Here is a 144,179-nt window from a genome sequence, read left to right as displayed (position 1 = left end):
TGCAATAAAAATAAAGATGATTTTTGTGATGCATTTAAAAGTAAATAAAGAAAGAGCAAACCAATTCTCTAGGCTCCCCATGCTTGCGATGATTCACTTAGATCATCGATGCACCATATGCAGAAATCATAACAATATGCAATATATGCAATGATACCAACCTGTTTCTAAATGTACATTCATTCATACCGATTTAACAATGTGCATGAGTTACCACAGTGATATGCATGTGTTTACTGTTCATGTGCAAGTGCTTTCATGTAGTCACTTATCAGACATGCATTCATTCATGATTCTTAAGTACATGTGAACATTTATGCAGGATTGTACATGCTAAACACACATTGATTCCATGTATGCACATGCACCGGAACAACTTTCACAATAGCATAATGTTTAGGCATGTCAAATACGTTCAAAACGTGTGAAAGCTTCCATTCATAACATGTATTAAGATTATCATTCAAGTATATAGCTAAATCTGGAAATTTAACTTGGTAACTCCATAATCAAGTAGCACCGAGTGTTAAAATATATATATACTTTCTGAGTTGGCTTACCAAGCCTAGCCGACCCTGTCGGCTAGAGTTCATCCCCGAATCGGTTGAACCCAAACAGAATAAATGGTTGAATGCCATCTTCACATATTAAAGAATTATGATCCAATGTACAACAACATAAAAGTCTCCACAAATGTAACATTATTAAATACCTCTAAAACTGACCTGTATGTTATGGTTGTAGGTATTATGGTTCCGTGAACTTTTGATAATGACTTTTCATATTTGTGTCCTTAAATTCCTATAGGAAGTACAAAAATAGATGACTTCAAACAAGAGTTCATAATATCATTCATAGGTGGAGATCCACTTGCAACAAAATGAGGGATCCGATATCAGAAGGACATGCATTGTCAGTGATCCTAAATAATTTCTCCCAACCTCTGAGGGGGATGATCTCTACCTCCCTATCGCGATCCTTTGTCGAGTTAATAGAACGAGCCAAATGGCTCAAAATGAGGATGGAAAATTGAGTCTATGAGGGGATTACCATTGCAAGAAGCAATCAAGATGCCAAAAAAAAATACTTCACTTTGTCTGCCAATTCCTCCAACAACAAGGGTAACAAGAATGATCCTGGTAACAATTCAGAGAGATTCAAAGGCCAAAAAGGGAAGTTCTTCAACAATGATAAACCTCTTCAATCTAGTCATCAGCAAAAAGAAAAAAATCAAGAGAAACCAAAGTGGAAGGACTGGAATCCTGACCGAAAGTTCACCCCTCTGGACTAGAAACTCGAGAGTGTTCTAGAATATTTGCTCGTGAAAGATATGATCTATTTACCAAAAGTCATTGATCCTCCGACAATTATGGGCAGATTCAAAGAACAGTTTTTCAAGTTTCACCGAGCAGTAGGGCATGACACAGAAAATTATTTCATCCTTAAGAACATCGTCCAGGACTGCATTGATAAGAATCTTCTGGTGGAAAGCAAAGAAGAAGAACAGCCGACTGTCATGACCAAGCTTTTCCCGGACCATTCAAAAGAGTGATAAGGCCAGAGTTTTTTTTGCTTTCTTCCTTTGTCTTGTAGGGATAAGATAGACTCAGTCTTTTGAGTCCTTTTGTTAAATCCTCAAATTGTCTCAATCAATGAAAAATTGATCTTTCCTTTATATTATGGTGTCCATTTTGTCTATTCTTCTTTTTTTATATACAAAAGGCTATTTTGAAGCTTGTGGCTTCCCCTAAAAATCCCTCTTTCTATTTTTCCTACTCCCAAAATCAATCAAGAAGCCTGATGTCTTTCTATCTTTAAAAAATATTCTTCAAATCTTTTTCCCATGTTATACTAGGGCATCTTTTATTATGAAGCTCTATTTTTATTTCAAATATCCTGTATGCAGACAAGATCAAAATCTTTCATCAATTTCCTATTATCTTCCCATTCAGGATAAGGGATCATCCTGATATCATTCACGGGACCGATAGGATAACCTATAGAAGCTTGTCCAAAATCATGAATTTTGAAAATTATTGCAAAATCTCCATGATCACCGAGAGCTTTTTAAAGCAACAGTCCTTTTCAAAATCATGAGTTCAATATTTTTGTCAAAGATAATTTTTACCAATCTTTTTCAAGATCAATTCTTGTGTTGATCTTCTTTCTTCAAAAATTGGTTTCGAATCGGTCATTTTCAAATCAACCCTCATGTTGATCTTCTTTCTTCAAAACTGGTTTCGAACTGATCATTCTTCAAAATCAACCCTTGTGTTGATTATTTTTTAAAATCAACCCTCGTGTTGAGCATTTTTCAAAATCAACCCTCATGTTGTTTATTTTTCAAAATCAACCCTCATGTTGAGCATTTTTCAAAATCAACCCTCGTGTTGAGCATTTTTCAAAATCAACCCTCATGTTGATCATTTTTCAAAGTCAACCCTCGTGTTGATCATTTTTCAAAATCAATCCTTGTATTGATCATTTTTCAAAATCAACCCTCGGGTTGATTATTTTTCAAAATCAACCCTTGTGTTGATCATTTTTCAAAATCAATCCTCGTGTTGATCATTTTTCAAAATGAACCCTCATTTTGATCATTTTCAAAACAACTCTTGTGTTGATCATCCTCTCAAAATTAGCCACTGGGTTGATCCTTTCTGTCAAAAGAATTATATTTTATCGGTCTCTTTCAAAATTAACCTTTGGGTTAATCTTCTTCTCAACGATGATTTTTTACTAGTTTTCTGAACATTTATATTTCAAAGATGTCATATGCATGCAGGATCAAGCAAAATCTTGTCATCAACAATTCCTCTTCAATTTCAATAATTTTCATCAATCTCCTTTTGTTCTCTTTCAGGTTAAGGGATAACCTGAGTCTCTTTCTAACAAGGCATTTCTTTCATCCCCATTCAGGGTAAGGGGCAATCCTGAAATATTGTTTTCACCCATAACATCCTGTGGACATACAAGATTGAGAGGGTTTTCTACCATCATTTTTTGTCATCTCTTAATCAGCTTCTTTTCTACCCATTCAGGATAAGGAGATAATTCTGAAAGCAGACCATATACAATTAACTATGATGGTCTATTGAATTAAAAAAAATTCATCAAGAATCTTTATTTTTTAAATTCAGCAAGCAAAAACTAGTCATCTCACTGGTTATCTTTCATCAAACCCATTTTTCAAAGTCAGTCCTCGTACTGATTTCTTTTCCTCAAATTGTTGTTCTTAGGTTGAATCCCTATTGAATCGATGTTGTTCCAAGCAAACCTATGTTGTTCTTAATTGAACCAATATTGTTTCCAGTGAACCAATGTTTGTTCCAAGCGAATCTATGTTATTCTTAATTGAACCAATGTTGTTTTCAATGAACCGATGTTTGTTCTTAAGTGAACCTATGTTGTTCTTGATTGAACCGATGTTTGTTCTTAAGTGAACCAATGTTGTTCTTTCCTGAACCAGTGTGATTCTTAGGTTGAATCCCTCTTGAACCAATCTCATTTTCGAAAATTCGATTTGTAGGTTAAATCCCTTTTGATCCAGTTTTCTTGGTGATTCTTAGGTTGAATCTCTATTGAACCAATGTTGTTTCCAGTGAACCGATGTTGTTCTTAATTGAACCGATGTTGTTCTTAGGTTGAATCCTTATTGAACCGATGTTGTTCCCAGTGAACTGATGTTGTTCTCAATTAAACCGATGTTGCTCTTAAGTTGAATCCCTATTGAACCGATGTTGTCCCCAGTGGACCTATGTTGTTATTAATTGAACCGATATTGTTCTTAGGTTGAATCCCTATTGAACTAATGTTGTTCCCAGTGAACCTATGTTGTTCTTGATTGAACTGATGTTTGTTCTTAAGTAAACCTATGTTGTTCTTGATTGAACCGATGTTTATTCTTAAGTGAACCTATGTTGTTCTTGATTGAACCAATGTCTGTTCTTAATTGAACCTATGTTTGTTTTTAAGTGAATCAATGTTTTCTCAGTGAACCGATGTTCCTACGGAACCAAGTTTGTTCTTACAGAACCAATGGAACCAACCATTCCATCTGATCCAATCTCTTATCAAAATTTAGTATTTCAAAATCTAGTTTTCATTGGTCGGGATTTACAAAAATCTAATTTACATAATTTTAACCAAAGGTCTCATCAGATTCAATGTGGAGTATTGGTTTCATAAAGGATTCCCAGATATTTTGCCAGTTTACCGAAATTGATTGTTGATTTCAACATTTTACTGCACAAAGGAATCACCTCAGATTACCTCTAGCATTTGTTTAAAAAAGGTGAAGCTTTTTTGCGAAAAAAAGGATAAAATTCAAATCTTTTCCCTATTGATCAACCAAAAGGATGAAAGAAATATCCTTGGTATGATTAGCAAAGAAATATTCAATGATGTTGAAAAGCCAGAAGCGAAATGATATTGATCATAGCTATGGTGCATTTTAAAAGTCTATTCTTTTGGCAAGAAAGCAGTGAAAATATTTTAAGCAATTAAGAATCCACTCAAATTTCCCAGTATATGCAAAAAGAATCTCTCAACTATCGGCAAGTTGAAGACTGATATGCGAGTTAGACCCTCGAGAAGAAAGAAGATTTGGATCACCTCTGAGTTGAAGGAGTGTCTAACGTATCTTTCCAGGAAAAGTTCAAATCATCGTCAAGTTGAAGGTTGATGCGATGAACCTCGTGACCAACCCTAAAAGATATTTGATTCATACTATCAAAAGATTTCAATCAAAAGAGATATCTTTATCAATTTCTGGAGACAAGGAAGACCCTTATCATCTTCAAGTTGAAGGAGTATGTGAAGTGTTCTTCTAGGGAAAATCAAAACATCTCTGAGTTGAAGGTTGATGTGATGAAATTCTCGTCAAAACTCATCAAAAGATTTCAATTCTATATCTCAAAAAGTGCAAAAAGTATACCTTCGATATCAAATTGCCAAAATTATCAAGAATCATCTTTTCTTATGCAAAATTCTTTTATCAATATCTTTTCGCTACTCCCTTTTATGAAATTAAGAATATTTCTTTTCTCTTCATATCAAGGAAATGGATAGCTTCCTTGAAGAAAATCAACAACATTAAAATTTGAATTTGACTCTTGAATCCATGGAGTTAACCTCATTGGAGAAAATACACTAAGTAAAAGAGGGAATATCTTTTGCACACAAGTGCACATTTTCAAGCATTTGAATCAACTACAATTTCATCTTATTGGCAAAATTTTTTGGCTATTCAAACATGAAATAAATACTCAATGTCTATTTTGATGCAACCTGAAATTGTTTACATCTTCAAAAGAGTTGCCTTATTCATTTTCCAAATTTGCTTTGGCAACATCATATTTTTCTCCTTCAGGTTAAAGGTTAAATCTGAACCTCATTTTTCGAGGTATTTCTTTCTCCTTCAGGTTAAGGGTTAAACCTGAATCCCATTCTCGAGGTATTTTTGTCTCATCCAGGTCAAAAGTTAAACCTGAATTCTTCTATATTTTAAAAGCTTATTTTATCTCAATCTGTGAGATATCTTCTATATTTTTCCCCTTTTTAAAAGCTTTAGGGATTGAATTTCTACAACCTCACTTCGTGAGAAACATTTCTCAAACCAATTTCCTTTCTTCTAAATTTGGTGTGTTTTGTCTTTGCCACTAAGCTCGGCTTTTAACCGGCTTAGCAGCAAAGAGGGGCATCTGTAAACACCCCAAATTTTCCAAATTCCCAAAATTATCCTTTTGACCTTGAGTTCCACTTTTTGAGTCATTCAGAAGGGCAATTGGATCAATTTCTGATCATTTCTCATATTCATTTCTCTATTAAAGATCCAAAGCTCAATTCTATTTTCTATACCAGACCCAAATTTGGATCCAAATCAGATATCTGAATTCAATTCTGAGCCAGAATCTTCTATTTTTCAATATGAATCTAAAAATTCAAAATCAATATGGTTCAAGTATCTAGATCCAATCTCTATTTGGATCCATATCTCATATTTTTTCAGTTCGAGGTCCAAACTCATTTTTTACTCAAAAGCTCATATCCAGATCCATTTTTAAAATCCAAATTTAAAATTTGTTCTTTTATTTCAAAAACTCTCTTTGGCAATTTAATCTTTTGTAAAATCTTTCAAAATTCCATTTGGATCTTATTTCCTAAAATATTTGCATTTTATATTTTATTTCTAAAAATATAATTTAAAAAGAAAAAGAAAAGAAAAGCAAAATTTCAAAAAAAATAAATAATGAAAAATGACTTTAGAATGACTAAGAAAAGTTTTTTTTGAAAAACCTCCACAATTAAGCCTTTTTTTTAAATTTTCAAAACTTAAAAGGCATTTTTGAAATATTTTTAAACGACCCTCTTCTTTATAAGGAGAGGGAAGGCATCAGACAGGGGGGGGGATCAAAAAGGCTCTCCATCAAAATTTTCAAAAGAAGGGGAGATCGATTATTTTTTTCCCTCCTCTCTTCTCCTTTTCCCTCTTTTCCCTCTCTCTTTTTCTCCTTCTTCCTTTTTCCCTCTCTCCCCCTCCGATTTTCTTTCTTCTTTCATAGGTGAAGATATAGCTGGAGCTTCCCTATTAAATCTACGGAGCATTCAATCGATTGGATCAGTCTCCAATCTTCATATAATTTGGTGAAGCCAATTCGTGAAGACACAATAGCTGATTCTCTTCCTTCCTTCACAGTAAGTGAAAGATCGACAAGAGCAAAGAAGGTCCCCTTAATCGATTTCATCGGAGCAGCCTTCTCCAATTCATTCCAGCTAACCGGTAAGATGCATTCTCCATTTTTTTTTACAGATACGTTTGTTAGGTGATCGGGCTTTAATCCACTGCAAAAGTTATGATCGACCTTATATCTTGTCGTGAATTTAGATCAGTTTTTGTTGATCTGAAATATCAATATTCATCCAGCAAAGTACTTGCTGAAATTTTTGTTGTTGTTGGAATGCCTCTTATTTATCGTGAAGTTCTGTTTCACAATAAAATGTTTTGAAATCTCCAAGAGGATCGGTTCTGAATTCATTTTTTCCTTCTGTTTGCTGGATTCATGTGTTTGTTTATCTTGCTTCTCTGCATTTCGTAGCATTTTAATCTCCCTTTTCATCTGCATCAAATCAGCACTTTGCATTTACCTGTACATCTATTTCTTTAGTTCTGTATAAGTATAGCATCAGATATGCAATTGACGCCTGAAAGCCGAATTAATCCACCATGAAATCCAACATCTGATCTGGATTTGTCATGAGATTCATTGCATTTCTCTACATGGCATCCTTTTCACTCTCTGTTTCAATATCTGCAACATCATTTTTATTGTTTAAATATCGCATATTACCTTACTGTGTTCACCTATTTTACTGTGTACACTATAAGCACAATATACGTTTTACTGGAAAATTTGTTGCATCATTGCTTTACTGTGTGTGCACAATAAGCACAAGAATGCTGAATGTTCTGAAATATTTCTCCTACTCTCTTATGAAAACTGAATTTCATTTTCTGGTATTCATATGTTTGGTTATAGATTTTAGCATTTCTATAACCTCAGCATTTTCTGAATTTCATTTAGTATGTAGCATTTCTGAAACTATTGATTTTAACAACTTCAATTAACATTTTCCAAATCTGTAATTTCTTTTTTTTTGTTTTTTGTACTATGCATATATTAGCATTTGATTAGCCTCAACATTGTTTTGTCACAGCAGCATTTGCTATATTTCCTATGTTTCTCATTAGAATCATCTTTTGCATCAACCAATCCATTGGAATTGCTTGTCCAGTTGTATCTCCATCTAGTTGAATTCTATTACGCATCACTTCAATTTCTGCAACATCTTCATCCCCTGCATCACTTCATTTCTTATAGCATTTTCAGTTTCACAGTATCTTATCCTCATTTTCAGCATCCTCATTTTATCCTCATTTTCAGTTTCACTGCATTTTATTGTTGGCATTTCAATTCTTAGTTTGCTTTTATACTATTTCATATAGTTTACTTGCTTGTCATTGTTTTCCTTCATGCTCATATTGCATTCCAATTTTATGGTCTCATAATTTTGTATTTTGGAAGATCATTCTACACTTTATCTTGTAATCCACATCTTCATTTCATTTCAATGTCACACTTTCATACTTGCATTTAGCATACTTTTTATTTCCATATTTGTTTTTGTCTTTTTAGTGTATTTTGCACTCTGCTACTTTTGTTTTGTTTCTTATTTTGCAAAGAAGTGCGAAAGATTGGCTTTTCTTTTAGATTAGAAGATTTTATTGCTCATTTTTAAATTTGAAAATTGTAATAATCTCATTTAATAAGAATTTCTATTTTCTGTATAGATTAGAATGTATGAGCATGTAGTTGTATCATAAATTCTCGTAATTGACTTTGCATTTTATTTTTATTTCATCTTTCAAAAAGCACTATGGTGTAACACAAATGGCATTTACACCATTCTAATAAGAGGTAAATAACCTTAAGTAGATGATTTGCATTTATGGCCATAATCAGAATGCGAATAATACTTAGGATTTTTATCTTTTATGAAATAAAATTTGACCTACACTTTGGGACCTTTTTAAAAAAACATCATATTTTCTTCTTTTATCAGAATTTAAAATAAATTAATTTGAGATGCATTTGTAGCCATAGTCATGAATGTATTAAAGATTAATTTTGTTTTAAATTCTGTAAAAATACAAAAAAAACACCTTTTAGAATAAAATCTTTTGAATTTCTTTATTAAATGCATTCATCATAAAATTACAACATTTCATCATTTTCATTTTCAAAGTATTTTCAATATCAAAATATTAAAAGTGATTTTCAAAATTCATTTTCAAAAACTTATTTTCAAAATAGATTTAAATTCACTTTCAAGTCCTGAACTTCAGTTTCAATTCAATTTCAATTTCAATTTCAATTTCAATTTCAATTTCAAATTCAAATTCAAATTCAAATTCAAATTCAAATTTAAATTCAAATTTAAATTCAAATTCCAAGTCTAATTTCAAATTCTGATTTCAATTTCGAAACCCAATTTCAAAGTTTACTTTTAAATTCCAACATTTCAATTTCTAAATTCATTTTTAAATTCCAATTTCAATGTCAATATCAATTTCAAATCCAAATTCAATTTTATTTCCATTTTCATTTTCCATTTCAAATCTCAATTTTTATCTCATATAAATTTCTAAAGTCATTTCAAAACATTTTTCAAAGTGTGTTTTCAAGTCCATATTTGAAATTCATTTGGAGTTATAATTTTGAAATATTTTCTAAATATTCTCAAATCAAAATGATTTTAAAGCATGCATTATATTTCAAGTCGTCATTTTCAAAATTCATGGCACAAGCATGATTCAATATGCATTTAAGATTAAGTCAAATTTAGGCAAAGCAAAAGGCATTGATTTGATCCTTGGCTCAATTACCCATGGTAAAGGTGCTAGGAACGGTTGAACCTCGTACTGATAAGCAAGTCCTTATTTTCCATCTTTTTCAAAAATGGAGGTGAGTTAATTTTCAATTTTTTAAAATTAAAGAGAAATGTTTGAAATGCGAAAAGATCCCGCTCAAAGGGAAAAGTTTGCAGGGATAACACCCACCGATCGATCTTTGGAAAACCACAAATCGCAGGGCCACACTGAGGACGCAACACAACTATATGCTCTCATGCTCAGGCATACAAAAACAATATATTAGTAACACTACAACCTTCAACGAGTTTAGTCTACAAGTACTAAATATGTAATAAACAAATACCTGAACAAATGGCCAAACCCCCCCGACGGTTTTCGTACCCTTACTCGCACGGTAAAGTTGACTATACAAGTGTGTGAGCATAACATCACCCTGTGACTAGTTGTCGACTTCATTTAAGTCTTCCAGGAACTGCAGCCACAAGTAACTTATTCTCGAACCAGAACAATCGAAAAATAAAGTAAGTCTAAAAAAATAAAGAAGGAAGTCGTGCAACTCTTAGTCAGCTCTTTCAAATGCACATATAGTGGACCGACCTTCTCATTTATTACGAAAAGAAGAAACTTTCATCGATATGGAATTGCTTCCACCAGAAATACATTGACCTCAGTCATCCATCGACATTCCTAGAAGGGTCGTGCACTTGTTCCTTGCATTATAATTTAAATCTCGTAAGAGCACAACACTTTCATGACACTTAAGACCCATAATCTGTGTCACATCTTTTAGGGTCATGGTGATCTCAAAAGAATCAAACTGGAATGTGTTCGTCTTATGATTCAATTTATTTACTAGGTGGTTATGGTGTTCCAGCACGTTTCAAAATAATGTTGATTCAGAAGGCCACCGAAGTGCATATTTCATAATCGATCATTCTGATATTCACTCAACTGTCCATACCATGACAAAACTGCAGACCACTAACACCGCCCTCCGAGCTTTTTACCTGGTGCTCTACTTCTCTTCTGACCTTCCTATAAAACAAAATAGCATATTATTCGTATTAATTGTAAACTAGTCTCATTTGTACTTTTACACGTTGATGTACACAGTAATTGCTATAAATAATAATTGTTGCACACACACTATCATAATAATCGCTTTCACAATAATCGCTATACATAGTAATCGCTATCATAGTAATTGTTATACATAATAATACCTATCACAGTAATTGTTATCACATTAATCGATATCACATTAATTGTTGTACATAGTAATCGTTATCACAGTAGTACCTATCACAGTAAATCGTGACAGACAGGATTAATTTACGTACCTTTGTCACACTTTTTTCCTTTTCATCCCCTCCCTCCATTCTTTGCCTTTCTTGTTACTTTGCTACCTCTCTCTGTTTTTCTACTTTCTCCTTCCTTCGCCTTCCTTCTTTGCTTTTTAATTTCTTCTTTTCTTTTTTCTTTTCTTCCTCCTCCTGCTTTTTCCTTTTCCTTTTCTTCTCTTTGTTCTCTTGCTTTTTCCTTTCCCTTTTCTTTTCTTCTTCCTTCTGCTTTTTCCTTTCATTTTCTTTCTCTTCCTTCTGCTTCTTCCTTTCTCTTTCTTTATCTTCCTCATTCTCCTTCTCCTTCCTTTGCATTTCCTTCTCTTCCTCATCTTGATGCTTCTTCCTTTGCCTTTGCCTTTGCCTTTGCCTTTGCCTTTGCCTTTCCTCTTCCATCTTCATCATTTACCTTTCCTTCTCTTCCTCCTTTTTTTTCTTCAATTGCCTCTCTCTCTCCTCCTTCTTATTCTTTTTTTGCCTTTCCCTCTCCTCCGCCTCCTTCTTCATTTGCATTATTCTCCTTTGCTTTTCAAAATATTTTTGCTTCATCATTTGCCTTTTCTTCTCTTTCTCCTCCTTCTTCAATTGCCTTTCCCTCTCCTCCTCCTCCTCCTTATTCTTTTTTTTTGCCTTTCTCTCTCCTCCTTCATTTGCCTTTTCTTTCTTTGCTTTTCATTTTCCTCCTTTTTCCTCTGCCTTTCCCTCTCCTTCACCTTCTTCTTTCACCTTTGCTTTTCATTTTTCTCATTCTTCCTTTGTTTTTCCTTCTCTTTGTCATCCTTCTTCTTCATCTTTAGTTCTTCCTCATTCTTCCTTTGCTCTTCAGCCTCAATATCTGATGAATAATCCTTTGCATAATATAATTTCAATGCTTTTTCCCTGTCTTTATCATTCTCAATCTTTATTATATTTTGGTACCTTTCATAACGCTCATATAGATGGGACTGGCGGATAACTTCTCTAATAGTCATCCCATAGAACGACGGGGGATTTCTTGTCTGACGAGCTTTAGACATTGCTAACCTACACAACACATAAATTTAACTGCATCATTATATATTACAACCGCCTCTACAAGTATATAATAATACAAATTATCTCATTCGTTAAACAATCACCAACATTATAAATCGTCGCAATATTTGGCTTCATAAGTAAACATCATTGTAAGATTTAGCAAACTTAAGTACAAATCAAGGTAACTTCATAAATACACATCACTAGTGCTTTAAATGTATAAATAGTTGTTGCTTCAATCTTATAAATTGTTATATAAATTGCAACCTCCGTACATATCATTGTAACGTTTGGCTTTATGTGTATACATTGTTATACGATTTATCAAAATTAAGTATAAATTATGGTAGTTTCATTAAATCATTATTGTTTCAAACGTATAAATCATTCATGCTTCAAACATACAAATCATTGTAGAAAATTAGCCTTCATAAGTATATATCGTTGAAATGTTTGGCCTTCATAAGAACAAATCATGTTAACTATTTTTTGATGCCCAGAAGGTGGATAGGTACAAATCGATTTGTTTCAATATGAAAATATGTGTTATTTAGCATGAAGACGATCACCGAGTTGTAAGATTTAGCATTTAGATTTATAAATCGATTTGTTTGCATAATGAAACCTTACACGAAACTCACTGAAACGATAGGAGTTTTGGTAATCCGACAGTAGAGGAGAAACACTCAGAAGGGAGACGCAGTCGATGGTGGCAACGATGTTGTCACTACGCAGACGATGGCAAAGGATACTCCGACGACAGCAGACAATGTCAAAGGGTGATCCAACGACAGCAGGCAAAGGCAAATGTTGCTTCGATGGAAGCAAACGATGACAAAGGAGGGTCTGGTGGCAATAGACGACTGCAAAGGGCGTGTCATCAAAGGGAGCTTCTGTTACAGCAAAAGTTGCAAAAGTTTACTATTTTTTCCAAAAATAGAATGTTTGGGCTATTTTAAGAGTTAAGATCATCCTCCCTTTTCTGAATCGAGGACAATTTGGTTATTTTCTCGAACTGACGTTTCACTTTTCTAGATGGAGGGCATTTTTGTCCTTTTCTCCAATCATTGTTTCATGATGAGAATGGCGGTAAAGGGTACTTAAGTCTTTACAACTCCGATGTTAGGTGATGCTGACACACACAGGGATACGAGCCCCACGTGCTTATATATGTGGTGCTCATTCAGACCCCCAAACACGAGATGTAGCTAACGGCGGTCTTCGGGGGGGGGGGGAGGGGGCATATAACCTGCTTCGCACGCACCCTTACTATATATATAGAAAAAGTAATAGGTGCTTGAAGATTAGATACTTGACACGTATTTAAACATGCAATTGATGGACAGCTAACATCGAAAAAAAATTAATGTCAAAACTGAATTTTTTTTCACCCAAACGAGCAATAGCAGTGACAAAAAAAATCGCTACTATTGACCTTTAGCGGCATCATTGTTGTTGCTCGTTTAACAAAAAATGCATTTTTGTCAATGGGCGTCCATCAAGCGCATAGTGTGTAAGTGCTTGAAAGCATGGAAACGCCTTACATCTTTCAGTCATCAAATCAAGCAAGAACTTGAAGGAAGGACGAAATTCAAGCACAAAAGGCAACTCCAGTTGTCATGGCTACCGACCAACTCACCAATAACGAGAAAAAAGAAATGCAATAGCCTAATTAAGATGGACAATATCGGTCAACCATAAACTTTGAGTTTGCGGATGGAATCCCCCAAGAAGGGTTAGAATGGCACTGAATAAACGACTATTGGAATCCGGGTTTTGGGCATAAAGATTCCACTGACCTGTCAAAAGTGGCCCCAATCCTTGGGGATATGGTAATACATCTAAAAAATTCTTCTATGAGGCAATAGCGGCATCGGTCTTCTCGTTCCATGAAGAAAAGAAAAGGTTCGGAATGGCCTATTTGACTGTCTAAATCCGGAGTTTACAGAAGGGTTGAACCCGACTTACTAAACATATTAAAAAGGGCTTTATCTTTATAGTAGAGGTAGAGAAAATATGCAATCTTCTCTTCCTTTAGCCATCTCCCATCTCTTCCTCTCTACGCCCACCCTTGCATCAGTCCGAGATCTCTTGGTAATAGATATTTAGGAAGATGCCCCACGAAAGTCGCAAAAGTCGTGAAAGTCGCTTGGTCGAAGGTGTATGGCATTGGTCAATAGCTGCCCTTTCTGATGGGATCTTATCTTCTTTTATCTCTTTTCACGACTATGGTCCTATTGAATGGAATAGGAATAACTGCAGTTGGATTCGAGATGTCCTGTGGGAAATTTCTTGACACATAATTGAACATATCAGCACAAAATAAATTAACATAAAAAATGAGTTTTTCGTCAAAACAGGCAATAGAGGCGACAAAAATTGCCACTATTATTGATCTTTAGCGGCAACTTTTGTCCTATTGCTCGTTCGGTAAAAAATACTATGGACTGTCAGCATGTTGAAGTACGTATCAAATACATGAGAACTAAGAACCACGATTTTCATGGATGTTTTGTTCATACAGATGTGATCTAGGAATTTGTGTACGATGTTATAAATAAATTTAGATGGCATTTTGTAAATTTACAAAAAAAAAACAGTTGCCATTTAATGTAAAAAATGGGCTTCTCTCTCTATGTTCGACCTCCCCATCCATACATACAATCCATTCATCAATTGCAAGAATATGAATAGTGTTGAAACTTACCATTTTTGATAAACCTACTCATCTAACTACTTTTAGAAGCCAATGCATTTTTATATTTTGTTTTCCTTTAAGGCCAGCCATTGCAGTGGTTGTTCATGTTTTATGATTTATCAAAGCTGGTCTATAAAAGACATTTGGGACAATGTTGAAGTCAATGAGACAATTGCTGGACCAAAAATTTAAGCAAGTGCTTACCTCAAAATTTGCCACTTTACAAATGATATATTCAAATTATTTTTGTACCTTCTAAGTTTCATTACTATGGTATATATATAACTCTTTTTTTCCTATTTTTAATGTTTTAATGTATTAATGTTTTTTTTATTTTGAATTATATAATATATGACAATATTTTATAATGATATTTAACTATTTATTTGTTTTAGATTTTTCTTGTATATTTTAAATTATTAAAGATATAGCAAGTTGTATAAAAATACCATATAATTGCTTTAATTATAAAAAAAAAACTAAAAATAATATGTAATAGATTTAATTATAAAAACTAAAAATACCATGTAATTGCTTTAATTATAAAAAACTAAAAATACTATGTAATAGATTTAATTATAAAAACTAAAAGTACTATGTAATTGTTTTAATTATAAAAAACTAAAAATACTATGTAATAGATTTAATTAAACTATATAGATTTAATTATAAAAACTAGTATAGATTTAATTATAAAAAATATTATAAAAACTATGCAATTACGGTATGTTGCAAACACACACAGTTTCATTAATTTGTCATAAAAATATTAATAAAACCGCAATTTATAATATGTTCATTATTTCCATTGTGTTTGCTTTCAAACTCAGTGTTGTCAGAGGCGTACGCCTCAGTGTCTGAAGCGTACTCCTCAAAGGCGAAGCACACGCTCAAGGTACTCAGGCATTGCAGTGAGGCGTTTTAGGCTTGAAACGCATGCTTCACTCATGTGAAGCGTACGCTTCAAGTCAAAATGTGCTCCGCTTCTAAAGTGCATCATGGCACCATTTCAGGACTATCACTTTAAAGCCTGTCATTGTTGTCAAATTTGCTCTGTAAGTTGCAGGACCGTCATCTCTTACATTGGTCACAGTCCTCTTGAATCTTTGCACACCAGAAGACTGGTCACTGTCTACAAAAGCAATGAAAGATGGGTAATTCAGATTGATATTCCCGCCTGCACACCTACCATATTCCGAAGAATTCTTGGCGATTGTCTGGAATTGTTCTCTTGTAAAGTTCAAGGCACAAATGAATTTCGCATAGTCATGTCGATTGGCATCTTAGACCAAACCAGGGTTCATAGCCTTGCTTGGATTGATCTGACCTGAACCTGTTTGCAGTGGGGAGGCACCATCGCCTATCAGTTCTCCTGTATTGTCTAAAATATCAGCAGTTGTCATAATGGCTGAGGGAATTGCGGTTGGGCTCCAGTTGGGGTGAATGGACTTCAGTAGTGCCGCTAGTTCGGAAGCATGAGGGGATGCCATAGAGGTTCCACTGATGAGATTAAATTTGGTAAAGAATGGTCTGTTCTGCAATTCTGTGGCAGATTTGTTAGGAGGATAAGCTTCCAAGATAAGAGTACCAGGTGCTACAATGTCTGGTTTCAGTATCATTGAACTACCAAAAGACAGCCCACTCGAACTGAATTCTGCTATTCGAGGCGCTGGTTTTATGCGGGTAAATGTCTTGCGGAACTTCAGGCTAACAATTGGATTTCTGCTGGTTCTTATATAATTTCTTACTGCTACTGAATCATTGGGGTCCAATGCAGTTGATGGACACTCAAAGTCTTTTGCTCTCACCACAATTGAGGAATTTATCAGGAGTAAAGCACCTGCTCCTCGTGCATTAGCAACCACAAAGGTCTCGGATACTTGATTCATCACCAAAAAATTCACATACAACAACCTTATTTCTTGCATTCTTGAGCGCTTTGTGGTTACTGCAGGCCAAAGCAGATTCATTGTAATACAGTGGTAACTCTTTCACTGCTTTGTTGCCAAACATACAAGGATGAACCAATCAAGGAAACTCAATTTCCTAGAGTGACAATCCCAGAGGACCTCCGATCTATGGTGGTAGCACCAACTGTTAGTATCCACGGTGCGCCATTGTGAAACGTCCTGAAATCAGGTCCCCTGTTTCCAGCAGATGCAGATACTACAATACCTTTCTCCATTGCTGCAAATGATGCGATAGCAATGGAGTCTTCACAGAGAGGACCGCGCTTGAAGCTCAAGGACAACGAGATCACATCCACACCATCAGCAATTGCTTGATCAATCCCCGCAAGCATATCAGATGCAGTGAGTCCTTGCCAAATGACCTTATAGATCGCCGATTGAGCTCGCGGAGCTATTGACGCCACGCACGCCAAGTGTTTGTTGATATGTGTGAGAGGACAGTGGTCTTGAAGCTTATTTTATTATTTTGATCATGAAGCTTACGCTTCAATGCCTCGCTTGGCCTCAGCACATTTAACAACCTTGTTCAAACTTTATAAATGTTATATGATTTAAACCTTTTCTAATATTTGAGTTACCTCCACCAGTTATTAAACAGGCAAAGCCAAAAAAACACGGCCTAAGCCCAATATTTGTCCACTCCTACCCAACCCAATCCCAATAGATGAAAGTAAACGGGGCGATCGTTGCATTGTGGCGCAATTAATTAGCAGGTTTGGAAAAGTTTGAAATCAAAAGCAATCAATAAATTAAATTAACCTATTTTCATGACATGGTTCAGAAGGGAAAAATTAGAAATAATAATTTTTTTTTAACGAAAACAAACAATTGATCTTCCAACCTTTAACTTGAAGGCTGAAAATTGTTCCATCTAAACCACGTGTGTGGAACACTAGGTTATGAGAACCCATCATACGTCATATGACCATATAACCTGCCCTTTTCATTTTTCAGTTGCTCAAATAAAATGTCTCTCTCTCTCTCTCTCTCTCTCATATTTTTGTGGATTGGTAGGTGAAGGCGAGTCTCCTCTCCTGTACCCAGCAACGACGGGGAGGAACATGGATGAGGTGATGAGGGTGCTGGATTCCCTGCTTATTACTTCAAGGCACAAGGTGGCTACCCCTGTGAATTGGAAGCCTGGACAGAAGGTTGTCATCTCCCCATCCGTTTCGAGCGAAGAAGCCCCACCCACAAATTCATGAATCCTTATCCGTCCATGAGTTGAATCTGCTTCAACGTTCGGAATGGGGTCGCCTATAGTTAATTAGTCCCGGCATCTTCGATCATGTCCAACGCGTGGCATGGTGGTGCCCGAACACCGCGATGAGGTGTCGACCAAAGAGTACGCGTGTCGATCCCTCAAAGGCCCGTTTTTAAAAGAGGGCGCTCCCCATTCTCAAATAGACTCCTCACCTACTACCTCATTATAGATCTGATCCCATTGTTGAGAGTTGGTCAAGCAGTCAAAAGAGGGCGCTCCCCCATTCTCAAATAGACTCGTCACCTACTACCTTATTATCCCATTGTTGAGAGTTGGTCAAGCAGTCAAAAGCTTGACTGTGAAGCCAAATTGGACCCACAAGGGTTTAGGTGTCGCCACCTGGATATCTGGATATGGGTTCCAACAGGCTACGTAATATAGTAAATTCTGTGGAAGAACATTTTCAAAATACCCTATACACTTTGTTATTTCTTTTTTTAATCTGTAATTTATATAGGGATGTCTTCAGCTTTCCGGCTAGACCTGTTTGTGGTTCGAACCGGGTAGATGCCATGACCCGAAAGAGTACTCTACAACTTAGTAACCAATTAAGAACAAAGAGAGAGAGAGAGAGAGAGAGAAAAAATATAATCCAATTCACCAAATTAACCGTGGACAAACTTTTCAACCTATATTTCCTTGTACGTTTTCATATTTTAGCAATTCAAGAAAGAGAACAAGAAGGGGTTTCGTTGAGAAAAAAAACACATTTGTGTTTTGGCATATCTCATGATCCGAGCTGGCGTATTTGACATATCACCGGTCAAAAGTTAAAACCTATAAAATAGAATCGCGGGGGAAGACTTGTGTCGTTTTAAAGTTATTTTACCGAAATCTCCTCACCCACTTGACTCCAAATATACGGAAAGCTCGATGTCATGGGCTGCTTGACTTTTGCGTTCTCACAAAAATGGATGTGATGTCTTAGCCAAATTTGCTTTTTTTTTTTTTAAGTCTTACAAGAACTTACTGTTTCAAACAATGCTATTCCAACCCCCTTATCTACTTACTTATAGCACTAATTAATCTGCATCTTATTCTGAAGTTTGATTTTTCTATCACGCCGCCATTTAACAGGTTAACCACAGAGGCTCATCAAACTTTCCCATGGTGAGCTTGTCCCCAACAGTATCCAACGTCAGCGATCTGATATCCCACTCTGGCCCACCATGATCATGCCACGCCGGTGTTCCGTTCTCATAAGCATTACACGTCAGCCTCCGCAACCCTGTCCCATCCAATTTGGCGACAAAGATATCGCCGTATGGCTGAAAATGATTGGGCAATGACACGGGCTCGGCTGACACGCCGCCTAGATTGGCGGTGAATAGGAGCAACTTGGAATCGGGGCTGAAGCATACGTGGTTGATCCGCTCTCGGTCCACCTCACTGGATCCGGGCCCACCGGCGATGTGGACCCTGCGGAGATCCGAACCGTCTGGCCGGATGAGGTAGATGCTGAAGGCGTCTGTGTTCTTGGGGTTGTGGCGATTGGAGGAGAAGGCGATCAGATCACCGTCGGGAGACCAACTCGGCATCGTGTCAATCCACTCGCCCTCCGTGAGCCGTCGGATCCCTCGGCCTCCATCCTCGCCGTTGACGGCGTCGACGATGTAGAGGTTCTTGTGGCCGGTCCGGCCCGATCGGAAGACGAGAAATCTGCCGTCCGGCGAGCACGAAGGAAACGCGTTGTTGCCGGTATCCTCCCTCGTCAGGATCTTCACCTCCGCCGGTACCTCTTCCCTGCCGTCGAGGCCCGCCGGATCGAAGGAGATCCGAGCGATCTGGACCGTCGCCCTAACGGACTCGAAAATCGGGCCGATGGTAGTGTAGATGACGCCTTTTTCCGTTGGGCTCCATGCAAGGGAAAACGCCACCCGGTCCTTCACCACCGTCCACCGCCTCCGGCCAATTGAATTAAGGATCAGAACGCCGGTGATCCCCTCGAACTCTGGGTTGAACGCGATGAGCTTGCCGTCCGGCGAGAACGCCGGGAACGCTCCGGTCAGGCGGAGCATTCTCAGCTCGGGTATCGGGGACCGGACTCGCTCCGCATCGGGAACGACAGAGTCTCCGATCGCCGATTCTCCTCTGAACCGGTGGAAGCCGATAAACTCGGATGAGGCCGAGACGAAGGGGTTGTAATGGTGGAGGCAGGGGCTAGTGGACTCCGTCACTTTCGTGAAGTTTCCCGTCTCGAGGTCCAATATCTCGATGTGCCGGAACTTCGTCTCCGGCCTCCGAGTAACCACCGTGATCCATTTTCCTGTGTGAGAGGCGGCCGGAGTTACGGCGTGGAGTCCCGGAGGAGTGATCCTCTTCGGTTCGGGAATCTCCGGCGAGGTGTCGGCAAGGTTTTCCTGCAAATCTACTCGGAAGACGCTCCACCACCCGTCATCACACTTCCGGTGGAAGAAGAAGGTGGAGTCGCCGGACCACGTCGGCCAGCCTCCGCCGCAAACCACCACCCGACTGCTAGGTTTTTCCTGCGGAAAAATCACTATTTCCGTCTTTAGCTCGTGGAAATCGCCCTTCCATTGGCCTGACCCGTAAGAAGCGACGGCTATCCATCTTCCCGACCGCGATACCGCCGGGCTGTAGTCGACGACGCTGGGAGGACTCAAGCGAGTGATTTCCCCGCCGTCGATCTTCGTTGAGTACACCGCCGATCGGCTCTTGAACGGTCTATCGGCGTCCTCGTGGCTTGAGACGAAGTACAAATTCCCATCTTTTACCGTCGGGCGATCGAGGAAGGGGCTCTCGGGAACCGCCGGAATCCGGAGAGTCCGACTGATTTTCCGACCGTTGTCGACCGATGTTACGAGGGAATCCGTCGGCGAGGTTCGGAAGAGCTCCGCCGCGCCTCCTCTCTCCGAGACGAAGACGACGGATTGCTGGTCATCGATGAATTGGCCGTTGTAGTTGACGGAGATACCGTCCGTCAGACGGCGTTCGTTCCATTCGTGGACAGCGCCGTGCTCGGGAGAGACGGCGACGGAGAAGAGGTCGAAGCCGTAAAGGGGCCTCCCGACGGACGTGAAGACAACCGTTCCCCGAATCGCCATCGCCTCCGTGATTCTGTGAACAGAGCCTTGGGGTTTGGTTTTCTTGGTTTGATGGTGGAGACGTTGGGTTTCGGTTTTTATAGGTAGATAGCTTCACCAGACGCCACGTGGCAACTTTTATCTCCTTAGCCCCGTCCAAGTGTGAAAGCCGAAGCTTTTTAAGATTCCATCCATCTTATCGGACGACCGGTTCTCAGTTCAACCCGGTTTTCATTAAATCCGAGACACATTGCGGGCCCCAGGCCTAAATGGGACCTGCCTCCGACCAATGGCTTTCTCGGGCCTTGCCTGACCCACATCGACCCGTGGTGCGGTGGTCGTGGTCGCAGTGGTAGGTTCAAGCTCGATTTGGTTGCACTTCTCCAAGTCGAAGACACACTTCAGCGATGTCTCACCGATGCCATAAATTTAAAAATAAATAAATAGTGAAAATATAAGTAGGATATAAAGAAAAATATTAGTCTCGGCTGACAACGGCCCGCTTGAGTAGGAACGGGCGAACCGAGACCAGACAATAGTGTTCGAACCGTGGCGTCCAAGTTTTCAGCTGGGCACATGAGGACGACGGGCACCGCATGAGAATTTTGAGAAGTGGATTGAGTGGTTCAGCCATGGTGAGGGTCTGTTTGTTGTCACAACTCATGGATGCTCATTTTTACTCTAGGGTTGGTTATGTCATAATATCTTGGATATTTTGAAAATATCGAGGTTCAAAATATTTATTATTTCAAAATATGATGATATTACCCTTAATATTTAGTCAAAAACTGTTATAACTTTATTTTCTTGAGTTTTTTCAAGAAATAAAACATAACTTGTAATTCTTGGAGACATTATGAAATAATGAAATGTAAATATGTTTTAGTAATTAGTAGTAAGTTATTATTCCTCGTGTGGTAACAACAAAAAAAGAAATTCACGTTAAAATAGTTTCTTCTTAGAAAGCCAAAGCTAACCCCACGTCTAACGTGCAGGAAACGGATCTCAGAGCATTGAAAAAGGTTATAAATTAAATAGATATTTCTTTTTGTCATGGACCTCCCTTGATTCTCCTTTAAACTATAAGATATAGGAAACAATGGTTGTATTAGTGCACATCTTACAGCCTTAAAATTGGACTACATATTCTTGATCTTGTCAGATGTCTTCGAAGCCCGGATAAAGGAGGGTTGCGGTAGGCCAGTGACGCCAATATAAAAACTTAGTCGCACCCTATGAATATGAACCAATATAAGAATTTTGTTGGGGCGTTCCCTACTGAGTGACGCGTTGTACTTTATAGGCCCAAAGGCAGTGATAAATGGGCAAGGGTTGCTAGGTCGTCGCCCAAAAGCGACGTGTCACACTGACGCCTGGGTGTGGTGTCAAATAGGCAAGGGTTCCCTCACTTTGTTGGATGGGTGAGGGTAAAGAAGATAGTTCAAGACCATAAAATTAGGTTAGCCACTTGGAACATAGGGTCTTTAACTAGTAAGTTGGTAGAGTTAGTAGATGTTATGTGTAGGAGAAAATTTGATATTTTATGTCTACAAGAGACCAAATGGGTAGGTGAGAAAACAAAAGTGATAGAACCGTGGGGATATAAGATTTGGTATACAGGAATACATAGGAATAGGAATGGAGTAGGGATTGTTATTAGTCGTGAGTTTATAGATAATATAGTTGAGGTCCGTAGGAAGGGTGATGGGATTTTACTTATTAAATTAGTATTAGGTACGGATATTATTAATATTATTAGTGTTTATGCACCTCAAGTAGGTTTAGATGATTCCATTAAGCGTCAATTTTGGAAAGATTTAGATGGAGTATGCACCTCAAGTAGGTTTAGATGATTCCATTAAGCGTCAATTTTAGAAAGATTTAGATGGAGTAGTACAAGGGATATCTTATGGAAAAAAACTTTTCATCGACGGTGACCTTAATTGACATGTAGGCATTAGTATGGATGGATTTGAGAGTATCCATGGAGGTTATGGTAAAGGAGAAAGAAACGAAAGTGGAGAAAGGATTTTAGATTTTGGTTTGTCCTATGATATGATCTTAACAAACACTTAGTTTAGGAAGAGAGAGTCTCACATAGTAACATTTAAAAGTGGGGTTAATACGAGTCAGATAGATTTTTTCCTACTTAGAAAGAGAGATAGGGGTTGTTACATCGATTGTAAGGTTATACCGGGAGAAAGTGTAGCTACACAACATAGAGTTTTAATTTTAGATCTTAGAATTAGAAAATGCCACAAAAGGGATAGACATAGGATAGATCCTAGAATTAAGTGGTGGGCACTGAAAGGAGCTAAACAAAGAATGTTTGTAGAGCATGTAGTTAAGGAAGCTGATTGGTATCTCGAGAAGGATTCAGAATCAATGTGAAATAAGATAGCGGGTGGCATGAGAAAGGTGGCTAATGAGGTATTGGGTGAGTCTAAAGGCGTTGCACCGTTAGGTAAGGATACATCATGGTGGAACGAGGATGTCAAATTAGCTATTAAGGTTAAAAGAGTGTGTTATAGAAATCTAAGTAAAAGTCGTGATAATAAAAATTTGGAGAAGTATATTATAGCAAAGAAGGAAGCTAAAAAAAGTAGTTCGAAATGCGAGGGATAAGGTATATAAGGAGGTTTATGACAAGTTGGATACCAAAGAGGGTGAGAAGGATATTTATAGACTTGCAAAGATGAGAGACAGGAAATTGAGGGATCTGGGTATGGTTAGATGTATCAACGATGAAACGCAAAGGGTTTTAGTCAAAGATGAGGAGATTAAGGAGAGATGGAAAGATTATTTTGATAAGCTATTTAATGGAAATCATGCTCAGGATCTTGGAGACTTCTCCATTCCTTTTCATGAGATGAATTGTGACTTCATGCGCAAGATTCAAAAGAAAGAAATTGCAGAGGCTTTAAAGAAAATGAAATCAATAAGGGCAGTTGGCCCAGATGGTATGCCTATCGAGGCTTAGAAATGCTTGAGTGAGCAAGATTTAGAATGGTTGACAAATCTTTTTAACAAGATTTGGCAGACAAATAAGATGCCTAATGAGTGGAGGAAGAGTACTTTGGTGACTCTATACAAGAATAAGGGTGATACACAAGATTGCCCAAACTATCGTGGTATAAAACTCATGAGTCATACTGTGAAACTTTGGGAGAGGGTGATTGAGTATAGGTTGAGGAAGGTTGTCATGATATCGGAGAATCAATTTGGTTTTATGCCTGAAAGATCAACTATGGAAGCTATACATCTTCTTAGACAACTTATTGAGAGATATAGAGAGATGGACAAAGATTTGCATATGGTTTTTATTGATTTGGAGAAGGCATACGATAGAGTACCTAGGGATGTTCTCTGGTGGACAATGATGAAGAAAGGTGTTTCTCTCAAGTACATTAGTATAATTAAAGATATGTACGAAGGAGTAGTAACCAATGCATGTACTTGTGGAGGGGTGACAACCAATTTTCCTATAACGGTTGGGTTACATCAAGGATCTGTATTAAGCCCTTTTCTATTTGCTATAGTGATGGATGAGCTTACGAGATCAATTCAAGAAAATGTGCCGTGGTGTATGTTGTTTGCTGATGATATTGTTTTGATTGATGAGTCTAGAGCTGGGGTTAATGCCAAGTTAGAATTATGGAGACAGACATTGGAAGCAAGAGGTTTTAAGTTGAGTAAGAGTAAGACAGAATATATGAAATGTCGGTTTAGTAAGTAACGAAGTAGTGATGGGAGTGTAGTGAAGCTTGGTGAGCAAGAAATACCGATGGATGATTGTTTCAAATATTTGGGATCTATCATTCAAAAGTATGGAGATGTAAATCATAGGATAAAGGTTGGGTGGATGAAATGGAAAAGTGCAACTGGAGTGTTGTGCGATTGTAGAATGCCATTGCGGTTGAAGGGAAAGTTTTATAGGACGACAATTAAGCCCGCTTTACTATATGGTACGGAATGTTGGGCTGCCAAGAAACATCATATTCAAAAAATGAGTGTAGTTGAGATGCGTATGCTTAGATGGATGTATGGAAATACAATAAAAGATAAGATTCGAAACGAGGAGATACGTAAGAAGGTAGGTGTTGCATAAATTGAAAATAAGATGAGAGAGAATCGTTTACGGTGGTTTGGACATATTCGGCAAAGGCCTAATGATGCTCCAGTTAGAAGGATGGAGAATTGGGGAAATATATTAGTTAAAAGAGGTCGGGGTAGGCCTAAGAAGACTTCGATGGAGATGATAAGAAAGGATATGAATGCTTTGAACCACACCGAGGACATGGCATTGGATAGAAATGATTGGAGGAGAAGGATTCATGTGGAAGACCCAGAATGATTTTCTTTTTTTGTTCATATCGCCGACCTCAATTGTTTTGGGATGAAGGCGTAGTTGTTGTTGTTGTTGTAGTCTTGATCTTGTCACGTTTGGACCAAAATATTTATCATGGATTTATGATCTTGTCACACTACCTTAACCTTGGGGCCGGGTCTTCATATTGGGGACCATCCACTGCTTGACTTAAAAAAATAAAAATCTATATCTTATCCATGTGAGTACATCATGGATCTGTATTTTGCAGATCCATATCAAGATCCACACTACATATCCACTAGGTAGACAAGCATACTCTCCAAATCAGTCTCTGATCAGACGGGCCCGAATTTCAATGAAATGAGGTCTGACCTAGTCCATCAGAAATGCAGCAACTACGTATTTATCCTTCATGGATTGTACCTAGGCCATATCCATAATATATTGATCCCATCTTGATCCACATTGCACCATTCAGATCTACTCTGGGAAAAAACTGATCCAAACATCCAATCCACATTCAAGGAACAAGGACCGGCTTCAGTACTACAAACCAATCAATTGTTGGTAGAGCCCACACTAGTGATCAAGGGTGTCAATGGTATGGACCTTCACATGACCCAGTGGGCCCAGATCCAACTTAGTGTGAAAGTGGCGCGTGTGAACACAAGCTTCCTAGATTTCCCTTTTTAAGATTTATGTCATCTTATCGGATGACCGGTTCGTATTTCCGGTCCGAGACGCAAATCCTAGGAAGTAGGACACGCATAGTGACCAGCCACCGAACGAAGGCTTTCTTTGGCCTCGACTGACCCACCCCGATCCATGGTGCAGTTAAGTGGGTGGTCGTGGTTCACTAGTTTATCAAAGACTTTAGTTAACTTAAGTTCATGATAAAGCATGATAAATTTTACAAAGTGACACTTTGAGAATATTATTTTTTAAGTTCATACAAAATTTATTGTGAGATTTTATTTTGCTCCCGACAACCAAATCTGTGACCAAGGCACGAAGGCTGTTGTATATGCTCGGCTTGCATGCTCTGATTTTACAATCTCGCCCCCAGTGAACAGTTTTTCAGAGAGAGAGAGAGAGAGCCTTTGTTATGCCATCATCATTAATTATATATCACACTTACGCATGTTAAGAATGTGAAACAATGCCCGGATGAGCCTAGGTTAATTACAGATACCTGCTGCTATGCAACACAAGGAACACCATCATACACTGAAAACGAAGGCGCCAAAGTAGTGATCCAATTAGTATGCCCCAATTTACAGAAAAGGAAGCCGTCTCCTAATCTACCAGACAACCAGTTTCTTCTTTCCATACACAAAAAACTTGTTGACTAAACTTTCACTGGTCAGACTGACATACATACAAAAACAACCCAGAGGTCGTGAAGCTGTGGAAACTCATCCCCATATTGTTGTTACTTGGTAGAGCTTATTCTGTCATAGGTACAATTATGGCCTGTATATCTTTACTTTCTTTGGAACTCATAACTTCGCCTGCAGCAGCGCCATCATCCGCTATCTGAAATAAATGCACATCATTAAGACAGCCCAAGAACAGGGAGAAACAATGTTCACAAGGTATATACTATCACAACCAACATTAACTGATCGTATATAAACTGTTACTGCACCTCAAAGACAAATTCAACAAATCACTGTCTTATTGCAGCCGTGTCAATGCTGGAAACTCTAGCATACGACACTGAAAGCACATTGCTGACATGATGCTGTATATTGTGTTAATTGAATAATAGTTTGCAGATGAAAAACTACTGCTTGACCTGCGATAATAAAGCGAAAAGTTGTGCTTTACGAGAATCAAACTTGCAATAGGTAAATATAAATTTAAGACCAGTCGTGGAAGCAGACGATGGTTTTGCAGCTCAGCTTGATACCTAGCTTGCTAGCATTGACATCAATCCAGTTGAATGCATGCCCGATATAAAATGACAGCTAGAAAGGAAACATGAATCTTGGGGAAGAAATAAAGGAGAAATAGATGGTGTAACCATCTGTGTGACCATTCAGAAGGCAGCAGAAAGCACATATATGGATGATTTATAGAATTCAATTAATAAAAAAGAAAGGTTGCACCTTTGCTGTTTCTATAAACCTAATGGCTCTTATTTGACGGACTGTGTACACAGTCAGTGGCTGACTGTTGTACACTGTACACAGTCAGCTACTGACTGTGTACAGAAAGGGAACAAAAAGTGAAAAAGAAAAATAAATAAAATGAGAAATTACAGAAATAAAAAATAAAAATTACAAGAATATAAGTATATACTTTAAATATGTATTTATATACATATACATATTCTTGTATTACAAAGATTATGTATATATATATATATATATATATATATATATATTCAAGTATATACATATATGTATTATTTTCTAACAGCTGGGACGTCATGGGTTCGATACCCAGGGATATAGTTGTATAACTGGTACAGGTCTGCCTAACCCCAGCTTACCTATCAAAAAAAGATAAGAGAAAATGAAGACAGGAGAAAGGGGGTAGAGGTGCCGGTTCATTTGAAGACATACCAAGGCTCATGTATATGTAGGTTCGCTGTCAGTATTTCCACTCGAAGAATATGCAAGACTCAGCTCATGAATTAGAAAAAGTACAACATAAAAGAAAAAAAAAAAGAAAAGAAATACACACTCTCCTCTCCCTCCATTCCCATGCATATAAAGTTTCAAGTTCCATATCCTTCATACATGTCTTTTTTTATATTAACATAATTGTTAGCAGTAGCAGGAATTGAGCCAACCAGTTTCTGGACTACTTGTGGTTGTGGTCAGTTCAGTACTAACTTGGTTAGTTTCAGGCACATCTGTTTTCATCTTCAGCACAAAGAATACAACCAACTATCATTAATAAATTCATCTTTGGACCAAAACAAGCAAGGGGGTGGAATACCACAGAGAAAGTGGACCTAAAAAAACTTGTTTCTGTAATTGCCATATATTTGGGCAAAACACCCATAAGAACCACGTTCTGGATCTTAACCGGAGAATACCCAACAATGGTTCCATGGAATGAATGGACATGCATATCAGAGATGAAAAGGAAATTGCTATCATGATAGCAACATCTAATGCAACTGTAATGAACTACATATTTTATTGAAAGGTGTAGCGAGCAAGAAGTGTTCTGCATCTGCATCCAAGTGCATTAGGTACATTGGATAACTGTTAGAAGTTAACATGCATGTTCAGGCGTAAGGCATCAAATCATGCACGAGGAAATCAAGGCAACAATGGAAAGAGCAATTGTAAGGCAAAAATAAACAGCAGCAGCAGCAGCAACAATAATACTAATAACAGCTGGAGCACACCTTTGTTTTCTGGAAATTTAACACAAGTCTCCTGTACTGCTCACGAGCTTCTGGGTAACGAACCATAGATTGGACTCTGGCAAGAGCTTTTTCTAGACCAGCAACTTTCTGCTTTCGACCAAGACGTAAAAACTCGTATTCATCTCTTTTTTCACCAGCAGATTCTGTATTTTCAATGGATTTATCTGCACGAAATCCTCGTAAACCAACCCTCTTTCTTCTCCAACGCAAAATAGCTTTTTCAACAATGCCCACAGACCAAACCACTTTCTTGTATTGCTTACGAACTTGATGCCCTCTAACATGAGCCTGAAGGAGGGGGAACATCTTTATTTGGACACTTGAAAGCAATACTACATGTTTCATAAAACAGTCATGCTATTGTTTTAAGAATTCACTTTACAAATTATTTCCAAGAGCTGACAAGCTTAACATGAAATTGAGAGATAAAACTGCACTATCCGACAAAAAACAAATCAATACCATATTTCAGAAAAAGATAAATGAAGCAATTGAAGGAGGTGTTAAATTGTAATATCAAATCTATGTGATGATATATATTTTTTATATTTATAGGAAGATACATGCACATATATATTTCATATATATGTACATGTACCTACCTACATATATATATATAATATATATACTTATTTCTTGTAATAGTCATAGGGGTAGTTTAGTCATTTTGCGCATACTCTTTTTCGAATATGTTGTATTTTTCTTTAATTCTTTTTTTCTTTTATTTTTGTATTTTTTCTTTTTGTAAAAGGAAGTGTACACCTTGGAGGGGCCCACCATCTAGTCGTTCGGCCCCTTCCAACGGTCACATTTGTGACCGTTGGAGGGGCTCCAACGACTAGAAGTGGAGCCCCTCCAAGGCATCCACTTCCTCTATAAAAAGGGGCATTCCCCTATTGTATTTTTCATGGCTTTGGGTCAAAGCCCAAGAGATTAATAAAGCTTTCATATTCTTTTATGCATTTGAGCATTTGTGAGATTTAGTGGGTTGTGCTTTTGTGCACAAGTGTTCTAAGAGTTCTTATTGTGCATGAGTGCACATGTTTCTATCAAGAATATTAAGGTCTTGATCATAGTATCTTATTGAAGATACTTTCACAGGTGTCACATCCAAATTATAAAACAATGATAAAGAATGTAAAAAAAGCATACATGATCAACTAAAACAATTAAAGAAAGACAGTTTGATTGGAAGCATCTTAAAAAAAAAAAAGGAAAAAAACCTTTTCAGAAAGGGTCTACTAGACAATGCAAGTGGCCTTTTTATATAAAGCTTTCCTCAAGTATCCTAACATTCAAATCACTAAGCTGTCACTGGGAAGGGTTTTTATATACGAAATATTTTTGTATTGAAAGTGAGGCCCAATGACATGTATCAAAATTTAATATAAGTTTGTCATCTAAAGTCACAATAGTTCAGATATTAAGAATCAATAATACCTGTATCAATGTACCATGTCATTTGATTAGAAATTTCAGTTTACACCGAGCACCTTGAACGGCATCTAAACATATACAAAGAAAGCAAATCTGTGATTTCATGGATCCTCAAGTAAAAGCATAAGAGAACACGCCATGTACCCACAGAGATGCCACTTTCTAGATTCTTGTCCCTTTTTTCCGTACTTGAAGAGGACTTTTAAAGAGCAGAGCACTGATAAATTTTGTTACAGGATACTTTTGCCCTCTTTTCTGGGATGAGATGATTGCTCTCATCCTCTCGCATTGCAAAGGGAAAGTGCAGCTCCAGATCTATTATTAAATGAGAATTACACATTTCAAGCTGAAGCTTTTTCATGATAACACAAATAAGATGTTCTGGACAAAAGCGGGATCAACGAATATCAAACAATCACACTTCCAATGTATAGGCAAAATAGAACTTTTTGAGTGTTATTATTGTGGCATTTGCTTTTGATATTTTAATAACACAACTTTAAATACAATCAGTCTAGAAAGTACATTATTATTCAGAAACTATACCGCGCTACCATCCAAAAAAAGAAAAGGGTATTTCTCAAGAGTAAAGGTCATGCATGTCTTCTTTCATATAATATAGCTAGCTACTGAAAATTTATTGAAAAGAGTGCAATGGAAAACCTGGATTTTCACAATGCGCTCACGGATCTTCACAAAATCTTTGTGCGCCTTCCAACCACGATACTTTTGCTGGATCTTGACAGCTGCAATTTCAAGAGAGTTATTTGACTGGCCTCTTTTAATTGCCATTTTTGCACTAACCAAATTATGTATGTCGTGTGGATTATCAAAAGCTTCACTACTGCTCTCGGTTAATTGTCTCTGACGGAAAGAGTTAACCCTAAAGGCAGCCTGGATCCGAGCAGCTGCTTGAGCAGAATTTCTAACAGCAGCAAGAGATTCCTTCAGAGATAATTCATCCTCCCTGTCTCCATCAAGAGGATGGAGAAGTCCCTGATTTTCAACAGTTTCAATAGCCTTTTCCACTGCAAGTGTTGTAGAAAAATTATCCATTATACTTCCGCTCAGTGAAATTAATGAAAGGTGACTAGTCAAATCTGATTCTGCCAAATAACCAGCTATGCCTTTATGTCCCCTAGTAGAAGCTAAATCAGCAGCAGTTCGACCTTCCGGAAATTTCGCTGTTGGATCCTCCAATGCACCCGGTGCAGCACCCAGGTGTATTAGTGTAACAACTGTTTCTTCTCTGTACAAAGCATTGGAAAAATAAATAAGCAAATTTGATCACTAATGGATGTGATTAAATTTACATTGACTGAAAGGGCTTCAATAATTAAAACAATGGACAATTTAACACGTGATAATAGTGAATTTTCGCAAGAAAGCAAAAGATGGTTCTGCTCATGTTTGAGGTGTGATGTTAAGATCCATCTTTCAAAGCTTCCAAGAAGTCTGTAGGGAGTGCCCACAGAGAGAAAAAGGCTACATATGATGAAGTATGTCAGTGGAGAATGTTAAGGAAACTGCTAGCCACAGACCTTTAGATCATGTTCATACTATCTTTGCAATCCCATCAGGGATACCAGGGACAATTCTGTCTCATTCATCCTTTTTTTTTTTTAATCATGGTCTATCAGGATTGTTGCATTTAATATATATATATATGTGTGTGTGTGTGTGTGTGTGTGTGTGTGTGTGTGTGTGTGTGTGTGTGTGTGTGTGTGTGTGTGTGTGTGTGTGTGTGTGTGTGTGTGTGTGTGTGTGTGTGTGTGTGTTTTGCTTCATCACATTTATAGTGAGAATCAAACATGAAAAGGAAAAAAAAAAGGAGGGGGAGGGACCAATCACTGACAATGGCAAAAAAAATATCCACGTTGTTAAGGATTCAACAGTAGTTTTCTCAATCTGCAACAGGCTTCCGTGCTTGTTGCGCACTGTTTAGATTAACAATATTAAATTAGAAAAAGAAGAGCAATGACACAAATATAAAGGGATAAGGATCCATGATAAACAAGCATAAAGAAAAAAGGTTGGGATTGCTGCGGACTGAAACTGGCTTATACAATACATTCAATCTGAATCAGATAAGAACAATGTTGACTTCGTTAAATCAACCAATACAGAAAGATTGCAGGTAGTCATTCTGATGAATGGTTTGTTCGTTTATGTTATGACCTATGTCATGACTCATGACAGACCCCAACTTATGGAGAGCCTCTTCTGACTAATAACAGCTACTAAAAAAAAGGATGACTCAATTAAAATTTTCTGTTATAGCGTTGCTTCTTTCTTTCTCATTTAAAATGTCATTCAACTTTCTACATAAAAATATGTACAAATAGGAATTTTATATAAAACCTGAGGAAAGAAGAGTTGCTGTTCTTTCTTTTTTCACTATAAATAACATATTCTGGGATTATCTGACAAATTGTTTGGTTTTCTAATTCAACCCACATTGTCAGAAGTGCAATTTTCAAAGTTCTGGACCACGAGATTTTCCAAGTTACTGATGCAGAATCATGAACTACATCCCTACCATGCAAACAATTTTTTCAGCAATAGGCTCACTACCACTGCGTGATTATGAACTACACCTCTTGACATGCAGTAAAGCATATCTAATACATCTTTTTTTAACCTAAAAACCTGTTTTATAATATAAGAATTCAGAAGCAAGGATAAGTCCTATAATATGTTCACAGTTTTTTTCACAAATTTTTAGGAGTCGGAATCAGAAGGTTAAAGCCCACTTAGGCCTTTCACGCCTTGTGTGCTTAGTATGCATTGTACAATGTTCTTAATTTTTCTCAAATTTCCTCTATGTCCTTTCCTACATCTAATTTTGTTATGAAATAAAGTTTTACACCAAGACTTAATTTTCATGAATGAACAAAAATTACTCATGATTCATTAACCATGACTCAAGAAAGGCAAACAAACAGCAGAGGGGGAGAACCGCTGAAGGGATATATCAATGTACAATGATTGCCGAAGAATCAATATCAAGATTGTTCCAGGTTTAAGTCATCACCTGTTCTTCACAGCTTTGGAACTAAGCTAAAATTCCAACCAGATCCACCAGCAGCTACTGAATACACTTCCACAAGTATCTTTTAGATTTAAACATCTTTGGAAAGTGAAGTTGAACATCATGACAACATAACATATCCTCTTTAAAAATGTTTTGTCCTCTTCCCTTTTGAAATCAAATAAAAAAACAAAGGACAGTATCCAGTCTGGCGGGTTGTTCATGTCTGCTCTAACAAAAAGATAATCTTGAATATTATTTGATAAACTCATGCATGACAGAATGAAGGTAAGAATTGTTTGAGTAGATGGACGTAGATTCTAACAGTGTGTACAGTCAACATCTGAATTTTTAATCTTTGTCATGTTCCCAGTATCGCAGTTCATGGCTCCAAGAAGAAGGTGAGTTCAACAATGGATTTCATTACATTATAAAACTGCAGATTTACATTCACACTATGTCACACGGACTCGGCTAGGGAGGTGCCGCACCCGAGTCGACACGCCCCGACACGGGTGCGGCTTAGGACACGGCCCGGACTCGGTCAACGCTGAGTCGAACTCGGTCAACGAGTCGAGGCCGTCCTCGTTTTGGACTCGGTCAACGTTGACCGAGTCCAAAAATGTCCATTTTTTGAAATATGTTTTGGATCTGGGTCAGGTCTGGACCCAACCCAGATCCAAATTTTCTTTCGAACCCTAAAAGAGGTTTACGACAGGGGGAGGGGCTTACCCTGTCGATTTTGCCTCCCCCCATCCCCTGCAGCTTCCTCACGCCGACGATCCACTCCGACAACCGTAGCCGCAGGCGATGCCAACCACCGTCTCCCCCTTTCCTCCGTCAACAGGTATGCCCCCCATTCCCACTCTCTCCTCTTCGTCCGGTAGGGGGCTCCCCCTTCCTCATTTTCCGGCAGGTGGCGGAGACCCTTGCCAGAAAAAAAAATGAGGCAGGGTGCTTCGCCCCTGCCTCGTTCTCATTTTTCGGCAACCCCCCCCCCCCCTCCCTGCACCCTCTGCTCGCAGAAAAGGGGTCCTTGTGCCTCCGATTCACAGAGGAGGGGCTCGGCCCCTCCTCGTTTCCCATTTGTCCGGTAGGGGTAAGAAGGAGGAGTGGGGGAAGGAGGGGGCTCGACTGACAGGCTGAGCCTTGCCCCGTCGGACAGAAGGGAAACGAGGAGGGGCTCGGCCGAGCCCCCTCCTTCCCCCACTCCTCCTTACACCTGCCGGGCACCCCTGCCAGAAAAAATAACGAGGCAACGGGCTCTGCCCCTGCCTCGTTCTTATTTTTCGACAGCCCCCCCGCCCTCCCTGCACCCTCTGCTCGCAGAAGAGGGGCTCGGCAAGGTTCACCAGGGGCTTGAATTAGAAGATTCCATTTTATTTACTTTTTTTTTCAGTTTTCACTTTTCAGATATAATGGCAAGTTCTAGCGGTAGTGTCAATACATTTGGTTTAAGTTCTAAACCTGAATTAGAAGATTCTCAACCACTTTGGAGGCTTGTGACAAAAGGGATAAAAGCTGGTGGTGGTGGTGGGAATGTGCAGTTTCATTGTAATCTATGTAAGACTGTTTTCACAGGTTCTTATACGCGTGTGAAAGCACATCTTTTGCATATTCGTAAAGCACATCTTTTGCATATTCGTAAAGCACATCTTTTGCATATTCGTAGTCAAGGAATTAGGGCATGTTTTGGAGTTGACAAAGACATGTTAAAGCAATTAAAGAAAGAACAAGAGGAAGCTGAAAAGAAGAAAATTGCAGAGATCAGAAATGATTCGATTAATTTATCTTTTCCTATTGCTAGTGATATACAAGAAGAACTTTTAAAGAAAAGAAAGATGGAAAGCAATAAAACAATACAAGCGTCATTCAAAAACATGGCAAGAGCAGAAATTGATAAAAAGATTGGTCGATTCTTTTACTCAAACTCAATTCCTTTTAATGCAGCTAGAAGTCCATACTGGAAAGATATGATTACATCTTTGGCTAATTGTAATTTGAGTGGTTATGTGCCTCCTAGTTCAGAAAAACTAAGAACAGTCATTCTTGTAGAGGAAAAAATAGAATTGAAGACTTGTTAGAGACCCAAAAATTTGCATGGAAACGACATGGAGTGTCGATTGTTTCTGATGGGTGGACTAATATACAAAGGCGACCACTGATAAACTTTATTACTTACTCACTTAATGGGCCAATCTTTTTTAAGACTGTCGATGCATCTGGAGAGTATAAAGATGCTGAATATTTAAAGAGATTATTTGTCGAAGTGATAAAAAAAGTGGGTAAAAAAAGTGTGGTGCAAATCATTACTGACAGTGCTTCCGTTTGCAGTCGTGCAGGAATGAATTTGGCAAGTGAAGATATATATTCACATATTTTTTGGATTCCTTGTGCAGCACACAGTTTAAATTTGGCACTTAAGAGTATATGCAATCCATCAAAAGATGGTGCACATGCACATGAAATGTGCTTATGGATTGAGGAAATAGAGCATTATGTTCGAAATATTAGAAATTTTGTTATAAACCATCATTATGCCCTTTCTATATTTAATAGGCATTCTGATCTCAAGTTACTGAAAGTTGCTGAAACTCGTTTTGCTTTTTTCATTGTTATGATGAAAAGAATTAAGCAACTCAAGAATGCATTGATGATGATGATGGTTGATCAAGATTAGAATTTTTATCATACTGAAGATGATGTCAAGGCTCAAGCTATCAAAAAATGCATCTGTGATGATTTTTTGTGGGATAAAATTACATATTTTATCGAATTTACAGAGCCTATTTGGGAAATGTTGAAAGAAGTTGACAGAGATATACCCATGCTTCATAGAATTTATGAAATGTGGGACAATATGATTGAAAAAGTTCAAAGTATCATTTTTAAACATGAGAAGAAAGATATTGCACTTGATGATTCAGAATTTTACAATCATATACATTCAGTTTTAGTGAGAAGATGGAATAAAAACAATACACCTTTGCATTGCATGGCACACTCTCTCAATCCAAAATACTATGCAAAAAAATGGTTGACTGCAGGTGTTGGTCGTGTTTCTCCAAATGAAGATCCTGAGATATCAAAAAATAGAATGATATGTTTGGGAATACTTTTTAATGGTCCTCACATGTTTAAGGTTGTAAATAGTGAGTTTGCCAAGTTTTCTACTGGGAGATTTGATTCTTTAGCAGCACTCGTGGCAAGGGACGAGGAAGATCCCCTTAATTGGTGGGCAACATATGGATCAGAGACACCAAATCTGCAACGTCTTGCAATGAAGTTGTTATCCCAACCTGCTATATCATCTTGTTGTGAAAGAAATTGGAGTACATATGCTCAAATTCACAACATTAAAAAAAACAAACTCACTAGTAAAAGAGCAGAGGATTTGGTTTATGTTATACTCTAATCTATGATTAATTTATCGCCGCACCAAAGAAGAGTATAGGTATTTTTTTCTTTGTATTCAAAGTTTGTATTTAAATATTTGTATTCAAAGTTTTAAGTTAGATACTAATATAGTCATTTTTTGATGCAGTTGTAGACCATCCAAGAATTAGGATGTAAATCCAGAAGATTTTGACTTGGAGGGAGAACATAATTTGCATACTCTCAACATGGACTACATCGATCTTGTTCTTCCATCAAATTCAGACGATGAGGCAAATTTATGATCAGTTTTGTTGTTTATCACACTCATAAGCTTCTTTATGTGTTATATTTTGGTAAGTTTGTGTTGTTAAGAATTGATTTTTTTATTTTTGCTTTAAAATTTACAATCTTTATGTATTAATTTATTGTTATATATATATAATTATATATATTTAAATATATATATATATTTTTTAATGTATGTATATAGCCGAGTCCCCGTGTCCGGATTTTTTGAAATTGCGCCGCACCCGTGTCGCACCCGCACCCATGTGACATAGCATTCACATGTTGTACATAAGATACATAAGCATACTAAAAAGGGGAAAATGACATAAATGTCCTTTTGCATTCCTAGACGATGATGGTACACTACAGTACCCCCAAACAAGAGAAAAGACAGAAATACACTTGCTATAAATATAATGCACAAAATAGTATAATACCAAAATATACACTTATTTCAACACTAGGCCACATCTATTATCATGAAAATCTCACATTTATAATCACCTCATGATACCAGAGTATAAGCTTCTAAGATAGTGGCAGTATATTCTTGATTCTTGAATGTCTCAATTGGCCCTTTCATAAGCGAAAGCATTTTCTTTCTCTTTTTCCTGAAAATTTTCTGATCAGTTGTTCTATGGACTATGCTTTCAATCACAGAAACTAACTTTGATTGGTTTAGATATTTATTTCTCTCCCAGCAATATTTTTCTTCTACTTATTCCCCTTCTTTCTCCTTCAATTCCAGTTTCCCTTCCACTTAATTTGTGTACAATTGTCTTTTGTTTCCCTTAAATTAACACTTGAAAGCTTGCAGAACAGTAATTATGCAGTCACGCACACAATGTCATCATTATTTTCCAAGTAATGAATACTTTTTTAGTCAGCTGGCTGAGAAGAGCCTGTACCTTCATTGATATACAGCATAAACCACCTATGTTTCCCCTCTTGTTGGTTATGGTGAGTTGAAGCGACATGAGTATCACACTTTTCTCCCCCACAAACTAACTGGTAAGGTTCTTATTACCTAGCCCCTCCCATGGTGACATGTCAACTACAAAATGTTGGAACAGATGCATGGATGGAACATAATAATTGGGGCTCCCAATTCTAATAGGAAGCATATAAACTAAAAGTATCATTCACTACAATGGGTTATGTCAAAATTTAGGAACATCCAAATCAAGCAAGGAGAAATAATATTTCCTTTTCTCAAGTTACTTCAGATAAGCTATATGAGATAAAACAATAGAATCAGAAAAAAAAAGTGACAATCAATGCAAGAACAAAACAGTATGTGTCAGTAGAAAGCAGTCAAACTCTGCACCACATTGCAACATAAGCTGGAGATACCATCACAATGAAAATCAATTTGAAGCCAACACAGAGACGGAGGAAATTGTTAGCTTGCCTGGACAACCAGAGTATGTGACATCTAACAAAAGGAATTCATAACAACAATGAAAACTAATAACAAAATGGCATCAGCAACCAGCAAAAGAGTAGCATTAATAACAAAAATGAAAACAAAAAAATGAGTCCTTTTCTCTCTTGAGTGCAACAGGAACTGCAGCTTGCAGTAATATTTCTGAGCTGAGTTGTCAGAACTAATGGACCAAATGACACAAATAGAACACCACTAACCTGCCAAAAGATGCAGCCCAATGAAGCGCTGTCCTACCACGTACATCCCTAAAATTGGGGCTGACACCAGCAGCAACAATTGGACCCATTGCCCACTCATAGCCAAGCGCAGCTGCCAAATGTATAACTCCTTGCCCTTCATCATCCAACAAATTTGGTCCTTTTCCCTCTTCATGGGATTTGCAAAGAAGCCATTGATATAATATGTCCTTGAGCATCTTCTGCATCAACAACTCCCTAGCACTTCCCTTATTTCTATTAGTACCATTTACGGACTTCTCAATCTCATTCCACTCAGTTGTGTCATCATCCTTGAGGGAAAGAATACTTTTTTTTAGGCTGCATTTTCCACAGTTTTCAACAGAACATTCACGTGACTTCCTTTCAGAGCCCAAGAATAACATCTTTGCTAGTCGAACCTGAAAAATGGTTTCATCTTCAGGATCACTTTTCACTGCACCAGGAAGTGGCAGAGAAGGTCTTTCCCGGTATTCAAACTCCCGAACCTCACTGCAGGCCAACCTATTACTGCAGGTGACATAAAATGGAACTCTTCCAGGAGAATGAGCAGGGGCTTGACAACGAAGGACATTGTTCATCAAGATTTCAGCAGAAACTTCCAGTTCACCAAACATACAGCACCACTTAACATCTCTAGGATATTCTGTGCCCGCTAAAAACACACCTGAAATCAGAACCTGGCCGCATAGAGTAAGGTCAATACAGAGACATACAATAAAAACTTAAAATATTTCCACCAAGCTTACTAGTTACTACCAATAGTATATAAAAGGCTAAACATTGTACTTTGGAGAGACCCAAATGCTTTTATCCTAATACCATCCACACATTAAAATGAACTTTTATGAAAAATCTACCTTTGTCTCAACACCTGAATAAGCCCAATCTGGTGAAAAATCAACTATGCTAAACAACTGCTCTTGGGAAAGAGAAGGGCCCAGTGGATCAACATCCAACTGCATATGGCCTGACAAGCTAGAAACTTCCTTGTCACCATTCTGAGCATTAAGTGTATTCCAGTAGTTGCCAGAATCTGAAGCCACCAGTGAGTCCTCACAGTCCACACCAATTTCTTTGCTCATCCATCTCCCAAAGCTGTCTAGTTTCTTGAAGCCCAAGTTTTCATCATTATACAGGCTGTCATCCAAAGCATCCTTAGAAGACTCAGCAGGCTCTTCTTTTATTCCTACAGCCCGGAGATATGAACAGGGCTTGACATGTGACAAATCGTTAATTTGATATTCAGATACAAGATGCTCATGGCACCCAAAAGGTTCCTGGTGTATATGACCAATGTCTGGAAATGTTTGCCTGTCCATAGCAATGCTACCCAATGCCTCTGCATCCCCTCGACCTGCTTGCTCCTGCAATTTTCGATGAAATAAAAATGAACATAATCCCCGTTTCAAAAAGAAAAATCATGTGATGAGGAAAAAAACAGAAAAACTACTATAGATTAAAACATGCAAGCCAGTGAAACATTTAAAACACACAAATAAAACTCATATAACGTAAAAAATAAAAAGAAGACATGGACGAAGAAGGTGAAATGATCCTCTAGACGCATGCATGGACAGTAATTATATCAGAAGATCCACTTTCAAATAAAAAAAGAAAAGTTGAAACTATTTAGCAATTAAAGTTGCGCTGCTGATCTTATGATACCTCATAGACAAACTACCTGAAACAATCTTTGAGAATCCTTGACAATCTCTTGAAGATGAGGTTCAGGAAATGCCGTGGCTACAACATCTTGGTTATTTTTTATTAAGTCATGTTGAATATTAAAAGCAGATCTGGCCATAATCCCAATACCATTTGTATGGTTGAACAAAATCCTGTCGCTATGCACACTACCCTGGCTTCTGCTTGTACTCTGAATTTCAGGCCATGTAAAGGAGCTGGAGTTATGGCTGAAATCTGTCCCACGAAAAGGCTGCCCAGAATTTTGTTTTATTGAAAATTTTGTTAGACCTGGCAAAGCAAAAATGATAACCACATATTACAGATCAATGAAACCTGTTACAAGGAGAATATGGACAAGGAAGCCTATTGCTAACCTGTAGGTTAACAATGTTGTCAACAGATTCTTAATTAGACAGTAACATTAATGCATTCAAATAGTTAAAATTCTGAAAGCTATCAAGTATGAAAAAATGAACATTACCATCTTGATGTGAAGCTACATGGTTTGCATCATTGAGTTCATTGGGCACACACTTCCCAGAAAAAGGTTGATTGACACTAAAAAGATCAGGATGCCCGTTGTTTGTCCCTGTTATGTTTGTCAAAACCCTAGAGAAAGGCTGAGGAATAGTACCTCTACACCCTGAAATATCTTTTTCAGTTCCATCATTTGATTGTAAAGAAGTCTGAAACTCAGAACAAGATATATTTTCAGAAAGAGCAGAGGCACCACCATCATCCCCAGATTCAGCATCTTCATATTCTGGAGAATGTGTCTGTCCATTCCAATTGGCTGTACTTGGACTTGATGCAAAAGAAGCTTGAGCTGTCAGAGCAGCAGAATTTGCCTGAGCAGAGGAAGCAGGTGGCGCATTCACATTGCTGAGCAATGAATTTTGAGCTCCTGCTTCAGTATTTATTGAACGAGAAATGCCGGATCTGTTCCCCTGAATGTAAACCATCTTATGAGATTTTGCTACAAAATATACCAGTGACACATGCATGATCCAAAATTGTTGACATACATTCCACCAAATGCAGGGAACCTGCCAGACCTATTGGCCAGCAGGTGGTGATGGGTCAGCCATGGAGCCCAGTACTAGTCACCATTGTTGCAACCTGACACCCCTAAGGCAGGTTCTCCATTTTCCAGGAGGGAAAACAATATCATAAAATTGCTCAGTTTGTACACCCAAGAACATTTTTATATGCATTAAGCTAAATAGATTCAGAAAGGAAAGTTAGTCACAAAACCATGGAAAACAGCATCAAACATTAAAAAGGCAACCAAAGACCATAAGCAAATGCTTTTTGGTTGCAACAATCGATTGGTTCCAGTCCACTGAAAAATCTGAAACGAGGAAATGAAGTTGTTTGACAATTTCTGTATAAATCACAACCAAGTAAAAAAAATCCACATAATCCAATATTTCATAAATTAATTGTCTCTGGTTATACTGGTGTCTTTTTTCCTAATTCTCCATTTTGTAAAGCCAAGACACCACAAAAGAAAGTAAATTTCCAAATGGCAATACTGATCATGTTTTCTTCCATGATGGACCTGCTGTAAGTGACTTGAATACAATTAATTTTATTATGAAGCACAATAAATTATGGTTTATCAATAATATAAATTAAGACTAACCTATCTCAAAGAAATCATCTTCCCTAGAAACAAGAAAACTAAAAAGCAGAAAAAAATACATGATGGAACAAAGAGATCAACAACTCACCTCTTTCACCTCTCTGTAATGCACAAGAACAATGTGCTCTAACTCCCTGCAAGCAACAAAATTCAATTTTGTAAAATGTGTATCATAAACTTGTTCTGTAATTGCAAGCGAATAAAGTGCAAATTTGCATAAATTAAAATTTTAAAATTTTAAAAGAATCACATAATGGTGATTACAAATGAAGCTAAAAAACACCATAAATATGCAACAAAGTTGAGTCGACAAATGCAATTATAGATAACTAAAACAGTCTTGAGATTCAAGCCAATCTGAAACCAATATGAAAATCATAACTCTTCATACAAAAAATACAAAGCATTTCATCCAATATCGTAATATTTTAGTTTTCTAACTCTGAGCACCACAAAACTAAACTACCTCCAAAATTTTGAATATAAATCTTTAACATTTTATTCTTAGCTCTCTTGATTACTTTTTCATAAGATTGAGAACCTTCCTCGATTTCTAAAGTAGGCAGTGATGATGGGTCATCTTTCAAACAATTCATCTTTGGAATCTGATGACATCGAACAGTTGTGGTGTCCTCCTTTTGTTCATTTCTTCTAAACTAGCAATAATCTTAGCGCAAATATCAGCTGGAATATAAGGAGAGCCACATTGTCGCTGCCTGAACCTACAACATGGCATTCGAAATTATACAAATCACTAATTATCATTGCACAAAACCACCACTTCAGCAAATTATTTCTCATCTCAACTGGTTGGCAATATCTCCACACCAAGTCATCTGCCTTTTTTTTCCTTCTTCCCCCAAGCAAAAACTAACTCAAAATTTGAAAAAAAAAATAAATTATACAAGCAAAACTAGCCGGACCTCATAAAAAAAAAGATAAAAAGAACTACAAATAAATAAAAAAAGATTTCTCATAGCATCATTATCGTGCAATACCATTGTGACAAAAGTTTAAAACGGCAATTTCTCGGCAGTGAATTTCTGAGGAGATTTTCAACTTTTTGAATATTTCTCAAGTTTTTTTTGGCAAAATCTCGGGAACAAATTAAAAAATCAAATAAATTCTTAAAAAATCTAAAAAATAAAAAAAACAAATAAAATAAACTAACCAAATTTTACATGAAAAAAAAATATAGAATCTATTTTTAATCTCACTAACCATATCTAAAAACTATCAAGCATCAAATAAGTATCAAACATGTACATCAAATGTACTTCCATTCGAGTAAGTATCAAGCATCAACTAAGTCATCACACATTAAGTATCAATAATCAAGTATCAAAAACAAAAACAAAAACAAAATGATCATAAGTTCATGAAAAAACAAACATCATAATGATTCAAGTTTATACAAAAAAAATTATTCACTTGCTACTAACTAAGAAATCAAAAGTGTCTTCATCAATTCCTTGGTTGTCAATGCTTTCATCCTCCTTTTCCTCATCTTCTATTTCCTCTTCTTCATTCGTTTCTTCAATTGAGTCATATGCAAATGCATCAATGTCGTCATATACAATGGGCCGAGAATCTTTTGCTTCTTTTCCAATTGAAGTCTTCTGCATGTGCATGTACATGATCATGCGCACATAAACTAAAACAGTAAGAGTTGTTGGCACAAGACGATTTCTCTTTTTGGTATGTGCCGCTTCAAATGCACTCCAATTTCTTTCACATGCAGATGTATTGCATGGTTGACTAAGTATTTTAATTGCTATATTCTGCAAAATAGAAACATTTGCTCCACTCATTTTCCACCATATCCCTGATGAAAACAAAAGCAAGTAATGAAAAATTGATAATATATTTTAAAATAAAAAAAATTACAAAATGAAAATCAAAATTAAAACTTACGTAGATGTGCAGTACGAAGAAGAGATATTGTAATCTCATTAAAGATCTTTGAATCTTTTAAATGATAATAAGTCAATTCTGAAACAAGCACATCCTTTTTATCTTCCTTATCCACCATCTTTTTCATCATTTTCTTCAATCCTTCCATAATTTAGTTGTTCATCTTCACAAGACCATTATAAAAAAGTTGTGGATTTAAATACCCAGTAACAACATAAAAGTCGCTTCTCAAGTTGACCTCCCATCTACTATCAATGATGTCCCATATTCATAGATACTTATCTACTCGACATTTATAAAAAAAATTTATTTCTTCTTTAACACGATTTATACCTTCATACAAGTAACCTATGGTACAACCATCTGAAATATCGTGTATTTTTGCACTTAGTCATCTTATGACTTTGTTGAAAATTTAGCTAAGTATAGAAGAAAAATTGTTTGAACCTCGATATTAGACCGATGCTTTAGATTCTTAGCTTGGCCCAGGTCTCATCAGCTAGGTCTAAACGAGCCATTTAAAATGTAGGAAAGAGTTTTATTTTCGACCTTTAAATTCAAGCACAATTCGAGCGAAATTTAGAAGCGAAATTTGAGTTATATATCGTTGGATGTGTCTCAAAATTCTGATAGTAGCGATATTTTGTTTTCCTTAATTCGGGATACGGTTGGCCCAAAAATCGCATTTTTTGAAAAAATAAGCAATTTGTCGATGTGGATCCGGGTTTGGATCATACCTGATCTAATGGATTTGATCCAAATTAATATGGATTTGGACTCTATCCAAGACCCATATTAATCTGGATTTGATCCAGCCTAAGTGTAACGACCCCAATCCAGACCCTTTTAAAAATGCGGAAAAAAATTTTTTTTTTCTAAAGAGTTGCGGAAACCTTCCCAGAGATCTGGGGTCCTCACAGTTCCACTTTCCATTGGATAGCCCATCCACCACAAACGAAGTTGCAATTATCATCCATATCAACCAACTAAAACTCTTTTATTAATGAGTAATAAAATTTCAAAGACAAGGTTTTCTTCAACTGAAAGTAAAGTAACAATTGCAGAATTTAAAAGAACTGAATAACAAAAGAACAAGCCAATCTATCCTCTACTGAAGCTGACAAGCCCAAGTGTAACTCATCCATCCCCAGATGCATGTCCAACTTCATTGTTCACCATTTCCTGTGAAAAACCAACAAAGTAGGGCGTCAGAACCGAAATTCTGAGCACAGCTACTTCTAAAGAAACCAGGTGAGAGAAAAAACATGAATAAGATTTCATGCAGTGATTGGAGTGAGTGCAGATATAAAATTTGCAACATTTAAATATCTATAACTACTAACAGTTGCATATACTTACCAGTCAAGAACAGTAAAGCAATGTCCCATATCAATAATTAAATAACCAAACCTTTCAGCATGATTTCACAAAGTAAAGTGTATGTTACCACCAAATGATGTCATGATATCAAGAATGATCCAAACATGCATGATCTAATGCATAACAGAAAAATGCATGAGTATGTGCAATGCATGATTTCTTCTGTTATCTTTTATTTAAGTTCCATCTTTCTATATGCATGCCCTATTAGATGCAGACATTTTTAAGTTCCTCTTTTTAATTACTGTGGCCCGCGGATACACCAAACGGGTACAAACCCCGAGGTCAAGTAGGTTCTCAGGGTAGCTTAACACACAATTTGTATTTTATTACTGGGTTCCAACTTAGCCCTCGACCGATATCAGGAAACAGCATCATCCATCAGAACATTAGACCTCCACATCTAATGTCGGGGACACAAGGGACACCCCACGCCCACAAGTGCCACTTCCTTGGTATCATAAACTCACAGCTGTGACTAACACACCACTCCCGGGTAATGTGGCGGGTTCTCCCTAAAACCGTGGCCAGGAGAAGAACCTCAATATCGGGTTCAGGGGCAACAACGCACACGGAGTTTTTGTATCCTCACAGTCTCCCTAAGACCGGATATCCAAGATTCTCATACTCCAGATGAGATATCCCAGAATGTATATTACACTGTTCTTATTCTTTATTTTTATTTAAAGTTCATTCTTTAAGTTTGCAACACTATATGCAAAAGTAAAGTGAAAACCCCGCATCCTCCCTTGCAGGGACCCATTCGGGACTCCAGCCCGTGTAAACACAAAGAACAGTGTAGTAAAGTGCCAAACCATCTTATGTGGTTTAAGTGATGCTTTAAAAAAAAAACATATATAAAAGAAAACCAAACTCACGGCTCTCCAGGCCGGTGATGGTCCAATTTGGCCATCGGTGCATCACGTAATAAAACCAAATTAGTGATAAATTTACAACACTAGGCCAAAATGCCAAAAGCATATATATTCATGCCAATATAACCCCAAACATATGCACGTCATAATTTATTCATATGCATTTTCAATGTGTGGGTTACCTACGTCACATAGGGGTCTTAACCAATCCATAGTTTCTTTAAGTGTGTGAGTGTACATGTACCTTTTCACATATAAATCAAGTATACATGTAACTAAATGTGACCCCAAATACAAGCAACATCCTAGTATAGTCATCAAATATTTCTCATGTTACTAATTCTACAACACAACACTGATGCCCAGTTCATTCACCCCATTCTTGGTTCTATTTCAGTATCATATGCAGGATTCAGTTAACATGATTGAGCAGTGAACATATCCACCCAAACGGGTAGTGACGTATTACAGAAAACAAACTCTACAGCCCTACTAGAGCCTGCTAATCTCGAATCCCACATGTGCATGAGATAAGTCTTCACATGTTCAGCAACCAAGTACAAGAATATCAGAATAATCAAAAGAATACAGTACAAGCTACCATAAATGTACGTTACATTGGAAATACAATTTATGTAACATGTTTAGAAATATCGACAATAAACGGTTGCAGTTGAAACAGGTTACAATTGAATAATAAAGCTTTATATTCGGCCAAACTAAATACTTAAAAATTCTGAACATCTTCAATGTATAGTATGTATGGTTTCATATCATGTTAGGACAACAAAACAACAACCAAACAATGTACATCATTATGAATGATCTATCTTATGCTGCCATTACATATAACTGTTTGTAATCATAAGGGAGAAATCAACCTACACAACATGAATGGGTTAATAATCACGAAATCAAACTCCAAAATTAACTCATGAATGACACTTGGATCTATAATAATTCAAACTCGTTGAAGCAAACATGTACATGTTTATCATCCTAACGGAGCAATTGGTTTATACATTCTGAAAGGGGTTAGTGAGCATGCATTAAACCTCCCAAAAATTAATTCATAAAGACACTTGATTTTACAACAATTCAACTTGTTGAGGCCACTTCTCTTTTACAATATTTTACGCAGATTCAGTTCATGTGCATTTCCATGTGGAAAACAACACCTTAACAAATCTTTGATCATGCTTGGAGTTCAGTAAATCAGATGAATATCCATAGAAAATAGGCAGACATATCGAATAATATCATGGCATAGCAGAAAATGCACAACATACATATATTTTTTTTTCTTGAAACATACGAGTTATAGGCCAGCACCCAGCCGACTGGGTCGGCTGGGCCTGCTATGGCCCGGCCCACAAGATGTAAAGCACCCAGCCGACGGGGTCGGCTGGGACCCTGCTAACACAGCACCCAGCCGACTGGGTCGGCTGGGCCTGACGCCTCCTACCAACGCACTAGAGGCCTGCAATATGAAACAACACATATATTTTTTTTTCATAAGCCTATACGATTACTGTTTTCCTATTTCAAGATTTAGGGCATATTAAGAAAAGCCCCAAATCAATTGATTTGGGTATTTAGGGTTTATCAAGAAAACCCCCAAATCATCGTATGGAATCGAACCCCTGTTCAATTCCTCACCCAGGTTCGAAGAAGAACCGTACCTTAATGAAGATTTCCGGCGATCGGAGGCTATTGTGGCTGCAAGAGAAGGGTCGGCTGGGGGCCAAAGCTCCACTGACGCGGCGGCCGTGACCGAGGTTGCTTGCTGTGATTGTTGATGGCCGAAATTTTTTTTTGCCGGCGACCTCCCTGCTTCTGGCGCACGCACACGGACCAAGAGAGAGAGAGAGATGAGAGACGAGGGAGAGAGAGAGAGAGAGAGGCGAGTGAAGAGAGTCCCCTCTCCACTCCCTCTTATCGGGCAAGACCCCTCCCCCCTTCACGCCGAGATGGGGGGGGGGGGGTCGGTTACGCCCTGCGTAACTCCCCCTCCCCCCCCCTTTCCTTTTTCCTGCTAGGTATTATCGGGCAACCCTTATCGGGTTGCCCTTTTCATTAAAAAGGTTGTCATGGGGTGGGGCTCGGGTCCGAACCCGGGACCCGTAACCCGGCCCCCAACTGCATGGATCCACAAGTTGGATCCGAATGGATCCAACTGTGGATCCTCGGATAAGTTTTAAAAATGAAATTTTATTAAATTTTAATTTCCCATTATACGTAAAATTTTACCCCCATCAAAATGGATCCGCAAGTTGGATCCAAGTGGATCCAACTGTGGATCCTCGAATTCGCTTAATATATATACATATATGTATGTATATTTCTATTTTATTATCAATATTAATATTATTTTAATATAACTCCATTATTTAAGCATAAATACCCCTCTATGGGTCTTGGATCCGAAACTGGATCTAGGCCCAATTTGCAAAATTTGAATTATTTTATAATAAAAATTTCGGGTTTTACACTAAGACCCATTCGGATTTTTTGAGATGGATTTGGATCTTGGATCCAGAGCCAGATCCAAATCCATGCCCAACGCTTTTTCCAACTTTAAATTCATTAGAAACCTTTAAATTTGAGTTAATTAATGTTAAGAAGCATCCCAAGTTAATTTAGTAATTTTTTAAAGCTTTTGAAAATTTATTTATTATTTTATATTAATTAATTTAATTCCAAAATTTAAATTTGACATTTGTTTAAGACTCTTAGTAGAGCCCTTAAACATACTTAGAATCATTTAAGAAGGTTTTAGAAAGCCTATTAAAATGAAACTTTGAAAAAGTCAACTTGGACAATTCTAAAATTTTCAGAACTCTAAAGAGGCAAGATAGCCAATAGGGGGTTGTACTCTCTTCTCCAGCCCATCTAGAACGGGGGCATCACCCCCTAGAGTCCTATAAATAGATAAAAAAAAAGAAAAGAAAAAAGAGAAAAAGAGAGAGAAAAAAAAAATAGAGAGAGAAAAGAGAGGAAGAAGAAGGCTACCTTCTTCTCCGATCATCCGTCGTTTCCAACCATCTATTAGTGTTCTTCTTTCGATCTTTGCGTAAGGTATGGGTTTCCTCTCTTGAATCAAGTGAGAAATCGAATATAGATAGGATTTCTATGCAATATTTTGATGAAAATCTATGAAAAAGAGTAAATATGTATGTTTACTCTAAAGTACATAGAGGAGGATTCATGGATCCTCTTCCATGGATGTGTTCTTGATTTTGTTTATTTTTTTTTAAATAAAATTCTGTACACGTCTATTTTTATGTTAAAACAGAATTTATTTGATGATACAAATAGCTTGTTGTGTGTTTATATTATGGTATTATCGATTTTCATGGATGATCCATGTTATGGATCGTTAGATGCATATAAGCATGTGTTAGAATATTTTATACTCATGCATGCTTCATTAAAAGTTTGTATAATGGTGGTTTATTAGTTTATGAAATTATGCAAATTTGAATATGCACGTATTCTTGATTTTGAATAAGTATTTTAAATGTATACATGTGTTGTGGGTTTGTACTTGCATTTAAACTGAATAGAATCATGTTTACTTGAGAGGTGAAAGTTGTTTATTCATGCATTCGCATAAGCATGCATAATCAAAATTTAAAGGGGTATTTATGCATGTAAAAATAATTTTTTTTTCAGTGGTGTGTTGGTCCGGCTGGCAGCCAGCCGAGTAGGGCTCGGGTGGGGCAAAGCTCAGCTTTGACAGGACCAGCCAGCCGACTGGACTAGGGCTGGTCTGGCAGCCCAGGTCGGGTGTTGTCAGATCCTACCTAGCCCAGCCGATTGGTTGGGCAAGTGTTTCTGCAAAAAAAAAAAAGAGTTCGAACAGGGAGCCTTTTTGGTCCGGTCGTCTGACCAGCCGAGCTCAGCTGGCCAACCCTGACCAGACCTGCTCCACATGCTGGTAGGCCTAGCTGAACTGAATTCAGCTGGCCTGGCTTGCCAGGCCAGCCGAGCCTGCTGAGCCCAACCGAGCGGGGCTCGACTGGGCAGTTTTCGACAAAAAAAAGGGGTGGTTAACCCCCTCCGATGGGAATCAATATGCCATTTCTACCGGGAAACACAAAATCCTATTAGCTCAATTTACGAGTGGGCACCAGACATGGTTGCCCAGCATAGTCAGCCCCTCTAAAATATATGTGCCAAGCAGGGATTTTGCCCATATGTTGAAGTTTGTTGCTCACTAGCTAGACTTTCAACTTGAGCCAGATAATGTAGGTACTTTTGTGAAAATATTGTGCTTCACAACTGGGGGTTTAACCAGCATTGCAAATATGTGGGGCACTTAGGTTGCTTCAACGTGTACCAAATGTAATACCCGTGAATTTTATCTGATAAATAAATTTGAAATTTATGTCCTTGAACTGGTACAAGGACATTTTTATTATTGTATGTGTTATTTGTATTCGAATATCGGATATTTTGTTTGGATCTTCAATATCGGATTCATAATATCATGTTTGGATTTTCGATATTCCATTTGGATCTTAGATATCGGATCTATAACACTTTATTAGGATCTGAAATAGCCTAGGTGATGTTTGGATCCACATTACTTTGTTTGGATCCTGGACGTCAGAGATTTAAATGTAGTATGGATCCAATTAAAATTTTAATGTTTGGAGCTATAATAATTTGTTGGAATCCACAATAGAGTCTTTTGGATCCATGAATATTAATTTGGATTCATAGTTCCAATTCATAGTATAAAGAAAACCTTGGATCCTTAGATTCAGATCTTTTGTAGGGATTTATCAATAGATTGGATCTAGGATCCATATCAATTAGGGTTTATATATATATATATGATATATATGATATATATATATATATTATAAAAAAATAATAATAATAATTGTTGAGAATAAGTGGTTTTAAGTTAAGTTATTTTATATTAGAGGCTATTTGAAATTATTTTTCCATAAAGGGCTTAGATGTAATTAGTCTTTTTAGCCTCTCTCTATTTAACATAGAGAGAAGCCCTAATGAAAGGGATGAACGTGTTTTCTCTGTGCAGCCATCTCTCCCTCTCACTCTCTCTCTCTTCTATCTTTCCCTCTATCTCTCTTTCTCTACCTAGGGTTTGGTGAATCATATCAACATGGTATCAAAGCCAGCGATCGTGGGAGCTTGATTGATCGTGATCAATCTATCGTGGGAGCGTGATCGAAAGGCATCTGTAAATAAGGTCAGCTGGTTAGGTTTAGGTGTAAGATCTGATGACAGATCTGGAGATTTGTCATCAGATCTAAGGAAGCAAGATGTGGTTCCCCCCCCCCCCCTTTTTGCAGTTCTGGTAGCTTCTCTCTATCGTGATCCCCTGCCGTGAGTTCCCTGTTGCCGAGTTTTTTTTCTGCCGAGATTTGTTTTCTGCTGTAATGTCGTGATCCTGCATTGTATCGTGATTTGGTTGGCTGGAAATCACGGGTCGTGATTTGGTTGGCTGAATATTAGCAGCCCAAGTTCCCTACTGTATCGTGATCTGGTTGGTTGGAAAGTGTGTGCTGTGAAAGAGCAGGTTCCTTTTTTCTTTAAGCAGCAGGCGTGATTCCCTGCAGTGTGATCAAAGCACAGTCGATCGTGGAGGCTTTCTTGATCGTGATCAAACTTCGATCCAATGAATATTTTTTCCAATCAGGTCAGCGATTAAAATTTTTTTTTAAGATCTGATGACAGATCTAGGCGTGCTGCTGGTCGTGGATGCTTGCTGTGGGTTTCGTAGCTCCTCGGTGGTGTCTTTTTTATTTTGTTCTCGTGACTACCTACTGCCGAGTTGGTAGTTCCTGCCGTGATTCTGCAAATGTTTGATTGATGTTGGTGAGTTCTCGTGACTACCTACACTGTGAGTTCTCGTGATTCTCGTGACATCTTACGCTGGGAGTTTGATTGTTGTTGGTGTGGAAAATAGGTTGTTTGTGGAAATTTTTTTCGAAGGATTCTGTGTTGAGTATTGCTACTGGTTGTCTTAGTGGCTGATGTGTGATAGTCTGATCAATAGACACATCTTTATCGTGTTGGATGTGTGATCTTGATGTGCAACCTATAGCCATCCGCGGTTGAGGTGGAAGGTGTTGGTCAAGTTTCTTTAAAAAAATTTAAGTTTGGATCTGAATAGTAGCAAGCCGTCTTTCTCAGATTTCATTGGTGAAATCAAAACTTGACATAGTCGGGTTCGTAGTTGATTGTGAGTGTGCGTGTGTGGTTGCTCCTTGATTTTGTGAATCTAGCCAATTAGTTTATATTATGGCTCAAGTGGTTAAATCAGATGCAGATTCCTCCAATGATTATGTAACACTTAGCAGGGTTGAATATGACGAGCTCCTTGCTTTACGATCATCCACTTCGAAGTCTTCTGTTGCGGAAGTTGTGTGCTCGGCAGGTGATGGCCTATCTGGTCAAGGTGATAGGTGGATCATTGATTCTGGAGCCTCAGGTCATTTGTGCGAAAATTCGAGTAATTTTGTGGGTTTAAAACCTGTGACTGGTCAAAAAGGGGTACGTCTTGCTGATGGTAGTTCTTCCCCAATTGTAGGGCAGGGAAGCATGTCTATTACTCCTACTCTTCAATTGTCGCATGTTCTTCATACTCCTTCGTTTCCACAGAATTTACTATCCGTCAGTCGAATGACCAAAGATTTGAATTGTAGAGTGATTTTTTATCCTATGGGGTGCACCTTTCAGGACTTGCTGACGGGGAGAAAAATTGGTGGCGGCTATAAGGAAGGTGGTTTGTATTACCTACACCAACCAGAAGTTTCGGCCTATTCTGCTGGTACATCATCCTCAAGTCCTTTATGGTGGCATCATCGTTTGGGTCACCTTCCAGTGACAAAACTTCGTCGTGTCATTCCTCATATACCTCCCTCAGTTTCTTTTCAGTGTGAAACATCTCAATTGGGAAAACATTGTCGAAGCTCTTTTCCCACTAGTCAGAGTCCGTCAAGTCAAGGATTGTTTGATCTTCTTCATGTCGATGTGTGGGGTCCGAGTAGGATTCCGAATAGGTCTCAGTGTCGTTATTATCTAGTTATTGTTGATGACTTCTCAAGGTTATCGTGGGTGTTCCTGTTAAAAGATCGGTCTCGAGGTCTTGTTATTCTTAAATCTTTAATTGCCGAGATAAAAACTCAATTTGATGTATGTGTTAAAATTGTTCGCACTGATAATGCTCTTGAGTTCAAATGCAAAGACTTACTTCAATTCTATTCTGGTAATGGGATTCAACCTCAATTTACATGCCCCCATACCTCCTAGCAAAATGGGGTGGCTGAGAGGAAACATAGACAAATCCTTAATGTTGCTCGGTGCCTTATGATTCAATCCAATATGCCTGCTTCATACTGGGGCGATGCGGTTCTGACGGCTGGTTTTCTGATAAATCGCATGTCGTCAAGCGCTGTAGAAGACCAGATCCCTATTCAAATTCTCCATCCAGAGGCTCCTCTCTTCCCTATCCCCCCTAAAGTTTTTGGATGTGTGTGCTTTGTGCATAAATTGGGTCCGGATAGAGATAAACTTGTTGCTCAGTCTATTAAATGTGTTTTCCTTGGGTATCCTAAGAACCAAAAAGGATATCGTTGCTACGACCCTATATCTCATAAAGAGTATGTTAGTGCGAACGTTACCTTCTTTGAGTCTATTCCTTATTTTTCAAGTACTACTCCTAGACTACAGGAGCGCCTTGGTGATATCCTTCCTCTGCCGATTCCTCCCTTTCCGTTAGAGTCGCTTCCTCCTCAGTCCTTGGTTCCAGTGTCAGGTGTGTCTCGCTTCCGAAACCCTCTCATAGTATACACGCACAGGGTGCCTCCTACCTCCATGCCGCCATCACCTCCTCCTCCTCATGTAAGTATTTCTGAGCAAATTGTTGCCCCTACATCGGATGTTGATCTTCCCATTGCTCTGCGCAAGGGAAAGAGACAGTGCACTCTTTACCCCATCACACAATTTGTATCAGAAGCTCATCTTGGGACATCTATGAAGAATTTTATTTCTGCTTTGTCTGCCTCTTTTGTTCCACTTCATCACAGTCAAGCTCTAGTTGACTCCAACTGGATGCAGGCTATGCGTGATGAGATGGATGCCCTATGGTCTCGAGGCACTTGAGACTTGGTTGATCTTCCCACAGATGCAGATATTGTAGGCTGCAAATGGGTATATAGCATTAAGTATAACTCGGATGGGTCGATTGAACGGTACAAAGCCCGGTTGGTTGCAAAAGGCTACACTCAGACTTATGGGATTGACTTTTTTGAAACTTTCTCCCCAGTTGCTCGTTTTGGCATTATTCGTCTTGTTTTTTCTGTTGTTGTGCACCATGGATGGCTCTTGTTTCAGTTGGATGTCAAGAATGCCTTTTTGTATGGGGATTTGCATGAAATTGTCTACATGCAACAACCTTCAGGGTTCGAGGTTCAATGGGAGTGTCAGAAGGTGTGCAAGTTGAAGAAGGCTATTTATGGCCTGAAGCAGAGTCCGCGGGCATGGTTTCACAAATTATTTGAGGTAATGTCGAGCTTTGGATTTGTCAGGTCAGCTTCAGATCATTCCTTGTTTATCAAGAAAACCAGTACTGGAATTGTTGTTATGGTGGTATATGTCGATGACATCATATTAACAGGGAGCAGTGCCCAAGATATTTCTGCAACAAAAGATCATCTTCAGAAGCACTTTGTTACTAAAGATCTTGGTCATCTTCGATATTTTCTGGGTATCGAGGTTGCAAGAAACAAAGAGGGCTTAGTGTTGTCTCAAAGAAAGTATGTGTTGGACTTATTAAAAGAGACTGGAATGCTAGGAGCTAAGCCAGCTAATATTCCAATGGATCCCAAAACTCACATGTTCGATGAGAAGTCTGACTATGTGGATAGTGTCAGCTTTAGATCCTTGGTGGGTAAGTTGCTATATGTGACTGTTATTAAACCTGACATTTCATTAGCCGTGAGTAAAATCAATCAGTTCATGGACAAACCTATAAAAGTTCACTGGGATGCAGCTATGATGGTTCTTCGGTATTTAAAGTCATCTTCTGGTAAAGGTCTGTTGTTTAAACGAAATCCATCGTTGGATGTGGTTGCCTACACTGACGCAGATTACGCAGGATCTGTCGAAGATAGGAAGTCAACATCTAGATTTTGTGTGTTTGTGGGAGGAAATCTTGTTACATGGAGGAGTAAGAAACAAACCGTTGTAGCCAGGTCGAGTGTTGAATCTGAATACCGAGCAATGACCCAAACTACAACTGAGATTATGTGGGTAAAATCAGTCTTGACCGAGCTTCAGGAGAAAGTATCCCTTCCTATGTTGATGATGTGTGACAATAGGGCTACTACATATATTGCCAACAACCCAGTGTTTCATGAAAGGACTAAACATATTGAAGTTGATTGTCACTATGTTCGTGACCTGGTTCAAGCTGGGTTTATCTGCACCGATCATGTATCTTCCGAAGATCAAGTAGCGGATGTTTTTACCAAAGCCCTGGCGAGACCTAATTTCTCAAAATATTGTGACAAGCTGAGCATGATTGATATCTATGCTCCAGCTTGAGGGGGAGTGTTGAGAATAAGTGGTTTTAAGTTAAGTTATTTTATATTAGAGGCTATTTGAAATTATTTTTCCATAAAGGGCTTAGATGTAATTAGTCTTTTTAGCCTCTCTCTATTTAACATAGCTATTTAACATAGAGAGAAGCCCTAATGAAAGGGATGAACGTGTTTTCTCTGTGCAGCCATCTCTCCCTCTCACTCTCTCTCTCTCTTCTATCTTTCCCTCTATCTCTCTTTCTCTACCTAGGGTTTGGTGAATCATATCAACAATAATAATATTATAGAATAAACATTAACTATACACAGGGATCCACAGTTGGATCCATTTTGCGGATCCACATCGCTTGAGAGACACGAATCCAACATGTTGTTGGATCGCGGGTCTCGGATCCGGACCCGGACCCGGCTGCACCAGCGGCGTCATTAAAAGGAAATTGTGCCCTAGCACGATTTCTGCAAAAAGGGAAGGCGTGGAACCACCGGAGGGTGAGGGCTTATGCCCTTCTTCCTTTTCGGAAGGGGGAGGGAGTCGCCTCTCGTTAAAAGGAGGAGAGGGTCTCGCCCCTCTTCCTCCCACTGTACCTCTCTCTTCCCTCTGCTTCTCATCTCTCTCACGTTCTCTCCTACCCTCTGTCTCTCGTCTCCCTCCTGATTTCTCGTGCGGCGGCAGGACCTTCGAGCGCCGGCGACCCCCTGTCACCGTTATTAGAATATGAATTGGATTTGGATCCCTTATTGGATCCATATCCATATCATGTTTTATAATGTTGTATTTTACTTTTCTTATACAGGGCATTTATGTCCTTGTAAAAAGGTTGTAACCTTATTTAATATCATTAAAGTTTACCGCAACCCATTGAATGAAAGAGAGGCTGCTGATTCCCAGAAAGCACGAGTTCTCTTCACGAGTTCTCTTCTTCCTCCCTTCCTATACTCTTCTAGATTTCCTCAACAACAAGATCTGTCAGTGGAAGGGCAGTTCTATGATGGTATCAGAGCCACGAGCCTAAAGGCGTCATTGGAATCTTCCAGAAAAGTGCGTCAAAGAGGTTTGTTTCAAAAAAAAAACAAAAATCCAAACCCTTCTTCCACCGTCCTCTTACCTTTTCTTCCTCTGATATTATTATCCCTCAAACCCCTTGTCTGTTTCCTTTCTTCTTCTCTCTTAATGTCTCCTTCTTTTCTCTTAACGTCTCTGATATTCTTTATATTTCTGGGTTGTTGTTAAAATGTGATACGATCCTGTTTAGCTTTATTTCATTGTTGCTATTAAAACGTGATACGACCCTGTTTAACTTTATTTCATTCATATTATTTTTTTGGGTTGCTGTTAACTTATCATTTTTCTGGGCTGTTGTCTTTAACATCAGAAAATCAATACTTTTGGCTGACTCCTTGGACTCTGATCTGCGTATTTCATTGAGGGTATCTTTCCTATATCACGTTACACATTAGTTTCATTAGTTTCAGTGTATGCTTCTTGGTTTGAATCCCATCAACATATTATTTGAGTGATTTGGATTCTGCTAACAACATCGTTAGCCTGCAGTTTGCCTCCAGATCCCTTTCCAGCTTATTCATTTTAGTTTGCAGCTGTGCAATTCTTTCTTCAAACTTAGCTTGTCATTCCACCAGCTCTTCATCAGTGTCTTCATTCTCCTCAGCTAGAGCAGCAAGTTGAGATTGTTGAAGCTTAAATAATGTACTTCTTTTGGTAGTATTCATATTTACTTCATCCTGCAACTTTCTCAAATCTTTAAGTGTTGTCTCTGTGTGCTGTATCTTAACTTCTCATAGAACCTTTTTGTCTCAATCCGATCATGGATTCTTTTTTTCCCCAATCTGCTCTTTCTTCTAGTTTTTTGGGTCAACTCGTTTCAGAAAAACTCAATAACAATAACTTCTTGACCTGGAAAAGACAGATTATTCCTTTTATCAAAAGTCAGGACCTCTTTGGACACTTGGATGGATTTGTCCCAGCCCCGTCAGAATTTGTTGTGCAAGAAATTAAAGATGCAGGTGAAGCTATCTCGACTAAACTCACTCGAAACCCTGATTTTAACATTATAGAAAACACACAATATTAGAATTGTCATGCCTACATGAGTAATATGGTGGTGTTTCCCATCTCTCGTAATTACACTTTCTTTACCACGATAAGGTTCAGTATGAGAGAGTTTACCCGAGTCTCCTGTAACATTATATGATGCCCCTGAACCATGAACCAGCCTTGAGATGAAGTTGTTGAATACTGCTCTAACATAGAATACATTTCCGATGAAGATGGAGAATGTATATTAACGGCCCACGGATTAGCAGTAGGATTATGATTTTGTTGAATGTTTAACTGTACAAAACCAGCACCAAGAGGATCTAAATCATGAGAACCAACAACTAAAGGAGTATGTATTTGTTGAAGCTTGCATAAAATTTGATAGAACACGTTGAGAAGAAGAAGCCAAGGGTGGGGCAGCAGCTACTAATGCAAAAAAAATGAGAAGGTATAGGGACGGTCGGTGGTCGATATGTAGGAACATACCGTCAATAACAATTGGAACATGTGTGACCTTTCTTTCCACACATTTGACATATCACATTTGCTTGGTTCGAAGGAGGAGTGGGTAAGATACATGTTTCACGACCACGTCCTCTTCCTCGAGAAGAGTTAAAGCTTTGGGCAGCAATCATAACCTCATGATTAACTTCATCTTTTCGAGTGCTAGATGAGATACCGAACATGACTTCACACTCCAATAGCACAGTTTTCAACTTATATCAAAGGGCAATCGAGGTACAGTACTAGTATACACGGTGGCAAACATATTGTATTATGGTCCGAGCCCTCGAATCGTCTTGGTGCACACATCTTCATCGAGCAATGGAGACCCTATAGCTGCAAGTTGATCCACAAGTAATTTTATCTTATTGAGATATTCTATAACATTAGAATCTCTTCTTTTCATGTCAGCAAACTCCGCTTTCAGTTGATATACTTTGGGAGTGAAGATTTCTTTGTGCCATTGGAGAAGAATGTCCCATAATTCTTTCGTTGGGATTCCTGATGGAATATGAAGGAAATCTTTACAAGAGAGAGTGGTTGTAATGAAGGCTACAGCTGATTGGTCATTTTTGTGCCACGCAACAAACTCTGGATTATGAATCACAGTCTTAGTCTTTGAGGCCTTCTTTGTACTTTCATCCTGCACTGAAATTGTTTAGGAAACATATTCCAAAGGCACAAGAATCCACCCATCAAGGTGTCACATTCAATCATGGCTGCAAAGAAAAGAAATGATTTGTTTCTTCCGGGTAATGAAATTGGAAGAATCAAGTTTTCCGATGACTAAGTGGCTAAGAAAATAAGCATTAATGGCAGCTATAGAGAACGAATGAAGGGAATAAACAAGAAATATGACTTAAAACAAGATTGAATTCAGTTCAACCAACAAGAAAATTTTGATCCAAGTTTTTTTTAGGTTGAACAAGGAATCAAACTAAGGATCAAGAACCACAGATCTAGGCAAAAATCAATACTTGATCTATTGGATTTAGCCTCTTTCTTTTTTTTTATATTTGGAGTGGATTTAACAGGGACGCCACCCGAGAGCAGATTTAATATGCAATCAAACTTGTCGTCAGGTCTGATCTGATGAGAGAATAGGTCTGGTATGAAAGAACACTCTGATCTAAATGTAAAAACAGATCTGAGAATAGGTTTTAAGAAAAGAAGAATAAACAAGGCAAATTGATATGCAGATCTGAAGAAGACAAGAATCATAATAGATCTGAAAATATTTTCAGATCTAAAGAAAAAGAAAAGAAAGGGGAAAGATTTTGTTTAGATGAGAGACAAAAGGAGAGACGCTAAAGAAAAAGGGGTTGACGCAAATGAGGAAGAGAGGGAAATAAGGAGAGACATAAGAGGAGGCGGTGCAACCAAAGATTAATGGAACTTACCTCTTCAGAGCTCTGATACCATGTGAAATATTCCTTTGGAAAACGTGTCCTTCACAATAACCCTAGGCAACAGGCAAGAAAGAAAAGAGAGAAGAGAAGAAGCCTGGAAACTGAATGAAGTCTCAACCCAAAATCCTAGGGTGACCTCTCATCATATATAAATATAGCTCAGCCATGAAAATGTACAATTTACCCACCTGTACATGAATAAAATACAACTTAACAATACATGGTGAACTCGGGTCTTGGATCTGGATCCAAACCTGATTCACGTGCTATATTCCTAACAAAGACATGATGATGACAGTATCACATTATAAAAATACCTATACCAGAAACAACAACAATAACAATGACAACTAGGTTTCGAAATATGACAATGGCAATAGACATGATTATGTGCCTAGAAGAATGGCAGAAAATGATGATGGAATACACTGTTGATGAATATGATAAGGTAGTCATGGCCATGACTCCCCGTGACAACTTTCCTGTTGAACATACACGACTGGCCTCTCATTGTGATATTAACGTAAAGAAATGTCCAATATCCAGACATGCCATGCAAAAGCTTGATCATGCTTGCTTATATGCAATAACCCTTAAGGAGCATATTATGCTACACTGATTTATGTCAGCCTCTTTATCTTGCCGAAGTTTATAGCAAGATCAATGAATCATATGATGATTGATAACCATAAGCTAACTATCATGTTGTATGACCTCAAGATGAAATTGATGTACATCATCATACAAATGTTTTGACAGGTCCAGATTCCAACAGAAACAAAAAAGAAAAGGAAGAAGCCTCACTTGCCAAGATGCAACTATGTGAAAAAAATAATAATACCTAGAAGCTATGTCAAGAATATCACCAACAAATTGAACTCATCAAGAAATTTTAATTAAACAATAGATAAACTAAAAGGACATGATACATTCAACTTGTCAGCATTGTCTAATTTATCACGACCTTATTGTGAAATAACAAAAACTTCCGAATATCTAAATGTTGAACTTTTTTCATAATTTTTACAAGACATTTCACATTTCTTAATTTTTTTCCCTGCCAAGGTTTCCCAAAGTTTCTTTTTTTTTTTTGAGAAAAATTATCTTACATATCCCAGTTCAATTGCCAAGAAAATCCTAAAAAATGATGATTGTTACATTGCCTAAAAACTCTTCTATTTGTGATTTGAGTGACATGGCAGCAATAATGGCTAATAACCATTATCGCTATCCCATACAGCACTATACCCAATTTTTCAAACTCTGCCTTCACCATCGCCACAACTATGCCACACATATACTCCATTTTAGCCCCTATATTGTGTTCCCTTAATATACTAGTCATTGAAAACTTCATAAAAATGTTTGTATCACCGTGTCCACAACTGTATCCATGTGACGTGACAGGATGTAACGACCCCAACTCATACCCCTTAAAAACACAGAAAATTTTTTTTAACCATTGCAGAAATATTCTCAGAGACCCGGGCCTTTACAATTCCACTCCTAATTAGATAAAACAACCAACCACAAGAGACCTTACATTTATCATCCATACCAAACCAAACTTGTATTGAATAATTAATGATAGTCTCGAGACAATTGCATAAGGAAATTCAGAGTGCATAAATAATTAAATGTAAAAGAAAAGCAGAGTCACGTTGTCCATCTGTGAAGTTGTCTAGCAAACGTGTAGCACTCGTAGCTCTCCTAGAAGTGAGTCGCTTCACTGATCCTTTGAGGCTGTGAAAAACAACAAAAGTAGGGTGTCAGGAATCCGAAGAATTCTGCGTACGAATCTCTCTAATGAAACAAATAAGTAAAAAGAACATAAATAAGATTCATGCAATATTTTAGAGAGATGCAGTTATGACAACTTCATAATTTAAATAATCATTTAAGCAGTAGAAATCAATTGCTAAACAAGAGAAAACAATTATCATCAATAGAGAACATCAATTTTGCAATAAAGACGAGTATCATGCAATATACAACAATTATTAAACAATAATTTGAGCAATGCAAATATTTAACATACATTAGGAAACAAACATCATGCATTCATCAATATATCACAATTAAGGGAACAAGTAAATATGCATGATCTAATGCATAGCAAGAATATGCATGATTTCAGTGCAATGCATGAATAATTTATTATCTTTAATCAAGTTCTCTTTCATATACATGTCCCTATTAGGATATACACTCATTTAAGTTCTATCTTTTTTTTATTACCATTGTTCGCGGATACTCAAAACGGGTAAGAATTCCCGAAGTCAAGTAGGGTTTTTAGGGTAACTTAGCACACAAGTTTTATTTTATTACTGGGTTTCAAAGTTAACCATCGACCGATATCAGAAAACAGCATCATCCATCGAAACATTAGAAATCAGCATCTAATGTCGAGACACCAGGGACATCAGCATCCACAAGTGTTACTTTCTTAGTATACCAAAACAACAGTTATGTTTACACACCACCCCCAGGCAAAGTGGCGGACTCTCCTTAAAACTGTGGGCAGGAGACGAACCTCAACATCGGCTTCAGGGGCAACAACAACGCACACAGAGTTTTAGTATCCTCACGGTTCCCCGAAATCGCTAAACCCAAGATCACCTTTCCATAGAAGAAACATCAAGAGAACGTTAATTACAATGTTTTCTTTCTTATCTTGTTATTAAAATCAAATCCATAAATTTTCAAATCAAACATAAACTCTCAAATCAGTATGAGCAGCTCTTCACGGTCTACCACCTGTGGCAACAATAGAACAGTGCAATTAAAACCACAATATCAAATATGATCTTTGCAATGCATAAACAAGTAAAGCAAGGAGCACACCGGCTCAAGGCATCCCATCCCACAGCCCATGACGATCCACTTTGATCACCCATGCATTCATATAAAAAAAACATTAAGAACATACAAATGCATTCATTACATATCACATGCTTTTCAATGCACAATCACGCATGTCAATTCAGAGATGTGCATGAAACAACAATATACTTATGCATGTGCATGAGTTCACAACTTCATATTCATTGCATGCTTTCATTCAATTCGCATATTCATGTTAAATGAATGCTTTCATTCATGAATCATTTTAAATCAACCATGTGAACACTCATGCAAGTATGCATATGCTGACACGTAACTTTTCAGGTTTGCACATGCATAAGAAACGAAACTTTACACTAATATCTTGATGTTGCATAACATACCAACACTGAAATTTTTTCTTTTCCAGATTCAAATAAGCACATTGGATGAACACAAGTTAAATATTAGCACGTACAATCTGGCCCATGCTTATGCATAAATTGAGCATGCAACAAAATTTGATGCATGAACCGAATCCTACAGGAAATTTTGTTATTTTTCAGACATGCTTCATGAATAATCTTTTAAAAAAAAGAATACCCCTTTTCTTTTCTTTTTTGTAAAACAAAACCCAACACCCATCTGTCCAGCCGAGCCCACTCGGCTGGGCCTACAATGCCTGACAGGCCTGGTAACCAGGTCTGTCAGCACCTAGTTGGGTGCTGGCCATGTCTGGCCAGCTAGCACAGTCCAGCTGAGTGGTTGGACTGGCCTGGGAGTGGTGTTGTTTGCCATCTCAAAGAGCCAATATAGCTGATCAAAGAGAGCTTCATATGCCTGCATCTGACCGATCCTGCATACATCCAGAGTTTGATATTGCAGGAACTGGGCCTACCTAAGTTGCATATTTCTTACAGCCTCTATATGTTTTTCTTTATTGAGTTCTCCATATTCAAGAGGAAATATCTAAACCTTATATTTTAAGGAGAGCAAATTTTGGAATAGAGGTTGTGGTTTTACACCATTTGTTTCTGTGTTGGCTTTTTGTTCCTTTTAACAATGATCATGTTCCATCTCTAATTAAGTTTAGTGTCTTTATGTGACCATTTTATGGTAGTTAGCATGCTTGCAATTATGGCAGAGATTTTCTAATTGCATAGCCTGGAAAACCTCAGTATTAGTTGATCATTTCTACACTTACAGAAGCCACAGCCAAGTATAAGGATAAAAAAAAACTAGTCTACCTATATATGAATGTTCACTGTTTGGTTATAACAAATTGACCAAGTGTGATGGGACATTGGTTTTCATGTCCTTTTTGGTAAGCTACGTCACATGGGTGCGGGTGTGGGTGCGGGTGCGGGGGTGTGTCACTTTCAAAAAACTTGGGTGCGGCGGTGCAGGGGTGCGGCAAATAATTTTTAAGTTTTAACAGTTAACAACATTAACACTAATGAATGTTCATGTAGAATGTACTAACTGTATGCATTAAATCGCTTGGTTGTTACGTCTTTGCTCCTTTTTTCCATTTTGGCTAGAGCTAGAAGCTACGAAGGCATTCAGTGTCATCCATTTTTGAAATTGTGTGTTAATTTTAGCTTTCAATAGATGCACCTAATGGATGTAGACACCGGGACTCTTAACTTTATGCATTGTCGGGTGAATTTAATGCATACAGTTACTACATTCAATTAGTGTAGCCTCTAAGAAGTTTCTTCCCAAGATAAAAGTAACTAAAAATCATGTAGATTTAATTCTTCTTTCATTTTCCAAGAAACCCCTTTAAGTAACCATTAGTAGTAACATCCTTATTTTTTCCATGATGCTTAGGAACATGTATAGGCTAGTATTTACCAACCAAACACAAGTTACAAGAAGCAAACAAATACTCCAACAATCAGCCTTTTTTTGTCCAAAAAATAGACACAAATGACCCTAGGTGCGTTGACCGCACCCAGTGTAACGCCCCAAAATTTCAAACTTGCAAACCTTTCAGAAAAACAGACAAGAGAGTAAAAATGAATCTCTTCATCTCAAAGATGGTTTACGAAATCAGCGAAAGACTATACAACAACAACAACAACTACGCCTTCATCCCAAAACAATTGGGGTCAGCGATATGAACCAAAAAAAGAAATTCATTTTGGGTCTTCCACATGAATCCTTTTCCTCCAATCATTTCTATCCAACGCCATGTCCTCGGTGAGGTTCAAAGCATTCATATCCTTTCCTATCATCTCCATCCAAGTCTTCCTAGGCCTACCCCGACCTCTTTTAACTAATATATTTTCCCATTTCTCCAACCTTCTAACTGGAGCATCATTAGGCCTTCGCCGAATATGTCCAAACCACCGTAAACGATTCTCTCGCATCTTATTTTCAATGGGTGCAACACCTACCTTCTTACGTATCTCTTCGTTCCGAATCTTATCTTTTATTGTATTTCCACACATCCATCTAAGCATCCGCATCTCAGCTACACTCATTTTTTGAATATGATGTCTCTTGGCAGCCCAACATTCCGTACCATATAGTAAAGCGGGTCTAATAGTCGTCCTATAAAACTTTCCCTTCAACCGCAATGGCATTCTACGATCGCACAACACTCCAGTAGCACTTTTCCATTTCATCCACCCAACCTTTATCCTATGATTTACATCTCCATCAATTTCTCCATACTTTTGAACGATGGATCCCAAATATTTGAAATAATCATTCACCGGTATATCTTGCTCACCAAGCTTCACTACACTCCCATCACTACTTCGTTGCTTACTAAACCGACATTCCATATATTCAGTCTTACTCTTACTCAACTTAAAACCTCTAGCTTCCAATGTATGTCTCCATAATTCTAACTTAGCATTAACCCCAGCTCTAGACTCATCAATCAAAACAATATCATCAGCAAACAACATACACCACGGTACATTTTCTTGAATTGATCTCGTAAGCTCATCCATCACTATCGCAAATAGGAAAGGGCTTAAAGCAGATCCTTGATGTAACCCAACCGTTATCGGAAAATTGGTTGTCACCCCTCCACAAGTGCGGACATTGGTTACTACTCCTTCATACATATCTTTAATTATACTAATGTACTTGAGAGAAACACCTTTCTTCATCATTGTCCACCAGAGAACGTCCCTAGGTACTCTATCGTATGCCTTCTCTAAATCAATAAAAACCATATGCAAATCTTTGTTCCTCTCTCTATATCTTTCAATAAGTTGTCTAAGAAGATGTATAGCTTCCATAGTTGATCTTCCAGGCATAAAACCAAATTGATTCTCCGATATCATGACAACCTTCCTCAACCTAGACTCAATCACCCTCTCCCAAAGTTTCATAGTATGACTCATGAGTTTTATACCACGATAGTTTGTGCAATCTTGTATATCACCCTTATTCTTATATAAAGGCACCAAAGTACTCTTCCTTCACTCATTAGGCATCTTATTTGTTCGCCAAATCAAGTTAAAAAGATTTGTCAACCATTCTAAACCTTTCTCTCCCAAGCATTTCCAAGCCTCGATAGGTATACCATCTGGGCCAACTGCCCTTCTTGATTTCATTTTCTTCAAAGCCTCTGCAATTTCTTTCTTTTGAATCTTGCGCATGAAGTCACGATTTATCTCATGAAAAGGAATGGAGACTATACTTTTGTTAATTTTAGAAAGGCAAGCTGACAACTTTGGGCGCGTTAGCTAAAAGAACCAAAACGCACAACCCATGCTACTTGCAAACACTTGGAAAAGCCACTTTCATTTAAGAAGTTCTCCCAATAGTACAAAATTCGGATATCCCAAGGAAAATCCGTTACAATACCCCAAAGAACAGGACGCGAGCTAAGAGCAAGAAGAAGAACGTCTTGGAGCCATCTTGCCATCGCCTCTGGTGTACCTAATCATCACCCTGTACCCATAGAATGGGTTAGTTTCGCGAAAAACTAGTGCAAACGCGTAAGTAGTGCAAGCGAACAAGTACTGCAAGTGAGTCAGTAGTGCAAGCGAGTCAGTAGTGCAAGCGAGTCTCACGACCCAACAACCAATGTGAACAGACTTTATGTTCCGATATTACTGGCTTGCGGGTACGCGCAGGCAAAACGTAGAAACAACTGAGACTAGTTCGGGCGCCTGTTATTCTATGTATTTTCAATAATCCGAATAGCTAGTTGAGTCCGCTCCAAAGGGGACGGCTTTAGCCGAGAGAGGATTCCCCAGAGGCTGAAAAGCAGTGCCACAGATGCATCCAACTTCTGCAGAAGTGTTGAGCTAACTATTATAGCCCCTTTCCCCTAACTCCAATGACTGGGGAAGTCGGATCATTGCCCGTAGGGTGGTTGTTAACAACTTGTCCATTGGAGTTTTTGTACCGCTCTGTCCTCTCCCTTGACAGAACAACCAGAAGCGAATGGGTGTGTTAGGGGTTGCTTAACTAACGACCCATCATATGTTGTGGTCTTCAAACCACTTGAGCATCTTGCCTGTGAAGGCGAATGTGAGGCCATTTATGTGATTACAGCATTGTGCATTTAGCACTGTTTGAGGTCTCACGACTGTCTCATCCGATCATCGCAGTACTAGACGTATCGTGCACGACTACAAGTACTCTAGGATGAAGGGGGTATAGTTCATCAATAGAGGCCTCAACATGAGTGTTTCACAAAGATGTACAGTTTATCAACTTTACTTTATCTTTTGAAACAACAGTACCTTGTGCCAACATTATGCATGTGATTATCTCGAATCACATCCGCTATCGGGGTATCTACATGTCTCACATGACTCGATACCGGCCTCGATAGACGGGATACGGGTTTCTCAACAGAACACCCGCTAAGAAGTTCGCTCGAACCCCCAATTCGGAATCACCCGAGATATGCCAAAAAGGCGAGCAGAACCAGCCAATCACTTCCTTCCAAATGCTTCGATTTGGAGCAGTCTTTGATGCTTTTGCGCAGCTCCCTAAATCTCAAGTCGACTCTGCAGGACTGCGCACACTGAGAGCTAGGATCCTTGCGAGGTATCCCTCTCCTTAGACGAGGATGTGTCGCTCGCTCCCGACTGAACTCTTGTCGCAAGAGGGAAAGTGGTAAATGCCCCTTGCATCCTCCACGAGGATGCCTTTAAGGCATACGCAAAGAGCAAGAACTTGCACGTCATCTGCAATAGCAAGGCAATACCAACACATATGCAAAAGCAAGAGCCTAAGCGCAGAGCGCGACGGCAAGGTAAAGGCAGTAAGCAGAAGTGCAACGCTAAATCTCGACGCGATGCGTGACGGCAAGTAAAAACTGATAGAAGGTAAAGGGCAAGGATTGCGAAACCGCATCCTTGAGTGAAGTGTATACTCGTATAAATATATATATTTGTATATATATATTCATTTAATGGTCATTTTTAGTTTAATTGAACTTAATTCAATTATCCAAGTCTTTTGTGCAATCTTCCCCTACCTTGGAGGGTTACGAGCTTGCTGGCGTCTGCGGACGTACACGATTGTCGGCTCGGGTCGCGGAGCGCGAGTGGGATCCGTCGTAGCTGCAAATATGCGATATTAACATGCAAACCCAGACAAAAGCAAAAGCAAGGCAAAGACTCGACTTCTCCAATACATAGGGCTGGGGCCAACCGTCCCAAATGACTCGAAAAAAGTATGGGGCAGGGTCAAATGAGCCTTGCCACCTAAAGAGGGATGTAGTCAATGCGAGCAGATGACTCACGTTTACTAGGAATTCCTCGTTAGAGACCAACAATTGTAATGATCTGTCCCCATCACAATGTAGCTTCCAAAGGTTTCTCGGGCCTGTCGGCCAAGGGTATAGGCTCGCGCACAAAGGGCAAGGGGCCATCGACCCCTGCTGGCAACCAAAAAGGCAGGGGCCGATGGCCCCTGCTGGCACAACTAAAAGGGGCAGGGGCCGACAGAACAACCCAAAAGAGGCAGGGGCCTTCAGCCCCTGCTGAAATAAACAAGGCAGGCAAAAAGGGGCAGGGAGGAGGGGCTCGGCCCCTCCCCTGCCGTAACGAAAGAAGGGAGGAGGCTCAGCCCCCTCCCCTACTGTAACGGAGAGCAGAGAGGGGTGTCGTGCCCCTCCCCTGCTAAAAGGGGGCACAGGGAGGGGGTTTGACCCCTCCCGTGGCCACACAGAGAGGTGAGGGAGAGAGAGAGAAGAGACTGAGACGGAAAAGAGGGGAAAAGAGGAAGCGGTGGCGTACCAGGGGGTTTTCGGAGGAAGCTCGCCGAAAAGGAGCTCGCCAAAGGAAAGGGGGAGTCGCCGATGTCAGTGGCGGCGGCTGTCGAGGGTCGCCGGCGTCGGTGACAGTGGACGAGTGAGAGAGAGGAACGGAGAGACAGAGGGAGACGAGAGGGTCGGTGAGGGAGAGAGTCGGGGACGAGAGGGTGAGAAAGAGAGAATAGAGAGCGAGAGGCGGTGAGGGGGGTTTCGTAACCCTCCTCCCGCCTGCCTCGCTGTCTTTTAATGACAGCGAGGGGCGGTGGCCCGGGTCTGGTCCGGATCCGGCCCAAACCAAAACCTTTTTTTTGTGTTATTACACCCAGGGTCCGGTTGACCGCATCGAGTGTCGCACCCGCGTCGCGTCGATGCGGGTGCAGCACCCGGTTGGCCGAATTTCTGTGACATAGCTGGTAAGAAATCACTAGGACATGTGACATTGGTTTTCAAATAGAATGGCTGGCCTGGCAGGTCTGTCAGGCCTGCATTAGGCCTACCGACAGGCTGACCTGATAGGGCCGAGACCTGCCCCAACCGAGCCCAGCTCGGTTAGGCTGTCAGGCACCCACCGCAGCCCACTACCCCATCATTTTTTTTGATATACCTATGTATGCACAGCCATGTTTAGGCAGCTTGTATATATATGAAATTTCATGTTTCACGTATGCATTTATATGCAAATACACAACATTAATGCATGCATGGACACTTAAAATTTAGATATGTATTCACATACATAATCACACTCAAAAGATGAGCATATTCAGATTTGCATTGATTCAAGAAGCAACCATGATGCTTATGCAAAATTTCACTTACGTACGCATGTACCGCCCATTGCAATAAAAAGAAAATCTATGCTTATACTCATTATTACATCCAGATTTTCAAGGTTTCACATGCTCTAAATCCGGGCCAGATTTGCACATGTTGCAAACATGGCAAATTTGTCCCGAGTTAAGATTCCCCAATCACGAGAATCAATATATATATATATATATATATATATATATATATTCTCCAAAATAAGCCCCGAAAAGAAAGGTGCAACTCCCATCTTAGAGTAAATATGCAGATTTACTCTTTTTCCATGGATTTTTACTAAAACATTGCATGGAATACAAATCCATGCTCTTTTTCTCATTCTATTCAAGAGAAAGACCAGTACATTTACCATAGATCGAAAAAAAAATAAGATTAATGGTGGAAAGCGATGGAAGATCGAAGAAGAAAGCCCTCTTCTTCTTCCTCCTCTTTTTTCCTCTCCTTTTCTCTCTTCCTCTCTTTTTCCTTTTCTTTCTCTTTCTTCCCCTTTTTTTTTTTGATCTATTTATAGAGCTCTAGATGGGCTGGAGAAAAGAGTGCAGCCCCAGCTGGAACTCTCCCCTCTCTCACCCACTTTCCCGAATTTTTTGAAACTCTTCAAGTGTTAACTTTTCAAAGTTAAGTGTTTTTAAAAGTCTTTCATAAAGCTTCTAAGGCATGAACAAGGGCTCTATAAAGAGTCCTAAACATTCTAAAAATAAATCTCAAAATTAATTAAAATTAGTTAATTATTTATTTATTAATAAATAAATAAATACCTAGAAGCTTCCAAAAAAACATATTATTGAACTGTAACACTTCTAAATTCATTTTATATGGGTTTAAGGGCTCTACTTAGAGTCCTAAACAATTGTCAAATTAAATTTTCGGAATTACATTAAATTAATTAATTAATTAATTAATTAATTAATATTAAATATTAAATAGATTTCCAGAAGCTTCCAAAAATTACCAAATTAACCTAGGAGACTTCTTAACATTAATAAACCCCAATTTAAAGGTTTCTAATGAATTTAAAGTTGGAAAATCCGTTGGGCATGGATCTGGATCTGGATCTGGATCCAATATCCAAACCCATCTCAAAAATCCAAAAGGATCTTGGGCTGGATCAAAACCAAATTAATATGGGTCTTGGATAGAGTCCAAGTCCATATTAATTTGGATCAAATCCATCAGATCCGGCCCGATCCAAATCCGGATTTGAACCGAGAAATATTCAAATTTTGGAAAAACACGATTTTCGGCACAACCGTAGCCCGAATCAAGAAAAATAAAATATTGTTGCACTCAGAATTCCGAGACGCATCCAACGACATATTACACAAATATCAAATTTCGAATTTCGCCCAAAAATAACCCGAATTTCGCTCGAATTTCACTTGAATTTAAAGGTCGAAAATAAAACTCTTTCTTACGCTTCGATTGGCTCGCCTTGACCTAATCGATAAGACCTTAGCCAAGCCCAAACTCAAAACCATCGGTCTAAAATCGAGGTTCAAACGATTTTTCTCCCAGACTTAGACAAATTTTTAAAAAAAAATCTAAAAATGACTAAGTATGAAAAATGATATTACATAGGCCAGAACACCTACCATTACATGCTCACCATCACCAACATGATGAGCATGTCCACCACCTTCACCTATAACTGTTGCCAAAGATGACTTACCATGCACCAAACATACATCTTTACTAGCAGCAAGCATAACATAGATGGAAATCACAATTGTAGATGATATTCTCAAAACATTGTGACACATTAAGACAACAGAATTAAAGGTAAGCAAATTGCAATTACTATTATAAGACAATGTGTTAGTCACATTTTCAGCCAACATTACAAACATTTGGATAGAACAAATTGGACTTCTTTGCTACATTTTATCAGATAATAAGCAGAGTTCAGATTTATAACTTATGGAAAGACATTAGATATTAATAACACCATATGGAAACAATAACATCACTTTATAGATATAATGATGCTTCTTCCTTTTCCGAACTAGCTAAAATATGCAAAAGGCAACTGCCTTCCCAAATCCTGTCATATCTAGAACGCAACATCTGAAAAACATGCTTACAAGAGAAGGGAAAAAATATAAGCAAACTAACCCCTCAAGCATCCAGTAACTTCTTCTCTGAAAGTTCTCATTTTCTTCACCATGTGCATAGTAACAGTGAAGCACATCAACACTCCCAGCCTACAGAAAAAGAAAAAAGAAAACATGGAGTACAAGAGATAAATTCTTAAAACAGAATCCCTAGATGGAAAAAAGTACACAGTGGATCTAATGGTTTATGCAAGTGTTGCTCAACAAACCATATTTATCAATTTGGCAGTCAAGGCACTTAACTGCCAAACTGTTTTGCGACTCCATTTAAAACAAAGAATCATATTTATTAGAGAAAAACTCTAAACCACAACTCCTCACTCAGATGAAGACAAAGCCAGAAGCTCAAATTAGAATGTCAAGCAACTTAAAATGGATCATGAACAAGGCCTGATGCTTTTGCAACAGAAGCCACTAAAAATTTCCTAACAACTTTCCTCCATTAATAATCTCAACTGACTTGATTAACAGATTACATAGAAACATAAGCCATAGCTAAAAATCAAGATGATAATGGCTCATATTTAGGGAACAATTATAAAAGATGGGTGGGAAGCATAGAGAGCTTCATACCTTCAGCAAGATTTCTTTTGCAAGTCAAAAGTAAAATAAATGCATGGAATAAGCTGACTCAATTAAGTCAAATTATTGACTAAACAAAAACACACAGGGCATTGATTCCTAATGATCCAACTAGGCCTGATTTCTCCTTGACTCGTACATTCAGATGATCCACTACTCTTGGGTGATTGTTGGCTGTTTCTTTGCTCAAGACAATTCATGCATGAATCCTTATCTGTCTTTCTCGGTGGAATGAGGGTTCTTGATCTGATGAACCAATTCTGCCAACCATGTCACAACTTTACTTTCAGCATGCAGGTGAAAATGAAAATAACTGTAATATCTCATAGAATTGTGCCTAATTTTTTAATTTAATAAATATATTTTTTATTAAATAAATATATTTTTGTTGTTTAGATTAATATAAAATATATATAATATATGTATATAGTGGCTGACATTGAGTTTGGACACATATGGATCTTGGACCCATTGCCGAGATCCATGATCCATATGGGTGTGGATAAATAAGTTTTAAAAAAAATGAATTTTTTAACTAAAATAAAATTAATAAAATAATATATATATATATATATATATATATATTGAGAGTTTGGTTAGAAGAGGGTTTCTATTTCCAAAAAGAAAAAAACATTGATGTCCCTTTTAGAGGAAAACTAGTTAAGTTATAAAGAGGCGTGAGCCTCTCTCTCAAAACACAGCGTGTTTTGAGAGAGAGGGTAAAGAGAGAGAGAGAGTTGTATCGTGTGAAAGAGAAAGCAGAATCGTGTGAGAGAGAGAGCATCGTGAGAGGGGAGAGGCTGCAGCAGTACCGGATATAAGACTTTAAACAAAAAATTGGTTTTCATAGGTTCACGTTGGGTTTAAAAATAAAAAGTTATTGCTGATGAATAAATCAAAAATTGAGATATATATTTTCTTTTAAACTGCGATTATCTTTTCCTGACAGAATTCACGCAGAAATCTTTATTCGATCTATGGATCAATGCTTGTGGGAATAAATCAGGGTTTTTATTACACAGTCAAATCAACCTCTATGTTATGATTGAACCTGCATATCTATTTCAAAAAAATTGATTTACCAGATTTAAGAAAAAGAAATTTGAATGGTTCTGAATTAAAATTATAACTGTGATCGAGATGATTTTTTTTTCAGCCTATGTATATGTTGTTAGTTTTACGCTGCTGATTTTTTTTATTTTCTGTAAGCTGCTGAATAGATTTGCATTTGATTAATTTGTTTAATTCCGGTCTGAATGGGCAGTCCTTATAGATATCGTCAGGCCCAGGAACAAATATGTAATATTTTGCTTTGTGTATGTTTCATTTTTGTTGGGTCCTTATGTTAAGCCCAAAGAATCTGTAAAGACCCGTGAAAAAAAAAATCGGTGTCGGACACGTGTCAAGGTTGGTCCGTCGTTTCGGACCCGGATCCGAGCTGGACCCGGACCCGAGCCCGAACTCGAACACGGCTTCTCGAATGATCGAGAAGCCTAGGACTTTTAAGTCACAGGCGTCTCGGGCGAGGGGCAAAACCCTCGCCCCTTCTCACTCCTCTGCTCCGCCTCCCTCGAGCTGTCGCCGGCGATCGGAGACGCCGACGAGCGGCTCCGTCCGGCCGCCTCCTCTCTCGGTCCGGCGGGCCTCCCGACGACGCAAGCACCCCTCGGCCTCCCTGACGACCGGCGTTTCTCCCCCTTCGAGCTCCGATGAGTCCCCGATCGCTGCCCCTTCTCTCTCCTCGCTCGATCTCTGCTCCGTTCCCCCTTCAGCCGCCGACCTTCGACAGCCGGCATCCTCGCCGACAGCCACGGCCACCGTCCTGGGTGCTGCAGCCGCCGGCGATCGTCGCCTCCCCCCTTGCTGTCTCCTGTGTTGTCGACGCCGGCGAATCGCCGCCGGCCACCACCCTTTCTTCCTCTCTGCCGCCTTGTCGCCGGTAGTTGCAGCCGACGACAACGTTCCGGCTTCGGCAACGCCACCACCCTCCATCCGGGTGGCCTCAGTCGACAGTGGCCTCGTCCTTCCGGCCCCGACGACGCGAGCTCTCTTCCACCCAGCATCGGAGTAGCCCCGTGCGAGCAACCCCTCCGACGGTCTCGTGGCTTCGGTCCTTAGAGGTAAAACCCCTTCTCCCGTTCTCTTTTTTTTCCTAGCGCCGGCAGGGAGCTTCGCTCCCTATGTCGGCTTAGCTTTTCGGTAGGGGGGCTCCGCTCCCCTGCCTCTAGCAGGTTTTTCGGCAGGGCTCGATCGAGCCCTGTGACCCTCCCTTCCTTGTTGTTCGTGAGGAGCAGCCTGATGGGGGGGGCGGGGATGAGCCCCTGTCGGCAGGGGGTTAAACCCCCTGCCTTCCTCTTTGTATCGGTCAACAGGGGGACTGAGCCCCCTGTCGTCGTTGCTTTGCCGGCAGGGAGCTCGCCTCCCCTGCCATTTTGCTTTGCCGGCAGGGGGTTCAGCCTCCCCTGCCTTTTCGTTTTGCCGGCAGGGGGGCTCTGCGTCCTCTTGCCATTAGCTTTGTCGGCAGGGGGTTTCGCTTCCCCCCTGCCCTTCTTGTTGTTTTGGTAGGGGGGCCTTCGTCCCCCTGCCTTTTCCTTTGTTTGCTTCCCCGGCAGGGGGCGAGCTCCCCCTGCCCTCTGTGCCTGCCGGCAGGGGACGAGGCCCCCCTGTCCTTGCTCTTGTTTTTCCGGCAAGGGGCTTCGCCCCCTGCCTTATGTTGTTCTCCCGGCAGGGGGCGGAGCCCCCCTGCTCGCTTGTTGCTCCTCGGCAGGGGGCTCTGTCCCCCTGTCCTTGTGCATGTCTGCAGGGGATGGTGTTCCCCCTGCATTTGTGGCCCAGCAGGGGGCAGAGCCCCCCCCCCTGTTCTCTTGTTCCTTCTCGACAGGGGGTTTTGTCCCCCTGCCTCCTGCATTTTTGCCGGCAGGGGGCGAAGCCCCTGCTTTCCTGTTTTCGAGCAGGGGCCTGCCTCCTGCATTTCGTTGTTCTCCGGCAAGGGGCTTTGCCCCCTTGCCTTGTTCTTGCTGCCGGCAAGGGGTTGCGCCCCTGTCTCGTGTTCTGACAGGGGGTGTTCCCCCTTGCCTTGTTGTGGCAGGTGTGGTAGGGAGCTTCTGCTCCCTCCCCTGCCTTTCCTTGTGCCTGGCAGACAGGGAGCTCCTGCTCCCTGCCTCTGCTGTTGTTGCCAAGCAGGGCTGAGGCCCCTGCCTCTGGCACCCTTGTCTGCAGGATGCAGAAGCTCCTGCCTCTGCCTCCTGCAGGCAAGAGGCCTTGCTGCCTTGTGTCTTCTTGGTTATATTTCGGCTTATGCTAACGTTCTAAGCTCTCCAGGTTGAACGGTGGATCCGGCTCGCCCTCTGTGGCTCGAGCTCTTGTTTGCCTACGTTGCATGCATACGAGGACCCGCAACCCCTTAAGGTAGGAGATTTTTGCGTGAAAGGACAATGAACTGATAAATGCTAAAACAAGAAAGAAAACTAAAAGAGGACGATATATGTATACGTATAATATATATACGTATGTCTTTACCTTCAAGGACGCGGTTTGGCGATCCTTGTCCTCTTTACTTTCCTGCACTTTCCTTTCTGTCGCCGCCGCGCTATATGTGCCTAGGCTTTCCATTTCTGTCTTTATATTCCATGTCTTTTAACTCAAGGACGTGGTTCCGTGATCCTTGTCCTCTTTACTTTTCCGCACTTACCTTCCTGCTGCCCCGCGCTTTGCGCCCTGGCATTTACTTGCTTATGTCTGTTCTTTACTCCAGGACACCCTGGTCCTCCTTTATGTTCTTGCACTTTACTTCCTGCATTTACTTGTTGCCCCGCGCTTTATGCGCCATGGCTTTGCTTCTGCTTTACTCTCCGTATTTTACTTTCCTGTGTTGTCGTGCTTGCTCTTGCACTTACCTTTTGTATGTATTCGTCTTTACCTTGTTGCTACGCTTCGTGCATATGCCTTGTTTGTGCATGTATCCTATCTCTGTCGCACGCTCCTTTTCTTGCTTACGCTTATTGATCTATCGAGGTGCAACCCCATGTCTCGTGAGTCGTCCTTTACACTGGCGTAGTTCGTATAGGATCTTATGCCTCACGAGTTGCTTGTGTAGTTGCCTGCTTGTGTGTTACGATGATCGAGGTATGATCTCATACCTCGTGTGGAGCTTTAGCGTTCTACCCTCGCGGTGCGGTTTCGCCCACCGAGTCTTGTCCCTCGTTTTGCCTTTGTATTAGTATGTGCATGAGTTTGCCTCTTGTCAGTTGGCACTCCCTGAGTGCAACTTCGAGTGCATAGTGTATATCGTCTCACTTGGCTTATAAGCCACGACACACACTTATGCACTTCAGTTCTCAAAAGACATCGTCTTAGGTGCAAACTTATTTTCAAGATGTATAGCTTGTAAAACAGAGGTAGCGGTCGGACCTCCCAAATTGATGTATTTGGGATAGATGTGTTACAACTTTAGTTTGCCTATTCGATACGACTTAGATAACCTTATTTAGGATCCTGTGCACGAATAGGGGCGGGGATCCTAGCAAGGTACTTGCGCCATCACTAGATCGACGTTACCTCACCTCTGATACGAGACCTAGTTTCTAGGCTTTCTGGTTCAACCAAGATAGTAGTGCCTTCCATTGTGAAGGTATTGTTGGATCTTTTACGAAGGATCCATGTTCCTCCTCTTGTAGTTGTACCCTTAGTCACATACGATATGTTTGGGCTACGAGAGCAGAACCAGAGGTCTACAGTAACCTCTAAACGTGTATTGACACATTAAGTTAATCTTGTTATGTTGCTTTCGCCTAATAGGCAGTTTGCTCGCGATTGTCTAAAGGACCCGAGCACGATCAGTTGGAACTGGAATGAGTTCACTGCAGGCTTCTATAAAGTAGAAGCATTGGGATTTCCTGCGAGAGATCCATACCCCTCTCATCGTGGTTGTACTTTTGAACAGGTACGTTGCGTACTACGATGAGTAGGATGAGAGGTCTATGTCTGCCTCGAACATGCAATGGCATGTGTTTGAGATCACAAGAGTGATGTTTCTACCCTCACTGGGGATTAACCCCCTTTCATCGTGATTGTATATGTGAATAGTTACGATGCGTACTACGGTGAGTAAGATGTGAATTGTGTGCTTGCCTCGAACGCGCAATGGCGCGTATAACTCACCTAAATAATAATCATGCGCCTTCACAGGCAAGATGCTCGATTGGGTTGAAAGACCAGAGCATTAGAATGGGACGGCGGTTAAGAAACCCTCCGTCGTGCTCATTCGGGACGGTTCATCAAGAGAGAGGATGGATGGTACAAAACTCCGATGGACAGCCATATGTGGCAATCTCGGGCAAAAATCCGACCTTCCCCAGTCATCGGAGGTTAGGAGAAATCCTTTGGGCCACTTCTGCAGAAGTACGGATGCGCATCCATTGGGCCTTTGTTTGCCTTTGGGGATTTACTCTCTTAGTCACAGACCGTCCTCTTAGGAAGCGGACTCAGTCAGTCATTCGGAGTATAATAAGATACATAGCATAATGGACCCCCGAATCGATCTCGGTTGTTTCTACGTTTTGCCTTGCGCGTACCCACAACGGCCTGCTCAGTGATGAGACAAGATATAAACTTATGCACATGATCTTGAGATATGCATATTGTGACGTGCATTGCTTGCTTGCTTGTTAGCTCGGTAGTTAGGTATGCTACTCGTTGAGCTAGGTACGCCTGTCGAGGCGTTACCCTTGTTGGTTAAACTGCTTACGCAGTTCTGTGCTTGGTGATAACTAGCTTCTCATACTAGTTGATTGCTTATCCTGTGTAGCTTACAAATTGCTTGTAATGCAATAGCTTGTGCCTCACGATTAATGTAGCTGCTGGCCGATAGGCTGAACCATATAATGGTACTTGTATTTATTACGAATGTTATGAATACCTGTCTTTTGCAATTGCTTTTGCTTGGCTGGTGGATAGAGTTAGTTACTCTTCACCTATTATATTTGTGAGATTGCTATAGTTGTTTGTTCAGCACTCTGATCATTCCTGCTCTTTTACGTAGTTGTTTGCTTTACTAGAGTTTTGCTTACTCCACAGCACATTTGGTTAGATCTGCTAGTCTTGCTTGTTTCTGCTTGAGCTAGCGTTTATCTTACTTATTGCAGCTTCTGCTGTTTCTTGTCCTTTGCACCCCTACTAGTCTGTTGTGTGACTGACTCATTTTCATGGGCAGGTGGTGAACAGGTTGAGACAGCTTGCGATGGCATGATGACGCGATGCATTCAAGGCAATGCCCTTTCCTGACGTTGCGCTCCTGTGGATACTTTTGATAGATGCGGTATAAGGTTTCTTTGAAAGCATCTCTTTTGATTATAACTTTGCATTTCTAAAACTGTATTACCCAAAATGTGGTTCTTCTTTTCATTTCAATAAAATATATATTTGAACTGCAAATCGGTTTGTAAGGGGGAATCTGCTTTTGGTTGTAATGTGCTCAAGGTCTAGGGACTTGTTGTTTTGAACCTGATCTTCCGCTGAATTTCTGTTTTAAACTCTGTTAAATGATTGATTTCAAAGCTTTCAACCTTTTTCATAAAAGGTTTCAAGTCCATGATTTTGGGGCGTTACAGAATCTGTCCAAGACCCATTAGAAAGCAACCCTTTGGTTTATCGCATGTTCTGGCCTCTTGTAGGCTCAGATTAATGTGTTCTGGACTTTAGATGCACAGGTTGACTACGTTCAGATTTAGTTTTCGCAAACTTGTACCATGCTTCGATGTTGTACAGCTCCTTTTGATTTTGTGTTCTGTCATGCCCTATGCATAGGGGCTGGTGTATTGTAAGAATCGGGCATGATGTCAGTGCATTAGATTAACTGACAGCTTAAATAAAATTCAGCTTCCCTTATTTTGATAAATCTGATTATTAATTGGAACCTCTATTATGTATAGTCTTAAATAAGGATTTTTCTAAATTAAGACTAAGTTTCAGTTAATTCAAAAGTCTGAAATCTTTTGACTGAATAAGGTTTGGCCCCTATATGGCTAATCAAACCTGATTTTTTTTCTAAAGGATTAGACAAATCAGATTTTTGTTTCATCATGCTAATTCTGAACCTGTTGATGTGATCCTAGAGCTGTTGCATGGATCTGCATATTCATTCACATGTCCAATTCATTAATGTGTATTGGAATTGAGGATTCTTAAAGAAATAAAATCCAAACTTTCATGGAGTTCAAAACTGTTTTTGCTTAAACTTAAGCCATCAAGCTACAAACTTTATGATAAAAATCTGGTTTGGAAATTGAATTGGAATCTGAATTTTTCTTATGTTGCATAAAAATCTGATTTCCATTAGAAAGTGCTAAAACCGATCTGTTTTGGATAGTTAGTCAAATCTGAAGTTAATAGAAGTTGAATTGGAATGGTCATAAAAGTTTGGGATTTTCGATTGGCATGGTAAAACTGATTTGCTTGTTTCAATGTGCATTCGTTTATTTGCTATAAATATGCATTGATGTTGTACCGTGAACACAAATTTGAATGTCTATGTGTCATTGTTGTTCACCAAAAATTGCAATGTCATTTAAATTTCATTAAATTGTGTAATAGTTATGCATGAACCATTGATGGGCCTTTGAAGGCTAGGTGCATATGTTGCTCATGAAATAGTAAGTTTTAATTGCATTGTAAAATTATTTTAGATTGCTTTTGAATTAATTACATTGTTGAAATCGATAAGGCAAGGGTTAGAATTTGTTAATGCATGTTGATTTGCATAATTGTTCATGTGTAAAAAATCCTTAATTGATTAAGAATGATAAAAGAGACCAAACAATGTAATAATTTGCTCTACTTTGGTGTCTCTCTTAATATATGGAAACTTCGAATAGCGGTCATGAAAAACCATGAGGATACTAAACGCCATGTGCATTGTTTTCTCCAAGAACCTGATGTGTGGTTGGTGTTCTCAACCGCGGTTATACGGAACTTCCGCCACTTTGCTCGAGGTGGTGTTATTAGACTCAGCTGCAGTTATTAGTATACCGAGAAAGTGGGGTCAATGGATGTTGATTTCTTTGTCGTCCCCGCATTAGATGTTGATTCGTAATGTTCTGATTGATGCTGTTGATTTTTGACGTCGGTTGAGGAACATGTGTAGGACTCAGATAATAAAATACAAATTGTGTGCTAAGATATCATTGAAAACTACCTTGAACCTCGAAAATCTGATCCGTTTTGAGTATCTACGGGTTTTATACAAGTGAGAACTTAATTGTGTGCATTAAATAGGGACATTCATGCAAAAGCAATACTGATAATTAAAGTTAAAAAGTCAGTTATGCATGTTGCATTAATTTATGCATCCCTAAAACGTTTAAAGCATGAAATTGTTGGTTGTTTGAATTGAATTGCTTATATTGCAAGCATGTTTTAAATATGTGATGTTTGTAGAGCCCTCTTAAACTTATGTTTGATTTGATTTATGTTAATTTCCTTACTATTAGATTTCAAGAGTGTCTCGTACAAGAACTTTGATTCTTATCTCATTTTTAAAAACTTTTTCAGATATTGAGGCTCAGTGACGAAGGGACCGGTTTATTGGAGATAGCGAGGGTTATGATATGGTGGCCCAGATTCTGATAGAGTTGAGAGTTTATTGTTTTGGGGGAACTTGTTGAACCCTAAATGTGACTATTCTATTAAATTCAATTCAATTTAAATTCATGGTTTGGTTTATTTTGTGTGTGGGATGTATGTTGGGTTGAGTATATTAAATCTGTAATGTGACCCGGGTCCCTGGGATATCTTTCAACAATGTTAAAATTATTTATTTGTTTAAAAAAAACTGCAAAATTTTTTAGACTTAGTCTGGGGTCGTTACAATAATTGCCTGACTAGAAATGCAGATTGAATGTTTCAAACAAGGTGGTGCTAGGTTGCAACAGAGTGGAAATCAACTGAAGCGAGGGTTGGAAGAGAAAAGACGAGGGTGGATGGCTTCCACCCAATTCGTCAACTCTCCCATAAAGAAGAGAGTTAATCAGTGTCGATCATTGATCCAAGCTAAGCCCTAACATCAATGGGAAGAAGATGACGATGAGGGTAAATTGTAGTGAGGGATGAAAGGGAAATTCAGACAAGCCTTCCTCTTGGAGGTGGAAGTTCCTCCAAGTACCCTCTACCGAGGAGTATATAATTGCATTCCTCATTTTTATTACATTTCCAATCTCTCACCAAAATTGGCTTAGGTCCCACCTTCTAGCTTCCCGCCCTGAACTCCCTAACCTATTCTACTCATTTGAATTAGCGGATCTGGGTCGCGCTTGCAACATTGAACACTGCCACCTGTAAAGTTTTGCATTGAGCATGTGTGATTCTTGGCAGTTCTTTGCTGAAGACAATATACATGAATCCTTTTACACGTTCTTGGTGGAATCAGATTAAATCATGGTTTTTGATCTGATAAACCAATTCTGCTGACTAGCCCTGCCAACAACTTTACCTTCAACATACAGGTAACAAATGACAATGACTGCTCGACTATAGAGACAGTTTGAACACTGCCATCTCTCTCTTTCTAACTTCTCTCTGTGTTGGCAATCATGAGGATATTGTTCTTCCATTCATATAGATTATCTCACCCATGACGAGTGAACAACTACATTGTTTTCTAGTTTGGCATTTAAGTAACAAATTTGGTGACCAAAAATCAATTAGGAAAGAAGTAATTTTGCAGGTAACCTTAGAAACCCATCCTCAATTCACACTTGGCCCAATCCTCAAGGTTACAAACTATTGTTAAACATGTGCTCTCTTCCCTTATTCTACAGGCACAGTGGACCTGTTGAAGTCCAACAGAAAATGCCTTTCTACTCTTTAACCTTGACACCTATCACCTATGTGAGTTGTCAAACGAATATTGTGAATGTTGTGTACTCACTCTTGAAATTGTAAATCCTACAAAACATATTAGAAGCTAAAATTTGCACTGATACAAACAAATACTATGCATATACATAATATATGTACTAAAATTGGACACCACTAACATATAGTTCTATTTATATTCTGGAAAAAGGTCAAAAGAACAAAAGAACTTAAACTCACTCACCAACATCGGTCACAATATCATCTTGATGAGGCAATTTCTCAACATAATACAGATTTTTCTATAAATCTAAAATAACTTTTTCCATTTATATTATTACTGATTTAAAAGTTATTGAGAATATCTTGGGTCATTTGGTCAAGCTCAGTGGTTTATAAGTCTCCAAGAATTTCCTTTTTCAAGAGATCACAAAATTGATACGTGCCCATGCACACACACATGTATGTACATACTTAATACATATATACATTCATATCTATATTATATATATGATATTTGAAAATATCATCATACATTGGTCAAATGATTTCAAGGAAATATTTGTGGCATTTTAAAATATTTTGTTATTTCTTAGTTTTCTGTAATTGAAATGTGATTTTTCGCATATCTGGAGAACTTCTGTACCTATGCCTTTAATATTGCTAAAGGTATTTTAGAACCTATGCTCTCATATATTGTATTTTTATTTTCATGTTTGTAATATAGGAAGTAAAAAAAAGTCAGAAAAAAAGGAAACAAGAAATTATTTTATTCATATTGATTAATATTTCTGTAATAGTAATGTGATAAATATGTTAAACATTGCTGTAAAAATGCCATAAATATTGCTCGATATATCATGACATGATATTTTCTATCCAAGGCATGAGGGAGGGAGGGTTGCAAAATGCCTTGGATAGAAAATATCATGATATATTGAGCGATATTTAAGGCATTTTTATGACAGTGTTTAAAATATTTATTGCAATACTATCACAGAAATATTAATTAAAATGAATAAAATAATTTCTTATTTCCTTATTTGTCTGACATGCCTTTTTTATAATATAGAAAATAAAAAAACGTGCCAGAAAAATAAGGAAATAAGAAATTATTTGTTCATATTGATTATTGTTTATTTGTGATAGTATTGTGATAAATATTTTAAACATTGTCATAAAAAATTAAAAATGTCTTGAATATCGGTCGATATACATAATATTTTCTATCCAAGGCATTTTGCAACCCTCTTTCCCTCCCTCTGTGTATTTTGCAAGTCAATATATCACAGGCACACACACATGTATGTGTGTGGGCATGGACAAGGGCACAGCAGAACTTTGATCTCGAATTCACAAGAACTTGCAACAAGTCCAAATTGCTGTTGCATAACAATTTTGCTTAACAAACCAATCTCAGGGAACCATTTAATTCTTCATGAATGCTAGCATTCAGAAGAAAAGCGTTAAATATCACAATTGTACCTGAAAAGCACTATAGAAACATATAAAATGGTAGACAGACACACCTTTAACTTCTCATGAGCTTCCCTCACCGTTTTTCCATCTTTCTTCTTCCTCCAACAGTGACCATCTTTACGAAAATACCTAAGTGCTTTCCGGTCAAAGAGGAAAAGAGAACCGCCTAACAAGTGCAGTAAACTTCATTAATATTTAACAAAAATATCCACACACAACTGGGAGGTGGGGGTTAGATGCATACGTATCCCAATAAATGCATGAGGGATTTGCAAAAATAAGGTAAAGCAATGAAACCAGCTTTGTTTACAAAACTTTTCTTGCCCCCAAAAGTGCACACCCATTATATATATAGTCACAAATATAGGTATCGGCCAGGCTATTTCTCACAATATTCTATGTTTGGTGATAAATCTCAGGAAAACTTCGGGGCTTCAAAATTTTTTAAAATATATAAAAGTAACAAAAATAAGTAAAAAAATATCATGTTTAGATAATAAAATACGAATATAATAAAAGAAATAAATAGAAATAAAGAAGAAAACACATTTCAGATGTAGAAAATAAATAAAAACAGTAAAAATGATTGATAAAATTGCAATATTCTCGTGATAATATCGCAATATAATTAATCTGGTGATGTCTTCAAAATATCACGATATTTTACCTATAGTATTGTTCGCTGAAAAGACAGTGATAATATCATGATATCTTGAAAATATCGCCGATATCTGTTACAGATATATATAATATGCATGCAGGCGGGCAGGCACATGTGCATGTGTTTGTGGTGGTAGGTGGGTTAATCCAACTTTAAGCCCTTTATATTAACATTAGCAGCATTCAATATATTGAAACGACAGAAACAGCATCAAAAGTAGCGACAGTTTTAAAAATATGAAGTTACTTTTTCATGTTAAAAGGTCATTTTTCCTTGTCAAAATAAAGTTATAAAAGTCTCCATTATTTTTTTAAAAGACTTTCTTTCCCATCCAAATTATAAGACCCAGAAAATACATATTTTCAGAAATGCTATCACTTTTAGGGTATTCTAGTCATTTCAATCAGTTGGATGCAGCTAAGTTAAGATAAAGAGATGCATCAAAGCCATCAGCAAAGAGTTCTCATTATCCCCTCGCTGTAGTCGTCACCCCTAGGTTTTGGGCACATTTCAGAAAAGACCAATAAGAGTTATGTCTACAAAGGCAAGTGGTATTTTAAGCTTAATGAAAATAATATAGTAACTTTAGTGGCAACGCATTAAACAAGTACAAAAGGCAGCAGCATTAAAAGAAAACAAACAGTTGTGAGATCATTGTCCCATATATCCAGCAACATATAAATAAAAGGAAGATTCATGTATTAGACAATTTTTATTTGGCCCACAGGAATTTGCCAAATGTAAGTGATGGAAATTCAATGGGAGATGCTGGTTCATATCTACTTGGTGGACACTATGAAAGGAATGAAACCATCATATTTTCAAAGAAAGGTTTTTGAAGTGTATTAGCTGCTCATAAACTTGTTCAGATCGAAGTGTCATTACATGCTGCAGCCAAATGGGCAAAAACTGATGTCACATGGCTGGGTCCCCATTCTCAGCGAATATTTGGGATGAAACATTGTCATCTTTCCGGATGTTAACTTTGTAATTCCTTAGTGGCTGTTTGGATGCCACCAAACCAGGTTTGGGGCCAACCTGGTTTAGGGCAAAACTGGGTTTTCAACACAGTTTTGCAAAACACGTCCCCCCTCCCCCACTCCACGGGGGGCACCTGTTCCCAAGCCCTTACTCCCTTCTTCTCAAAGAGCCCCCTTGATGCAGCGTGGGGATCAGCTTCCAGACGTCAAACGCAGTAATGAATAGAACTCGAATTTATTTCATAGGCATAATCAAAGAACACGTAAAAGTTATATAGCTGAAGGAAAAATAATAGAAAAACAAGAGAATAACAGAATAAAACAGAAATTGCAGGCAAAGAATGTCAGAGAAAGGCTTGGCTGAAAACTCAATCACGTCTGCCCCCACGCAACCCTAAAACAGGGTATTTAAAGGTTGCAAGTGGATCTGGGTCTCAGGCCGGGTCCCTGGACCCGAGACGATTTCAATCTGCTGATGACACTAGGACGCCTCCGACCTTCGCTCGCCTGGAATAGGTGCGCAGGGCCACGTCTCTGCCTCGAGATACCTTGCTCGCGATCGGATCCACCTCCTGGGTCCGATCATCCATCCCCTTTGGGTCGGGTTCCCTGGCCGTGCCTAGGTCACGCTGTGCAGGCCCGGTCCGGTCCTGCTCTGCATCATTCTCTCCTGGTTGGGAAGAAGTCGGCTCTGACGGACTTGTTGTCACCACAGTAAGCATATAGATCAGACACATTGAAGATAGGTGAGATGTGCCAATCTTCGGGCAGTTCAAGGAGGTAGGCATTCGGACCCAATCACCGGAGAATCTTAAAAGGGTCATATTTCTTAGGACTCAACTTGTCATAAGTACCTACCGGGAAACGTTCAGGACGCAGGTAAACCCATACTAACTGACCTACTTGAAACTGGACATCACGACGACCTTGGTCCACAAAAGCTTTGTAAGCTTCGTAACTTTCAACAAGTTTGGCTCGGACTTGTCTGTGAATATCACGCATGTACTCAACGGCATCAAATGCGTCTGGGGCTGGGACACTAGACACAAGTGCTAGATGTACTACATGGGTTGGTGAACGGCCATAAACAACTTGAAAAGGAGACTTGCACGTGGACCGGTTGATGGAACTATTGTAGGCGAACTCGGCTTGCGGTAAGACTAGGTCCCAAGTTTTGACATTCTCCCTAACTAGACTCCTGAGTAGGTTCCCTAAGGTGCGGTTCACGACTTCAGTTTGGCCATCGGCCTGTGGGTAGTATGCACTGCTGAACTGGAGCTTGGTTTTCAATAAGACCCATAATGATTTCCAAAAATGACTCATGAAGCGAGTGTCACGATCCGAGGTGATCGTGTGAGGCAAGCCATGAAAGCGGACCACGTCCTTGAAGTAGTACGAGGCTACTAACGAGGCGTCAGTGGTTCGCTTACACGGGACAAAGATAGCCATTTTGGAAAATCGGTCAACCACAACTAAGATGGAATCAAAACGACGAGAGGTTCTGGAAAGACCCACAATAAAATCCATGGAAACGTGTTCCCAAGGCCTCTCAGGGATGGGCAAAGGAGTATACAAACCACTATTCTGACGTCGACCCTTGGACACTTGACATACCCGACAACTTTGGACAAACTTGACAACATCTTTACGCATTTTGGGCCAAAAGTAGCGTTCATCTAACAGTGCGAACGTCTTATCATGTCCAAAATGTCCAGCTAACCCCACTTCATGCAACTCAGAAATCAATTGTAGCCTAAGGGAGAACGCAGGCACACGTAACTTATTACCTCAAAACAGGTAACTGTTATGTATAGTGAACCGTGGGTCTGCCATGTTGGTAGAGGAGAGGCACATTTTCTAGATCTGCTAAAAATCAGGGCCCGTCGAGTACAACTCCTTGCACTGTTCAAACCCAATGACTTGCACGGACATAGTCATTAAAAGACTATTTTTCCTGCTAAGTTCGTCAGTTACCTTGTTCAGAGTACCTGATTGATGGCGAATCGTAAAAGTGTACTCTTGCAAGAAACTGACCCACTTGGTGTGCCTCGCACTCAACTTCTTCTGACTGTTGAGATACTTTAACGCCTCATGATCCGTGTACAAGACGAACTCCTTATAAATGAGATAGTACCTCCAATAACGAAGGGCGTGTACAACAGCATAAAACTCGACATCATAAGTAGAATATTAGCATCTCGACTGAGTCAGCTTTTCACTAAAGAAAGCAATAGGCCTGCAGTTCTGACTCAGGACGGCACCAATTCCCACCTTAGAGGTGTCGCACTCAACCTCAAAAACTGCGCTAAAATCAGAGGGAGCAGGGGGGCTCGGCCCGTCCCCTGCCGACCCAACAAGAGAGTGAGGGGGGGGGTGGCTCGGCCCCTCCCCTGCCGACCCAACAAGAGAGCGAGAGGGCGCAGGGAGGGCTCGGCCCCTCCCCTACCGACACAAGAAGAGAGCGAGAGAGGGTACGTACCTGCGAAAGGAGAGGAGGACCCTAGGAGGTGGCGTCGGGGCGTCGGTAGGAGAGAGCTCGAGCTGAGCGGGAGAGGAGAGGAGAGATTAGGGCAAAACAAAATTGCCCTAATCCTTCTTTTCATCGTGGAATTTTTTTTAACGCCAAAAAGTAGACAAAAATGACCCTTGGTGCGTTGACTGCACCCAGGGTCATGTTGACCACACCCGGTGCCGCACGCGCACCTGCGTCGACGCGGGTGCGGCACCTGTTTTGCTTGTCCCTGTGACTTAGATTGAAAGGTACAAGGCTAGGTTGGTTGCTAAGAGGTACATTAAATCATATCAAATTGATTACCAAGAGACCCTTTCTTCAATTGCCAAGTTGACCCCAATAAGAGTTCTCATAAGTTTAGCTACTCATAAGAGATAGACCTTATGGCAATTAGATGTGAACAATGTATTCTTACATGGAAGGTTAAATGAGTATATCTACATCTCTTCCTCCCTGTTTTGGGTCAGCTGAAGGCTACAAGGTGTGCAGATTTTAAAAAAAACTATTTATGGACTAAAACGGTTTCCAAGAGCATGGCTCAGGAGGTTTAGTGAAGCCATCATTCACTTTGGGTACACGAGAAGCATAAGTGATCATACACTCTTTGTGAAAGGTAATGACAAGATTTCAATACTAATCATGCATGTGGATGATATTGTGATCACAGGTGATGATGAAGGGATAAGAAATCTGAAAGGATACTTGCATAGAGTTTTCGACATCAAGGACCTCGGTCCTGTTCACTATGTTTTGGGCATTGAGGTGCTAAGATCAAACGAAGGCAAGTTGCTATCTCAAAGAAAATATGTACTTGATTTGTAGAAGGAAATTGGAATGCTTGGATCAAACGAAGGCAAGTTGCTATCTCAAAGAAAATATGTACTTGATTTGTAGAAGGAAGTTGGAATGCTTGGATGCAAAGATGACGATACCCCTATGGAGATGAATCATAAAAGAACAGAAAATGAGATAGAAGACAGGGAGGTATTAAAGATTAGTGGGGAAACCCATATATCTTACCATCACAAGACCGATATAGCCTATGTTGTAAGTGTGGATAGTAGATTTATGCATTCTCCTACTGTTGACCACATGATGGCAATATATCGGATTTTAAGGTACCTAAAACATAGCTCAGGGAAAGGACTCCTGTATGCTAATCATGGACATTTTGATGACGAATTATATGTTAAGGCAGATTGAGCATGAGCACTGGAAGATAGAAGATCCACTTCAGGATATCATGCACTAATTGGGGGGAATCTAGAGTCTTGAAAGAGTAAAAAACGAACAATGGTGGCCAGATCTAGTGCTAACGTCAGATTGAGCATGAGCACTGGAAGATAGAAGATCCACTTCAGGATATCATGCACTGATTGGGGGGAATCTAGAGTCTTGAAAGAGTAAAAAACGAACAATGGTGGCCAGATCTAGTGCTAAGTCTGAATATAGAGCCTTGTTGTAAGGAAATGAGGATCTTCTACGAAAGCACAAATGCTTGCAACAATTGTTTATCAAAGACAGTTTAATCATAACCCACAAAAGGGCACAAATGAGAGAACTCAAAAGAAGAAGAATAAACTTTATTTCATTCACATAAAATGCTTAAGAAGCATTGATACAATGAGAGGGGAGTTACCCCTACTTATATACATTGAGAAAGAGAGAGGAGCCTTTAGAAGGCTCCAAGAGTCGTTGGATAGCTCCAACGGCTATTTAAACTAGTCAAATCTTTGACTAGTTTGAGTCAAGTTCAATATGAACTAGACAACCTAAAATACAAAAAAATAAATAAAGAAAGAAAAAGAAAATTATAAATTATATTATATATAATTATATTTATATGTATATACACTTTTTATCACATGGAATATGTGAAGGAATGTCATCGAAAACCTTTGTAACTGAGTTGAAGCTAAAAGTTAAAACCCCTATTGCAATATTTTGTGACAATAGAGCTGCCATACAAATTGCATCTGATCTAGTCCATCATGAAAGGACTAAAACATAGAGGTGGACTGTCATTTCATTAGAGAAAAGATTGAAGCAAAAGAATTTAAAGTTCAATATGTGCGCTTATAGTTTCATCTAGCCTATATACTCACCAAGGCAGTAAATAAAGCAAAGCTTCAAGAACTTATGGCAAGTTGGGAATGATAGATATTTTCTCCCCGACTTGAGGGGGAGTGTTGGTGGGAGGTGCAGTCATTTTTTGGTTATTAAGAGTATTGATGACTTTTCTCTTGTAAAGGTTATAAACAAACTTTATAATTGATTTCAAGGGCATTTTTGTCGCAGACCTATTTTTGTAAAGATGTAAATACCTATAGAAAAGTGAATAGGAATTATTGTGCCCTATCTTCTCTATCTCACGCTTCCTCTATCATCATCTCTTCATTTCTATCTTGCATTTCTTTTCCTCCATTTTTCTCCGTGATACCAGTTAGAAAACAGTCATCATCATAAGAGCTCGCCGGCACTGTAAGAGCTTGTCGTCACCTGAGTGCCTCGCCAAAGGTAAGCACCAAAGAGGAAAGGTGTGGTGGAAGGAGAGAGCATAGGGGTTGCCCTAACACCCTCCTTTTATGTTAAATATTTAAAGGACAAAACTAGACTCAATCAATGTTGACCGAATCCAGTTTTGTAGAGAAAAGAGCCAAGATGTGGTCAACCACATCTGGGTTCGGTTGACCGCACCAGGTGCAGCACTTGTACCCACACCCATACCAAGTCATATCGACACGGATGTGTTGGCACCCTATTCAAGTCCATGTGATGCAGCACATGTCTTGAGTTTAATCAGAGAAAGATGCACTCCAATGCAAAGTAGTAAGGAAGAGACTTGAAAAATGGAATTGACAAGCCGGAGGCAAATCATCTCTCATTCTAAAGGCATTTATAAGAGAAAGATTTGGATATTTTTCTTAGGCTAAAATATTTAACTACTAATTTGAGGGACAAAATTATCAAATGGAGGATTCATGATGAATAAAATGGAATAAAAGGGGAAAAATCGATTACTTAATGGAGACCAAAATGCCAAAATTTTTACATATCAACCTCCAACAAGAGAAGGATCGATCATGCTAATAGTCTAGACAATAGTCTGATAACAAGAGAGGATATCCTGGAGGCTACAATGTCCTACATCCAGAACCATTTCAACAAGCCGATCAATGGAAGCTAAATACATGCTAAATTGGCATCTATGTCACAGGGATTCGGCTAGGAGGGTGACGCACCCGCGTCGACGCGACTCGACGCGGGTGCGGGTGCGGGTGCCGCACCGGGTGCGGTCAACCCGATCCTGGGTGCGTTGACCGCACCCAGGATCATTAAGGTCAACAACAACAACAACAACTACGCCTTCATCCCAAAACAATTGGGGTCAGCGATATGAACCAAAAAAAAAAATCATTTTGGGTCTTCCACATGAATCCTTTTCCTCCAATCATTTCTATCCAACGTCATGTCCTCGGTGAGGTTCAAAGCATTCATATCCTTTCCTATCATCTCCATCCAAGTCTTCCTAGGCCTACCCCGACCTCTTTTAACTAATATATTTTCCCATTTCTCCAACCTTCTAACTGGAGCATCATTAGGCCTTCGCCGAATATGTCCAAACCACCGTAAACGATTCTCTCGCATCTTATTTTCAATGGGTGCAACACCTACCTTCTTACGTATCTCTTCGTTCCGAATCTTATCTTTTATTGTATTTCCACACATCCATCTAAGCATCCGCATCTCAGCTACACTCATTTTTTGAATATGATGTCTCTTGGCAGCCCAACATTCCGTACCATATAGTAAAGCGGGTCTAATAGTCGTCCTATAAAACTTTCCCTTCAACCGCAATGGCATTCTACGATCGCACAGCACTCCAGTAGCACTTTTCCATTTCATCCACCCAACCTTTATCCTATGATTTACATCTCCATCAATTTCTCCATACTTTTGAATGATGGATCCCAAATATTTGAAATAATCATTCACCGGTATATCTTGCTCACCAAGCTTCACTACACTCCCATCACTACTTCGTTGCTTACTAAACCGACATTCCATATATTCAGTCTTACTCTTACTCAACTTAAAACCTCTAGCTTCCAATGTATGTCTCCATAATTCTAACTTAGCATTAACCCCAGCTCTAGACTCATCAATCAAAACAATATCATCAGCAAACAACATACACCACGGTACATTTTCTTGAATTGATCTCGTAAGCTCATCCATCACTATCGCAAATAGGAAAGGGCTTAAAGCAGATCCTTGATGTAACCCAACCGTTATCGGAAAATTGGTTGTCACCCCTCCACAAGTGCGGACATTGGTTACTACTCCTTCATACATATCTTTAATTATACTAATGTACTTGAGAGAAACACCTTTCTTCATCATTGTCCACCAGAGAACGTCCCTAGGTACTCTATCGTATGCCTTCTCTAAATCAATAAAAACCATATGCAAATCTTTGTTCCTCTCTCTATATCTTTCAATAAGTTGTCTAAGAAGATGTATAGCTTCCATAGTTGATCTTCCAGGCATAAAACCAAATTGATTCTCCGATATCATGACAACCTTCCTCAACCTAGACTCAATCACCCTCTCCCAAAGTTTCATAGTATGACTCATGAGTTTTATACCACGATAGTTTGTGCAATCTTGTATATCACCCTTATTCTTATATAAAGGCACCAAAGTACTCTTCCTTCACTCATTAGGCATCTTATTTGTTCGCCAAATCAAGTTAAAAAGATTTGTCAACCATTCTAAACCTTTCTCTCCCAAGCATTTCCAAGCCTCGATAGGTATACCATCTGGGCCAACTGCCCTTCTTGATTTCATTTTCTTCAAAGCCTCTGCAATTTCTTTCTTTTGAATCTTGCGCATGAAGTCACGATTTATCTCATGAAAAGGAATGGAGAAGTCTCCAAGATCTTGAGCATGACTATCATTAAATAGCTTATCAAAATAATCTTTCTTGAATTAAATGACTATCATTAATTCGAGAAGTCTCCAGGATCATTAAGGTCCTTTTTTAAAAAAAAAAAAATTGCCCAAATGGGCTTCTCGAATTTTTTTTTTTAAAAATTATGCACAGTCTGTCAGCTGCTGCAGCTGTCAGCTGCTGACAGCTGCTGTTTTTTTTTAAAAAAAAAAATTTGCCCAAATGGGCTTCTCGAATTTCTTTTTTAAAAAAATTATGCTGAGTCAGCTGCTGCAGCTGTCAGCTGCTGACAGCTGCTGTTTTTTTTTTTAAAAAAAATTGCCCAAATGGGCTTCTCGAATTTTTTTTAAAAAAAAAAATTATGCTGAGTCAGCTGCTGTCAGCTGCTGACAGCTGCTGCAGCTGTCAGTTGCTGCAGCTGTCAGCTGCTGACAGCAGCTGTCTGTCAGCTGCTGACAGCTGCAAAATAAATAAAAAACCCTTATTCCCCGACCCCCTTTATATATATATATATATATATATATATATATATATATATATATATATATATATATTACATTTTTGCCCCTGCCGCACCCCGCACCCGGGTTTTTTGGAAGTGCCGAATCCCCGCACCCGCACCCATGTGACATAGATTGGCATCCAAGTCGTTGAATGGGGTGCAAAAAGTCATTTTCAGACGCTCCTTTTAGTGTAGAGAAGATCATATATACGATTTGATTCATTACCCTACGAAAAATCTTTGAACATGACGATTTTCCAATTAACTTCTTTCAATATTGTTGATAGGACCAGGAAGATAACCTACTACATCGTTGCAAAATTTTTTCAGCAATGGCAAACTGCTAAAAGCAATAGGAATATCTTTGTTGGTCCTTATTCCCAAAGAAAATGGAGTTGCATACAATAAATGTGATCGAATTTTACCATTTTTGTGCAGCATATGCAAAATTCTCCCCAAAATTCTGACAGAAAGGACAAATTGATGATATCATCTCTAAGAATCAGCATGTTTTCATGCCAATAAGTGTAAATGAATAAGTTGGATCGATAAGCTCCTTTCTAACTCCCATTCCAGCATGATAATTGTAAAACAAATATATATTTTAAACATTAAGGGGCTTGAGGCAAAGTGAACACCTATACACTTGCTATTTCACATGGTAGGAGAAGGCGTGAGCTTCTTCATAAACAAATTCACCTGGTTTTGTAAAGGGATTAGACCTTGGAGGCTTGATTAAAGTCTCAAACATGTTTGCAGATGATCCACTAATTCTTGGGAAAGCCTTGGTTCGAGAACTCTGGAGAATATGGCTGCTTTTAAAGTTGTTTGAGTTTGCATCAAGCTTGAGAATAAGTGAGGCCAAATGCATATTGATGTTGTTCAACTTCATAAATCATGTATAAAGAGGAAGCAGCTCGTATCTCTTTGGGTGACTCTTCATGCAACCAGCCAATGGGATACTGGGAATATCACTTATTAAAGGCATTCCAGGGACTTCCTTTATTCCTTAGTTGAGGATAGGATCTCAAACAAGCTCAATTGTGGATGCCCTAGTGCAGCATGTTCCATCTACTATCCCATCTTACCTAATGTATATCTTTTGCCTTAAAGAAGATTGCTAAGAAACTCCCCTTGAAAGGGCTCTAGCGGGAGAGCTAGCCTTAATCTTGTTTCATGGAAGGATCTCAATCTGTTAAGGGATAAATGGGAGTCAGGGATCAGAGACTTAAGGTTGATGAATGAGCCACTAATAACTAAGTGGGTTGGCTTCTGTACAATGAAAATGATGGATGGGCTAAGTGTTAAAATGTAAAATATATATATATATATATAATAATATTCATATTATTATATACAACAACAACAACAACAACTACGCCTTCATCCCAAAACAATTGGGGTCGGCGATATGAACCAAAAAAGAAAATCATTTTGGGTCTTCCACATGAATCCTTCTTCTCCAATCATTTCTATCCAATGCCATGTCCTCGGTGAGGTTCAAAGCATTCATATCTTTTCCTATCATCTCCATCCATGTCTTCCTAGGCCTACCCCGACCTCTTTTAACTAATATATTTCTCCATCCTTCTAAGTGGAGCATCATTAGGCCTTCGCCGAATATGTCCAAACCACCGTAAACGATTCTCTCTCATCTTATTTTCAATGGGTGCAACGCCTACCTTCTTACGTATCTCCTCGTTCCGAATCTTATCTTTTATTGTATTTCCACACATTCATCTAAGCATACGCCATTTTTTGAATATGATGTCTCTTGGCAGCCCAACATTCCGTATCATATAGTAAAGCGGGCCTAATAGTCGTCCTATAAAACTTTCCATTCAACCGCAATGGCATTCTACGATCTCACAACACTCCAGTTGCACTTTTTCATTTCAACCACCCAACCTTTATCCTATGATTTACATCTCCATCAATTTCTCCATACTTTTGAATGATAGATCCCAAATATTTGAAACAATCATCCACCGGTATTTCTTGCTCACCAAGCTTCACTACACTCCCATCACTACTTCGCATATTATTATTATATATATTTATGTATTTTTTAACTTTTATTTTTCTGTATTTTTCTTTAGTTTTTTTAGTGTCTAGTTCTAATAGAACTAGACATACCTTATCTAGTTAAGTTCCAAGTGGAACTTAACTAGAAAGGTAACCGTTGGACTAGTCCAACAGTTACATTTCTAACTGTTGGACTAGTCCAACGGCTACAAGGAGAGCTCTCCTCTTCCCACTTGTATATATAGGGGTGCGGCTCCTCTTGTAACTTACTTAATGCTTCTTAAGCATTTTAGCATTTTCAATAAAGATTATTTCTATTTTTTTCCATTATACCCTTTTTAAGGGTTATGTTCAAGTGTCCCTCTAGACACTCTATCTTGCGGATCTAAGTACTTTTGTGGAAGATCCTCACTTCATTTCATGGTATCAAAGTCAGGTTCATCCTACATTGTGAAAATTTCTTGTCTCGTTTTCCATGCCAAGCTTGCAAAGGTGTTTCATCACCTTGGTTGTGGCTCTTGAAGCTTCTTTTGAAGGAAGGAGAGAAAAGAGGACTCGTTTACAATAAAATAGTGTTTGCTTTCTTTTACTCTCTCTTTCTTCTCTTTATTTTCTTTTTTGTTGTTACCCTCCATTTTATCACCCTTGTAAAAGATATGATCATGATAAAATCACCATCATACCCATCAAGCTAAACGACACAAATTATGTAACGTGGGCTTCGATAATGAAGCACCACATATGGGGAAAAAGGCTATGGGGCATAGTAGATGGTTCTGATTCGGAACCTAAACGTGTTCTCACCAAAATGGAAGGTGATAAAAAAGTTCTATTAACCGAAGGAGAGAAATGCAAAGCCTTAGCCAACTATGAAAAAAGTTGAAAGGGATGGAGAATAGGGCATGCTAAAATCATGTCATGGCTAATCAATAGCGTTGACATCAAAAAATGCTCTAGTCTCGCCAAATTTGAGCATGTCGATAAGGCTTGGGAATACCTCAAAAATATGTATTCCCTCAAAGATATTGCACATGTGTGCAATCTTCAAGAAAAGGTTAGATCAATTACCCAAAGTGGCAAAACTATACGAGAATACTACAACGAATTGTCCGAACTTTGGGGTGAGTTGGCTATTTTAGAGCCAAAATGGCATTGTCCCGAGGTTATTGAGCTTCGTCAAAAGCAACTTGACATGGAGCATTTTTATCAATTTGTAAACGGTCTAAGACTGAAATTCGAGTCGACTAAATCGGCTCTTATTCATCGGGGAAAAGTTCTCTCTATTATCGATACTATAGAGGAACTAACTATGGAGGAAAACAAAATCAAGAAGAATACTCCAAAGACCGAAGATGATTCCGTTCTAGTTGTATCTAGACCGGAGAATCATGTACGATCTTATAGACCACCACATTTTAACCGACAAAGTAGTGACTATGACAAGAAAAAGGTTATTTGCCATCATTGTCATGAACCAGGACACTACAGGCCTCAGTGTCCCAAGCTTAAGGAGCTCAGAGAAAAGAGAGTTGTGATTGCTGGATCGGAGACAAAAGATCAAGATGCACCAGTTTCTATGGTCCAGCTAATGGAGATTCTCCAACCTCTCATCAAAGGAGCTTCCTCTTCATCTGAAGCTTCGACTGGGGCAGTTGCTTCATCTTTTTCCGATCCAGGTAACTTCCCTTGGCTTCTTGACGTTGGTGCTTCATTCCATATGGCTCCAAATAATAAAAGTCTATCCGAATGTGTGAAAAATAAAACAAGTGTGTAAAAAGTTTTTACAGCTAATGGAACTTCTCTTGTAATAGAAACAATAAGAAATTTTGAAAAAATCCATAAAATTGAGAAATTTTTTATCTCAAAAGTTAGATATATTCCCAAATTAAATTTAAATCTTTTATCTGTTTCTCAAATAAATGACCATGGGTGTAATATTTCATTTTCTTCTCATGGTTGCGGGGTATAGGATCGTCAGTCAGGAAAACTTATTGGGGAAGGCCACAGAGAGGGAGGACTCTATTACATGGATTTTTTGAAAATGCCGAAGAATGCCATTTGTTATAACATTCAGAAAAATGAGTTGAAGTTGTGGCACAAAAGACCAAAAAATGAGTTGAAGTTGTGGCACAAAAGACTTGGTCATCCACATATAGCCAAAATGCAACATTTTTCAAATCTAGGAAAATTTTGTAACTCTGAAACAATTACTTGTAAAGATTGTATTCTTGGCAAAATGAAAAGATTACCATTTTAAAACAGAACTTTTATTTCTTCAAGACCAATTGAATTAGTACACTCGAATGTTTGGGGTCTTGCACCAATAATTTCTAAAGGTAGATTTGCCTATTACATTATCTTTGTCGGTGATTTTTCCAGGCATACATGGATTTACTTTCTTAAACATAAGTCTGAAGTATTTTCATACTTTCAGACATTTCATAATATGGTTAAAAACAAGTTTCAAAATGATATTTTCATTTTTCTCACAGATTCAGAGAGAGAATTTTTGTCCACAGATTTTAAAAATTACCTTAACTTACATGGCATCACACATCAAAGGTCATGTCCATGTTAAAACATATGTAATAATACCATAATACCCGATAGGGGTATTATGGTCATTTCACAAAGTACCCCATAGGGGTACTTATTTTGTTTCTCGTATTTCACTATTTTTTATTTTTATTTTTGTATTTTTTGGATACCGAAAAGGGGCCCCACAATGGAGTCGTTGGGGCCCCCAACGGTCACATATGTGGTCGTTGGGGGCTCCCAACGACTCTATTGGGAGCCCCTTTGGTCTCCTCTTCTTATAAATAGGGGGAACCCCCCATGTATGTGGTATTGCTCTTGAGAGCTCCTCTTCAATAATAGTGATATTATTTTTCATGTGTGTAGCCTTTTTATAAGGCCCTTTGTATATCCCTTAGTGGATTTTCTCTCTTGTGCTTGTTGCATTTGTCCGTGTGGGACATAGTGAATGCTTTAGCATTCTTGGTTTCTTCCGCTTATTTCATTACATGGTATCAGAGCCATAAGATCTTCTAAAGGTAAAATCTTGTCTCTCTCTACTTCCTTTCTTTCTCACATCTTCCTTGTGTAGCAATGGAAGTCAAGATCGATCTATCATTCAAACTCAATGGAAAAAATTACATGATGTGGGCATCCGCAATGGAGAATAATCTCAAAGGCAAGAAGCTTTGGGGTTATGTAATGGGAACCGTTCCGGAACCCCAACTTAAGCTCACAAAGATGGAAGGAGATCAAGAGAAAGCACTTGAAGGCGATGCTCGTCTCAAGGCCATTGAAGATTATAATCATCAAATGGAAGATTGGGAGAGCAACCATGCAAAAATCCTTGCATGGTTTATGAATAATGTCGAACTTAAGGTATGTGCAAATATTGCAAAATTCCGCCGGGCAAATGAAGCTTGGTTTTTTATGAAGGGTATGTTTACCCAAAAGGATCTTGCAAGAGCTTATTTCTTGCAAGAAAAAGTAAGAACCACAAAACAAGGCGACATGAGCATACAAGATTACTATAGTGCTCTAAATCCTTTGTGGGATGAATTGGCTCTTTTAGAGCCTAAATGGGTATCTATGGAGGATGTGGTTCTAAGACAAAAACAAATGGAACAAGATAGATTGTTTCAATTTTTATTTGGGCTTCGTCCCGAATTTGAACAAGTGAGATCCTCACTTCTCCATAGATCCACGTTTCCTCCCTTAGAAGAAGCTATTGCCGAGATTACTCAAGAAGAGACTAGGCATAGCATGGGTAAAAGCATAGAGGAAGTTCTTGCCGTATCTAAACCCGGCAATCATGTTAAAACATACAAACCACCTCATTTTGGTAAGCAAGGGAGTGGTGGAAGAAAAATGATTATATGTCACCATTGTTATAAGCCGGGACATATTAAACCCGTTTGCCCAAAGCTAAATGGGGCATTCAAGCCAAAGGTGGCTTCCGTTGAAGAATCCACCACCAAAGAAGATGACGGCAAGAACGGGGATCTCAAAGACACTCTTGGACAAATCTCCTTGGCTCTTCAACAAATCTTAAAGGTCACTTCTTCCACCTCCGGTGCCGCCATTGCCTCATCATCACCTCCCGGTACGTACTCTTGGATTTTAGATTCCGGAGCTTTCACATGACCCCTCATGAAAATGCATTAACCAATGTGCACACCAATTCAAAAATGTCTTGTGTCTCTACGGCCGATGGAACTTTTCTCAAAATAAATGGTGTTGGAACTCTTGATTCTAAAAATGTTCAAAATTTCCTTGTTCCAAAAGTTAGAATAGTTCCAAAACTAAATCTTAACCTCTTTTCCGTTTCTCAAATAGCCGACCATGGATGTGAAATATCTTTCTCATCCCAAGGGTGCTTTGTGCAGGATCTCCGGTCCGGGAAGCGGATTGGGCAAGGCCATAGGAAGGGAGACCTTTATTTTATGGATAATTTAATGCTTCCAAATACCTCATTTTGTACTTATGTCCAAGACAAAAATATTGAAACTTGGCATAAAAGGCTTGGACATCCAAGTTACTCTAAAATGTATCTTTTTCCTTTTGGACACAAGTTTTGTAAAGAAAAAGATATCAATTACAAAGATTGCATTTTTGGCAAAATGAAGTCTACTCCTTTTCCTATTAGATCCTTTGTGACAACAAGACCTTTTGAATTGGTGCATTCCGATGTTTGGGGGCCATCTCCGGTTCTATCTAAAGGTGGTTATTCATATTATGTTACTTTTATTGATGATTATACTAGATATGTATGGATTTATTTTCTTAACTTTAAATCGGAAGTTTTTAACTTCTTTAAAGAATTCCATGCAAAAATTCAAAATCAATTTCAAAGTCAAATATCCATTCTTAGATCCGATTCGGGTGGAGAATACTTATCAAATGATTTTCAAGCATATCTAAAACAACATGGCATTTGTCATCAAAAATCTTGCCCAAGAACTCCTCAACAAAACGGTCTAGCGGAAAGAAAACATAGGCATATTTTGGAAACCACTAGATCCTTACTCATTTCTAAAAATATTCCTAAAAATTTTTGGGCCGAAGCCGTGTTAACCTCCACCTATTTAATCAATAGGATGCCATCTTCAAAATTGAATAATATCTCCCCTTATGAAAAACTTTTTAATATGACACCCGACTACAATCGTCTTCGGATTTTTGGGTGTAAATGCTTTGTTCTTTTACATAAAAGAGATAAATTGTCACCTAAAGCAATAGAATGTGTATTTTTAGGATATGGTGAAAATCAAAAAGGCTATAGATGCTTTGATCATAAAAACAATAAGTTATTTGTCTCCAAAGATGTAACCTTTCTAGAAGATGAAAATGGATTTGACATATTAGAAAAATCAAATGAAATTGATTATATGTTTATCAATGATCTTTTAGAAGATTCAAATGATGACTCTTTGAGTCATCCGGAAATTTTAGAAAATACTCATGATTCTCATGATGATGATGTATCACCAACTAATGGTGACAATCTCCAAGTATACACTCGGCGTGAGGAAGCCCAACCTATTAGTGCTTTAGAAAAATTCTTGCGGCTTAATGAACCCCTAGAAGAAACCTCCCTTAGGCGTTCTTCTAGAGAATCAATTCCACCTAATAGGTTTGTCTCATATGAAACTCTTTCACCTAAATATAGAGCTTGTCTAATAGCCTTGCATTCTTACTATGAACCCTCCCATTATAATCAAGCAAAAAGTATACCTCATTGGGTTGAAGCAATGAAAGTTGAACTAGATGCTTTAAATAAAGCTAAAACTTGGGAAATAGTTCACCTTCCTCCAAATAAGAAAGCTATAGGATGTCGATGGGTCTACAAAGTCAAAACAAAAAGTGATGGTTCCCTAGAGCGCTATAAAGCTAGATTAGTTGCTAAGGGATACTCACAAGAATATGGCATCGATTATGAGGAGACTTTTGCTCCCGTGGCTCGCATGACAAGCGTTAGAACTTTAATTGCGGTAGCATCATCTAAGAAATGGCCTATATTCCAATTAGATGTTAAAAATGCCTTTCTTAATGGTCAGTTGAATGAAGAAGTATATATGGATCCTCCGCCGGGAATCAGTGTTAACCAAGGTCAAACCCTTCGGTTATTAAAAGCCTTATATGGTCTTAAACAAGCCCCTAAGGCTTGGTATGATAGATTTAGTGCTATCATGTTACAATTGGGATTTCGCTCATGTTATACTGACACTGCTCTTTTTGTTAAAAATGCAGGTAATAGTATCATCATCCTTCTGCTTTATGTTGATGATATGATCATCACTGGCAATGATGAAAGCGGTATTCTTAAAGTTAAAAATATGTTAAAACATAATTTTGATATGTCTGATCTGGGTTTTCTCAGGTACTTTCTTGGCATAGAAGTTGCATACTCTCCTCGAGGGTATATACTGTCACAGATGAAGCTTGCTGCAGACATATGCTCCAAATCTGGGATTTCAGATGATAAAAAGGTGGAGACTCCCGAGGTTATCAATGCTAAACTACGACTGGAGGATGGAGTTCTGCTGGACGATCCTACGCCCTACAGGCAACTCATAGGCTCCCTCACCTATCTGACTATCACCAGGCCCGATATTGCTCATGCTGTGCACTCTGCAAGCCAATTTCAGCATGCTCCTACATCTGTGCATATGAGTGCTGTGCTCCGGATCATTCGATATATTAAAAATACTTTGACTAAAGGGCTATTCCTATCCTCAATCTCTTCCTTAGATTTACTAGCTTATACTGATGCTGACTGGGGAGGAAACCCAAATGATCGAATCTCAACTACTGGCTTTTGTGTATTCCTAGGAGATTCGCTAATTGCTTAGAGGTGCAAGAAACAGCAGAAAGTCTCATTGTCTTCTACTGAAGCAGAATACAGGGCTATGGCAACCACTACAATGGAGCTGGTGTAGCTTCGAAGTCTTCTTCAAGATATGGGAGTCGAAATTACCGGGGCTTCGAAGCTTTGTTGCGACAACAAAAGTGCTATCTACATTGCCAGCAACCACACTTTCCATGAGAGGACGAAACATATTGAAATGGATTGTCATTATGTACGTGATGAATATCTTCGTGGGACAGTAACACTGCCATATGTCACTTCAGAATATCAACTTGCTGATTTCTTCACCAAAGCCCTGCCTGATCCTCGCTTCTTGTTTCTCCTTGGCAAACTTTCGGTCATTCCCCCGTAAAGGTTGAGGGGGGGTGTTAAAACATATGTAATAATACCATAATACCCGATAGGGGTATTATGGTCATTTCACAAAGTACCCCATAGGGGTACTTATTTTGTTTCTCGTATTTCACTACTTTTTATTTTTCTTTTTATTTTTATTTTTGTATTTTTTGGATACCGAAAAGGGGCCCCACAATGGAGTCGTTGGGGCCCCCAACGGTCACATATGTGACCGTTGGGGGCTCCCAACGACTCTATTGGGAGCCCCTTTGGTCTCCTCTTCTTATAAATAGGGGGAACCCCCCATGTATGTGGTATTGCTCTTGAGAGCTCCTCTTCAATAATAGTGATATTATTTTTCATGTGTGTAGCCTTTTTATAAGGCCCTTTGTATATCCCTTAGTGGATTTTCTCTCTTGTGCTTGTTGCATTTGTCCGTGTGGGACATAGTGAATGCTTTAGCATTCTTGGTTTCTTCCGCTTATTTCATTACAGTCCATACACACCTCAACAAAATGGGCTAGCAGAACATAAATATCGCCATATTATGGAAACCACTATGACTTTATTAATAGCAAATCAAGTCCCAAAAGTCTTTTGGGAAAAAGTTGCCTTAACTGCCACCTATCTGATTAACATGATGTCATCCTCTTCTTTGCAAAATATAACTCCAATTGAAAAACTTGTGAACCTTTCTCCAGATTACTCTAGACTGAGAATATTTGGATGAAGTGTTATATATTTACGGACAAAAATGATAAACTTTCTCCTTGTGTGATTCCCTGTGCCTTTTTAGGATATGCTAAAAATCAAAAAGGTTATAGGTGTTTTGACTTAAAGAATGATAGATTATATGTATCAAGAAATGTTTTCTTTTTAGAAAAAGAGAGCTTCTTTGATTTTAAAAAACCAAAAGACGTCACTAAGTACTCTTTTTTGTTAGATCTGACATCAAAATCTGATGAATATGATCTTGACTATAACTTTGATAATGATTAAGGTATTATTGATCTTGATCATAATGTTGACAATGAAGAAGTTCGTAGAGACACTAGTATACAATATTTCAAACGACGAGAGCCTAATCTTCCATGTAAACTTTAAAGATATTCTGACATTTCAACCAAAGGGTCGTCCCAAGTGTTGAGGGCTCCCAAAAAAATTGTGTGATACGAATCCTTCTCACCTACGTATAGGGCAGTTATTGCATTAATTCACTCCTATGAGGAACCATCTACATACTTTCAAGCAAAAAATGATGTCAAATAGATAGAAGCAATGAAAGTTGAGTTAAATATACTCGAAATGGCTTCTACATGGACTATTCAAGACCTTCCTCTAGGCAAGAAACCTATAGGATGTCGATGGGTTTATAAGGTTAAAACCAAAAGTGATGGCACTCTTGAAAGATATAAAGCACGATTAGTAGCCAAAGGTTATGCCCAAGAATATGACATTGATTATGAAGAAACCTTTGCCCATGTTGCTCGTATGACAATAGTCAGAACCTTGATTGCCTTAGTTTCCATCAAGAAATGGTCAATATTTCAGATGGATGTCAAAAATGCATTTTTAAATGGAAAGCTAGTTGAATAAGTGTACATGGAAGCCCCTCCAGGTCTTAGCATTCCTAAGGGTAAAACCCTTCGCTTAGAAAAAGCTCTTTATGGCCTTAAACAAGCATCAAAAGCTTGGTATGATAGGTTTAGTCGTGTTATGCTTGATATTGGTTTTCGGTTTTGTTTGACTGAGACTGCTTTGTTTATTAAGAATTCTGATGTATAAATTATTGTGCTTCTTCTATATGTGGATGATATGATCATCACCGAAAGTGATAAACAGGGAGTTGAAAACATCAAAACACTTCTCAAATCTCACTTTGAAATGACTAATTTAGGTTTATTGAGATATTTTTTAGGCATTGAAGTCGCCTATTCTCTTAAGAGATATTTATTATCTCAGACTAAATTTGTTCTTGACATTGTTTCCAAGTCTGAAATTACAGATGATAAGAAAGTAGACACTCCAGAAGTTGTCAATGTTAAAATAAAGATTGATGATAGAGAACTTCTTTAAGACCCTACTCCTTACAGACAGCTTGTCGGGGCACTTTCCTATCTATCTATTACCAGACCAGACATAGCACATGTTGTTCACACAATAAGTCAGTTTCAACATGCTCCCACCTCTGTTCACATGGGAGCAGTCATGTGTATTATCAAATACATCCAGTACTCTCTTTCACGAGGACTTTTCTTGTTTTTCTCTTCCTCCCATGATTTAATTGCATATACTGATGCTGATTGGAAAGGTGATCCCAATAACAAGCACTCAACCACTGGTTTTTGTGTCTTCTTAGGTGAATCTTTAATCCCGTGGAGGTGCAAAAAGGAGTAAAAGGTCTCTCTTTCATCCACCGAAGTTGAATACCGAGCCATGGCAACCACGACCATGGAAGTAATTTGGCTCCGACGTCTGCTTGCCGACATGGGAGCTGAAGCAACAAAAGCTTCACGAATGTGTTGTGACAACAACAGTGCAATCTACATTGCAAGCAACAGAACATTTCACGAACGCACCAAACACATCGAAATGGATTGTCACTACGTCAGAGAGAAATATCTACATAGGACAATTGATCTGCCATATGTTACTTCAGAATATCAGTTAGCAGACTTCTTTACAAACCCCCTCGCTGCTCCCAGATTTCACTTCCTCTTAGACAAACTTTCGCTCATTATACCGTAATTATGAGGGGGAGTGTTAAAATGTAAAATATATATATATAATAATAATCATATTATATATATATATGTTTTTTTTATGTATGTATTTTTTATCTTGTATTTTTCTGTATTTTTCTTTAGTTTTTTTTAGTGTCTAGTTCTAATAGAACTAGACATACCTTATCTAGTTAAGTTCCACTTGGAACTTAACTAGAAAGGTAACCATTGGACTAGTCCAACGGTTACATTTCTAACATTTGGACTAGTCCAACCGCTACAAGGAGAGCTCCTTAAGAGCTCTCCTCTTCCTACTTGTATATATAGGGGTGCAGCCCCTCTTGTAACTTAATGCTTCTTAAGCATTTTAGCATTTTCAATAAAGATTATTTTTTTTTCCATTATACCCTTTTTAAGGGTTATGTTCAAGTGTCTTTCTAGACACTCTCTCTTGCAGATCTAAGTACTTTTGTGGAAGATCCTCACTTCATTTCACTAAGTTGCTAAAAGATCAAATATGATATGAAAAGGAAATGCTTAGGTATCTAGAAAGATTGATCCTTTCAAAACTTTGAAAAAGGGTGATGCCTACGGGAGGAATATGAGGACATCATGATTTTGGGGTGACCATGGCATTAGAATGCCCTCTATGTTGAATTTCCAAAGTTTTTCTCCGTGGCAGGATTTGTTTTCTTTCACTATTGGAGCAGTGAAGCTGACAAGGATGCAACCCTATGCAAAAATCCCTCAGAGGAAGAAGCACATGAATGGTTGAAATTGATGGCCGCGACCATGAGTGTTGTGGTTAACTCGTGCGGTGCAGCTGAAAATCTGGAATATCCACAATTGCTTCGTACAATGAGGCTTTACTGCATCCTAGTAAAATTCCTTTTCTGGATGACACCATATGGATTGAAGGACCTCCATAGAGCCTTTATGTTTTGGATGCTTGGGTTTGTTAGACAATTGACACATTCCAACCTGAAAACAGAAAAATGTTTTGTTTCAGCAAGTACCGTGCAGAGGAGTAGAAGAGAGTGGATTTCATTTTCTCTGAAAAAGGCCCCTTCTTCCAATCCCTTTCCTCTTAGCATGGTTGGAAATCCAGTACGCCTCTACCCAAACATTACAATCAGGCATATTACCCTGGCTCCTTGGGCCAGGAACCATGGAAAAAAATAGAACTTGTTATGGTGCTGGTGGAAATTCCATGTATCATGGTTCACCTAACTAGAAAGTATAATGAAATAAGAACAAGCTTAATGGAATGCCTCTTATTGGCTTACAAGAACACAACCAAACACAGGAGACCACTTAATGGTCAATCACACATGCACAACATGGAATGCCTCTTATGGGCTTACAAGAACACAACCAAACACGCGAGACCACTTAATGGTCAATCACACATGCACAACACCCACACAAGGGTCAAGAGAGCACATAAAAATATAAACAATATATTGCAAAATGCTTGAGAAAGCATTAAAGATTACAAGGGGACTATGTCACATGGGTGCGGGTGCGGGGATTCGGTGCTTCCAAAAGACCCGGGTGCGGGGGTGCGGCAGGGGCAAAAATGTAATATATATATATAGAAGGGGGTCCAGGGGTTCCCTCGGCGCGGGTCGGGGGTCCAGTTTTTTTTTGCTGGTGTGTTTGTTTGAAGACTTGTTACCCACGTTCTGCTTGTTGTGTACTTTGGCACAACGGGACAAAATTGATGAACCGAAAGGATCGGCAATCTGATCGACCCAGCCTGCTGCGTTCTACTGACTGTCATGATTCAATCATGTGTGAAACTCCCTGGTCTTCACAAAAAAAAAATATAAGCGAAAGGTTTGATGTAGTTTGTTGGAGAAAGAGTCTTCACAAGGCCTACGGCTCCACTGCCACGCCACTGCCTAGGGTTCTTCAAATTTCATTTTATATACAGTTGCACACAGATGACAGCTAAAAGAAATTTATTGAATTTGACATGTGGAAAAAAGAGGTCTACACAAGGCTACGGCTAGAGCACCCATCTCGTCAGGAGAAAAGTGAATACTAATAGCCACCAAGGCTACCACCACCATTATCATTTATTATGGAGAGAGAAAATCCTTGACGAAGAAGGATCTGGATGGTTGAAGGATAAAGACTTCAAAAGGCTCTTGAATTTTGGTTTTAATTTTTGAGGAAGATGGATCATCATTTCCAAGTTAACAGTATGTTTTCCAATGCTACGAATTAATTGTTTGTAGGCAAGAATAGCATGGGATGTCAACAAAGCTCGTCAGATGTTGTGGACACAAGTGCCCCTTTATAAAACAAGAGCAGCAGCAGCAAGCAGTTGTCATCAGAATTTTTTTTTTAAATTCCGAAGCCCATTTCGTAGGGCAAATTTAAAAAAAAAAATCCAAAGAAATGGACCGAAATGACTCTGGGTGCGGTCAACGCACCCAGGATCGGGTTGACCGCACCCGCGTCGAGTCGCGTCGACGCGGGTGCGGCACCCTGCTAGCCGAATCCCTGTGACATAGCAAGGGGAGAACCCCTATTTATAACCACAAGAGAGGGGAAGTGGGGCTGGCTCCCAGCCATCACAAAAAGCTCCAACAGCTAGTTGGAGCTATCCCATCGGCTCATGCTCCAATAAAGAGCAGAAAAACAAAAATAAAAAAAGAGAAAAAAAAAGTCATCCCCTAATGGGCTGACCACTATTACAATGCAAAAAGACCGAAATATCCCTAATGAGTATTTTGGTTTACATACATTAGGATATTACAAAAGATGACTATATATATTAATGCATACATATAGATATTGACACATATCTATACATACATATGAATACATATGTATTAGATACACATTCTTAATACCCCCCCCCTCAAACTCATGTTGTAACAACCGAGAGTTTGCCAAGGAGGAAGTGAAATCTAGGTGACGGAAGTTCTTAAGTGAAGAAGTCTGACCGTGATACTCAGATGGTACATATGGCAACGTGATGGTCTTTTTCATAAATTCTTCATAAACGTAGTGGCAATCCATTTCAATGTATTTGGTCCTTTCATGGAATATATGATTGTTTGCAATGTATACCGCGCTTTTGTTGTCACAACATAATCTTGAGGGTTCTATAATGTGAAGTCTCAAGTCTTGTAACAATTATCTCAATCATACTAATTTAAACGTAATTGTCGCCATGGCATGGTACTCTACTTCAGTGGAAGAGAGAGACACCTTATGATGCTTCTTGCATATTCATGAAATTAGAAAATTACCTAAAGAACACAAGAACAGGTAATTGAGCATCTATCATTCGCATGCCCTCCCTAATCAGAATCAAAATATACGATAACTTTTAACGGGAAAAAAGATGAAAGAAATAACCCATAATTAATAGAATTTTTAATATATTTAATAATCCCCACTGTATCACTCGTATGTATTGTAGTGAGAGCATACTGAAATTGGCTAACAGAATGAATAGCATGAAAAATATCAGGACGAGTAATAGATAGATAAGATAAAGCTCTAATCATTTGTCTATATAAAGTTAGATCATTCAGAGGTTATCATCTTTATTCATCTTTGCATTGATGACCTCTGAAGTATCAACTCGTTTTTCAATAGAAAATCCTAACCGTTCCATGATCTTTGATGCATACTTGGTCTGCGATAATAAATAACCACGAGATGAGTAACTTTTATTTCGAGAAAGTATCATAAAAAATCAAGATTTATCATATCAAAGTTGGCTTTAAGGAAATCTTTGATACGGCTAACTCTCAGCTTATCACCTCCTATAATAATCATATCATCAACATAGAAAACTAATATTATCATTTTTGCATTAAAAGACTTAACAAACAATGCAGTGTCATTATAACAGGATTTAAAACCGAGTTGTGTCATCAGACTACATAATTGATCATACCAAACATTTGGGGCTTGTTTTAGACCATACAAAGCTTTTCGTAACCGAAGAATTTTTCATGTGCTAAATTTAATCTTGGTGGGGTCCATCTAAACTTCCTTATTGAGGTTACTATGCAAAAAAGCATTTTTTACATTTATTTGAAAGATGAGCCATTTTTTAATTGATGTTATGAAAATAAGGGGTGACCATTCAAGCAACCGAGGCAAAAGTTTAATCATAGTCTATGTCGTACTCTTGACTATAACCTTTGGCTACAAGTCTGGCTTTATATCTTTCTAATGTTCCATCACTTTTGGTTTTAATTTTATACGTCCATCTATATCCTATAGTTTTCTTTCCTTTGAGTAATGTTTGAATTTCTGAAGTTTTTGGCTTTTCTAAAGCTTTCAATTCATCATTCATTGCTCTAATTCATTTTTGATGATTTTTAGCTTCATGGTAAGACGATGGTTCTAGATACGAGTGTATAGCCATTAGATATGCTTTATATTTGGGTTCAAATGAATCGTAGGATTCAAATCTACTAGGAGCCTTTGAAATTCTTATTAATCTCCTAGCACTAGAAGAATCTATATCTTGATTTTGATAATTATCTTTCTAAAGCACATGGAGGATGGTCTTCGGTACGTCGAATATAAATTTGAATTTCACTATGAGATTGGTCTATGTTATCAAGACCCTCATTTTTATTCTCATGTGCATCATGAGTATCCTCGTCACTCTCATGCACATCATGAATGTCATCACAACTCGCATGCTCATTAGCAAGGTCAAAAAGAAAAGAATAGCCACAATGCTCTTGGATTTTATTTTTACTAAATCCATTTTCGTTTTCAAGAAAAGTGACATTTCTTGAGACATATAGCTTTTTTCTTTTAATTTTATAACATTTCTATCCTTTTTTATTTTCGGCATAGCCTAGAAACACACAAGGAATAGCTTTTCCGAAAAGTTTATGATTTTTGTTAGCAAGGACAAAGCATTTACAACCAAAGACTCTCAACATTTTGTAATCGAGAGACGTTTTAAATAATTTTTCAATGAGAGAAATGTTTTCGACAGTTTTTTATGGTGTTCTATTTATCAAATAAACCATCGTAAGAGCGGTTTCGGCCCAAAAAAAATTTAGAACATTTCTGGATATAAGTATTCTAGTAGTCTCAACAATATGTATATATATTCTTTCAACTAGTCCATTTTGTTGAGGGGTATAAGTACATGATCTTTAGTGAATAATCTCATGTAAGTTAAGATAGTTTTTTAAATATTTTGAGAGATTCTCCTCCGGAATTGGTTCTAAAGATTTTAATATTATTTTAAATTGAGTCTTTGTATAATAATAAAAAAATTTAAAACAACCAAATACTTCGAATTTGTGTTTTAAAAAATGTATTCAAGAGTGTCTACTATAATCATCCACAAAAATAACATAATAAGATACTCTGTCTTTAGATATAACTGGAGTCGATCCCCATATATCTGAATGTACCAACGCAAATGGTTTATTTGATGGCCCAAAAGGTAAAGATTTCATTTGACCAAGAATGCAATCTTCACAAACAAAATTCCTTTCTTTGTAATTGAGAAATGAAAACAAATGTAATTTTGACACACTAGAGTGTCCAAGTCTTTTGTGCTAATTTTCTATATTTTTCTTTTTCACAAAATTATAAAAAGTATGTTTTGATAATTCAAGATTGTCCATAACATAGAAATCTCTTCTCATGTGGCCTCGCCCAATCGGCTTTCTGGACTAGAGATATTGTATCAAACAATCATTAGATGAAAACAAGATTTTGCATCCATGATCCGCAATTTGAGAAACGGATAGGAGGTTTAAATTTAATTTTGGTACTATTCTAATATTGGGTACAAAAAAGGTTTTATGTTTTTATAAAGTCTCAAAACTTTTGATTTTTAAAGAAGTTTCATCGGCAGTTAACACATAAGAATCATTTGGGTTAATATGGCATTCAGATAGTGTGTACTCATTTGAGGCCATATGAAAAGAAGCATCAGAATCAAGAATTCAAGAAGTCTTACTAGGGTCAATGAATGTTGATATGGCCGCGCTCGAGAGGGAAAAAACTTGATTTTTGAACATTGGTTATAGAGCCTCCATGAATTGTGCCAAAGACATTAAACCAATGCATGCTTTTGGAGTCATCTACAACATTTTTTTCAAGAGATGGTCCCACAAAAGCCACCTTCTTATCATCTCTTTGATTTGTTCTCCTTTTATGGCAAAAGGGCTTGATATGATCTGGCTCATAGCAATGATAACATATTAATTTGTCACTCTTCTTGTATTCGTGGTTGTCTCTTTTATTATTTTGGTTTCTTCCATAATCATTAGAATTCCTTTTATTTTCATTACTTCTTACAAAGTGAGGGGACTTATAAGCCGATGTGTGATTTCTAGGCCTTGACATAGCAAGCACGGATTCTTCATCTTTACAATATGAGGATTTTTTCAACCTATTTTCCTCTATAGTTAATTCTTCAAGGATTTGAACTATGGTAGGTACACATCTTCTATGAAGAATGCTTGATTTAGTCCCTTCAAATTCAGGTTTAAGCTCATTAACAAATTGGTAGAAATGTTATGTTGTAATTTGTTTTTCATGGAGTTCTACATCTTAGGGGCAATGCTACTTTAGCTCTAGAAGAGCTAATTCATCCCAAAAAAGAGAGAGGGCATTGTAATATTCCCTAATGCTCATCTCTCCTTGGGTTATAATGCTCACCTTATTTTGCATACTGCAAATATGAGCAATATCCTTGAGACTACATATCTTTAAGATACTTTCATGCATCACTGGAAAAATCAAATTTTGCTAAGCTATAGCATTTTTTGATATCAACATTATTGATGAGTCATCAAATTATCTTGAAATGACTCATCCTCCATTCTTTTCATTTTTTCTCATATTCAGTGACGGCCTTAGACATCTCGTCTCCTTAAAGAGTCACTTCATTTCCTTCTTTCATCTTGATAAGTATAAGTTTAGGCTCTCTTTCGTTGCCATCAACCAAATTCCATAGACCATTTTCCCATATTTTATGTTTTACTATGAATGCCCACATCACATAGTTAGTATAATTGAGTCTTACAGGAATGAAGACGACCATTTTTCTTTCATCCTCCATTTTTACAATAATGAGAGAGAGAAAAGAAAAGAGAGAAAAAGGTAAAAAGAATTTTGTTGAAGAGTACTTTGATGGTGCGCTTCTCAATGCAATGACCCCACGAACCGATGCTCCACCAATCTCACAATCTTTCTCTTGGCCTTTCCAAATGGATGACAACATAAGAGCACCAAGGCTTTGATACCATGTAATGAAATAAGAACAAGCGTATGGAATGCCTCTTATGGGTTTACAAGAACACAACCAAACACACGAGACTACTTAATGGTCAACCACACATGCATAACACCCACACAAGGGTCAAGAGAGCACATAAAAAATATAGACAATATATTGCAAAATGCTTGAGAAAGCATTAAAGATTACAAGGAGAGAACCCCTATTTATAACCACAAGAGAGGGGAAGAGGGGCAGCCCAACTAGCTGTTGGGTTGTGACCGTTGGGAGCAGCTCCAACAGCTACTTGGAGTTGTCCCATCGCCTCATGCGCCAATAAAGAGCAGAAAAACAAAAATAAAAAAGAGAAAACAAAGTCAGCCCCTAATGGGCTGACCACTATTTACATACATTAGGATATTACAAAATATAACTATATGTATACATATGAATACATAAGTATTAGATACACATTCTTAACAGAAAGAAACCAAAGATTTCCACATAAGTATGCACTACGCAGCAATGTTGAGAGAATGCACATTAGGATCCAGACCTGCATATCTATGCCCTCATTCCATTCCAATAAATTTTTTATCCTTTCAGAAAAAAAGTAGTTGCAAGAAGTGTAGGAAGAAACATCAAAGATTTTCTGATTGATGCTACCAAGGTATCCTTAACAGCCAATAGCATGGAATCAAGTTGCTGATTTTGATCTTTTTTCAAGGTAGATAAGAGGAAGCATTAAAAATTTCTGCTTCTTGTAAGTAACAAACAAATAAAAAAAATACTACACAATTGTGAAACAAGAGCAGTTCAAGGACGCACCTGGAGGCTTATAAGGTGGATCGGGAGTCAAGCAAAACTTCTGGTAGTTGCGAAGTATTTCACAAACTTCATTTGGACGAAGCCAACGGTTTTGAGCTTCCAATAGTATCTGCCCAATGTCTGTTTGAATACAAGTCAGTCGATGTATTGATCCCCTCGTGTACTAGTAAAAAAATACAATAAATACTGAAATTGAGAAGAGATGCAGTCAAACCTTTTTACTCATTTACATTAACAGTATCTCTCGATTCAAAATGAAGATAAGCACATGACTGTGCACAGACTTCATATAAGCTATTTGCCTAGTTGTACGTTGTGAATTAATTCAAACATTGGCAGCCAGCAGATAAGAGTGTGTTTCGCCTATACGAATCTAATACATAGCTTATCATTTCCTATCATCAATCGCCTAGCATATACCAAAACCATGTAAGTTCCATTTGTATCCTGGCATTTTATGTAGGCAAGAAAATACAGAAATCACCATTGAACTTGGCTTTTCTAGACAGAAGGCAATTACAGAAGTCTTGAAAAGACCTTCAATGGAGGGATGGTCGCCAACAGAATTTACAGCATTATAATGCTACCATGACTACAAAGCAGGTAGTGTTTTAAGAACTAACATAAAGATAAAGGCGATCATGTGGGAAGAAAAATTTTGCACCATTAAACCAACAAGATCCTTTAAGACAATCATTTTCCAAGACTCTGTACTCATTATCAAGAGTCTCTTCTTTATATTCCAATCTTATCTCTGTTGAGAATTGTCTCTTCCACTTGTGGAGCAAAAGAGACATCTTGTGCATTTCAACATCTGCAAACCAAGCTCTTTTTTTCTATATTCGAGGATGAAATCATTGAGAATCAAGAACTTTCAGCACACATCTGTTTGTTTGTCGGATTAATAACCACAAAGAATCAAATAAAATAAAGACTCGAAGCAGATTCCACAGAAAAGCTTAATATGCATAACAGAACAGTGAGAAAAAACGAAAAAAGAGGAAACTCCGGAATCGAGACGCACCCAATTGAGAATTCACGGCATATCTTCTGCTATCAGCCATCCAAGAACGAAACCCTCGACGGAAAGGTCTCGATCATCCACGGGGACGCCGCAACGGTGAAGAAAACCCACCAGATTGATCGAAGGGCCTCCCTGGATGCCGGAAAATCACAAAGCTTGCCCAAACGAATCAAACGCGAAGCAGGGAAAAACCGAAATTCCAGAAAACCCTAGAACAGTCGTTGGGGCTCCATTTTTTCGTCTTCTTCCTTCGTTCTGTTTCCGCTCCAGAGAGAGAGAGAGAGAGAGAGAGAGATGACGAACGAAAAGCAGTGCCGAAAAAGAAGGCCACAGAGAGAGAGAGAATTCTCCTGCCTGATGCAGTGCGTCCATGTGGCCCCATATGAAGCAAAAAAAAAAAAGTCAGGCTCATGGATGTCCCCCTTTCACACGCCCCCCCCCCCCCCTCTAGCTTCATCCACGTTGGCTAAACTCAATCAGCTTCCTTAGCTTGTGGTCCCGCTCCACCCTTCTCCTCCATGGGATGTAAACGGGTCGGATTCGCATCGGATCTAGGCATGGTTACCAAATCCGACTTAATCTGATTCGGCATAACCAGATGAAGATTTGGGTTCAGAGTCGAATGGGGATGAGTCAAAATTGAATCCAGACCCGACCTGCTTAAAATCCTACGTTTACATGTAGTTAGATCCGGGTTTTTTTTATTCATACACAAAACTTGATATTGAATCCGGATCTAATTATTAATTGGGTCCCACTTTGGCTATCAAATGTCACTAAATAAATTTGGATTAAGTCAACTGAACAACTTGAATTAAAACCGTTTAAGACCTCTCTCTCTCTCTCTCTCTCTCTCTCTCTCTCTCTCTCTCTCTCTCTCTCTCTGCCCAAGCTTCACTGGCACTTGCCATACTGATGAATAATGGGGAAATCACGCAACATAATAAGTTTCTTTTATTTTCAAATTGCATATATGAAACATTAAAAGTATGAATATGGGCTTGTTTACAACATCTTGTGAACGTTGGGTTTTCACTAGATTAGCTGCCGATACTCAGCGTATCGGTAAAATTTAGATACAATTCGCCCTGAATCGGCTATTTTTTAAACAAATACCAAAAATACTAAAAAATAATTTGTAATTATTGTTTTAATAATATTTTAATGGTTTTAACATGTGTTGATGACCGATACAAAACGATTCTGATGAGTATCGGTATTGGCGGATACAGCTGAATCGGTGGCCCAACTATTGAGGCCGATACCTATACTGACCACATGAGATTGCTCCTTTGAAACTTGAGAAATCTTGTGACCAACAACCGTACTCAAGTAATCAAGTGTGATGGCTCATCCCACTTATGGCCAAAGCAAGCCTGACCCCAAGTACTGTTATGGCAAATGATAGCTAAATACTTTACTAGCTTAACATGACCAATTGATGTGTTCAGCATGATCAGTTTGCCATAAATCACAATGATAGGTGCAAGCTGTATTGACTGAATGTTTTCTTTTTTCTTACAACAAAGTAAAATCCTTGTGAGAGCTGGATCACTTAGTGTATGTTTGAATGACCATCTCTCATCCGAAACGGGTAGAAATTAACGTGGAGGATGGTGATTTCAACAAACGATGGATGCAGTGGATGTTCAGAACGGTGTTTACCTCATCCTTAAAAAGGTGCTCGAGCAGGTTATATGTTCCCCCTCCAAGAAGTGTTGTTTGCTACAGTGCGTGTTCGGGATCCCAACGAGTGCCACCTATAAAAGCTTGTGGGGCTTGTTAGCATCAGAATCTGATGCAATTGCAAAGACTTAAGTACCCTTTTCCGTCATTTTTGTCATGAAAAGACGATTCAAGAAAAAAATAAAAATATCTTTCATCTAGAAAAGTAAAACGACGGTGCGAGATCCTCAATCTAGAAAAGTGAAATGACGGTGCGAGATCTTCTAGAAAAGTGAAACACTGGTTCGAACCATTCTTGCCATGAAACGATGGTTCAAGAAAAGGACAAAAATGTCTTCTATTCAAAAAAGGGAAACGATGGTTCGAGATCCTCCATCTAGAAAAGTGAAACTCCGTTTCGAGAATGATGTTAACTCTTCAAAGTCCAAACATTCTGTTTTTGCCCTAAGCAGTAAATGTTTGCACCATCTGCTATAACAGGAACTCTCTTTGGCGGCGCACCCTTTGTCGTCGTCTGCTGCCACCCGACCCTCCTTTGTCGTCGTCTGCTGTCACCAGAGCATCATTTGTCGTTGTTTGCGCCGAAGCACCATTTGCCATCATCTGCTGTCGTCGGAGCACCTTTTGTCGTTGTCTGCTGCCGCCAAAGCACCTTTTCACATCGTCTGTTGTCGTTGAAGCATCCTTTGTCGTCGTCTGCACAGTGGCAGCATTGTTGCCACCATCGGTTGTGTCTACCTTCTGTGTGTTTCTCCTCTACTGTCAGATTACCAAGGTTTCGTTATGAAAACAAATTGATTTGTAAATCTAAATGCTAAATCTTACAACTGGGTGGCCGTCTTTATTGTAAATAACACCTATTTTCACACTGAAACAAATTGATTTGTATCTATTCACCTTTTGGGTATCAAAAAACAGTTAGCACGGTTTGCTCTTATGAAGGCCAAACATTTCAATGATATGTACTTATGAAAGCTAAATTTCTACAACGATTTGTACGTTTAAAGCATGAATGATTTAGGGTTTAGGATTTAGGTTTAGCGTTTTAGGTATTAGGGTTTAGGATTAGTGTTTTAGGGTTTAGGTTTAGCGTTTTAGGTTTAGGGTTTAGGTTTAAGGCTTAGGGTTTAGGGTTTAGGGTTTAGGGTTTAGGTTTTAGGGTGTAGGGTTTAGGGTTCAAGTTTTAGGATTTAGCTTTAGCGTTTTAGGGTTTGGGTTTTAGGATTTAGGTTTAGGGTTTAGTTTTAGTGTTTTAGGGTTTAGGGTTTAGGGTTTAGGATTTAGGTTTAGCGTTTTAGGTTTAGAGTTTAGGTTTAAGGTTTAGGGTTTAGCGTTTTAGGGTTTAGGTTTATGGATTTTTGGTTTAGGGATTGAGGTTTAGGGTTTAGGGTGACGAGCTTTGTCTATGTGAACGTTATAGATTATCGTAATTTACACAATGACTGATTAATAAAAGGTGGAAAACTAAAACAATAAAAAAATTGAAACGATGTTTTTAATAGATAAAGTAAAAATTGAAGTTACTTCTTAAATACAAATCGATTTACAACTTGATACCGATTTAAGTCACAGTTTCAAATCGATTTCACTGCAATGAGTTGTCCTATTGCGATTTGCTTTGACGAGCTTTGTCTATGTTAACGATTTTCCTATCGCGATTTACACAATGACTGCTAAAAGACGAAAAAGAGGATGAAAAAATAAATCAATACGATGTTTATTGGTAATATGAACGATTTATCCTATCGCAATTTGTTGTCACGAGCTTTGTCAATGTGAGCGTTATGTCAAGAAAAATAATAAATAAATCGACACGATGTTTAGACTTAGTAAACTACAAATCGAGACTTAGTTGCAAATCGATTTCACTATAACGATTTGTCCTATCGCGATTTGCTTTGACGAGCTTTGTCTAATTTAACGATTTTCCTATCACGATTTACATAATGATTGCTAAAAGATGAAAAAGCGGATAGAAAAACAAATCGACACGATACATGCTATCGTGATTTGATTAATACGTCCTATCACGCTGACTAGTTTTGTACAAGGTAGATGAAATAATATTTTTTAATTTAATTAATACGCAATGCAATTTATTTGCTCGCGCTTTTTAAAAGCTGGCAGTATTTTTTGAAAACTGGCAGCATGTGAAGCGACATTTCCTTTATATATGAATGACACATCACACAAGTTTAGGACGGTGTCGTTTTGCTTTGTTTCGTGAACAAGGAATAGACAAACCAACACTTCCTTTATAAACGACGTGTTTGTGAATCAAACATATAACCTGCTTCATCGCAAAGGGGGTATCGATGTCGAGGAAGGAGAAGACGACAGCTACACGATCAGCGATGACGAATCAAGTGTATATTGTCTAAACCTTGTGTCGATTTTCTTCAAAATTTATCTCTTTTATGGCATATATTCGATTTGTGTTTTGTATTATAGAACAAAATTTCAATATTATTTCTTGAATATTCTGCTAATGTCAGTGGAACATCCACAATAAGCGGTACTCGAAAACTCAGCAAAGAGCTCAAAGATAACATCAAACGGCTGCCAAACGAATCTGTAGAAGGAAACACTATAAGTAATTTTGTACATATGAAACCACTATGAGTTATATATTCCGTATGCCATGGGTATGTATGTTAACACATGCATATTTGTTGCAAATAGACTATATCTGATTCTGTCATGTATATTCAAAGCAACGCAACAACCAATACTAGATGCATCGTCACCCCTTATTTCATGGTATATCAGTTCTCTTATATGTTTATTTTCTTTTTTGATTTACTCTTATTGCTTCATGTTTTAACCTTACTATTATCACTGTTTTGTTCAATAGAGTTTCGTCCGTCGATTGCCATACTCCATTGGATTTCAATATGAACTATCATACTGGGGTAACGATGATCATTGCAGAGACGTTTTGTCAGGTGAAAAGGTAAGTGAAGAAACCTCTTATCCAAGGTTTAGGCATAACAATCCTAACACGATTTGTACTATCGATTTGCATATATTGATTCTTACACTCTAGCAAAATGCTCAGCATTGGGTCTTATACGTGATGGATTTACAGAAAAAACTAATATGGTGCTATAACTCATTGGACTTACACACTGGTGTACATTGTGACATTTTGCATTTGGTAAGTTTTCATCTATAAGGGTATTGTATCATCTATGGTGGCTAGGAATTTACTTTCTTCTGTATTAACCACATATGGGATTCGTCAAAGACGTTTTGGGTGTTGATATTGATGAGTGGAGGTTTCGCTCAAGACACGATGCTCCTTTACAAAATAATGGCGTCAATTGTGGCATATTTGTAATGAAGTATATTGAAGCAATATACAATGGACGAGAACTTGATTTCGATGTTGTATGCTCTTTATTATCCTCTATTATTGGGGACTCAATTTATATATTAGTGTCATATTATATTTTTGTAGCAAGATGATATACCTGGATTCTGCATAGAACAATGCAAAAAATTGATGGAGTTTCTAATTGCAAAAGAGAAAAAAACTCAACCGGAAAGAATACTTAGAAGAAAACGAACGACGCGACCCCCCCCCCAGGGATAATATGATGTACATCGACTTCTAATAGATTTTATAGATTGTACAACCAAATTTTGTAAGACTGTGTATATAAATTATGTAAATCTCTCTTGGTTGAAATAAATAAAATTTCAATTTTACTGAACACGCCAATAAGTTGGACTGTTATGTGTATTAAAGGCAAATCATTATATGTTTGTCCTTCATAAATGAAAATCGTAAAAGTGATTAGTGTTATGTACAGTGAAAACCAGATATTTTCTTTAATGTGACATTCTATAAGTGTATAAATTCATTTTAATCAGTGTAGCACAAGCACACAAATGTTACTGAACAAATCATTGTAATGATTGACCTTCGTAAATTAAAATTGAACAATCATTTATATAAGGCTGAAACGATTTGCACAAACATTGATAAACAATGATCACGATTTGCATAAACATTGACCGTGCACTTTTACCACGATTTGTACTCATGCATAGTGTGATTTTCTTTCAGGTTGTAGCCGACATAGACGTCATTGTGTAAATCGTTATACCCTAGTGATTTACACAATGACGTCTATCTTTTAGACAATGAGCTTTGTCTAAGTGAACGATACGTACCATCATGATTTACACAATGTCGTATGAAGGCTACGTGCAATCGCGATTGCTTTTATGGGCTATGTCTATGTCAACAATATTTTCTAATCGCCTTTAAGGGAGATTGGGGTTGAGGGTTTAGGGTTTAAGGATTTTGGATTTTACTTCAATGATACAAAATGAGTTAACTTCTTAAGTACAAATCGATTTCGTTCACAAAGACAAACAAAGACATATTGTTCTCGCCGTAACTTTGTAACTACAAATCAACATGATTTACAACCACATTCATATACAAAAAATATTAGTATTTAGTTACAATATCTATGGGAGGACATTTTTGTCAAACACATATCTATCTTTTAGAGACTCTTATTTTTACATAAGAGATCACCAAAACATCCATATCGTTCATCATCGAGTTCATTTCATGTTGCAAAGTGATTCTATGTAAAGCTTAGGATACATCATCTCCAATGAAGTAGATAAATCTTGGTTATGATCACTGATTAAAGTACAAACTACATATTTTCTATTCGAAAGTCTTCTTAACACCATTCTCGTTGGACATCCACATCTTGAATTTGGCTTGCTTCTTGTTAGATTTTCACTTGACTTCTTCCAACCTTCCTTAAAACAAACATATGTCTTTCTCATCATGACACTCTGTGCATTTTTTGACCAAGAATACCTTCTAACACTGAAGTCAAGTTTCAAGGCATAATCATTGTAAAATTTATATGCAGTTTTCTTATTATTAAACTATATTCCTTCTACGAGAACAGAGTCAAATGTACTATCATGTTCATTCCTAGTGCCTGCACTTTTATCAAATGTATTGTCATGATCGTCTACCTCATTATCGAATAGAATTTCTTCTACTGGAACATTCAAGTCAAGAGTGAATCCAATGCATGCACCCTTCTTATCATGTGCATCATTAGTGCACATGTTCACTTCTCCATAACTTTCCAATGACTGAGATAGATCATCTTCATTGCAACCAGGTGATAAACTCACCACTATCATAAGCAAGATACCATTTTGCGTTAAACGGATACCGATAAGGTTAAGCAAGTCAAATTATTGATTGAATGAATCAAAGTATAAAAGCAACACCGATTTCTTATTTGCTTATATTATGCATAGAGTTGTTACTTACCATGCCAATAAAAGAAATGATTTGTCGTATATGTGTTGACAATAGCGATTTAATTATATCTACGATGTTGTGAAGCAATTTCGATAGAAATCGCTAAATGAACAACAGCTTAAATACGAAAATTGCCACCGCAAACGCGCAACAATGTATTTTAGCACGCACATGTTTTAAAATTTTTTCTATAAATATCTTACAAATCGATACTAGAAAACACATAATATCTTACAAATCACTATACATATCGCATATCGATACAACACTTCAGCATAATTGCTTATAAATCGACACTATAAAATACATAATATCTTACAAATCGATATGCATATCATAAAATATAGTATAAATCAATAAGGAAATTCAGCATAATAGCTTACAAATCGACACTACAAAACATATAATATCTTACAAATCGATATACATATCGCAAAATATATTTCAAATCGATACGAAAATTCAGCATAATAGCTTACAAATCGATATTAACAAACAAAACAATATCTCACAAATTGGTAGTATGTTACTAATACCGCGATTTGTAATACATTGCATATACTAAGTGAATGGACAATATCGGGTGAGGTAGATGCCCTTCCTCGCATTTGTAAACAAGCATTCTTGTCAATAGGTCCCAGCGTCTTACAAATATCGTTAAGTTTCCAACCGTCGAAAGGACAAGATCCACCTGCAATAACAAAACAACGCTTTAATGGCACTCATGATGACATACGTTCTTCAACAATAGCATGATGACATGGAAAGGTACTCACGACGCCTTAATGACACTTGTTGGAATGTTTGTACGTCATTGTTTTCTTCCATACTGCCTAACGACAATGAAAAAGAAGAGAAAACTGTAAAAAGAGATGGCCGACAAATGCCCCTATGACGCCCACCAATGATCAAACCAGTCGATTGTGAACCCAAGAATGTTTTGTAACACAAGGCAGGAACGAGAAGGTGACAATGTGTTGTAACACAAGTTAAAAACCCAGTCATGAACCTGTATTCGAGACGACAACAAAAGCTGCTCTGACGGCAACAAACAATGGTAAATGATGCATCATCAAAGGGAACTCCTGTTACAGCAAATGGTGCAAAAGTTTACTGCTTAGCGCAAAAACAGAACGTTTGGACTTTGAAGAGTTAACATCATCCATGACTTTATGGATGGAGGACATTTTTGTCCTTTTCTTGAACTGTCGTCTCTTTTTTTAAATAGAGGATATTTTTGTTATTTTCTCGAACCATCATTTCATGACGAGAATAGCAAGAAAGGGTACTTAAGTCTTTGCAACCACCCTGGACTCTGATGCTAAGTGATGCTGACACACACGAGAATACGAGCCCCATGTGCATATATATGTAGCGCTCATTCTGACCCCCGCATTGTAGCAAACAACGCATCTTCGGGGGAGAACATGCAACACCCTCCTCTCTTTTCCTGTTACAAGAATAACAAGACATGGAGAACACATGTTAAAAAAAAAGTCAAGATAAGGGTCTCCTCTCTTTCACTTTTGCAGTCAAGGGGTCACCAACGTCGACGCCGAGGATGAGGCCACCTCGAAGAGATGCAAGGCTAGCGAGGTGATGAGAGACCGTCGGGTATAAGACGACACGAGGCCACCCGCGTGGTTCCTCTTTTATTTATTTCTCTTTTCTTATTTCTTCTTCTTCTTCTTCTTTTATGGTTTGAATCAAGTTTTTTTTAAGGCATTTTTAGGTTATTATATGTGAGGGTTTTCTTAGATTAGAAGGTTTCGTTTGATTTTATTGATTAAGGTTCTCTTCTTGATTACGGGTTTTTTCATTGATTAGGGTTTTTTCATTCTTCTTCAATCTTCTCCCATCAAACAATGAACATTTGTTGGACTTAGGAGCTAAAACTATGACCACCCAACTTTAAGCGTCGATAAAGTGACGCCAGGCCTCATGTGCCTGCCTGAATCGATCCTAAGCCTTCAGCTTGAAGCTCACCGCATGGGTAACTACCCCAGTGGTAGCTGTATTGACCAAACACCTAATAAATGTTTTGAATGCGGCACACTCTGCTGTATTGACCGAATACCTAATAAATGTTTTCTATGTGGCACACTTGCTAGAGACCATACCTTGGATCTTCGTTTTTTGTAATATAAAAGTATGGTATTCTTTTAAGGTTAATATTTGGTGTTATCAAGGGCACGAGTATAAGTTGATCTTCTTTTTATAAATTTTATATTTTTGTCATAGATATGATGTCATGGACGTGATTGCAAGATTTGTTCAATAGAATGAATCATATGACTGTGGCATGTAAGCATGTTCTTTAAGGGCTTTAAAAATCAACCAACCACAATGTACTAAATTTTCACAACTCAACAATTTATATTTTAAAATTGAAATAACATGATTCGAGGTTTGTTCTTTAGCAAACAAACCATACTGAACCCATCTATATGGTCAGATCTAGTGAACCTATGATTTTCAACTCAATAGCTCTCCACCTTCAATAGCACCAAATATTAACCTATTCTTTTAGTATCATAAATTTCTAGCATATGTGAGTAATTGGTTTTTGCAGCTCTTGAAAAGCATGTATATACATCACAAGCTCATGATCCAAAACTCCTTTTGCACTAAAATAACCATCTAAATCATATATATTGGTCAAATTCACAAAAAACAACTCAAAATGTCAAAATTATAGTATAATAGCTTGTACAGACCACTACATAACATATAAAAGAAAAAATGACAGATAAAACAATTTTAGAGAGGGCGTTCATTGGGTTGGTATTAAGGTATTTTAAAAAATTGAGTAATATTTTAAACCCTTTCGTGTCCCCCCCTCCCCCCTATTACATCCACTTGATTCGACTGATGTAAAGGATGTCCGTTTTGATCCTTGGCTCTCCCATTACAAGTGATAACTTTTAGGCTCAATTGGAAAAGGAGGTCAAGCGTTGAGGACTGATTGAGCTTGAATTTATTTAATTATTTTTATTTTTTATGATGAAGAACCCTCATTAAGAACCGGATCAGTTAATGGGGCTGCCCTCCTGCAAGGTAAACCCCAAGTGAAATTGCCAACACTCAAACCCTTGTAGGTCCTACCAGTTGAAGGCACCCACACAACCAGCAGGAGTCGAACCTGGGATGAAAGAGTCAGGACCTTCTCCCAAGGCCTGCTGCCACTCAGGCAACCCTGGGGAGTGCTAATTGAGCTTGCATTTTGAAAGATTTCAAATATGCAAATTTCATGAATTCCAAGGTTTCTATCAATGTGGATGTGTGATCATGAGCCACAATGTTGTAGGGATATGTCAGTCTCACTTGGATGATTATTATGCGACCAAGTTTGGCACAAAGGGACCAAACCATTTGTTGGGCTATTGCGACCAACGAACCAGGTTAGGTATGGGCCACAATGGGCCCAAGACTCGGCTATGGGCTCACAAGTGGGACCCATTTGTCAACCATGCTTGATAAGGGTCAAATTTCAAGAAGCATCTACTTGCTTGCTCAAACCCAATTTTTAGTGCAAGCAGCTTGCTAGCCATGACATTCAACCTTGATATTACAAAATTACCAACCAATCAATGCTGTGCAAATTTGTTGTTTTCGTTAGTGCAGTCAATGGGATAGCTGGTTCTAATTAAATGTTTTGACTCATCTAACAAGCCAGCTTTGATTTTTTCTTTTTAAAGGTGGATCTTAGTTTGGTTTGGTTTTTTTAGGAGAAGGGTGGATCTTAGTTAACTATACTTTTTTTTTATTATAAAAAGTATACAAACTTTTTTTGTGTGGTCCCGAAGAAAAAGCTGACCCTTATATTCTCCTAAGCTGTCACATGGACACTGAACATAAACCCGTCAAATTTTTTCAAAACTACGACACGAGGGTATAATTAAATTTTTTTAATTGACAAAGTGTGGTATTTTAATATATAAAAATATGTTTATTCTTTAAAATATTGCTAAAAATATTAAAATAGTTGTGGCAATGCCATAAAGCGTCCTGGTGTGCCCATATGTAGTGTCATGTTGCTAATGTCAGTATTTTTTAAAATCATTGTGATATATATATATATATATATATATATATATATATATATATATATATATATATATATATATATATATATATATATATATATATATATAAAGAGAGAGAGAGAGAGAGAGGGGGGTCCACCCCTTGTCTTCTATTTCAAAATCTCTATGTTATCTATGTTTTTTTGGCAAATCTGACATTATGGATATGATCTCCTTGGTTGAAAGCATATATATGAAAAGGCCATTGAATTAAACTTTTTTGATGTATAGGTAAGATTTTATAACGTGAATTTTTTTAGAAATTTAGAAACCTTTCATTTTTTGTATCCTCATCAAATCCTACATGCACATCAAAAGAGCTTGATTTATGGGTCTATTCATTCATTTTCAATCATGAATATCACATCCATAAAGTCAAATTTACTAAGAAAAACACATTTAACGTACATATTTTAAAGAAGAGACTAGGGGGTAGACTATTCCACTTCTCATATATATACACGCACATTTTGATTTATTTATTTATGGTGATTAGCCAACGTAATCTCAAAAATATCATAAAAAATTAAAATATCTATGATCTTACATCATGATATTAACACAATTAAAAAAAAATCTTAAATTCTTTTATAGTTTTACATCTTCTCTATTTTGTTGAGATTTTTTTCAACAAAAATCTTATCATGAGATTTTTTCCCTCTTCAAGAAAAAAAATGTCCCCTCATATTGTGATTTCTTACATTGTACAAAACTTTTATTAATGTATGAGAAAGACTACACAGTACTTATTTATGGTATAGAAAATATGAGCCCACTTCTAGTGTTCATGTTTGGCTCATTCTTGTGGTGAGCTGAGCAGCTGGGTTGAAGCTCATATTGAGCCCAAGCCAAGTGAGCCGAGCTCAAACTGGCTTGTCTATAGAAAAAGAAAAAACATTGTTTTAGAGCTGGAGGTAAGATTTTATTGCATGCAAATACTACAACAATGTCTTACACTATATTATACAATGTAAAACATATCTATTGCTTAATACGCATATAAGTGCTGAGCTAACCGAACATTTATTGTTCATGTTCAGCTTGCGCTATTTTATAGGGATGGCAGTGGACTGGGGCGGGGGCAGAGGACAAGGTCTCCACCTCTGCTCTGTCTCAAAATCCTGCCTTTCATCCTTGCACGAGTTTTGATTTTAACCTTCACCCCCACCTCCATCCTTGTTTTATGTCCTCCATATTCACGAGGCGAGGTGGGGTGGGGCTCAATTTTCCCTCGGTCTACTGCCATCCCTAAAGAAGGATCAAGAACAGAGCGGAGCAAGGCAGAGATTGGAGACGAGAGTGAAAAAAGGCGTATGTCCATCCCTGTAATATCGCATATTTTCACACTTAGTCATTTTGTGAGTTTTTGAAAATTTGGCTAAGTATAGAAGAAAATTTGTTTGAACCTCGATATTAGGCTGATGCTTTTGAGTCTGGGCTTGGCCATGGTCTCATCGACAAGGTCAAGATGAGTTAATCGAAACGTGAGAAAGAGTTTTATTTTCAACCTTTAAATTCAAGCAAAATTCAAGTTATTTTGGGGCAAATTTTGAAAGCAAAATTTGAGTTATATATCGTTAGATGCGTCTCAAAATTCTGAGCGTAATGATATTTTATTTTTCTTTATTCAGGCTATGGTTGACCCAAAAATCGTATTTTTTAAAAAATTGAGCAGTTTGTCGGTTCATATCCGAATTTTGATCTGATGAATTTGATCCAAATTAATATGGATTTTGACTCTATCTAAGACTCATATTAATCTATATTTGATCCAGCTCAAGACCCATTTGGATTTTTTAGATGGATTTGGATCTTGGATTTAAATCCAAATCCATGCCCAACAATTTTTTCAACTTTAAATTCATTAGAAACTTTTAAATTGAAGTTAATTAATGTTAAGGAGCCTCCCAAGTTAATTTGGTAATTTTTGAAAGCTTCTAAAAATTTATTTAACATTTAACATTAAATAATTAAATAATTAAATAATTAAATAATTAAATAATTAAATAATTAATTTAATTCCAAAATTTAATTTGACTATTGTTTAGGACTCTAAGTAGAGCCCTTAAACCCATATAAAATCACTTTAGAAGTGTTTCAGTTCAATAATATGATTTTTGGAAGCTTCCAAGTAGTTATTTATTAATAATTAATTAATTAATCAATTAATTAATTTTAATTAATTTTGAGATTTATTTTTATAGAGTTTAGGACTCTTTATAGAGACCTTGTTCATGCCTTAGAAGCTTTAAGAAAAACTTTTAAAAATACTTAACTTTGAAAAGTCAACACTTGAAGAGTTTTAAAAAATCGAGAAAGTGGTGAGAGAAAAGAGAGTTTCAGTTGGGGTTGTACTCTCTTCTCCAGCCCATCTAGAGCTCTATAAATAGATAAAAAAAAAGAAAAAGAAAAAGGGGGAAGAGAGGAAGAGAAAGAAAAAAAAAGAGGAGAGAGGAGAAGAAGAGGTATTTCTTCTTCGATCGTCCGGCGTTTTCCACCATTATTCTCATTTTTTTTTATCTACGGTAAATGTACGAGTTCCTCTCTTCTTTTGGATGAGAAAAAGAGTATAGATTTGTATTTCATACAATGTTTTGGTAGAAACCCGTGAGAAAAGAGTAAATTTGAATATTTACTCTAAGATTCATGGTTAAAATCAATGTATTTTCTTTTTTTTAAAATTTATTTTGGAACAAAAATATACGTGGAAGTTTATGTATATATATACATATATAATGTGACGTAGATCTAAGGTTCTAACATTTTGAAAAGAAAAGTTTGTTGTAATTTGCATATAGAGGTGTTTTTTATGCATATTTGTTGTTTATGTTTGTTAACACATAATTTTTACCATGTTAGGACAATCTGTAAATAGTATAGTTCATGGCAAGTAGTTGTGTAATGGAGTTAGGTGGAAGCTGATTGTAAAATCAGTACATGCCTACCTATGTTTAAGCTATTTGTTTATGTGTGTCCACCAAAATGAAAATCTGTGTATGTATTACAATGAAGGGGTATTCATGGGCATATTTAGGCATAAAGTCTGAGACTGCAGGGTTAATGGTCACACGAACTTGTCGTGCATGTATATTTAAAAATAGAACATGATTCATGCCTACACGTTTATGTTGGCTCACGTTTCGGCATTAGTGCTGGGCTAACTGGCAGCCCAGTCGAGTCACACTCGGTTGGCCTGTCAGACATGCACAGGTTCAGCCTGTGCAGAGTGGTGGTCGTGTTTATAAAATCCCAATCGACTGGCAGTCGGTTGGGTACACATATGTACATTTGTTGTGGGCCGGCTGGCAGCCTGTCAGGCCTTGGCATCCTTTTCGTTTGGCCTAACCATTTGTTGGTTGGGCATGATATTTAAAAATGTGATTTGAAAAAGGAAAAAAAGGGATTTTATATGTTGCTGCAGGGATTTGAATTTTAATAATCAGTGGTAGTTCTAATCTCATTTTTGTGATAATGTGGTACTAGTCTTAATCAACCAATTGTCTTCTGTGTGGGCCTAGGCTGATACAAGGATTTGGCTTTATTCTTCGACAATATAGATGATTGCAGTTGAGTAATTGCTTTTGCTGCATTCAAACTGATACGGTCTGATTTGTTTTCTGCTTCACTACACTAAAACACATAACATGGTTTTGAATGATAGGATTCCTCTTGGTCTTGATGCATCATTCGTCACCCACATGATCCCTGCCCATGAGTCCTTGTGACCTTCACACAAGCAAGCCACAGGCTTAGTCTGGGCTGTGAAACTTCCACCATGCTTGCATGCTTGAGCCTGTTTGTAGTGAGTCCTCTACTGTAAACACCCCAAATTTTCACCATTATTCAGTGTTTGCATTTCATGTGCCATTGCATATCACTGCATGCATTTGACATATCATTTCATTACATGCCATCACATCTCATTATAGAGATCCAATACTCCTGTTTGCAAAATATTAAATCCAGATTCGAGTTTTAAAACTTTTCTTCTAAGATCAAATTTCATAAACCTGGGTTTTTGCATTGATAGTTTTCATTTATTAACTCCCAAGATCTTATTTTCTTCGGAAAAATAATCTAGATTCATTTTAAACTCAATTTCAACTGATTTCAATCCTCAGATGAGACCCATTTAGGTGTTGTCGCTTCTGGATTCCTTCATTAATCAAATTTTTCAAAATTTTCAGAGTCCTAGTTGGATCAGGACTCTGTCTTTTTATATTTTTAAACTTTTGCAAAACTTCATTTTGATTCTAAACCAGATGTAGTCATATCCTTTGCCCATTTTTGGCCAAAATTTCAGAGTCGTAGTTGGATCATGACTCTTTTTTCAGAGTCCCAGTCGGATCACAACTCTACCTTTTACTACCATTTTACCTATTTTTTAGAAAATCTTTCAAAATCCTTCATTTTGGCCAAAATTCTAGAATCTCAGTCAAATTAGGACTCTTTCTCAGAGTCCTAATCGAATCAGGACTTTATCCCGATTTCATCATTTACTCATGTTCTTCACTTGTTTTCAAAACCTTCTCATATGATTTTCAAAATCTTCAATTTTAGACAAAATTCTAAAGTTATAATCAAATTAGGACTCTCTTTCCAAAGTTTCAGTCGGATTAGGACTTTATCTTTCATCGTTATTCTACCTGTTTTAAACCAAATCTTTCAAAGATAAGTCAAAAACTCAGAATTTTAGTTGAACCAGGACTCTGTTCGAAGAGTCCCAGTTGGATCAGGACTCTGACCCTGATTTCAATTTCGAGAGAATCCTTCTAAAACCTCTTCATTTATCTTTCCAAATTTTAAAATTGTTACACTTTTATCATAGAATTTCAAAATTTTAGGATTTTACCCCGGAGTCCTGATCAAATCAGGATTCTGTCCCAGAATCCTGATCGAATCAGGACTCTATCCAAAGTTTATTTTCTCACTTCATTTTTATTGGTTTTCAAAAGTTCTTTTTAAAATCTCTTCATTTGCTTTTTAGAAAACCAAAAATCCTCAGAGTTCTAGTCGAATTAGGATTCTTCTTTAGAGTCCTAGTCAGATCAGGACTCTAAACCAGACTTCAATTTTATCTTAGCTTCACATGTTTTTCAATATCCTCTCATTTATTTTCTCAAAAAATCCAAAATTCTGAGAGTCCTAGTTTAATTATAACTCTGTCCTCAGAGCCCTAGTTGGATCAAAACTCTGTTTGATTTCAATACTTGTTGTTATTTTCACTGTTCTTTCATCTGTTTTTTATAAAATACCAAAAAAAATCTGGAGTTTTAGTCTGATCAGGAATCTTTCAAAGAGTTCTAATCTAGTTCAGAGTCTACTCTGAAGTTTGTTTTTACTTCCATTTTCATTTCTTTTTATTTGTTTTTCAGAAATTAGGTCATTTTACAAAGTCTCGATTGATTTAGGGCTCTATTTTAGAGTTTCGGTTGAGTTAGGACTCTAACCCTGTATGTATTTTCTGACTTATTTTACCAGTTCTGATAAAATCTTTCAAAAACTCCTTCATTTGGCTTTCAAAATCCTAAAATCTTAGAGTCCTAAAATTTCAGGACTCTAGCCCAGGGTTCTAGTTCGCTTAGGACTCTGTTTTCAAAACCTTTGAATTTCACCTATTGATTTTAACCACTTTTCAAAGCCATTTTCAGTCTTTATTTCAAACTTTTCAAAACTTTGATGTGGATCCCACTCAGTTGGCACCATATTTGGAGGAATTCTGACCTAGTCAGAACTCTGTGCCATTTCAAAATTTTCAATTTCAAGCTTACTTTGAATATCTTTTAAAAAACCTCTCATTTTCAAGTTTTAAAATCGTTTTGAAAATTCAAGTGAGGCCCACTCGAGGTGGCATCACATTTGATAAAGCCAGGGTTAGACTAGGGTTAGTCAACATCCTAGTTAGATTAGAGGTTTAGACGAGTCAAAGCCCATTTTGAAAACCCATTTTATTTAAGCCTTTAACCATTTGTTCTTAAAGTTTTAAATTAAAAAGCTTTAAAAACCCAATGTGGGCCCATGCTAGGTGGCGCCACATTTGGAGTCTTTTTAGTTCAATTAGAGGTCTAGTTAGGTATTAATTAGCTTAATTAGGGCTAGGGGTAGGATAGTAATCCCACATCAAAATCTCCCCCTCTTTAGAAGTCCATTTTTTTTAGAACTCTTAGAAAACCTAGAAAATTTCTATTTAAGAAAGCCCAAGGGAGGTCGACCCCTATCCTTCTCCTCTTTGAGTTCTTAGAGCTTCTCTCTCCTCTCTCCAACACCTCCTCCTTCCTCTATTGCAGTTGCAGCCCCAAGGTAAATTTTTACACTTTATTTAATGATTTATTAATCGTTTTTTATGATTTTACCATGATTCCATCATGGGCGCCCTTTGAGTTCATGGATTCAACCATGATTTTCATTCAAGAACCCCAAGGTCGACCCAAGAAGATGATCTAACTCATTTTGATGAGTTTTTTTAGGATTTTAATCCGTTAGAATCATTCATATGATTGTTTTCTACGTTTTTAACCAACGAAACATGAGATTTACTCGTTAAATGGGTTAAATTTATATTTTCAAAGGTAAAAATGATTTCAACCATGGATTCCCTATATTTTATTTTATTTTTTTGTTATAATGATGTTTATTTTACTTGTTTCAGCATTAAATTAAATTTTGTTATGCTGTTTATGTGTTTTTTTTGTTATTTTCCATGTTTAAATAATAGTTTTTAGTGTTTGATTAGATTTTTCTGTGTTATGATTCTAGGACTGTAGAAATCAGGCTGTTTCGTGTTTAAATCTCTGTTAGAAATTTCTGATTTTTTTATGGTCAGTCCACAATTTGTCAGTAAGTCTCTGTAAAAAAATCAGAGGTTTGGGGATTCAGGAACCCTGTTAAAAAAATATAAAGTCAAATCGTGATTCCTGTGGTTTAAAATTGTTATTCGTATTCATGTATAACTTGCAGTTGCGTTATTTTTGTCATCCGGGATTTGGTTCAGAATCTGTAAATTGCAATAGCTTCATATTAGAGTGTATTATTTACTATAAAGTTGTCATAATTTTCTGTCACAGCTTGATATTTTTCCTCTGTCAGAGATTCATATCAACTTTTTGGAACTTGTTATGTCTTATTAAAACCCTAATTCAATTTGTGTTGATTGTATCTCCCTAATCGGAAATTCGATCAATGATCTGTAAAAAGGAAGTTCCTTATCTACATGTCCTCTATTCACTGCTGAAATCCTAGAATTTAATGATGTGTTCTGCTATGTTTCTCTGTATTTAAAACCGGAAGCATCTGTTTTGATAGTTTTTATATTTGTTATAATTGATCAAATATTGCTGGAATGATATCTCATTAACCAAAGATGATTTTTTTGATCTGTAAAAGGGACAATTTCTGTTTTTTTTATCTATTATGTCTCTATAGATTTTTATGGTGAATTGACCCATGATTCGGGTCTGACACTGAAATGAGTATGTGCCCATAGGTAAAAATAGCATATTTTAGGTTTTTTTGCAATCTTCGTATTAAAATTATGCAAAAAAAATTTCTTTATATTTCCAATCTAATTTTAGGGTTACAAGGAGTGCAGGTATAAATTTTTATTAATTTTGGATCTCATTTGATGCTTGGATGAGTTAAATGGCAAAACAGGGTGCCCGTAAGATCCCGAAACATTGACAAAATCATGATTTTCATGATATTTTTGATTTTTTGTGTATAACTTCATGCTTTTAGGGTTTGTGTATGTTTTTAATCATATTAGGGTGTTTCCCATGCGATTTTATGTTTATTTGATTTTATCTAAATCCCAAATCCAAAGTTTTTACCAAAATATTTTTTGAAAACCTTGATTTCAAGGCCATAGTCTTGCTATCAGGGGTATTTTGGTCATTTGACCTCAATTTCGAAATTCCAAACTTTGATTCTCTCATTTTCAATCATATTATATCATCTTGTGTTTGATTTACTCTTATTTGAATTTCAAAATTTGTATTTTATAAAATATCTTTTTGAAAAAACCCTGATTTCAAGGCCATAGTCTTGCTATTAGGGGCATTTTGGTCATTTTGACCCCGATTCCAAATTTTCAAATCTCATTTTTATATTTTTAATTCAATTTCATCATGTATGTTTATATCAGGGAAGTATGAATTGTGTTTACATTTGGATAATATCCGATAATTTCCTAATATTTTTGAATAAATCTAGATAAACCTACCTTTCTGTACTAACATGTTTTCTAGTTTTGTAGAGATATTCAAGGTTGTATTTCTTTTATTTTTATTTATTTAAATTCAATTAGTGATATAAATTATAAATACATTTGGAATAAGAATTTGAATTTCTGCTTAGAATTAGGGCTTGCATTGCATATAGTTTAAATTTTGATATATAACTGCTATGTTTGTCATTCATGCACATATTTCAATTTCACCATGGTTGACACGAATGGCACGTGCATAAGCTCTTAGGGAGTTGACAAACTCGATGGAATTCTTATTCATGGCCATAGTCAGAATACGAATGAGACCCAAATTTGTGATATTCGTATTAGCCATATTCAGCCTACACTTCAAAATACACTGGATTTCTCAAAAATACAAAAAGATTTTCTCAATTCTTCAAAACAATGTCTTTCAAATACACATTCATTCATTTCACTCAATTTGCAAATTCCAATTCTAGTTGAGAGAAATCGATTTTCTCAAAAAAATTTAAGTCTTACTCAGAAACTGATTTTCTTAAAACTTTGACCTTTCAAGTGGTATTTCAAGTATTTCTCAAGTTCAAATCATGATTTTCCAAGATATATTCTCAATTTCAAAATTTGAATTCAGAGAAATCAAGTTTTTTTTTTCAAATTTATTTGAAATCCTTCAGAAACCGATTTTCACAAAACACTTGGATTTCTTTAAAAATTTATTTTTATTTTCTTCAGAGACATTCTCTCAACAAGGCTCACGATTTTCCGAGTGACATCCTTTCCAAGAATTTTCCAAGTATTCCAAATCTCTGAGGCATACAACATGTTTTTAATCTACATTTTCCGAAATTCATAGCACATGCATGATTCTTTGTGCATTTAGGAGATAGAACATCAATTTATGTAAGTTGAGCAAAGCAAAGCACTAGATTGATCCTTGGTTCAAGGTATCAGGAATGGTTGAACCTTGTACCGACAGACGAGTCCCATCCTTCAAAATTATCCCGCATTTTAAAACGGAGGCGAGTTGTTTTTAAAAACTTTTTCAAAGGTCAGTTTGACTTGCAAAAGTAAAATTTTGCAATGATAACATCTGCACCATGGTCAAGTTGTTTTATTGACCCAAACCATACCTACCAGATCCCAATTAGCAGAGCTGAGTTTGTCACAGCCTTGCACCACTACTTGGTGTTGTATATCATCTAAAACTTAGCCAGTTTTAAGTGGTTTGATTAGGTTAAACTAGCCTAAATTTCCACATCTTGAATATTACTAAATAAGGGTTGTTTCAGCCCAACAGAAACTTGAAATTCAACTAAAAAACTTCACCAGAACATACAATATTTAAAAGTCGAAAGTCCACTAAAAATTTTATCATGTCTTTGTGCATCACATCTTAACTAAACTAGATCTGATTTACTTAAATCTAGCAATGATATCCAACTGGATTATATCCTAGCTACCTGTAACCTTCACAACTTGTTTTGTGAATAATCTGAACTACTACATGCTGGGCTTGCTTTAAAAAGAAAACTGTTTCTAAATAGTTTGAGCCCCAACCGACTGTTAGTCGGTTGGGTGCTGGATCAATTTCCCTTTTAAAAAAGAAAAACATATGCAGTTTGGAGTGGATATACCCAAATTTTCTCAGCTTATGGAAATAAGCTGGTTATGCTATGCATGCAAATATTTCAAAATATGCCAAGTGTATTAGACTTAATCATATGCATACAAAGGGGTGCTATTCCTTATGTGCTTAAACTTGTTGAGTGATACTTGTTCGAAATTATTGTCGTAAGCAAGTTTACTTGTGTATATACATATATGGAATTTAGATGCTTTTGTAGGATCAAAATGACATGTTTGTTTCGCATGTTTTAATTAGAGTGATTCATGAATGAACTCATGCATTTGACAGAAATTGTACATTGAATGAAAGTATGCATTTAATGTGAGTGTGTGAACTCATGTACACACATATGAATATTATAGATACTCGCACATTCTCTTTAAGACGGCATATATGAATGTCTATTGTGAAGCATTTAAAAGTAATGCATTATTGTATGCTATTCATGATTTTTGCATATGATGCATCGATGGTCGAAATGAGTCATCGCAGGCCTGGAGAGCCTCAAGCTTTGGTTTGCTCCTCTTTATTTATTTTAAATGCATCACAAAAATCATATTAATATTATTGCACTATTCAATGTTTTTCCGCGGGCGGTAGTTCCGTGATGGTTCTCGCAGGAAAATATGCGAGCTTGTGCCTTTATTTGTATGCTGAATTACAAATTAAAGATTTGATTATTAATAAATAAATAAAGATAAATTTTTTATGTAATATACATTCTAAGATCTCCCATCGTTAAAATGAGAATCTTAGAGTTTCGCTTTTGGAGAAACCACGAGGATACAAAAACTCCATGTGCATTATTGATTTCTCCTGAACCCGATATTGATGTTTCTTCTTTTGGCCACGATTTTAGGGAGAATCTGTCACTTTGCATGGGGGTGATGTGTAGATACAACTGTTGTTTTGGTATACCAAGAAAAATGACACTTGTGGATGAGTGGTCTTTGGTGTCCCCGACGTTAGATGAGTGATCTAATATTTCGAAGGTTGTTTTGGTCGAGGGCTAAGTTTGAAACCCAGTAATAAAATACAAATTATATGTTAAGCTACCCTGAGAACATAACTTGACATCGATGATTTTACCCATTTGGTGTATTCGTGGGCAACGATAATTAATTTTTTTTTTTTAAATTATGTGCATTTAATCGAGACATGCATATGAAAAAAACTCTAATAAAAGAAAATAATTTACTCATGTTTTGCACTGAAATCATGCATATTCCTGTTATGCATTAGATCCTGCATATTTACTTGTTCTCTTAATTATGATATATTGATGAATGCATGATGTTTCTTCTCTACTGCATGCTAAATGTCTATATTGCTTAACTTGTAGTCCCTGTTGATTATTAAATTATCCCTCATGCTTAACAATTATTCTTTATTGCATAAATGATTAATTAAATTTTAAATTTGTCATAAATGCTTCTCTCTAAATTATTGCATGAATCTTATTTATATTATTTTTACTTGTTTGTTTCATTAGAGAGATTCGTACGCAGGATTTTTTGTATTTTGATACCCTACTTTTATATTTTTCGTAGCCTTAGATGTTTAATGGGAAATGCTTGCTTTTGAGAAAAATCACGATGAAAGATAACTATAAGATCTCTTATGTTAGTGGTTGTTTTTAACTGTAAAAGCCCCGGGTCTATAAGATTGTTTTTGCACTTATTTAAAAAAAAAATCTGCAGTTTTTAAGTGGTATGAGTTGGGATCATTACAATCCCCGCACATGTTTTGATTTTAACCTTCATCCCCGCCTCTATCTACATGAGGCTCCATTTTCTCCTAGTCCACTGCCATCCCTACTATTTTACAAGTTCCAACAAGCTCTTTGAACCAAGCCATCCCTACTATTTTACAAGTTCCAACAGGCTCTTTGAACCAAGCTGAGCCAGAAGCCGCTCTGCGTGCTGTTTGCTGCTTCTGCCAGTTGTTCAACAGTGATACAATCTCCACTTGCCATTTTATTAAAAATGAAGATACCTAATTAAGCTCTTATTAAACACAACAAAAAAGTTAAAAACAAAAGAAGTCGTGTGTTGGACCATAGTCGGTCAATAGTCAAGACACGGTTTCGTACTGGAAGCATTCTTTCACGTTGAAACCCACGTTATCAACTCTCTAAATAACTACTCCAACTTATTGGATAAGAATCAATGCAAACTTTTTGCTTTTAAAACTGATGTACTGACAGACAAGATCGTACGTGGAATGAGAAAGGAAGAATGGTCACGTGAGGCCGCTGTTCATGTACGTTGGATGAGCCCTCTCATCCCATCAGCCCCTGCCTGCCAACGTCGAAAACCAAAAGGCAGACAGTTTGCGTAGGGAGCCGTCCATCAGGTCAGGGCTACAGGATCCTTCAGATGCCGTCCATCTACAAGATGAACGGTGTCAAATCACCATCAATTTGCAGATATTCCCAGCCATTCGTTTGGTACAAGTGCGGATCAGGTCACGGGCACCTTCACGAAATCAAATCCTATAGATTTGGTGATAAAAAAAGGTTCAATTAGAAACTAGGTCAGAGTTAGGTAGGCAAAGGACCTAGTTTGGGTAAAGGTTTTAGGCCCAGGCCTGTTGGCTACCAGACCAAAACCTGATCCGTTATATACGTGGGGTGGTTCTGGGTTGGCCCGTAGGCTGGCTCGATGGACCTGAGCTATTTATTAATTTTTAATAATATAATTTTTTTAAAAAATAGTTAATTACAGTAACTATTACCTAATTAAATACATTAACTTTTGTGAAAACTAGAAAGATAATTAATTATTATTGACCAAATTAGTTGTACTAATTAGTTAGGTCAGGTAGGCCCGACCGACTTCACATTGGGGCCAAAGGGTCGGGTCATGAACTGTTCTTCAAACCCGAGCTCGTTAATAATCTGGTCGGAGCCTGATCCGTTAGTAAATGGGCTGGGTCAGCCCGCACTTAAAGCCTGACGGGTCAAGCTATAAATGGGCTCGGGCTGGCCCGATGACCACCCCTAGTCAGAACAAAAAATCTGATTCTTACATGGAGCCAGGTGTTTGTGAAATTTCATACCAAACCCGCACCTGACCTGAGTTTCAATTAAGACTCATGATTTTTTAATATAAAAAAGTGAGAGAATATTTTACTAAGTATGGACGGGGCCGCATTCATATAATCTTTATAGGACCCGTGTAGATACCATGGTCATTTGACCGCTCTAATCTGGGGTTCGTTAAATGATGACATTGTTTTCTTTTGTCTCAACCAACTATTCAATGGACTGTCGATGCCCGAAGCAGGTTATATGCCCCCCCCCGATGCACTATTTGCTACAGTGCATGTTCGGAGGTCCGAATTAGTGCCACATATATAAGCATGTGAGGCTCATATCCCCGTGTATGTCAGCATCACTTATCATCGAAGTCTGGTGCGATTGCAAAGACTTAAGTACCCATTCTCGCCATGAAACGATGGTTCGAGAAAAAGGATAAAAATGTCCTCCATCCAAAAAAGAGAAACAATGGTTCGAGAAAAAGATAAAAATATCTTCCATCCAGAAAGTCGAGGATGATGTTAACTCTTCAAAGTCCAAACGTTCCATTTTCGCCCTAAGCAGTAAACTTTTACACCATCTGCTGTAACAATAGCTCCCTTTGATGATACACCCTTTATCGTCGTTTGCTGCCACCAGAGCACCCTTTGTCGTCATTTGCTGCCATCGGAGCACCCTTTGTCATCGTCTGCTGCCGCTGAATCACCCTTTGCCATCGTCTGCTGCCGCCGGAGCAACCTTTGTCGTCGTCTACTGCCACCAAAGCAACCTTTGTCATTGTCTGCTGCCACCAGAACACCCTTTGTCGTCGTCTGCTATCGCCGAAGCATCATTTGCCATCGTCTGCGTAGTGGCAGCATCGTTGCCACCATCGGCTGCCACCATCGACTGCGTCTACCTTCTGGGTGTTTCTCCTCCACTATTGAATTACCAAAACTCGTATCGTTTCGTGTAAGGTTTCGTTATGCAAACAAATCGATTTGTAAAACTGAATGCTAAATCTTACAACTGGTTATACTATTTATGCTAAATAACACATGTTTTCATACTGAAACAAATTGATTTGTACCTATCAATCTTCTGGGCATCGACAAACAGTTAGCATGATTTGTTCTTATGAAGGCCAAACATTTCAACGATATGTACTTATGAAGGCTAAATTTCTACAATGATTTGTATGTTGGAATGCAACAATGATTTATACATTTAATGCAATAGCGCTTTGTATGTTCGATGCAACAACAATTTATATATTTGAAGCAGTAATGATTTAATGAAATTACCATGATTTATACTTAAGTTTGATAAATCGTACAATAATGTTTACGTATGAAGCCCAAACATTACAACGATATGTACTTATGAAGGTTGCAATTTCTACAATGATTTGTAAGTTTGAAGCCGCAACAATTTATATATTTAAAGCAGTAGCGATGTGTATTTATGAAGTTAACTTGATTTGTACTTAAGTTCACTAAATCTTTCCAATGATGTTTACTTATGAAGCCAAATATTATGACGATTTGTAATGTTAGTGATTGTTTAACGAATGAGATATTTTATATTATTATATACTTGGTGAGGCGATTGTAACATATAATGATGATGTTAAATTTATGTGTTTTGCATGTTAGCAATGTCTAAAGCTCGCCAGACAAAAAATCCCCCCCCATTTGATGGGATAACTATTAGAGAAATTATCTGTTAGTCCCATCTATATGAGCGTTATGAAAGGTACCAAAATATAATAAAAATTGAGAATGATAAAGACATGGACAAAGCATTGGAATTGTCTAATGCAAAGCATTATCCATCAGATATTGAGACTGAAGAGCAAAGGAAGCATGAGGAAGAACAAAAGATGAAAAAAAAGAAGAATGATGAGAATGAAAATCAAAGGAAGGAGGAGGAGGAGAATGAAAAGCAAAGAAAGAAAAGACAAATAAAGAAGGAGTAGGAGATGGAAAGGCAAAGGAAGAAGGCGGGGGAGAGGAAAAGGCTAAGGAAGAAGGAGGAGGAGAATGAAAAGCAAAGGAAGGAAAGGCAAATGAAGAAGGAGAAGAGGAAATGACAAAGAAAAAATAAGGAGGAGGAGAAAGAGAAGGAAAGACAATTGAAGAAGAAGAAGAAGGAAGAGAAGGAAAGGCAAATGATGAAGATGGAAGCGCAAAGGCAAAGAAAGAAGCATCAGGATGAAGAAGAGAAGGAAAGGCGAAGGAAGGAGCAGGAGGACACGGAAGAGAAGGAAAGGCAAATGAAGGAGAAGGATGATGAAAAAGAGAATGAAAAGCAAATGAAGGAGAACGAGGACGAGGAAGAGAATGAAAGATAAATGAAGGAGAACGAGGACGAGGAAGAGAAAGAAAGGCAAAGGAAGGAGAAGGAGGACGAGAAAGATAAGGAAAGAGAAAGGAAGAAGCAGGAGGAGGAAGAGAAGGAAAGGGAAAGGAAAAAGTAAGAAGAAGAAGAGAAGGAAAGGTGTTATCGTCACAAATTTTTTTCCTCCCTCTATGAGAGAGAGAGAGAGAGACGATTCTGCGAGTCAAACCTGACCAAGATTTGAAAATGGTTTTTGAAAATAACTCGCCTCCGTTTTTGAAATTTGTGGGAAAATTCTGTAGAACGGGACTCACCTGTCAGTACGAGTTTCAACTATTCCTGGCACCATAATCAGAGGTAATTGAATCAAGGATCGATCATATGCTTAACTATAGCTCATTTATCAATATCGATGTTCTATTCCTAAATGCACAAAGAATCAGGCGTGTGCTATGAAGTTTTTGAAAAATGCACATTTTGAAAAGATGATGTTTGCTTCTAATATTTAGAAAAGGTTTGGAAAAGATATTCCTTGAAAAATCATGAACCACTTTGAAAATCACCTTTTAAATAGAAAATTGATTGAAAACTTTGAGAAAATCGATTTTTGAAATAATTTGAATATTCTTTCTAAGAAAATCGATTTCTTAATGAAATGAATGAGTAAAAAGGCATATGGCCCTTTGAAATGCTTTCATGATGCGAATTGACTAATATGAGTGAATGAATGTGACTTTAGAAGATATTTTTTTGAGGATTTTGAGATTTTTTTTTTGAAAAATCAGTGGATTTTGTAGTTAGCCTAAGAGTGTAGGCTGAATATGGCTTATACGAAGATGACAAATCTGGGTCTCATTCATATTCTAACTATGACCATAAATACAAACCCCACCGAGTTTGTCAACTCCCTAAAAGCTTGTGCACGTGTCATTCATGTCAATCATAGTGGATTTAAAAAACTTGCATGAATTATCATTCATCAGATGCTAATATTTACGAAAGAAAACTATATGCAATGCACCTAATTTTATGCAGAAAATGTAAAATCTTATTCTAATATTACATTTGATATTGCATCAAATAAGAAAAAGAAATAAATAAAGTCCTTCACTTGAATAACTCTGCAAAACTAGAAAATGGGTTAGCACAATTATGTAGGTTTTTCTGGATTCAACCGATAATATCGGGAAATTATCGGATTTATCCGGATATAAACCCTATTTCATACCTCCCTGATATAAATATGAGAAATAAATGATGTTAATACATGAAAACATGAAAATAAAAGAGTTGGAAATTCGAAATTGTAATGAAAATGACCAAAATACCCCTAATAACAAGACTATGGCCTTGAAATTAGGGTTTTTAGAAAGATTTTTTATATAAAATAAAGATTTTGAAAATCAAATGAATGCAAATGAGAATAAGATTAATCATAAGATGATATGACATGATTATATGCATGCTAAAAACCCTAAAATTGCAAGATTGCCTAAAATATTGCCATGATATTCGAATTTCACCAGAATTTTGCGTGAATTACACATCTCGTTTTGATAATTTGGCTAACACCCATATCAATTGAATTCAAAATCACACCAAATTTGTCATGAACGATTGTATTGACCCTAAAAATGGAATAGGATGATAAACTGAATTTTTATGGCATTATTTGAATATGGAAATTAATAAAAATCTTAGAAATGCATGATTTTTCCCTACAAACCTATACCTATCCTAATGACAACCTAATTTTGGGTACCAACTTACCATAGAAATCCATAAAATTTTACAGGGTAATAATAGATAGTTAGATGAAGATTTTTACCTTTTACAGACTTGAGATTCGACTTATGGTCAGAGAATTACAGCTATAACAACATAGGTCGGAATCCGACGACCTTAAGGTTAATGGCAAACTGACAGGCCTTCATATAAAATTACAGAAAAAATGCTAAACAGGGACCAAAAATTCTTAAATTTTAGGAGAGTATTGCAGACAGACAGAGGCTCATATTTTCTTTTTACAGATCTTTCATTGGATCTACGGTTGAAGAGGAAATGCTATGTTAACAGAGGCCTAAGTCACATTAAAAAACAGGAACAGGAAATCAAGAGGCTTGCTTTAAAAATCTAAGAAAAATAGCAATACACATTCTAAAATCATAAAATTTTAGGCCGTGACATAAGACATCTTGAGGATCAATTCCTCTTTCGATAGACCGAGCATCTAACTTACAGGACATGAGCCATGATCGACTTAAGTCTATCAAAGGCTCTGGCAACCTGTAACAAGTGGTACAAAATGGTTTGGAGAAACTGATTTATGAAAAATAGCAGTATTCACCAGAAAAATCCAAGAAAATATGATAAAATACTAGGTTCATCTGTAAATATGCTGCATTTTCTAGATTATTAATCGGATCTCTTCTGAGGGAGATCCCAGATTAACAATCTGACAATGAAGAATAGACATCACTATCACAGTGTCTGACCCTGTCTCAGTTTTGCATTTTTCACAAATGGCTACAGACATCAAAAGGATCCAGATTTTTTACAGGGAATCAATAACAAATAAAAATATTCAACATAAAATTTTTAAGATTTATTGATAAATATTTTTACATAAAATAATGACTAGACTGTACACATGAATTAAAATCTATAAACTAGCTAGGCAGACATTAATGAAATTAGCTAAACTACCTATAAAACAGTAAAATGAATTAAATATAATGCATAAAACATGCAAGTTACATGAAAACAATACTTAAAATAAAGAAAAAAAGAGATACGAAATTTGTTTGATATTGGCTATTGGTGAGAGAGATCCAATCCACCTATCGGATGGATCATATCACTTGCATAGCATTAACATGAAAGATAGAATCTTTCAACAATATAAACCCAGTTCTAGACTAGTTTTTGCATTAGATTCACCATTCTTAAGAAGGTAGCAATAATGCTTTAGAAAACAAAAAAAAATCGGTAAAGTGTTAAAGAGAGATGTGGGTTTACTTTGGATCGGCTAGAGAGGATGGAAGTTACTGCACCGACTGAAGGAGAGGATGCTTGGGCTGGCTGGAGCTGTTACCACGGTTCAGAGGGCTACTACGATGGAGGAAGCTTGCTGTGGTGGCTGTGACCAAGGGAGGGACTAAAGCAAAGGGTGTATCGGCTGAAGGAAGGGCTGAAGACTGGAGATTGCTAGGTGGTTGCGGCTGAAGGAATAAGCCTTGGAAGAAGTGGCACCGATTGAAGAAGGAGGAAGGAGGTAGTATCGGCTGTAAGAGGTAGGCTTGAAGCCAAAGGAGGCTGGAGGTGCGTGAAAGAGAGGGAGAGAAAGGAGAGAGAATCGGTTCCAACTGTATGGTGCTTGGTTGGAGATTTAGAAAGAAGAGAGTGATTAATAGTAAAGGGTGAGCTAAGGAGGGAAAGGAAGGAGGGAAAGAAAGAAAGAAAGAAAGAAAGATAAGAGTGAAGAGAAAAGGAAAGGAGGGAAATAAGAGAAAAGGAAAGGAAAAAGAGAGGGAAAAGAGAAGAAAGGAAAGAAAGAAGGGGGAAAAAAGAAAGGAAAGGAAGGAGAGAGAGAGAGGATTGACCTCCCTAGTGGGATCCACTCCCTTCTCTAGGCTAAATAGAATAAAGAATAAAAGGAAATAAAGAAAAATAAAAAAAATACAGGAAGTAAAAAGAGAATTTCTTAAAAAAGAAATTTTATTTTTATTTTTTGAAAATTTTGAGTGTGGCGCCACCTTGGAAGTGGGCCCACATGTTTTCTAGAGGGAATGAATAAACGAATTAAAAAAAATCAAAATTTGTGGTGCCACATCGGCATGGGCCCACATGTTATTATTATTTTTATCCGAATGATTTTAAAATTTATTTGAAAAACCAAAGGGGGTAAAAAAATGATTTTATAAAATTTCTAAAAGAGAGTTTTGAACTAAATGAAATAATTTTTTTGTATTTTTTGAAATAAAGTTCAAAATTTGGAATTTTA

At 37.8% G+C, this 144,179-nt stretch overlaps 3 protein-coding genes across 3 annotated transcripts; all 3 read right to left on the bottom strand.

Moving 5' to 3' along the window:
• Positions 1-15,474: 15,474 nt before the first annotated feature.
• Positions 15,475-16,458, bottom strand: LOC149845720 (subtilisin-like protease SBT3). The gene is made up of 2 exons (XM_089989128.1): positions 15,816-16,458; positions 15,475-15,620 (listed from the first exon to the last, which is right to left on the bottom strand). Exons 1-2 carry the CDS (start codon positions 16,456-16,458, stop codon positions 15,475-15,477), a joined length of 789 nt encoding a protein of 262 aa, XP_089845254.1.
• A 2,188-nt stretch (positions 16,459-18,646) lies between these two features.
• Positions 18,647-20,831, bottom strand: LOC149845719 (uncharacterized). The gene has a single exon (XM_089995941.1). The coding sequence runs from the start codon at positions 20,785-20,787 to the stop codon at positions 18,793-18,795; it is 1,995 nt and encodes a 664-aa protein (XP_089852067.1). The 5' UTR covers positions 20,788-20,831; the 3' UTR covers positions 18,647-18,792.
• Positions 20,832-26,195: 5,364 nt separating this feature from the next.
• On the bottom strand, positions 26,196-114,254 carry LOC149845718 (calmodulin-binding transcription activator 3-like). Its single transcript, XM_089995940.1, has 12 exons — positions 113,903-114,254; positions 112,879-112,998; positions 83,294-83,409; positions 71,335-71,423; positions 41,703-41,748; positions 40,451-40,916; positions 39,965-40,257; positions 39,141-39,647; positions 38,263-38,960; positions 30,585-31,170; positions 28,464-28,772; positions 26,196-26,632 (listed from the first exon to the last, which is right to left on the bottom strand). The coding sequence occupies exons 1-12, from the start codon at positions 113,940-113,942 to the stop codon at positions 26,543-26,545; spliced, it is 3,360 nt and encodes a 1,119-aa protein (XP_089852066.1). The 5' UTR covers positions 113,943-114,254; the 3' UTR covers positions 26,196-26,542.
• Positions 114,255-144,179: the final 29,925 nt, after the last annotated feature.

This window comes from Nuphar pumila, chromosome 2 (genome assembly GCF_984573655.1).
Source record: "Nuphar pumila chromosome 2, dmNupPumi1.hap1.1, whole genome shotgun sequence".
Taxonomy (NCBI): Eukaryota; Viridiplantae; Streptophyta; class Magnoliopsida; order Nymphaeales; family Nymphaeaceae; genus Nuphar; species Nuphar pumila.
The sequence above is the reverse complement of the archived record's forward strand: the minus strand, read 5'-3'. Positions and strand labels throughout refer to the sequence as shown.

Coding starts and splice junctions, on each gene's coding strand:
- LOC149845720 (XM_089989128.1), bottom strand. CDS start 16,458: ATGAATCTGCTTTGGCCTGCAGTAACCACAAAGCGCTCAAGAATGCAA. Junction 15,621..15,815: donor CCCACTGCAAACAGGTTCAG/GTCAGATCAATC, acceptor TTGCTTTTGTAG/ACAGTGACCAGTCTTCTGGT.
- LOC149845719 (XM_089995941.1), bottom strand. CDS start 20,787: ATGGCGATTCGGGGAACGGTTGTCTTCACGTCCGTCGGGAGGCCCCTT.
- LOC149845718 (XM_089995940.1), bottom strand. CDS start 113,942: ATGGCTGATAGCAGAAGATATGCCGTGAATTCTCAATTGG. Junction 83,410..112,878: donor TCCACCTTATAAGCCTCCAG/GTGCGTCCTTGA, acceptor TGCACTTGTTAG/GCGGTTCTCTTTTCCTCTTT. Junction 41,749..71,334: donor AGTTACTGGATGCTTGAGGG/GTTAGTTTGCTT, acceptor TGTTGCTTGCAG/GGAGTTAGAGCACATTGTTC.